Here is a 144,179-nt window from a genome sequence, read left to right on the forward strand (position 1 = left end):
TCAGCTTTAGTCATAACTTAAGAAAATAAGTTCAATCAGCAGATCTCCATCTGTGCATGGAAATTGCCATGCCGTCACTTCAAAAGCTGAGCTGCATCACCACAACAGGTTAATGGTTCAGAGTTGCATTAGAACACCAGTTCACAATTCAGAGATGAATAATATCATGTTATGCCACCATAGAAAAACTTACTCTCCAATTTAAATATCATTAAGATAAATATTGATTCACATTATATTATTTCATTGGTAAAAAAAGATCCTCCAGTTCTTTTAAGTACTGCTGATGCAATATTTCCAGAGAAGTTCATCTTATTTCCAAGGAGAACATTAGTAGGCAAGAGTGAAACTGAAACAAAATCAATACTAACTCTGTAAATAGGTTGGGTGAAACTTGATTATACTCATTTTAGAAAATATTGATTTTGCTGAAAAATACAGCAAAATATAATTGTATTATAATTCCAAACATTTTTTAAGTAACATTTGAAAAGAACAATCTTGAAGGCATAGATTTTGCCAGATACAGTTGACCACACTTCTCCATGGATTTAGCAACTCTTTCTCTGAAATGACCAATGCAATGTTACTTCCGGGTAATGTATAATATCCCCATTAATTGCCGGGCCCCTTGAAACCTCAAAAAGCTGAAGAATTAAGGTACTGTGGCATAATCAAAACACACCAAAATTCACATTTAGTCTCTAGCAGCCTGAATTTCCTAAAATCTACCCATTTTATTACAATCACAATATTTCTTTTCCTTGAAGATTTTTACAGAAAAAAATATTATATGGATTTTTATCTCCTACTGCTTAATTCTAAGGAAGAAACATACCTGTGGCACCTTGTACAGGGAAAGGATATCAGTCATGTATAGATAGATGTCAGATGAAGGGCCTCCAATGACTGCTATTGGTCTGTTTTGAGAATCACAGTTGTAGTTAGGTATGAATTGGCCCTTTGTAAAGAAGAGCTCCAATGAGGCTCGGTATGTCCAAGTTGGATCAAAGTAGGAATTATAGATATGGAACCCCAAGGTATCGTTTGGTAAAAAAGAGGGATCTTTATTGATTTTCATGATGGCAAACTCTAAAGCGAGGATGTGCTGATACATTGGAGTTATGACCCTAAAATAAGCATGATACATTCTGTGAAAATATATACTTCCCACAATAATTTGCATGGTATTGGTCAACTCAGTTTATTGTTTGCAATGTCTGTCTGTCTGTCATCCATCCATCCATCCATCCATCCATCCATCCATCCATCCATCCATCCATCATCTATCTATCTATCTATCTATCTATCTATCTATCTATCTATCTATCTATCTATCTATCTATCTATCTATCTATCTACCTACCTACCTACCTACCTACCTACCTACCTACCTACCTACCTACCTATCATCTATCTATCTATCTATCTATCTATCTATCTATCTATCTATCTATCTATCTATCATCTATCTATCTATCTCTATCTATCTATCTTCTATCAATCTACCATCTATCATTTATCCATCCATCCATCCATCCATCCTTCCATCCATCCTTCATCTAATTATTTATAATCTATTGTCCATCTATATATTTTCCTACATACAAACACTGTCCCTCCCTCCCCTCTCTTTCATTTTTCTTCTTTCTCTTTTCCTATATCTCTGTAGAAACATCTTACACAGTGGTACCAAAAAGCTCCTTAGATGGATGTTTCTTGAAGTCTATCATTCTATAGTAGATGTAGATCTGAGAGAAAATGCCCACAATTAGGAAATCTCCTGGCTGGTATTGCTTGTGAAGAAAAGGCAGAGGGTCGTTAGTCCTACATATGGCACTGGGAATCATGGACATCATTTCAGGGAAAAGCACCAAGACCAAGGCAGCAAGTATCATCATATTGTATAAAAGTGTTTTATCTTAAGCCAATGGAAGTTTCCCAAGCTCTCCCGCATTAAGAATATTTCTACTTGCACTTGTCTCCACAACAACCTCTTGCCCACTAGGAGATGAAGTTGAAACAATGATCTGGGAATTGATAATGATAATGGAAAGATCAACAATTGAGAATTCAAGTCCTAGGAAACCATGCCATGTAAACAACTGTACAGCAGCTTTTAATTACTGAAAGCAATGACAACTTAAAAGGAAAACAGAAATTTTCTGCATTTATATGAAGACAGGGGAAAATAGTCTATCTTATTTTAAAGCAATATGGCCTTATATTAATTTATATATTGCTTATTTGTTTGTTTGATATCCCACCACAGACTCATAGCTGTTGAGGATATACAAAATATTAAAAGGAAATATGCAATATGTTAAATTTAATTTAATTTAAAAAACCAACCTACATAACAATAAAAAAAAATCAGCAAAAAACTGGACTGAGAAAGAGAAGTCAGACTCATTGAGGTACTTTCAACAACTTTATTTGAACAGAACAGCAAGAAACAGCAAGGTAACAACTTCAGCATCCTGCTCTGCTTGACAGCTATTAATACCAGAGCTGTGAAACAGAGTGGCCAATAGTAACACAGAAAAAAGCCCGCTTCCAGCCACATGTCTTAACCAAAAGGTGCAAGCCTTTGGTTGCCGGGCTGTTATTTGGAAGTCGAGGACTTGCGGACGGTTTTAGGTTGATGACTTTAGACCGGTTGCAAGTCAAGGACTTTGCACTTCTTCCCTCCAAGTGGATGCATGCATGGTAGCCACGCATGCATATTCAGATAAATAGGCAGGGCACCACCAGATCCACCCTGATCACCTCAATGTCAGAACGTTGGCTGAAGAGGTAGGTTGCTCCAGCTCCTCCACAGCTGGGGAGGGATTCACGTGACGTAGATGCAGTCCCAATCCCAGAGCCCTAACCCTCATAAGGGTAGCTGGAGTCTGGGTTCTCCTTGCCATCTTCTTATGGCTGCCAAACCATCCTGGTCCCTCTTTGATGCACCTCTACTTGCCAGGGTTACATGATGGGGTGGTGGTGGTCAGCCTCCTCTCAGCAGGCTCACTATACATTTGCAACGAAATAACAGTAACAGTTTTGATCAAGAAGATGATGTCCAAATATCATTTGCCAAAGATGCATGCCATATCCTGGCTACTTGTAACATGATCAAACAGATAGTGATGGTATTTATTATTTATTATACTTAATGACTTTAGAGCAAGCTGTTTCCAAAATACCAATAGTACATATACTTGAGATCAATATCTTGGTGTCAAGTATTAAAATAAATAAATGGAAAAAGGATGTATAACATCTAAGCTAAATATTATACTAGGTGAAAATTAATTTCCAGATGACATTCTAAGATTTGGCTGTTAAGTTCAAAGCCCACATATTTTAATTTTAGGGAAGCTGGTAGAATGTATCTTTGTATTTGCCCCTAAAACATTAAGAGATAACCTGATTATTATCTACCTGTACCTGTACCTGTACCTGTACCTGTACCTGTACCTGTACCTGTACCTGTACCTGTACCTATACCTATACCTATACCTACACACACACACACACACACACACACACACACACACACACACACACACACATGCTGGTCTTGTTGTATTTGTGTCTTTTCCTGTATAAGATTGAGATTGTCTTGGCAATGTTTCGGTGAGGTCTCACTCGCCATCTTCATGCTGGTGTTTTCAAATGTTGCCAAGACAAGATAAGATGATAAGATAATTTTTACTTTTATTTTCTCCTCAAGTGCTTCCTGCAGTTCAGCTCAGGTTTCAGTACAAGAATATAAATTTTTGGGGGAAAGATGCAGAGCAATAAACCAGCACTGGAGGTCAAGATGGAAAAGATCTCCACAGCTACCATGTATTTGCCCTTTGTGCTTAGATAAGTTGGAACAAAAGACACCCAGACACCGCAGAAGACCAACATGCTGAAGGTGATAAACTTGGCTTCATTGAAACTGTCAGGCAAGTTCCTGGCCAGGAAGGCCACCGTGAAGCTGATGGTAGCCAAGAAGCCCAGAAAGCCCAGGACAATGTAAAACATAGCATCAGATCCTTCATTACATTCCAGGATAATTTCTTCCATCAGGCAGTGCATGTCAACATCTGGAAAGGGGGGAGCAGTGACCAACCATACACTATAAATCAAGACTTGACTAAAGGAGCAGGAAAGAACAATGGAACTGGCCAAGCGTTTGCTAGACCATTTTCTCATCCCACCTCCTGGTGTGGTTGCCATAAAGGCAAGGACCACAACAATAGTCTTGGCCAAAACTGAAGAAATGGCTATTGAGAAGATGATGCCAAAGGTTGTTTGTCGAAGGCGACACATCAGTTTTGTGGGCTGTCCAATGAAGAGCAAAGTGGAAAGGAAACAAAACAAAAGGGAAATGAGAAGAATGTAGCTGAGGTTCCGGTTGTTGGCTTTGACAATGGGAGTCTCCCGGTGCTTAATGAAGATGTAAAGCACCAAAGCTGTGAGGAAAGAAAAAAAGGGCAAAAAGAGTGAGAGTGATTCCCAAAGATTCTTCAAATGAAAGGAAGCTGATATCTTTTGGAAGGCACCAATTCTGGTCTTTGTTGGGATGCTGATCTTCTGGACACTGAAAGCAGTCATCCAAGTCTGTTGAAACAAACAAATGTACCATTTAATGCACTAGAACTGTATGTATTAGAAGCACATAATAAATGTTAGAATATTCATGACTGGGAGAGACATGGAACAAGGCAGTGGTGGGATTCAAATAATTTAACAACCGGTTCTCTGCCCTAATGATTTCTTTGAACAACCAGTTCACCAACTGCTCAGAAAGTTAGCAACCGGTTCTCGCGAAGTGGTGCGAACTGGCTGAATCCCACCATTGGAACAAGGTCAGCCAATGAATAGTCATAGCAACCAAGTCAACCAATGATGAAATTAATCTGAGTCTGTGCTGAGAATTGAAACTGAAACTAGTCTTGTCTCTGTCTGCTCTGAACTCCAAAATGAAACTAACTGTTCTCTCCTGCTTGTTTTGCTTGTAACTTCTACCACGTTGAAAGAATCTACTATTAGTATTGTACATTTATTCATCTGATATTATGTATATAAAGAAGTTAATGAATCCAGCTGAATCAGTTATCAGGTGTAAAAAGAGTAAATAAAGAATAATAACACATATCATAAATTCACTTTTAGAGAAACCTAAATATATAATCATGTTTGGGTTGTCACCAAATGCTAAAGCTCTTTCTCTTTTCAATCAAGTACCTAAAAACTTTGCTTTTGTTTTGTTTTTTCCTCTCATTCCAAAAAATACAGAGAATCCATGTTAAACATTTCATAGTACTTTGTCTACTATTTTCATTTTGTACTGCAAACATTGTTTTAACTGCCAAGATGTATAGAAAATGTAGGTGCTCCTTACTTAGTATAATGACAATGCACACTTTTCTCAAACTCTGACCTAACAGAATAATAGAATAAAAGAGTTGGAAAGGACCTCGAGGAACCTCTAGTGTTGGGCATCCACAACTTGATCATCCATAACTGGAGGCAAGTTGTTTTATTGATTAATTGTTCTAATTATAAAGAAATTCCTCCTTAGTTCTCGGTTGCTTCTCTCCTTGACTCCTTTCCATCCATCACTTCTTGTCTTGTCTTGTGTGTTGGAGCAAAAGTTGATCCCTCTTCTTTGTGGCAGCCCATTAGACATTGGCAAACTGCTGGAAGGAGGAGCCAACGTCGCTATGATACATCGTGCGGACTTGACAGTCCAAGTCCGCCGATGACACTTTTGCCCCTGGACAGTCCAGTAGGACCTAAACTGTCCCGAAGAAATTGTGACTAGAAAGACAAAACCTTGCTTGTCGCAGGGACACCGCAAAGTCCCTGATCGACCCAAGGGAAGTGCTTCCAACCGGCGGCAAACAGGCAGCCCCCAGGCTGACAAAGTCGGAGATGGCTCCAGAAGGAAAAGAAGAAGTGAATGTGTTCCATCTGGTGAGGGTTTTTTTTTTTGTTTTTTTTTACTTTCAGAAGATTGCCCTAAGAAATTTTTTTAAGATAAATTAGTCCTCTAAGTAAGAATAAAATGGCAAATTTAATCCTTATTGGACTGCCTTAGAAATTTTTTTGCTCTTGCTTGTAATGATGTTTTGTGGATTGAAGTGATTGCAATGTTTCCTGTTTATCCGCTTGAAGTGAATGGACTGTTTTTTTTTCCTCTATTCTTTTCTACCTTAATTTTTTTAGCTTAAACTAAAACTTTTTAAATTTTATTCCTCCTTCCTTTTTTATTAAATTCCTCCTTCTATTTGTTATAAAATTATATTAAAGATACTTAAAGAAAAAGTATAAAAAAAGTTGAATCTGCCATTTGAAAGCCTGAGTCTGAAGTTTTTTTTTAAACAATTTATCCTTTGTACATTTCTATTTGACTTCACTGACTTTGTAATGGAAGGGTTTGGAACTTTTTTATAAAACCTGATAAAAACTCAAAGGCACGAACAGTGTTTTACAGGTGCTCTTGGAAAATATTTTGGCAAGAGAGGGAAAAGGAAAGAAAAAGACAAGAACCCTTCTACTTTGAAAACCACAAAAGAACTTCTGCTTAAGATTTAAAATAAATATAGATATATTCTTCAAAAAAAATTTGACAGGCTAGAGTGGCAGTGATTATCAGATTCCTCTTTTTCTTTTCTTTTGGAAAAATGGATCAATATTCAGATGAGGAAAACTTAAAATTTCAAAACATCTTGGCTGGACTTCAAAACAGTTTAAAAGGATTTGAGAGATTTGGCAAGAAATTGGACAGACTATTGGGTATCACAGTAAAAGATGATGGGGTTGGAGCTCCAAAAATTAAAGAAGAGAATGAAAATACAGAAAACAAAGACAAGATAATAGATGAACTCATTAATGGAATAAATGTGAATGAAAGAGGAAGGAAGGGAAGCTGGAAAACTGACTTTGACAATTTGGAGCTTTATCCCAAATCCCAAGATGCAGGAGAAAAAAAAAGAGTGAAAAGGGTGGAGTTAAGAAGACAAATCTATCCAGAAATAAGTTTGATAACCAAAGTTAAGCTTATGTTAATAACAATTCAAGGGCAATGAAACTACATGAGAGATCGTCTAAGCTACAAAGTGTGGAGAGAAGTTCAAAACTCTGAAAGGAGCTGAAAAGAGAATTGACACAACAGCTGGCGAGAGAGATAAGACCATTTTGCTACTGGAAAGATACTGGTTGATAATGCTAGTTGATGATAAAAAGTTAGTTAATTTTTGATGATTAATGAGTAGGGATTTTAGTATTTTGTAGACTGTTTTAGATTATCATTGAATGTTTATTCGTTAACATATAATTTACTATGATATTAATAATGAAATTATAACTTTAATTAGGATAAATAATCGGGCCATAAATTATAAATTGGGCTCTGGCAAAAAGACTTATAAATCTTATTAACAATTTTTTGTTTATATCTTGTTATGAAGGTATAATTAATTTGTGTCAGAAGAGATGAGATGTGATACAAATAGCAAACAATTCATTTTTCCCCTTCTAACTATGATAATAAAAAGGAAATGTTAATGGATATTTTTGGTGATTATTAAGTAGAAATGTTAACATCTCTTATATTGTCTTAGATTTTAAATGTTTATATTTTTAATACGTAATTAACTATGATAATAATAATGAAATGATAACTTTAATTAGTAAAATAAACTGGATATAAATTGTAATCTGGGACTTAGGGAAAAGACCTATAAATCTTATTAATAAATTTATGTTTAGAGCTGGTTATAAAGCTATAATCTCTTTTGGGTCTAAGGAGAGGAAAGATGAGATAAATAGTAAATAATTTTTAGTTAGCTACAATAATAACAAGGAAATGTTAATGGATAATATTTAATAATATATACAGGTGTGTTATACTAGTAAAAGCAAATTGGACAGAAGTGTTAATTTGTGAGTTCGGTGGGGGGAAGGAGAGGGAATGTTAAATATCCTACTAACTGACTTTCTTTTAGAATATGTTATAAAGATGTAAAGTTATGGCAGACTCATTGAGATTGCAAAAGTATGCCAGTAAGTGGTTGTGTCTTCAAATATAAATGATTTTAGATAAAAACACGTTTAAGTAACTGTAATCAAATGAAAATTGTGGTACAGTGCTAGTAAAATACATAAATTCTAAAATGTACAACTCAATTTGAATGAAGTATATGTAATGATTGTGGAAGAAACACACGAAATGTATCTGTAACCAATTGACATGCTTTCTACAAGATGTAACGAAAGATGATTCTTTTTTTTCTTGTGTTTTTGTTGAATAAAAACAATAAAAAAATTTATTAAAAAAAGACTTTGGCACACTACTGTTATATCACTCCTAGCCCTTCTTTTCCTTTAACTAGACATATAGAATTCATGTAACTGTTCTTCATATGTTTTAGCCTCCAATCATCTTTGCTGATCTTTGTAGTCTTTGTAGAGTCAACTTTTTAATAATACGGTGACAAAAACTGGGTGCGGTATTCCAAGTGGGGATTTACCCAAGCATCATAAAGTGGTGATCTTGTTTCTGTCCCACTGTTAATGTAGCCTAGGACTGGATTGGGTTTTTTGGCAGCTACTGCACATTGCGGGCTCAAATTTAAATGATAGCCCACTAAGATTCCAATATCTTTCTCATGGTTACTACTATTGAGCTAGATACTACCTATTCTTGAGCCAGATATCACCTATTGAGAGACACCTGAGGAAAGCTGCCATGTAAATATTTTCCAAATGCAATGCTATGCAAGGAAAGATTTGGCACAGAATCTCTAAGATTCATGGACAGATCTTTACACTTCTGAAATGAATGAAAAAATTGTTTCCTGCAAGAGCCACTCCCTTTTTGTTCCTCTTTTATTTCCTATGGGAGGGGCTATTGACAGTCCAACTGCGGCTTTATTCCCAAGTCGACCCAGATTTCTGAGCTGTTCTTTTCTTCTGGCAGATCTGTGCATGCGCACACTGGGAAAAGACTCCAGCTCTTCCTCTGCCTGACTACTGTCTATCTCTGAAGGCAGCTCAGAAATGCCAGATGCCCTTGGCCCCATCTCTGCCTCTGATTCAAAGCCCTTGTCTGAGCCTTCCCCAGCCTCCAGGATGGCCCATGTTCCTCCCAACCTCGTCACTGTCCAACTCTGTTGCTAGCTCCACTGGTTGCTGGTAGGTTACAACACCTACTCTTTGGATGAGAAATCTTTCCTTCTGGGCATCGATGACATTTGTAGCAGCAAAATGGTTTCCCTTCTTATAAACTGAATACAGCATTTTTTGCCTCCTGAAACCCCACCCCCTTCACCAAAATGGCTGTGCATATCCTTATGGAGGTTTTCAGAGAGCTCCTGGGGGCTGGGGAGGGCAGAAATGAGCAAAAACTAGGCTGCCAGGCCAAGCCCCCAGCTATAAGCCTCCATAAGGCTTATAAATAGCCCGTTTTTGTGAAAAATTGGCCTTCTGTTTGGTCATTTTTGGCCCCACACTCCCAAGGAGCACTCTGCAAGTCCCCCCCCCAGGCTATTCATGCCTTTTTTTAAAAAAACGAGCCCATTTTTGTGAAAAAAGGGGGGTGTTTTTGGGAGGGTTGCAGAGTGCAAAAACTTCCCCCCCTTTTTCCCTTTTGGAAAGCTGTTTAACTGATTGATGAGAATTAGATTGATCAACTACTGTGCCAGCAGAAACAAAGTCTTAGGTGCTGTAGATTGTCATCAATTTCCTTCTCCAGCACATGGATAAATACACCTGGAAACATCTACCTACCTACCTACCTACCTACCTACACAGAGACACACACTCTCCCTACCTATTTATTCTCTCTCTCTCTCTCTCTCTCTCTCACTCTCACTCTCACTCTCACTCTCACTCTCACTCTCTCTCTAACTATCCCTCTCCCTCCCTCCCTCCCTCCCTACGTACACTCTATCTCCCTCTCCCTACCTACTGTATTTCTCTCTCTTTCTCCCCCTCTCTATCCCTATATCTACCTATCTACTTTTTTAAAAAAAATATTGCCTCTTCAAAACCTTGGTGCGTCTTATACTCCGGTGTGTCTTATACTCCGAAAAATATGGTAGTTTTTTTTTTTTTTACAAGCAGAAGCAATTAAAGTTGAATGAATAATGACAGAAAATTAACTGGAGTTTATGATTTTTTTTAAAAGACATTTCGCTTATAGCAAAATGTCTTATATGAAAAACTATAAATGCTGGAAGGGTGACTGAGGATCTCCATAGATATTTAGCAATGTATTTTGGGTTGAACACCCTTTGAATGGTGTGTGCATATGAATAGATTTCCAGAAAAAATTATAGACTACAGGAATCATTTGCTCTTCAGTTTAAGATGCAGACAGCACATATTTATCACAACAGCCTGTGCCTGTGAAGGAACACAGGGCAGAAAGCATCCTGCAGGAAAGCACAGCTATAATTTCTCAATGAGAACTGAAGAAGCAGAGAACCAGAAAGTCCAGTTGCCTCTTGAAAAAGCACCTTTGGGACCATCAATAGCAATAGCAATAGCAATAGACTTATATACCGCTTCATAGGGCTTTCAGCCCTCTCTAAGCAGTTTACAGAGTCAGCATATTGCCCCCACAGTCTAGGTCCTCATTTCACCCACCTCAGAAGGATGGAAGGCTGAGTCAACCTTGAGCCGGTGAGATTTGAACTGCCGAACTGCAGATACCAGTCAGCTGAAGTGACCTGCAGTACTCAGCTCTTTTTATCATCAAAAGATTGGGGCAAAGTTAATGTTTTCTAACTAAGAAAACAAAACAGTATTCAATAGTTTGCTAGTAGATGAACAAGTTCATCTATTTTGCCAGATCATAAAATGAAAAAAATAAAATAAATGGTAAATAAAAGAAATGAAGTTGAATAACTTATAATAGAATTACTTAATTCCAGTTATTAGGAATAGTTAAACAGTTTTCGTTCCTATTTTAAGGAAATCCTATACACAAGGTGTGAGATAAAATAGAGTAGAGTAGAGTAGAGTAGAGTAGAGTAGAGTAGAGTAGAGTAGAGTAGAGTAGAGTAGAGTAGAGTAGAGTAGAGTAGAGTAGAGTATAATTCTTCATTGGCCAAGTATGATTGGACACACAAGGAATTTGTCTTTGGTGCATATGCTCTCAGTGTACATAAAAGAAAAGATTCATTCATCACAAATGAAAAGGTACAACACTTAATGATTGCCATAGGGTACAAATAAGCAATCAAATTAAACTAGGAAACAATCAATATAAATCGTAAGGATACAAGCAACAAAGTTATAGTCATATAATCATAGGTGGGAGGAGATGGGTGATAGGAATGATGAGAAGATTAATAGTAATAATAATACAGTCTTAATAACTAATTTGACAGGGTTGACAGAATTATTTGTTTAGCAGAGTGATGGTGTTTGGGGAAAAAAACTGTTCTTGTGTCTAGTTGTTCTGGTGAGAAGAGCCCTATAGCATCGTTTTGAGGGTAGGAGATGAAACAATTTATGTCCAGGATGTGAGGGGACTGTGAATATTTCTCCAGCCCTCTTTTTGACTCGTGCAGTATGCAGGTCCTCAAAGGAAAATATGGCACTCTTATTGTCTGAATGCCTAAAATTATGCAGTGAAGTCAGAGTCTGAACCACTAAGCACCATTGCCTGATGCAAGCAAAACTGTGCCTACATGAATTCTCATTTTATTGCTTGCAATACACTAGCTACCAATGTTGTGTATTGAAAAAACTACTTTCTCTGTTAATCTGTCCGTTCTTCACTATAAAGATTCTTTTACAGTAAATTAATTGTGACATTGAAACCCAACTTGATTCACACCACGTTGACCACAATCTTTTCCATCCAGTTAGATAGCCATAAATATATCACAAATCAAATAAAAAAGTGCTAAGATGTAATAACTTTCCACCATTATATGACGAAACCAAAACTCTGTCTACAGGGCTTCTTCTATATTATTGATCTCAGGGAAAATACCTGCCAAGGTTGTTGATTGAGAAGTTGCCTTTCTTTCTTATCTTGTCTTGTTCCTTTCCTTACTGAAGATGAGATCATAGCATGTAAGGCTTCTGCCACTATATGGACAGTTTTATAGATGCTGTAGCTATGGCTGGTCATGCTCATTTCAAAAATTGACCCGGGAAGTTGACTCAGATCCTCTTCTCCAGTGCAGATGTCTTCATCCATTGTTTCTCCCGGAGCAGTAGAGAAAGAACACTGAAATGCCTCTTTCCAGAAATCCCTAGAAAAACCATCTTCCTGTTTAGATGGGAGTTTCCTGTGCTTAAGGAACTCATGGAGTCCCAGCACTTCCTCACTGTGGACTGCAAAAGAGAGTGCACCATGCATAAAGCCAATGGGCCAGCTTCGTTGAAAAGACATTGATGTGAAATCCATTTGAGCTACAAAAATCCATACTTTGGTTTTCATTGGGATCTCTTCAAATTCAGAGATATGAAGCATTGCCCTTAAAAACCACCATGGTTTGAATTTCTCCATGTACAATTACTACATTAGCAGTGGCTTCCATAATGATCCTAGTCGTTTCCTCTCCTTCCATAACCATTTTGGTTATTTCAGTTGAAAAATTTACTTGTGGAAATGTTTCTATAAAATCAAAGCAGATGCCTGCTTGGGCAAACCTGGGGAGCTGATTTTCTACAAATCTCTCCCCGCTGTCATCAGTAATGAAAATCACTCCAATCCACACACACTGAAAAAAGAGCAGTAGCTGGAGAATCCCCTAATATAATATATTGTTGGTTGATGTCTGGAAATATCTGATGAAGGAAAACTCTTCGGGATATGTCATTCATCACTGGGGGGGATCCATAGGCCAACTAAAGAATATAGCAAACAATTAAGAAGGGAAAACCTCTGAGATATTTTTTGCAATATAATTGAGTACTTTCACCATTTCTAAATTTCTAGGCATGTGAAATAACTAGGAATGTGAAATTTCCTATGTGCATAGGAAAGCTATGGCAAATCTAGGCAGCATACTAAAAAGCAAAGACATCACCCTGTCAACAAAAGTGTGTATAGTCAAGGCTATGGTTTTCCCAGTTGCAGTGTATGGCTGTGAAAGTTGGACAATAAGAAAGGCTGAATTTAAACCTTTGAACTATGGAGCTGGAGAAGACTCCTGGAAGTCCCTTGGACTGCAAGACAATCAAACCGGTCAGTCCTAGAGGAGATCAACCCTGACTACTCTTTAGAAGACCAGATCCTGAAGATGAAACTCAAGTACTTTGGCCACCTAATGAGAAGGAAGGACTCACTGGAGAAGAGCCTAATGCAGGGAACGATTGAAGGCAAAAGAAGGGGATGACAGAGAATGAGGTGGCTGGATGGAGTCACTGAAGCAGTCAGCATGAGCTTATATAGCATTAGGGAAACTCACCTGTGAAATCTTGTAGATGCACAAAATGATTGGCATGAAGTGACACACGCCGGCATCAGGTCCTCCAATAATGGATGCTATACTAGTCTGCATATCACACTTGTAGTTGGGGATAAACTTGCCTTGGGTAGAAAGAAGTTCCAGTGAGACACGAAAAGTCCAGTTGGGATGGAAATTGCTGTTCAACACATGGAATCTCAATGTGATGTTGTGTAAGATCCTTGGACTTTTATTAATTGTCTCTATAGCAAATTGCAAAGCAAGTATATGTTGGTAGTTCTGGGTTATTACTCTGCAATGAGAAGACAAGTTTATTAATAATTAGATCTTGCATTCTAAATAAATGGTTGTATCTCCATGGAACAAATTTCTTTTAACTTTTGTCCCCCAAAATACAAAGAGTTAATAATAATACAACAGGAGAGAGATTGGGATGAAATATTATTTGTGTATTATCTCAGATATTCAGGATAGGGCTTTATTACACAATCTCTTACAGATTGTTGGTTTCTCGTTTTGTTGACATAAATTTATTGAATCAAAGCATCTGGAAGTTTTGCCCTTTTCATAAATCCTAGTAAAGTATAAAGAAAAAACATGCCTCTACAATCCCTAATAAGCATATAACAGTGTATTACAATTTAATGCTTTGAAGTGCCAATCCATCTTGCTTGTTATATTTTAACAACAAGGCATTAAATGATTGGCACCCAGGTGTGGGTAGGGTCTGGTGAGTGTCAAAGGCACTGCCATGGATTAGATTACCTGGCATCAAAATAAGGGGATTTTGATACTAATAGTTCCCTATACTCTGTATTTTAATATATTGCCTAATTCTCAGTATGGTTTAGTCAGAAAGGCAAACATTAGATTCAATAGAACAAGACATACAATGACAGATGGTGATGTACTCACGACCTTCATTAATTTAGAAAAACAAACATCATTTGAAAATTGAAACATTGGAATTGCCAAGAGATGTAATATGGCTAGAAATCAAGGGAAAATATGAAAGACCTTACATGACATTGTCAAAAACATCAAAAGAGGGATTCTTTTCAAAAGTCACTGGAGTAGAAAACACATAGATTTGAGAGAGAATGGCCCCAATGATAAAGTCACCAGGATGGTAATCCTTGTGAAGAATGGCAAGAGGGAGGCTTATAGGACATTTCCCAGGAAGACTGCTATAGACTTCTTCGAACACCAATATCACTAGTATTGATGCCACAAACATCACCATCTTCAATGAAGATCTTTCTTCAGGATTTCTGTCATATATACATAACCGATTGAATTGCTCATGTTGATCTGAGTAAATACTTTTTTGGGCTATCTGACTTTAATAATGAATATAACCCAGCACATAAAAGTTTGCATTTCTTTGCATTTCTCCTAGCTCAAAATGTATATTAATAACTGGTATTAGTCTTGGTTCAATGTTTTGCTATATGTTTGTAAATTCTCTAGGAAGTTGTAGAAATAATTATGCTTGAGTTGGAAATTATAGAGATTTTCATAGCCCAGATGGATTTCACATCAGTGCCTTTTCAATGAAATTGAAAATAATTTTCAACAGATTTTACTTGATTGTAGTCATTTGATTGATTTATTCTTTTTAGTTGTTACATGCAGTTTTCTCTTTTCTTTCTCTTTTCAATAATGAATGATCATTTATGTGCCAACAGACCATTTTCAACTCCTAGTAACTACATAGACAGATTTTCTAAGAAAACATTCCCCTAATCTGTGACTTCAGGCCTCCGAATGCTGTACTCATCAGTACTGTGGCTCAATGATGGGATTCTTTTTTTTTTTTACTACGGGGTCTGTGGGTGTGGCTTTAGAGCATTGCACTCAAAAAGCTGATTGGGCTTATTATCCAGGGAGGTCTTATTTTTGGGGAAGTTGGGTATCATTGCATCTGTCAAGTATAAGCAATTTACTAGATTAGAAGTATTAAAATACATCAACGGGAAAAAGGTATGTTTAATATCTGAGTTAAATATTATGCTAGCTGAAAATTAATTTCCAGATGAAATCTTAAATTCAAGCCAACCCATATAAATTTCTGGGAAGCTGGTAGAATGTATCTTTGTATAGCATGTCAAAATTTCTTAGCTACATATATCTATGATTGCCATGGAATCTTTTCAAAATTTTCCCTGAGAATTAGGCTTTTCCTTAAATTGTTAAAAGACTTTTCCAATATGTCTTTCTAACATGTTTTCTAAAATGTGATTGTTAATTATAAAACACACATACTTTTCAATATTTTATTTAAGAATACAATTGTTTTAATAGCAATATGAAACTTTTATTTTTATTGTAAACAGCAGATGAACTTCAAACTTATATGACAAGATTTTCCAAACTTATAGGTTTTCCAGCTTTGTGGACCAGCTGCTGGTGGTGGGGAGAGGGCAGGAGTGAAATTCAGCAGGTTCTGACAGGTTCTGGAGAGTAGTTCAGAGAACTGGCAAATACCTCCTCTGGCTGACCCCAGAGTGGAGTGGGAATGGAGATTTTGCAGGAATCTTCCCCTGAAGTGGGGTGGGAATGGAGATTTTGCAATATCTTTCCCCTGCCACACCCACCAAGCCATGCCCACAGAACTAGTAGTAAAAAAAAATACTTGGGAGAGTGGTTGGTTCCATGCGAGCAGGCAGCAAGCAGATATGCATGTGCAGCTTCATTTGCAAGAGAAGTGTGGGCACCCATGCCCAACGTTCAGGCAAACAGAGTATGTACATAACCGCGTGCCCACTGGTCGTGCAAGTGGTGATGCACAAACACAAATGCTCGACCAACATGCTGAAATTGATAAACTTGGCTTCATTGAAACTGTCAGGCAAATTCCTGGCCAGGAAGGCCACTGTGAAGCTGATGGTAGTCAAGAAGCCCAGAAAGCCAAGGACAATGTAAAACATAGAATCAGATCCTTCTTTACATTCCAGGATAATTTCTTCCGTCAGGAAGTGCATGTCAACATCTGGAAAGGGGGGGGCAGTAACCAATCATACACTATAAATCAAGACTTGACTAAAGGAACAGGAAAGAACAATGGAACTGGCCAAGTGTTTGCTAGTCCATTTTCTCATCCCACCTCCTGGTGTGTTTGATGTTTGTAAACCTTGTTATTTATCTGTAGTGATTTTTAAGGTGTAGAAAAAAATTATGGTTGATTTGATAATTACAGGGAAAATAATCACCTGTGGAAACATCACTAGTGAATACGTTGTTCACTATACATTTGCAATGAAAAAACAGTAATAGTTTTGATCAAGAGGATGATGTCCAAAAATCATTTGCCAAAGACGCATGCCATATCCCGGCTACTTGCAACATGGTCAAATAGATAGTGATGGTATTTATTATACTTAATGACTTTAGAGCAAGTTGTTTCCAAAATACCAATAGTACATATACTTGAGATCAATATCTTGATGTCAAGTATTAAAATAAATAAATGGAAAAAGGATGTATAACATCTAAGCTAAATATTATACTAGGTGAAAATTAATTTCCAGATGACATTCTAAGATTTGGCTCTTAAATTCAAAGCCCACACATTTTAATTTTATGGAAGCTGGTAGAATGTATCCCCTAAAACGTTAAGAGATAACCTGATTATTATCTACCTGTACCTGTACCTGTACCTGTACCTACCTACACACACACACACACACACACACCAGCCTGAAGATGGTGAATGAGACCTCTCCGAAATGTTGCCAAGACAATCTCAATCTCACACAGGAAAAGACCCAAATACAAGAAGATCAGCATACCTACACCCATGAAAATCTACGAAAACATACACACACACACACACACACACACACACACACACACACACAAGTTAAAATTTTCCTAATATTGTTAAAAGACTCTTCCAATATATCCTAATAATGTTTCATTTCTGAAATTTTATTATTTATTATAAAATGTATATAATTTATTTTTCATTGTTTTATTTCTTAGTACAATTGTTTTAATAGCAATCTGAAACTTGTTTTTCACGTCAGTGAAATGTCAGTGTTCCATGGGACAAAATAGGAAATTGTTGATGATTATAACAATAGCACTTAGACTTATATACCGATTTACAGTGCTTTACAGCTCTCTCTAAGCAGTTTACAGAGTCAGCATATTGCAGCCAACAATCTGGATCCTCATTTTACCCACCTCGGAAGAATGGAAGGCTAAGTTAACCATGAGCCACGTGGGCTTTCATCTGTTAAATTGCAGGCAGCTGGCAGTCAGCAGAACTAGCCTGCAGTTCTGCATTCAAACCACTGCGCCACCAAGGCTCAATACATTCTATATTATAATAAATAAACTATTCTTTGGCTATGCCTTTCGTCTTCTTAGTTGTTCTTTGTTATTCAGTTCAGGCCTCACTATAATGATATAGCATTTAGGGGAAAATATGCAGAGCAATAAACCAGCACTGGAGGCCAAGATGGAAAAAATCTCCACGGCCACCATGTATTTGCCCTTTGTGCTTAAATAAGTTGGAACAAAAGACACCCAGACACTGCAGAAGACCAACATGCTGAAGGTGATAAACTTGGCTTCATTGAAACTGTCAGGCAGGTTCCTGGCCAGGTAGGCCACCGTGAAGCTGATGGTAGCCAGGAAGCCCAGGAAGCCCAGGACAACATAAAACATAGTGATAGAACCTTCTTTACATTCCAGGATAATTTCTTCCATTAGGGAGTCCATGTCAACATTTGGAAAGGGAGGACCAGTTACCAACCACACAGTGTAAATCAAAGCTTGAATAAAAGAGCAGGAGAGGACAATGGAGCTGGCCATGTGCTTTCCAGACCTCCATTTTCTCATCCCATCCCCTGGTGTGGTTGCTATGAAGGCGAGGACCACAATGATAGTCTTGGCCAAAACCGAAGAAATGGCTATTGAGAAGATGATGCCAAAGGTTGTTTGTCGAAGGAGACACATCAGCTTTGTGGGCTGTCCAATGAAAAGCAAAGTGGAAAGGAAACAAAACAAAAGGGAAATGAGAAGAATGTAGCTGAGGTTCCGGTTGTTGGCTTTGACAATGGGAGTCTCCTGGTGCTTAATGTAGATGTAAAGCACCAAAGCTGTGAGAAAAGAAAACAATAGGCCAAAAAGAGTGAGGGTAATTCCCAAAGGTTCTTCAAATGAGAGGAAGCTGATCCCTTTTAGAAGGCACAGATTCCGATCCACATTGGGATACTGATCTTTTGGACATTGAAAACAGTCTTCCATATCTATGAAAGAAACATGCATTAGGAAACACAAACAATCCTCATTCCTCCAATTTCATTTAAAATGATCACCATTTATAGATTTGTAAAAGCTATCAAGATTTAGCAAATTTTAAGATGTCTCTGTTGTGGCCATTCAGCAGTCAGTGGAGCTGGCAGCAGATTCAGACAGTGAGGAGGTTGGGGAGGAATGTGGGCCAGTCCTGGAGTCTGCAGAAGGCTCTGATGAGGGCTCTCTGTTGGAGGCAGAGAGGGGCCAGAGCCATATGCCAATTATCAGCTGCCTTCAGAGTGAGACAGATGAACAGCTGGAGCCTGTTCCCAGTGTGCACGTATAAAGAGTTGCTCAATGAAGGGAACAGCTAAAGAACAGGGGTCGACGTGGGAGTAAGGCCACAGGTGGAAAATGAATGAAATAAGAGAGGAGCGGAGTTTTCAGGAGACAATTAGTTTGCTTAATTGGTTCGTGACTCTCCGAGACTCCTTGTGATGTTTTTCAGACATTGGCCTGTCAGTTCTCCGAGCCAAATAAGGTCTGTGACTGTAAATTCTCCCGTGAAAGAATTTGCTATATGTGGATGAGCAGAATTTATGGTAAATTAATAAAATGGGTTTTTGTTGGGACAAGGAGTTTGCTTCATGCTCTTTTGAAGCCTAGGTCAGAACAGTCCTTGAGAAGTTGATAAAAATACTTGCTAAAACCACTTTTCTTTTATTGCATAAACTAGGCAGGTTGTAAAAACAAAAACTGCAAAAACTTTTAGATACAAAAAGAAAATAATACATAAATAAAGAATTTATTTCTTAAAAAAATAGCAACAAACTTTTGCCATGCCGTCCATTTTCCCCAGAGCTCAAACAATTACCTTACTATTTGTACTGGACTTTGAATGTGAAACACTGAAAATTATTTCTGGTCCTTTAATCTTTGAAATCTGTTTCTTTGTCCTGGAAAATTGTCTTCCAAGCATGTCAATTTAATTGTTGTGTAATGTCTTTCCATTGAGTAATTTCCTACCTCTTGAACTTTCTTTACAATCTTTTCTTTTTTTACAATCTTTGCAGTGACAAATCACGCTGCCAAAGTTGACATATTCTACAAATATCTTAGCATCAGTAAGACCTAAGAAAAAAGGCACATGGAACGGGATTCCTGTGCTGCCCTGAATTGGATATTTTATTCTCAGGCAATGGGTTCTGCATCTTTACTCTCCGTATTGGAACACTTACCATTTTGGTTTGAAATCTTTCCTTCGGGACATAAATGACAGTCATAGCAGCAAAAGGGCTTCCCCTCAATCTTGGTTTTACTATAACCAGAATGGCAATTGCCATTACACAGAGAAATAGGCTGAATCTATGTGGAAGTGGAAGAGATGAAAACATGCCACTATTCAGAAAACTCATTTTGTAATTGTTGGGGTCCAAACTGTTTTCTTTTTCTTGTTTTGTCTCTTTCAGTCAGTCTGAACATCTAGTGCAGTGATGGCTAACCTTTTTGTCATCATCTGCTGACAGAATGTGTATGTATGTGTGCCCTCAATCATAATACAATGCCTGTGCGACAGCCTCACGTGTGTCCCAGTCCCTGCACAGTTGTGTGTGCTCCCCCCGCCCAGCTGCACATACATGTATGACCCACACACACCCAATTTTGGGCCTAGCATGGCTCCCTGTAGCCTCCTGGGACCAAAAATGGGGTGTGAAATTTGAAATTTAATAAAATTTGTATGCCGCCTACTCCCACGGAACTCTGGGCAGTTACACACAAGATAAAAAGCATTTAAAAATTAAAGTTAAAAATACAGTTGTTAAAATTGCACACCATCCACTCTGTCTAAGTGGGGCTGGACATTGATCAACAGCCCCAGGCCTGCCAGAACAGCCAGGTCTTGGTGGCTTTTCAGAAGGCAGGGAGAGTGGTAAGGGTCTGGATCTCTATGGGTAGATTGTTCCACAGGGCCGGAGCAGTACAGAGAAGGCCCTCCCCTGGGGGGCCGCCAGCCGGCATTGTCGGCCGACGGCACCCGGAGGAGGCCCAACCTGTGAGATCTTGTTGGTCGTTGGGAGGTATGTGGCAGGAGGCGGTCTCTCAGGTAGCCAGGTCCTAAACCATGTAGGGATTTTAAAGTAATGACTAACACCTTGAAGCGTGTTCGGAGACCAATAGGGAGCCAGTGCAGCTCGCGGAGGATGGGTGTAACATGGATGTATCTAGATACACCTAGTACTGCTCACGTGGCTGCATTCTGGACCAACTGTAGTCTTTGAACACTCTTCAGGGGCAGCCCCATGTAGAGCGTGTTACAGTAATCCAGTCTTGAGGTGACGAGGGCATGAGTGACCATTCAAAGTGCCTCCCGGTCCAGGTAGGGCTGCAACTGGTCCATCTGTAGTCTTCGAACATTCTTCAGGGGCACACCACCCCCATGCTCCCCCCACATGCATGTGTGCTCAACCCCCATGTGTGCCTCTCCCACATGTGCCCCACACCCATAATTGCATGGCAGAGACCTGAAAATCAGCTGGCTGGAGTGAGGTTCGCATATGCACAGTGCAGCTGAGCTGGGGTGATGGTTCACTTGCCTGCATAAAGGGATACACGTGCCACAGGTTTGCCATCACGGATCTAGGGACTGCCTGGAAAAGTCCATGTGCTTCTCTTGGCAACATCTCAGAAGTGGTTTGCCATTGCCTCCTTCCCAGGGCTGAGAGAGAAACGGATTGGTCCAAAGTCATCCAGCTAGCTTTGTGACTAAAGTGGGATTAGAACTCATAGTCTCTTGATTTCTAGCCTGGTGCCTAGTATTACAGGTTACACATTGATGATGACTTGGCACAAGTTATAAGCGTGGCTGCAAAAATTACACCAAAATAAAAATAAAATTCCAGAAAAGATTGTTTTACCTCCCCACCCCTCACCTTAAAGTACATTTTTCTCTCATCATTTCGTCACTTATAAAGCCCTACATGGTATTGGACCTGGGTACTTGAGAGACCGCCTCCTGCCGATTACCTCCCAAAGACCCATTAGATCCCACAGATTAGGCCTCTTCCGAATTCCATCAGCCAGCCAATGTCGGCTGGCAACCACCCGGAGGAAGGCCTTCTCTCCTGGCTGCTCCGGCCCTTTGAAATGATCTCCAGGTGGAGATTCGGACCCTCACCACCCTTCAGGCTTTCCGCAAAGCCGTCAAGACCTGGCTGTTCCAGTAGGCCTGGGGCTGCTGAGTCCCATCCCCTACTCGAATGGTTATGGGTGTTGAGACCTTTTAGACTGTTTTGTACTGTTGTTTGTTTTTGTTGTGGTTTTCCTTTTTGTATTGTCTCCCCCCCCCTCCCTTGGTTTTGTTAGCCACCCTGAGTCCCTCGGGAATAGGGCGGCATACAAGTCGAATAAAACCTTCAAACCTTCAAACCTTCTACCTTTTAAATCCTCAGGAAAGTGTTAAAAAAACCTGTGATGAACATCACCTGGTTGAAATCGTTGTGCCATATAATACCATTTTCGGAGATGATGAATTCTTTCCCAGGAGAGCCCAGTGGTGCTACTCTCCCAACTTTTACTCTCTGGAAAGATTGATTGGGAAATGTGACCCAATTTATAATATCAAATCCAGCTATTAATTCCCCATGTGTACTAAATGTGAAGGTTTCTCCAACACTATTGTTAAATGAGTTGCTTTTCAAATAGTGGTGAAGCTAAATTGGAATGAGAACAAAAGTGATTATGAGGACTTCAGGAATAATAGTCCAATAATAGTCCATTATTTTACATATAAATAGTATTATCATATCATGGTAGACATTCATTCTGTTTCTTCTTGGATCTCTTCCTTTAACCTAGTGGTGAAATTGGATTTTTTTTTACTACCGGATCTATGGGCGTGGCTTGGTGGGCATGGCAGCGGAAGGACACTGCAAAATCCCCATTCCCTTCCCACTCCTGAGGGAAGGATATTGCCAAATCTCCATTCCCACCACACTTGGGCCAGCAGGAGGTTGTATTTGCCAGTTCTCTGAACTACTCAAAATTTCTGCTACCAGTTATCCAGAACCTGTCAGGACCTGCTGAATTTCACTTCTGTTTTAACCTGTGATGTGCCTTGAGACTTTTTAAGGAGTGAAATACAACACCTTCTGTTTCATTGGGTCAAATAAATGGCTCTGAGAAACTGTACCTATTAACACAGATATACCATATTGTTCAGAGTATAAGACGCACTGGAGTATAAGATGCACCAAGATTTTGAAGAGGCAAATTAAAAAAATACAGATTGCACTCTGCAGATTTCCCCAAAATGCCCCGTTTTTTTGCAAAAATTGGTCCATTTTTCCCCAAAAAAGGGCATGCATAGCCTTTAAGAGGCTTATAGAGTGCTCCTGGGGGCTGCTATGGTTCAACTGAGCAGTATTGCTAGGGCCCAAAGAAAATGGGGTTTCCTGCATTAGTATTCCTGAGACGTTACCTCCCATGGTTGTTTGTTGAGAAGCTCTTTTCTTCCTCTTCTCTGGATTGCTCTTTTGTTCACTGTCCAGGAATGCATAGTATTCAAGGCTTCTGCCACTACATGAACAGCATTATAGAGGCTGTAGCTGTGGCTGGTCATGCTCATTTCAAAAATAGACCCAGGGAGGGTTTCTAACTTCTCCTCTCCGGTGCAGAGTCCCCTTGACTTTGCTTCTGCATTGGAATGAGAGAAAGAGCACTGGAATGCCTCTTCCCAGAAGTCTCTGAAGAAACCGTCTTCTTTTTCTGATGGAAGCTTTCTCAATCGAAGGAACTGGTGGAAGCTGAAAACATCCTTGGTGTGAACTGCAAAGGAGAGAGCCCCATGGATGAAGTCCACGTCCCAGCCCCGTAGCAGTGGAAGGGATGTGAAGTCTGTTTGGGCGGTGAAAATCCATACTTTGGCTTTCATTGGTATTTCATGGAATTTGGAGAACTGAAGCATAATTCTTAAAACCATAATACTTTGAATTTCACCCACTACAAGTACTACCTTGGCTGTCCTTTCCATAACAATGCTTATTGTCTTCAGTCCTTCCAATGCTATGGAGTTGATTTCTGAGGAAAAACCTACTTGTGGAAACGTTTCTACAAAATCAAAGCAGATATCTTCCTGAGCAAAAATGGAGAGTATGCTTTCCACAGAGCTCTCGCCAATGTCATCATCGACATATATAACACCAATCCATGTCCACTTGAAATGCAGCAATAGCTGGAGAATCCCCTTATAGTGATGGTCAAGATTTGGGAATAGCTGATGAAAGAAAACTCCCTGGGATTTGTCATTCATCATGGCACCTGAACCATAAGCAAACTAAAAATATATATTAATAATAATAATGAATATTATGGTTTGTGTTTTTTTATTAAAACATAAAATATAAAACTCCCAAAAAGAGTTATTACAGGAAAAGAAAAAAACCCAAAATCAACAAGACTTCAGAAAGCATTAAAATAGCACTTCCAGTGTTTAAAAAAAAGGACCAGTCATCTATCTTCTATATTAATATCAAAACAGTTAACCGGTAAAGCAGCAACAAGAAAGACAAGATTAAAAATTTAAAAACTTATATTAAAACTATTATTGTATTCAATTTGTAGAAGGTATATATGGCTTCTTATCTATCCCACATCACCCAATAGTTAACTCTAATTTGTCCTAGCTCAAATATCCTTGTTTCTTAATAACATATCTTATCAATTATTGTTTGTTTAAATATATTAAAACCATTCTCCAAAATCAACCTATTGTCCCAAATTAGTCCAGATGAAATTGTTTTCCAGTTGAATATGATACATCTGTTCCCCAATCTTCTTTTATCTACTTAAGGGAAACCAATGTATTACTCCTCTATTCAGTTAGTTCTAAGTCTCTAAGGTCCTCATTTCCTTAAGTCTTCTCCACTGTATCTGTCAATTTCAAACCAAGTTCCTTTTTTAAAATCTGGTTTAATTGAAGTTACTTTCCTCTGGGCTGATCATATTCTTTATTTTCTTGTAACTTGACAATTGGAAATAAGAAAACTCTTCAATTAAAGAAAACAAAGACTGTTGAACTGAGATTCTTCAGAGTAATAAAATGGATGGAGAAGCAGAAATGATTTCTGGGGTATATTTTGATCCAAAATTTATTTATTTATTTTTTAAAACAATAAGCTCCAAACTTTTTGCAAATTAATTAAATGCAAAATTCCTATAGCAAAAGTTTAATATAGATATAAATAAAGTCATGGCTTAATAACATGCCATGACTTCCTTAAGGAGAAACAAGATGTATTCAAAGCAGCTAAGTTGATCAAAAGAGAGACAGAGAGAAACAGAGAGAAACAGAGAGAAAGACAGAAAGGGAGAGAGAGAGGCAGAGAGAGATAAAGTGCAGCAGGGGATTAAAATAAATTAACATTCAATGAGGCTGTTAACTTTTAGAGGTAAAAAGCTGATAAAGAAGAATATTTGTAGCTCAGGGATGATAGGAGTCCTTAGTGCTTTCTGAGTTTGGTTGGTTTCTTGCAGATGTTTCATTACTCAAACTAGGTAGCATTGTGCTAGAGAACATCTGAGAATATTATTGAATACATCCCCAGCCTACTCCAAAATGAGAACATAGAACAATCACACTTTGATCTCAAGAATTAAATCATTTTATTTGGTACACATGGTACTGTCATATAAAGTCTATAGTGATGGAAAAGGTAAGGGAAAGAAAAGAAGTAAAAGTTGTAGCAAGGTGGATAGACTAGATTGAAGAAGTTTTGGAAGACATGTAGGTCAGGTGAATAGAATAGAATAGAATAGAATAACAGAACTCCCCCTCCCCCCGCTTAGGCAGGAAACCCTACACCACTTCAGACAAATGGTTATCTAACATTTTCTTAAAAACTTCCAGGGTTGGAGCATTTACAAGTTCTGGAGGCAAGGTGTTCCACTGATTAATTGTTATAACTTTCAGGAAATTTATTCTTAATTCTAAGTTGCTTCTCTCCTTGATTAGTTTTCACCCATTGCTTCTTGTACCTACCCTCAGTAGTTTGGAGAATAGCTTGACACCCTCTTCTTCGTGGCAGCCCTTGAGATGAGACAGCTGTTGAGACAGTTCATCCTGGAAAAGGTCTGTCTCTGTGGTCTCAATGAGTCGTCACCAACTTAATAGCACATAATCAATCAATCAATCAATCAATCAGAAAGGGTTGCTTGATGTGACATAGCTTAACTTCATTCCACAATAGGCAACTTTGGATAAGTTTATAAAGAATAGCAGAAATGCTGGTCTATGCCATCACAATCACTTAGACGAGCATTAAGGTAGCTTCTGAATGCCACAAATGACAGAAAACAAGGACAGAAGTGCCATTTTTGCATCAAGGATAATTGGAAGTTTTTGATTTTAAAATATGTGTGTTAAGATTCTGAAACTTACCTCAGCATATGAAAATGTATCATGTGTCTGTTGATCAGTTCAAAGATTTCAAAAACCCATTCATTACTTTGATGAGTCAGAATTACAAGAAAATCTAAAAACATTTACATTTTCTTGTAATTGTGACTCATCAGTTGATGTAACAAATGGGTTTTTGAAATCTTTCAACTGGTCAACAGCCACATGATACATTTTCTCTTCAGAAAACAGAAAAGAAAAACTTTTGAGTAATGACAAAAGCATATATAAAATGCACACACACACCTCACACTTTTCAATTTTTATTTGTATCAAGGAAACTCACCTGTGGAATTTTGTATGTGCATAAAATGCTTGTCATAAAATGGCACACATTAGTGTTAGGACCACCAATAACAGCAGCTATACTGGTCTGGACATCACACTTATAGTTCGGGGCAAACCTGCCCCATGTAGAGAGCAGTTCTACCGAAGCACGATAAGTCCATCTGGCATGAAAATTGCTGTTCAACACATAGAATCCCAAAGTGACATTAGACAAGATCCTTGGATTTCCATTAACTGTTTCGACTGCAAATTGCAAAGCCAGAATATGTTGGTAGTTCCGAGTTAACACGCTGTAATAAGAATAAAAAACTTTCTTCTAAATCATGTTCTTCTAATATAACAATCTCTGGTGCCTAAGGGTTATCCATTCTTTTAATCATATTATCATACAAGCTTGGTAATCTTATAATCCAAACCCTCCATTTTCTTTGTGTTCTTGTAACATTTCCAATTTTATTCTTGCTTCCCCCCTCCGCCATATAAATTTCAAAGCTAATTTATTCAAGTCATCAAAAAAATTCTTTTCAATTTTTATAGGTATGGTCTGGAACAGGAAGAGCAATTTTGGTAAAATATTCAGAGAGGATTACAGGAAAATCATCATTTGGCTTGATAACAAATATTCTGGGGTACCTTGCAAAGGAAAATTAAACTATAGGCTATAAGCAAGGACAATTGTAGTAGTAGCTAAAGCATCAACTAAAATACTATCAAATGCGAAATGAGAACACTATTTTTCCTTCTCTTTGATGACAAAATACTTTTGGAAACATTCACTCTAATTTCTCCTAAAATATTTTGAACAAACATTGTACTGTATTTCCATGATTGGTATCACTGAAGGAAAAGCTCATTCTAGTCAGCAGAATCTCTTCCCAAAAACATATGAACATATGACACATGTTCCATTGTTTCTTCAAAGTCTATTGATACCTTCACGAAAATCCCCATTCTTATATCATAAACATAACGAAAGGGAAAGCAGAGTGCTTCTTAGAAACACAATATATCAAATAAATCTCCAAAGAATTCAGAGAGATTAATATCAGTGTTAGTTTCGCTAAGTTAGGCTCGCTAAGGCTCTAAAGTGATTTCAAACCAAAGAAAACCTTGGCTATCCTACTTGATGAAATCAAATACTACAGAAGAAGGATTTTCTTCAAAGTTTTAGGAAAATACATAAATCTCACTCTAGTCAGTGGAATCTCTTCTCAACATTACATGCAGCCTAAGACACTCCATTCTTGCTATTAAATGCAATCTTTTTGCATGACATAACAACTATATAAAATAGGAGATGATTAAAATGTGTGATCACCATCAATAGCCTATATGAATTGATGTCTTTATGAAAATCCCCATTTTTATATCATTAAAATAATGACTGTGGAAAGGAAAACTGAAGAGTTTCTTAGACAGATAGAATTGCAAATAACTCAGAATTCATATCAGTGTTCATTAGGATCGCTCATTAAGGATATCATATGGTTCTAAACCAATGGAAAATATGGTCTACCTTACTTGGTAAAATCAAAAACTTCAGTAGAAGGATCTTCTTTAAAGTTTAATAGGTTGGAAAATACATAAATCTGAGAAAGGATGCCACCAATGGTAAAGTCACCAGGATAATAGTATTTGTGAAGAATAGAAAGAGGGTGGCTCATGGGACATTTCACAGAAGACCTGTTCTGAACAATTTGAAATGTCAGTGTTACTACAACCAATGCCACAATCACCATCATCTTGCATTTACATCATCCACCTAGATTCCAAAACATGTATATTTACTTTGATATTTAAATCAGACACATTAACTTATTCTTGGAGTTTTATCTAGACAATTATGTTAGTAGACAGAGGAAATTATGCCTGTCTAGGTACCTATTAACCTTGTAATTTATCTGTGATACTTTTAAGGCGTAGAAGTAATCATGGTTGATTTGATAATTACAGGGGAAATAATCACATATGAAAACTGATTTCTTTTCAATGTCACTGGTGAAAACATTTTCCATTACACTTTTGCAGGAAAATATTGTACTAGGAGAATAAACATATGAGCTAGCTTTCACTGAATGCATCATGACCGGAGGGTGCGGGGGAGAATCAGGATGGGGCTGGCAATGAACATAAGTCCATAAAAATCAGGACAAAATAAAGCATTGACTATTTATTGATTGATATGGTTTCTATACTGCCCAAATACAATACACCAGAGCAATTTACAGTTATGATAATCTCAAAAATATCCCTGAGACCCAAATCAAATCTAAAATATTTGACTAGAAGGCTAAATACAAAAAGCCCATTAGAAACATTTTAAAGTTCTAAAATGCCCATATCCATAATTAACATTCTCCAAATATATATTTTTAATGATAGTATATTATTTATTCATTTCAATATGAGCTATTCTATTGCATGTTGGGATGTCGGAATGAGAAACAAGCTGCACAGTACAGTAGCAAAAACAGTGGAATGACAAAAATATGATTTTTCCTATGATTTCCTTATTGCCGAACCTAATTCAGATGGTTATCAAATCTAGCAGAACAGTGATAGTTTCTATGAAGAGGATGATGTGCAAAAGTCATTTGTCAAAGTGGCATGCCATCTTCTGCTATTGAGGTCAAGAGTACTTTGTGGTGCCTTAGAATGAAGGCATTTTTGATGGTTGATACAGAGAACACTTTTTTGGAGAGTATATCGTTCTGACTCACTGTATCTCTGGTGGTCCCACTTATACATGCTCTATTTAGCTTTAAACTGCTTAATTTTGCTTAAATTTGGTATACTAGTATTACCTCTCTCTTTTTTAAAATGATATTTTAATGCGTCAGCAAACTACTCCCTACCAAATTTTCTTAGTGGGAGGGAGGGAGGGAGGGAGGGAAGGAGGAAGGAAGGAAGGAAGGAAGGAAGGAAGGAAGGAAGGAAGGAAGGAAGGAAGGAAGGAAGGAAGGAAGGAAGGAAGGAAAATTATTTTATTTGGGGATATTAGTAATTTAACTTTTAAAAAAGCAATTGATTCAGAACTGATGCTTAGATTCCTTAGGAATTTGGAAAGCAACTTTGAACAATGGTTTCATTGTTTGGATTTTTATTTTACTTTATTCTCCCAAATATAAACTAAAATATGAAATAAGAGCAAATTATATGAAGATTATATTAGGACCAAAAAGCAGGATTCCTGTTTCAATTGGCTCTGATGTGCCAAATAGGTACCAAAAAAGAGATAGTATTTGTGTGTATGTTAAATTTTCCTTGAAAATACACCTGAATAAGACTGAGCCAGGACAACAGTGATTATTTCAAAGGATGAAAATTAACTGTTATTCATGGCCAGTGCATCTATGGAAAAATGAAAAATTAACCAAATGAAAAATAATTTCAGTTTCTTGAATTAATTCTATCATTCATTCAGTTCTATGATGGAACTGAGAACAAAGGTGAGACATATTGCTTTTGTTTGTTTCTCAAAAGAACAATGTGATCATTCTGTTGATTGATCTGATTACTCAAAACACAAAATCATTCCACTGTTTAGAGGAACAGGAGAACTGAAACAAATAGAAAATAGTTCCGTTTTGTCAATAAAGTAACAATTCCGCCTGGTCAATTTGAGTCCTGGCACAATCATAGATTTGGCTGAATCAGTTGTTCTCCATCTCTTATTCAGTGGGTTTGTTCAATGTGGCCAAGACATCTTAGGGCATGAGTGTTAAACTTGATTGAGGGTCACATCAGGGTTGTGTTTGACCTCAGGGGTGGGCATGGCCAGCAGGCATGTCAGCATGACATCACTTGTGTCCAGGGCGCCTGTGGTGGCCCAAGCTCTCTGCTTGCAAAAACGGGCTCCCGAGCTCTGTTTTCAGCTGTGACAGCCTCCTACAACCCTCTGCCACTGAAAATGGAGCTCAGGAGGGTTGCGTGTGGCCCTCTTGAGCTCTGTTTTCACTGGCAGAAGCATTCCGAGCATTGCTGTGACAAGGGTGGCCCCATAGGCTAGATCCAAGGACCCGAGAGGCCAGATCTAGTCCCTGGGCATTGACTTTGATACCCTTGTCTTAGGGGAAGGAGAAGACCAAACAAATCAAGTTTTCTGTGAGTTCCTTCATATATACAATTGTTTCTATGTATTCTACAGATAAGGGACACAGTGGCTCACTGGCTAAGATGCTGAGCTTGTCAATCAGAAATGACAAGTCGGCAGTTTGATTGGCAGTTTGGTGGTTCTAATCCCTAGCACAGCATAATGGAGTGAGCTTCCATTACTTGTCCCAACTTCTGCCAACCTAGCAGTTCAAAACCATGTAAAAATGCAAGTAGAAAAATAGGAACCACCTTTGGTGGGAAGGTAACAGTGTTCCATGTGCCTTTGGCATTTAGTCATGCCGGCCACATGATCACAGAGATGTGACAGCTCTGGCTCTGCAGCTTAGAAATGGAGATGAGTCGGGAATGACTAGCACATACGTGGGAGGGGAATCTTTACCTTGACCTTTATTCTATTACACATACCAATAAGGCAAATAGCCATGGGTAGTGACCAAGGAAGGTTTTTTTTTTTAATATGAGCTAAAATTCGTTAGAGCATTGCAGATTGAGTTCTGGATTCCCACCCAGCCTGGCACTTTTGGAAAACTGGGTGTGTGTCTATACAGCTGGATCTGAAAATGGATAATAGCTTTTGAGGAAAAGTGGGATCCCATCAGCTTTGAAAGGAGCAGAGATGCACTTTCTCCTGATGAAGGTCTCTCTCTCTCTCTTAGCCCAAATCTCTTCAACAATTTTTCCAAGTCTTTGACTTTCACTTTTAAGGAAATTTTTTTTGAAATGTTAACAGGATACAATTGCAGAACATTGAGCGGGGTGGGAAGAGACAAGATGGCAATGAGGCAGCAACCACTATAAATAGAGGTTCCAAAATCTTGCCATTTTTTTAAAAATAGTTTTATTAACATTTTTTTCAGTTTTAAATGTTGGAATATTTTATTTTACATTTACCCCTTCACTCACCTTTCCAGCATGAAAACCATGTGCTGCTCTATTGGAATATTCAGATAGTTATTAACAGAAATGTATTAATAAAGCAAATAATGAAAAAATAAACTATGTGATTTTTAAATTTTATATTTAAGAATTAAAATTAAGATGTAGACACCTTTTCAGAGAACATTTTGTGGGACCTATCACAGGCTGATAAATATGTTGGCTCACTTATCTCTCAAGAGAAGTATTTCTGGACTTACTGGGAGGAGCCTGCTGGTGGTGGCAGCAAAAAATCAGCTGCCTCCGAATTCCTGGCTACGTTCCTGTTTAGAGGATCTTCCATCTGACGTCTTATCAGGTTTTCTTATCCTTCAGGCAAGAAGGAAAGAAGAAATTGTTTTGCTGGCAAATGCTCTTCGATTTTTGCAGCTTTTGTGCTTGCAGGGAAAGGGGGGCTAGCCCAAGGCAGAACGGCTGTCCGTGCTGGGAATTTCAAACTGCCTTGTGCGGGACAAAGTAGGTCTCCCCCACTCAGTTCAAAGTTTTGTTTGATTTAATCTTATCACGAGCTGAATCCGTTTGCGTGGACAATAATTGTTTATCAACATTTTAGCTTCTTTTCTTTTTCTCCTCTGAAAAATTATTTACTTAGAGGCTTTTAAAATGGCGCCGAGCAGGCTGGTTTCTCCGGTAATAACGAACACTTTTTGTTAACTCTCACAAGAATTCAAAACAAAAGAGATTGCTTATCATTTGTTTTGGTTTCACAAGAGGCCAGCAGAAGCTTTTTAATTAGTTTCATTTTTACAAGAATTTCACTCCCTCATTAATCTTGCTTATCTGGAAGTTAAATGGTGATGAATCTGCTGAACGGTCTTGTTACAATGTTTACTCACTGAAAGTTTTGCCAAGCCTTAACTTCAAAATAAAAGGGGAACTCAGCTTCTTTACTTAAAGCTGCATATTCAGGCAATAGAGTTTTATTAACTGCAGGCAGATAAATTTTGAAATGGCTTTAAAACCAAATATTAACTCAAAGTCGTCACACTCTACTTCCAGGGGCACACCCTCAGTGCCTGGCACAAAGCTGCAGCCTCCGCTTCCTACGCCCCCTGCTGGGGATGTGTTAACGAAAGAATTTTTCCTGAGCAATCTAACCGAGGCTCTTAATGCACAGACAATTAAAATGGAAGATAAGTTTAGAGATAATAGAGAGGTGGTAAAGCAGGAGAGAAAAGAGGAAATAAAAGAAATGAAAGAAGAAATCAAAAGTGAAATAAAAGGACTTAAACAGGAGCTGTATGAGAAAATTGACGCTAAGGTTGGTAAAATTAGAGACGAAATGCTGAGACTTGTAACTGTATTAACAGAACATATTTCTGGACTGGAAGATACTCTAGAGGTTCTTAATGATGCCAATGCTAACTTGACATTGAAAACAGAGGTGGTGGAACAAAAAGTGGAAAATGCTGAAAAAGAAATTATTATGATACAGTACCGACAAATGGAGTTCGCATTAAGAGTAAGGGGGCTGCGTGAGGAGAAACAGGAGAACTTGAAACATCTATTGGAAGCTTTTGACCGCTTGATGGGAAGACCAGGGACCAACCTTGACTGGCAAATTGACAAAGCTTACCGCGTTAACTCCTGGCTGGCAAAGCAGAAGCAGCTTCCTCGAGACATCGTTATATATTTTACTACAAAAGAGCTTAGAAATATGGTACTACAAGCATCTTATAACACTAAGCTTCAAATTGGCGGTCAAGACCTGATTGTTTTGAAAGAGATACCACCTCAAATGTTAAGAGCCAGGAGAGACTACACTTTTTTGGTCGGAGAACTCAGAAATCATCAGATACAGTATAGATGGGATGCACCATTTGGCATCATATTTACATTTGATAAGCAAAGGTACCGCCTCAACTCTGTATGGAAAGCCCGAGATTTTTATTATAATATATTGAAGTTCGGATACCCTGCACCATCTGGACCTAGAGAAAGACCACAAGAAGGACAGGATAGACAGCAAACTACACAACCACCAGACAAGGAACAAAAACCTAGCCATATGACTACTAGATGTATGGAGAAACAAGCTAAAAAGCAACAGCATCAACAATCATCGGCCATCGATCAAGGAACTACAATAACAAATCTGGAAGCAGTGGGAGGAGCTAGATCTAAGGTTAAATAGGCCATGCAGGAAGCTCTAAAAATGCTTCAACCAACCAAAGATGACAACTAAGATTTTAACATGGAATGTCAACGGACTGAATTCTCCACAGAAGAGGAAGAAAATATTTCATTATCTCAAACAGTTTAAGAACAATGTAATTTGTTTGCAAGAAATTCATATCAAGTCAACTGATCAAAAATATTTGATCAACTCAAAACTTGGTCAACATTTTGTAGCTTCCGCTATGGAAAAGAAGAATGGTATAGTTGTATACTTAAGAAAAGATATGAAAGCTCTATACTATTGAGTGACTGGAATGGAGTGATAGATACTAAGAGAGATAAGAAGATTTCCCGCCTCAATACTAAGATGCGAGCAAAGTTACCCAAACCTTTCTTTGACATTATGGATGACTTTGAATTGAGAGATATTTGGTGAGAAAGAAATGCAGAGGAATATGACTTCCTATGAATCCCTTTCAAGGATTGATTTTATTCTAACCACTAATGATTTGCTTTCTAGGGTCAAGAAGACAAAGATTGCGGCTAGGGTCCTTTCGGACCATAACCCAGTTTGGATGGAGTTGGGAAGGGTAGTGCAGGCAAGAAGGTCTTGGAAATTGAATGAAAACTTATTTAGATATGAAAAGTATATTAATGATTGTAAAAAATTACTACCTGAATATTTTGTTTCAAATATGAATAAGTGTACATCTATGGAATTTGTATGGGATGCAAGCTAAGCGTATATGAGAGGAGTCTTGATGAATATAAATAAAACACATAGAAATAAGCAAGGGTTAAAACGAACTGGAAGAGGAAATTAAGAGAAAAGAGCTGGAGTTAACAATGAACCCAGACGATACAAAGGTTAAGGACGGGAGGTGTGGTTTTCTCGATGCTACATATTATTATATATGGTGGACCTGCCAAAAGGTTAAGCAGAAATGATTTAAACTGTTAAAAGTTAGTTCAGTAAGAAGCTAAGGTCAATGTAGAATGTCATTAATTTCTTTATCTCTTTTTTCTCAATAGATTTTAGACTGTGTTAGTTAAAAATCCATACCGTGTACGGGTTCTGGGAAGTCGGGGGGGGGAAGGAGGAGGGGGGTTGGGGGATGGAGGGAGGGAGGGGCACACACAAAAAAATATTGTACTTCAATGTCTTAATGATTGACAAATGACAAAATATTTGTGGTTTTTTTTTAAGAAATAAAATAAATATTTGTTAAGAAAAAAGAAACAGATAGACATACAGCAGTAAGATTTAGGGAAGGAAACTGTATTTAGAGAACTGAAATTATTGAAAGAGGCATTTCATTTCTTTGTTAAAAGCCTAGGTACATAGAAATTGATATGGTATGCAAAACACAGCAAAAATTCCAAACACTATCTTTGATTCTAGTTAAAAACCATGATTAAAACAGTGGTTTAAATATATAACAAATGTATAAGTAGTTTCTGTATCTAGATTTTGTTGCCAATTTTGTCTTGGAAAAATAAATAAGAGTGGCATTATTCATATATAAAAAAAGAGAAGTATTTCTGTGGTGTCTAGGACAGGGGTGGGTCCCAGCAGGCACTACTGCCAGTTTGCTCATTGGTGCGCTGCACATGCACGCACATGCACAGTGCAATAAAAAGTGTTCTGCACATGCTCAGAAGTGAAAAACAAGATGGTGGCACATACAGGGCCACCCAGAGAACCAGTTTGGGGGCGTGGAAGCCTGGATCACTGCTGGTTCTAGCAACCCAGGCTACCAAAACACTACCGGTTCGACTGAACTTGTCCAAACTGGTTGGAACCCACCACTGGTCTAGGAGTCAAGAGTGATGTAATACTGCATAATCAATCAAAAGGGGAAAGGAATTATTTTACAAAAGTAAATAAATTTACTATACCACCACATTTGTCCCTTGCTTTTCAAGAAGAAGAAAACTACTGTACATTTCCCAGAGTTATTTTGCTGGAGTTCAGTGGCTGTAATAAATCTACTATTAAAAGAAAACAAAATATCCATACCCACCTATTTTCTGTGGACTACAAGGTGGCCACTTCATTTGCCTTAATTATTGTGAGAGTAATTACTTCATTTTAATGTTTTAGAATGATTTCAGTTTCTGTTTTTAAGGTCATTTCATTTTAAGGTTTTAGAGTTGGGCAAGACATACAAAAAACATACCATGCAATTAAATTAAAATTTAATTCTTATAATCACAAATGTACTCCAATTTGGTGGTTCCCATATAATTTATGTGCAATCTAAGTTCAAGCAACTAACACAAGGAATAAAGCCAAAAGCAAGTTTTAAAAATGTTCCCCCTTTGTTTAGGATTTTAAAATTTTTGAATATATAGCATCTACACCAGGGGTGTCAAAATAGTGGTCCACTGTCCAAATATGTCATGCAGAGGCTACACTCAGCCCAGCTCTGCAAAGGGGAAAAATCATGACACATCATATAATGGCAACGTGACTCCAGTCATGGGAGTCCCAGTGCTGAATGTGAATCAGTGTATGTGTATATACATATACATATACATATACATATACATATACATATACATATACATATACATATACATATACATATACATATACATATACATATACATATACATATACATATACATATACATACACATACACATACACATACATACATACATACATACATACATACATACATACATACATACATATATATATATATATATATATATATATATATATATATATATATGGGGTGTTCCAGCATAACTCTGGAACGCCTTGAGCAATTTCAACTAAACTTGGTACACAGATGACTTACTCTGTAGGAAAGTACCTCAGGGTGTGTGTTCTATTAAGATACAGCCTGTTGTGCCTTAAAATGGCTTCTACTGTACAGTATAGTGGAGTTGCCATGGTAATGGCTTCACTGTACTCCACAAAGGGTCTCCCTCTGGAAAGGGGAAAAAAAATCCAAGATTAAAAATTACATTTGGTCCAGATGTTTTCCCACTATAAATAAATTCCCAGACAATGCTGAGGTTATCAGCTACTACTTGAATAAAAGCATGGATGTATTAAACTAGAGTTGTACAGAGTTTCAGATTCAAAGGTAAAAATGGATTTTGGAGCATATGGGATACCTGTTGGCAACTCCTTAAGCCTAACACTTCTCTACCTGCGATATGAATATTACTGAGGAGAGGAGCCATATGATCTAGAAAAAAGAGAGAAATGATTTAAGGAACTGCAGGAAGGGACTCCATTCCAACTCCTAAATTTCACAAAGCATTGTTCAACATTTTCACTCTAAGCCCCATGCACCCTGATGTATACATCATGTTGCTGTCAAACCAAAATTTCACTCAGTTGTAGGGATTAGTGGAAGGCGTGATTCTGAAAATTATACATTCGTATAAATACCTTAAACTGAAGTCTCTCTGATCATTAAATTTATTTGAATGGCTACATTTTCTAAGATGATCCCTTTTGCCCTAACTTTTGTTACATTGTTTTCTTGTTTAAGAGACATCCAAACAATTATTTCAGGATCTACTAAGTTGTCTTGATAGTGATTCTTAATATTCTTTAACAAATTAAAATGGTGTTTATGGAATCAAGAGTCAAATATTGATATAATTGAGATGATTATTGCTCCAATAGTAGTGGTGTAATCACGGTTTCAATAATTATGCCTTTTTCAGTGTAATGGTGGAAGAAAGTGTTAAGCACGATTTGCATACATGTTAAGCTTTTCTCTGCAGATAAGATTTTTCTCATTGCCTTTTCATTGCAATAAATAAAGAAGAGGGACAAAGATTTCTGTGCAATTAAAAGTAAAGAATGTCTGTTCCCATTTAAATATATTAATTACAAATGAACTGCACAAAATTATCTTCTTTTTTATTATGAATAGCATAGACCAGAGACCAATTCATGATTTAAATATACCTGCATAGAATTTTGGCCCAGCAAATTTTTGTTTGTTGTCAGGCCATCATATTTTATATTAATATGTTGTTTTGCTTTTTAAAAATTCCTTCTTGTTCAGATCAGGTCTCCGCACAATGATGTAGCATTTGGGAGAAAAGATACAAAGCAGTAATCCAGCACTGGAAGCTATAATGGAGAAGATTTCCACAGCAACCATGTATTTTCCCTTTGAACTCAGGTATGCTGGAACAAAGGACAACCAAACACTACAGAAGACCAACATACTGAAGGTGATAAATTTGGCTTCATTGAAAGCATCAGGCAATTTCCTTGCTAGGAAAGCCAGTGTGAAACTGACAACAGCAAGGAAGCCCATATAACCCAAGACACCGTAGAACATGAAGGCAGATCCTTTGTTACACTCCAGAATGATTTCTTCTGCTATTGACTTCATATCAGCATCTGGGAATGGGGGAGAGATGATCACCCATGTAATACATATATTAATTTGAATAAAGGAGCAGAAGGATACTATAAACATGGCAAGACTTTTCCCCACCCACTTGGTGATCTTGGACCCTGGCTTGGTAGCCATGAAAGCCAGAACCACAATAATGGTTTTGGCCAAAACACAAGAAATGGCTACTGAGAAGATGATGCCAAAGGCAATTTGGCGAAAGATACATGTCACCTTGTGAGGTTTTCCAAGGAATAGCAAGATACAAAGAAAGGATAACAGGAGAGCAACAAGGAGTACATATGTGAGGTTCCGGTTGTTGGCTTTGACAATGGGAGAGTCCTGATGCTTAATAAAGATCCAAAGGACTCCAACAGTGACCAAAGAAAAGAAAAGAGCAGAAGTGGCCAAAACAGCTCCCAAAGTTTCTTTGTACTTCAAAAATGTTATAACTTTGGGGAGACAGAAATTGTTCTTCTCATTGGGATAGTGATCTTCTGGGCACTGAAAGCATTCATCCATATCTACAAAAGAAAGCATTAAAGTTGCAGTTGCAGTTAAGGATTAAAAACCAATTGTACAATTTTCAAAACAAGGACTGCCACTTAATATTTCAAAAGTATATACATTAGGATAAGTAAAGGTAAAGGTTCCCCTCACACATACTGTATGTTCTAGTCATTCCCAATTATAGGGGGCAGTGCTTATTTCTGTTTCAAAACCTAAGAGCCAGCGCTGTCCAAAATTCTCTCCGTGGTCATGTGGCTGGCATGACTAAATGCCAAAGGCACAAAGAACACTGTTACCTTCCCACCAAAGGTTGTTCCTATTTTTTCTACTTGCATTTTTCCATGCTTCCAAACTGCTCGGTTGGCAGAAGCTGGGACGAGCTCACTCCGTTACATGACACTAGGGATTCAAACCTCTGAACTGCCAACCTTTCTTAGCCACTGAACCACCTTACATTAGGATAGTTGCCATCAATTTACTTTTCATAAATCTTTGCTCTGAAATGTACTACCTGCTAAATACAATGGACATTAAATTCAGTACCTTAAAACTATTTTGTCTAATCTGTTTGCTACATTTTCTATGATATCCTTCTCTCTCAGATTCAATGAGTGCTATTTTAAGTGAGATAGATTTATAAGGTGTCTTACCCTCCCTGTTAGAAATCTTCCCTTCTGGACACCGAAGACAGTCATAGCAGCAAAATAGTTTTCCTTCTATCTTGATCTTACTGTAGCCTGAATGGCACTTTCCATTACACAAAGAAAATGGCTTGCTCTGTCCATGAATAAATAAATGTTGAAGAGATTGATCTTGGAGAAATATTCATCTCAATATTTTGAAATGTTTTTAGAAGCATCCTTCCATCTTACATTCAAGTTTGGCATAACAATATGAATCAGTTAAGGGTGATTCATGGTACATAAAATCTATTTCCAATTTAATAAAATTTGTATGCCACCCACTCCCTAGGGACTCTGGGAGGCTTACAGACAGATAAAAACATTTAATTTTTTTAAAAAAATAAGGTACATTATTAAAATTGCACATCATCCATTCAGTGTAGGTGGGGCTGGACATTGATCAACAGCCCCAGGCCTGCCGGAACAGCCAGGTCTTGGTGGCTTTATGGAAGGCCTGGAGAGTGGTAAGGGTCCGGATCTATATGGGTAGATCATTCCACATGGCCGGCGCAGCTACAGAGAAAGCTCTCCCCCAGGGAGTTGCCAGCCGGCATTGTCTGGTCGACGGCACCCAGAGGAGGCCCAACCTGTGAGATCTAGTTGGTTTTGGGAGGTATGTGGCAGGAGGTAGCAAAGTCCTAAACCATGTAAGGCTTTAAAAGTCACGACTAGCACCTAGAAGCGCGTTCGGAGACCAATCGGGAGCCAGTGCAGCTTGTGGAGGATGGGTGTAATTCGCGGAGGATGGGTATAACATGGGTGTATCTAGGTATACCCAATATCGCTTGCGAGGCTGCATTCTGGACCAAATAGCTTTTTCAATAAGAAAATGAATATAGCCTCCCATTACTGAATCTGTCGCCAGGAAATGGTCCACTTGACACAGGGATTAATTTATCAAGTCCTTGGCCCATTTTTCCTTGTGAATGTCTGTAAGAGTCTTCATGAATGTTAATATTTCTTTATTCATTTAATAACAGATTAACAGAGTTGGACGGGATCTTGTAGGCCCGTTATGGTGAACCTATGGCACACGTGCCACAGGTGGCACATGGAACCCTCTCTGCAGGCACACAAGCCATTGCCCAGCACACGTACCTCCCACCAACCAGCTGATTTTTGGATTTACCTTCAGGCGGGAGACACACAAACACACGCATACCTTTGTGAGGCTTTTCTTCCACTCTCAGTGCTGTTTTGAGAAGGGAGGCTTTCCCCACTCTTGGCACTCTTTTGCAAAGGGAGGATTTTCTGCCTCTCAGAAGCTTCCCTTCTCAAAACAGTAGAAGGAAGAATTCTCGGCCCTCACTGGCTCAGCTGATCCACAGGCCACGGTTAAGGGGCAGAGTAGAGATGATCATGCTGGCTGCTTCCTGCACCAAAAAACCCATAAGATCTCCCTGAAAATAAGCCCAAGGATTTATTTTCAAGTCTAAAAGAAAATAAGCCCCTGGGAAACATGGTAGTAAAACATTAAAAAATGGAGATGTCCAGATTTTCCTGTGGACTACCAAAGTTTTTTTGCAGACAACCCGTGCTCCACAGACCACCAGTTTATGACAGCTGATCTAATTCATCCCCTTACCCAAGCTGGAGACCCTACAGATTTTCTGACAGATGGCAGTCCAGTCTCTTCTTCAAAGCTTCCAGTGATGAAGCTCCCACAACTTCTGAAGGGAACTTCTGTTCCAAGGGTTGATTGCTCTCACTGTCAGAATTTTACAACAGGTGAACTTTCTTTCCTGCCTGCTCATTTCTTGCCATTTACCCTCCTATACTAAAGGGGCATCTAAGATGTCACCAGTGATGACCAGTTAGAGAGACTTGGCGAGAAAATATACATTGAGTTCTGTTTCTGCAAGCTCTAAGAAGGAGTGAAACCAGGCGCAAACACAATCCTAAATGTAACAGGATCATACCTGGTTGAACCTTCTTGGCCATACAATACCATCCTTATCAGTGGTGATCATTTTTTCTTGGGAAAAATCAATACTTCCAACTCGGACTTTTTTAAAAGAGAAGTTTGAAAATGTGATCCAATTAATAATATCAAATCCAGTCTCTAACTCTCCATTCTCATTAAATGAAATTTTTTGCCTGGCACTATTATTGAATGAAACTTTTCGCATGAATTGGTTGAGCTAAGTGAGGGGGAAAGAAGCCAAATACATAGATATGTATCAGGATGTGCAACAATACACCTTCTCCCTTTTAAGGTGTTTAGATAAGAAGTTCTTTTAGAAGTCTGATAAGCAGAAAAGACAACAACAACAAGAACAACAACAACAACAACAGAATTAATAAATACTTAACATTACTAATTATCATGATGATTAAACAATATTTATAGCACAAAAATAAAGAAAAATGCAATGAAATAACATATATGTCATGCCTGAAAGCCATCTTTTGCATTGGGACTTCAGTTCTATTGGAAAATAGGAGGGGTTACATGGAGTATGGGATATATATAATCTAACTAAAATTCCTTTCTCAAAGAATCAAGGACACCTTATCGTGCACATGGAGTGGTGTGACTGGGAGGCATATCCAGTTGGGACAGGGCCTGCTTGGGCCATGTGATGGGCATGTGGGTGCTTGTCAGGGACTTGAACTTTTAATTACTATATTTTTCAGAGTATAAGATGCACCAGAGTATAAGACGCACCAAGATTGTGAAGAGGCAAAATGTAAAAAAAACATTTTTGCACTCTGCAGATCTCCCCAAAACAGCCCGTTTTTTGCAAAAACAGACTTGGATTTTGTCAAAAAATGGCATTAATAGCCATTAGGAGGCTTATAGAGTGCTCTTGGGGGCGGGGGGCCTCAAAAATGAGCAAAAAACCAGTGCATTCTTTGAGAAAATCAACCCTTTTTTGTATTAAAAAGGGGGCATGGATAGCCTTTGGTAGGCTTATAAAACAGCCTGTTTTTGGCTCAAATCTGCCCACTCCACCCCCCGGAGCACTCTGGAAGCCTCCTAAAGGCTATGCATGGCCATATTGGTGAAGGGGTGGGGTTTCAGGAGGCAAACAAATTCTGTATTTAGTGTATAAATGCACCCACTTTTCCACCCTCTTTTTTTAGGGGAAAAGGTACATTTTATACTCCGAAAAATACAGTAAGTGGGGAAAACCTAGAAGTTATCAGAATTGGGTTTTCCCAGAAGTGCCAATATGACATCTCTAATAAAATGGAACTTTAAGGAAACTCAAGCTTTGGAGTCTTAGTTAGTAGGAATGTTACTTGGAATCCTGATAATATCTAAGTATTAAGCAGTTTAAAACAGAATAAAATATTATTTCTAATGGATTTGGGGGAAAATAATATAAGAGAGACATAACACAGAGAGAGATAAATTTGTGATATCCTTATGTACACTATATAAAAAAAACAGTGCGTGGGAATGAATATTGCAGAAGGTTTTATAATTTAAGAAACGTTTTTGAAATATTAACATGTATTGGACATATTTTAATGTATCCAATAAAGAAATTAAAGAAATGGTCTCTGTCTTTCAATTAAATTGAATTTGGAATATCTCTTTGGATTTCAGAAATTTCATATTTATGCAGTGTTACATATTAATAGTATGCTGTATTTTATAGCTTGTGGATGATAAATTAATTAATTGATAAATTTATGTTTATCAAAAGTACAAGATTTAATCTACATTGTAAAAATCAATTCTTCAAAAATCTAGAGGGAGGATACAGTGACTGTAATTTGTCTTCTTGAGAACTTACCTTCCATAGATGTTGAATAAAAGCTTTCCCCTTGATTTCAAGATTTCCTACTCTGTAATTCATTATAGATGAATGGAAGTCATGTAAAGCATGGGCCACCACATAGATGGCATTGTACATGCTGTAGCTGAAGTCAGTCATGTCCATTTCAAATACAGAGGTAGGAATATCTGCCAGTTTCTCCTCTCCAGTACAAGTGGCCCCATCTCCCTCTTCTACTGCGGAGTTGGAGAAGGAACATTCAAATGCATTTTCCCAGAAGATCTTGATAAAACTCTCTTCCTTTTCCAAGATAGGGTTTCTTGATTGAGCAAATTGCTGGAATCCCAATATCCTCTCTGAGTGAATTGCAAATGATAATGCACCATGCAGGAAAACCAGGTCACCATATTTTTGAAAGGGAAGTGAAGTGAAACCCATCTGGAGTGTCATGATCCAGACTTTACCTTTTATCCATAGTGAAAAATCATCAATTTCCAAACTAGTGGAAAGAAATCTAAGAGTTATCATGTTCCCAAATTCACCATGAACTACCACTGCAGTAGCATTGCTCCTCATAACCACTTTATACATCTTCAGACCTGTTTCTATCATTTCTACAATGCTATTTGTATAAACAGGGATGGGAAATCTTTCAACGAAGTCGAAGCAGATACCACTCTGGGCAGCCATGGGAACCAACATTTCACCACTGTCATTATCTGCTAACATGAGTCCAACCCATGTCCATGTGAAATATAACAGCAATTTAGAAACAGCCTGGAACTGAGTGTCCATATTTGGTAACATCTGTTGGTAGAAAGCAGCTTGTTCTTTTCTGCGAATTTCAGGAGCAGAACCATATATTACCTAGAAACAAACAATAAAAGGAATAAAAGGTGTGCAATCATTCTTTCCCTGTTTCGCTACCAAATCTATCTATCTATCTATCTATCTATCTATCTATCTATCTATCTATCTATCTATCTATCTATCTATCATTTATCATCTATCTAAATGGCTGTGTGTGTGTATGTTCAAGCATATCTCTGGAATGCCTTGAGCAATTTCAACCAAACTATGTACACAAATGACTTACTCTTTGGAAAAAAACACTGTGGGGGTAAGACACCTATAACACCCATTGGGGAGGATGTTCTGTTAAGATGCAGCCTGTTGTGCCTTAAAATGGTTTCTGCTGTATTGCAGTAAAATTGTTTCTACTACATAGCGCAGTGGAGTTGCCATGGTAACAGCTTTACGGTACTCCACAAGGGGGCTCCATCTGGTAAGGGGGGAAATCCAACATTAGAAATTGGGTTTTTTCTAGACATTTCCCCCCTATAAATAAATACCCAGGCAACGCCAGGTTATCAGCCAGAACTAAACTAAAATCCATGTATATTTTGCATTTGTATTCAAGGTGAGCTAAGTTTCAGCTTTTCTTACAATTTAGGAAAATTAGTTCAATTGGCAGATCTCCCGCTGTACATGGAGATATTATGTCATCATTTCCACAGATGAGATGCAAGAGAAAAATAGCTCCATGTTTCAGCGTTGTATTAGATTTTGCAAGCAGTTACACCAATTCAAAATTCACAGAGAAGAGGCAAATCGTTCTATGTTACTATAGAAAAAATTTATAAAATAATCTCCAGTTCAAGGATTTCCAATATCGTATCTTGAGACACAAATTTTATTTGTGTACAAGCTATATCACTTAAATTAAATATTAATTTTATTAAATAATATTTGCAATGTATTATTTCACAGATAAGAAAATTCCACCTGTTCCTTTAACTACTAATAATACAGTTTATTAGAGCCGAGGTGGCACAGTGGTTAGAGTGCAGTACTGCAGGCTACTTCAGCTGACTGCTAGCTGCAGTTTTGCAGACTGAATTTCACCAGACTCAAGGTTGACTCAGCCTTCCAATCTTCTGAGATAGGTAAAAGGAGGACCCAGATTGTTGGGGGCAATATTCTGATTCTGTAAAACAACTTAGAGAGGGCTGTAAAAGCACAATGAAGTGGTAATAAGTCTAAGTGGTATTGCTTTACGGTGTAAGAAGTCCATTTAACTTTCAAGGTGAATATTAGCAGCTGGATCCAAGAGGAGGCATGGCCAGCATTGCAGCAGTACAACACAGATTTCCAGGCTCCAAAGAAGTGTCTATATCCCTTCCGTTTTGGGGGCCTCATTGTGGATTGGAGCCATCTTGTAGGGATTGTGAGTAGCAGAGGCATGTGTTGCTTTTGGAACTCTTTTTTCCCATTAATTGAACAGTGAGAACAAACTATAGTACCATCTAGCAGCACCAGAGGAAATATATTAAATTTAGTCAAAGAACAAAGAGGAAAACAAGAAGGGAATGACCTTGGACAATGTTTAAAGGCTTGGCAAACAGAGTGCTGATAATAATTGTCTCTTAAAAAAAGAAAATAACACCAGCTGTGTACTTTTTTACTTTTTTCATTTTTTATCTATAACTTTGGAGTTTTGGGATTTTTCTCTATTTGGAAAATTGGAACTTAAATTTTGAAGATGCCCCTTTTTAAGAAAAAAGTGGAGGAGATGGACTATAGACTTACAATAATGGATAAGAATCAGGAAAGGATGAGTATATCCTGGGAAATGGATAAGACTTATTATTACTTAAGATTTCAAAATATTGAAGAAGAAAAAGCAGCAGAAAAGATTGCAGAGATACTATTGGAAACATTAAAAGAGAGTAAAGAAAAGGTGTTAAATGGGATCGATGAAATATACAGGGTATATACAAGTTATACCATGAGAAACAATCTGCCTGGAGGGGTACATGTAAGATTTACTAAAAAATATTAACACCAGAGATTCTGCAGGCCATAAGAAATACTACGATAAAATACAAATCCAGAGAGATAGTGGTAAAATACAAATCCAGAGAGATAGTGGTGTTCAAGCAAGTACCAAGAAATGGTATAAGACCTAAGAAAAGAATATCAATTCTTGACCATATGTTTGATTTAAAAAATGAGTGAGTTTCCAATGGCTAGTATCAGAAGGGATACTAGTGAACTGAAAAGAACAAAGGCACAGATTGGACTCCATAAAAATGCAGAACTATTTTATGAACAATATTTTGGATTACAAGAGGAAGAGAGATTGGTAATGACCTATTCAGGAAAAAGTAATAAACATAATGGACAAACACAAAAGAAGATGGAGGAGGAATATAAGATATTAGAGATAGAATTACAGGAAAATCCACAAAATAAAAAGATTAAGAAACTGATGGACCTGCAAAAATCTCCAGAGCCATACCCAGAGCTCTAGGTAGGCTCCGGTACACCCGTACTGGGGCATACCACCTGCAACCCACCACTAGAAAGGAACTATAAACTAACAATGGCAACAGCATATAAGGAAAACTTGTATAAAATGTTTTATAGATGGCACATATCACCCGAAAGTTTAGCAAAAATATTTAATAATAAGTCAGCAAAATTTTGGAAGTGTCATCAATTACAAGGATCATATTATCATATGTGCTAGACTTGTAGGGAAGCAAGAAGCTATTGGGTTAAAATACAAACATGGCTAGAGAAAATGTTACACCAGCATGTAGAACTGAGACCAGAGGTATTGTTATTGGGTATCTTACCAGAGAAATGAAGTAGACACATATTTGATCATACATATAATAACAACAGCTAGAATAGTGTTTGCACAGAATTGGAAAACAGACAAAATCCCATCAGAAGGAGAGATAATAAATAAAATATTGGATTGTGCAGAAATGAACAGGTTAACTTTGAGAATAAAGGACAAAAAGAAATCAGGACAAGGGGGTGATTTTATGATTGGTTAGAAAAGGAATATGAATAAAAGATTACAGATGAAGCAATCCAGATGATACACTATTAAACTAAGGGGAGGGGAAGGGAAAAACAGAAAAGTAGTAATATACAAATTTACAGTCAAAAAATGAAATATGTGGAATGATTACAATGACTATAAAATGTGGAAGAGGGGATGTATTTTTATGTAAATATGGAACCTGGTTTGCTTGAATCCCACCCTTAGAGTAAAGATAAAAATAAATACAACAATGGAAGGAGGGAGAAAGAAGAGGGGGAAAAAGGGAAAAGGAGAGGAAGTAAGGGGGAAAAGTAAGAGTAGGAGAGAGGGTAGGAAGGGGAAGATGAGAGGAGGAGTGTGGGAGAGGGAGGGGAAGAAGAAAAGAAAAAGGAGAGAAGGAAAGAAGAAGATAAAGAAGGGAGGTTGGGATGATTGGAGAAGAAGTTGTAAAATAAAATGGATGTATGGGGTATCACAATGAATTTTGATAAATGTTAAAAGACAACATATAAATATTAACAGTACTTATATGAGAAATTAAACCAAAATTGATACTGAATGCCCTATAAAAATATATTGCTAAACACAAAGTTGGGTCAACCTTTATATATTCACTTTGGAGAATACTCATTTTGTTGAAAAATATAGCACTTTACAAAATACAACAAAAATATAGCAATGTATGGTAGTATTACAATTATAATCATGTTTTAAGTAAAGGTTGAACAGTATACCTTCAAGGCTCATGTGTTCCTAGCACCAGTTTGACAAGTCTAACCATACTATTCCATGTATTTAGCAATTCTTTCTCTGAAGTAATCAATGAAATGTTACTTCTGAACAACATGTACTACCCCCATTAATACTCTAGCCCATTGAAATGATAAAAAATGATAACAATGAAGACCTTATGGCATAATCAAACTACTGAACCATTCACTTGCAGCCTTCAGAACCCTACATTTTTTTGAAATGACACATTTCAATCACAACATTTTCCCCCCATGAACAATTCTGTAGAGAAGCAACAATGGATTTTTATACCATATAACTGATATCACCAGAAACAACATACCTGTGGCATCTTGAAGAGGGAAAGGATGTTAGCCATGTTTAGATAGATATCAGAGGAAGGGCCTCCAATGACTGCTATTGGTCTGTTTTGAGCATCACAGTTGTAGTTAGGTATGAATTGGCCCTTTGTAAAGAAGAGCTCCAATGAGGCACGGTATGTCCAACTTGGATCAAAATAGCTATTATAAATATGGAAGCCCAAGGTATGGTTTGGTAAAATAGAGGGATCTCTATTGATCTCCATGATGGCAAATTCTAAAGCCAGGATGTGTTGATAGGTTGGAGTCATGACTCTAAAATAAGCATTATATATCTTGTTGTTATACACTCTGCTGAAACTTTGATGTATAGTATATATCAATTCAGTCTAATGTTCTCCACAATTGTCTGTGTTTTTCTCTGTCTGTCTTTCTATCTATCTATCTCTATCTGTCTGTCTACAGTATCTATCTATCTATCTATCTATCTATCTATCTGTCTGTCTGTCTGTCTGTGAGAGACAGACAGACAGTTTGATACAACTGTAGATAGACAGATAAAGATTAGATTATTACTGCGTTTTACATTTGCCCGCATATAAATAATACTTTTTGATATGTCAATCAATTCATCCATCCAACAATCAAATTATTTTGAAAACTAATATTATTGCCTTTTGAAAACTACTATGAGAATATTTTCACTCCAATGACAATTTTTACCTCCAAATTATATTTAAAGAAATGTACTTTCCCTTCAAAAAATCATATATTAATGTATTCATTATTGGTCTCCAAATAAACATAAAAGTTTCTTTGAGATAAAACATGTATTCCAGTGGTGGGTTGCAGGGAATACGCACCGGTAAAGGCATACTGGATCCTGCCCGGAGCACCAGATACCGTTCTGGTACGGTGCTCTGAAGGGCCCACCCACCCACCCAGGCTCCTTACCATTCCTTTATGCTGTTGGCACTTCTGCGCACACCCATGGTGCGTATTGCGTCTGTGCAACACTCTGTGGAGCAGCTGGAGTGTCACAGAGGCTTGCAAAAGTGTCATTTGATGCTAGCATGCATGTGTGTGCTGTGCGCATATGCGCATACACCACATGTGTGCATGTGGGTAACTCCGGGACTGTTCCAACCGGCCGTTCCGGAATCAAGAACCCACCACTAATGTATTCTCTTTCTTTAAAAATAATCTCTGTATTACATTATGAACATAAAAATAATTCATAAGTAAAGGAACTACTCTATTCTTTCTTTTTCTCTTTATCTCCCTGTCTTATTGTATTGTAAATTTATCCCTGTGAATTTACAGACATTTCTTTGACAGCAATAGCACTTAGACTTAGATGCCACTTTACAGTGCTCTACAGCCCCCTCTAAGCAGGTTACAGATTCAGTATATTGGCTCTAACAATCTGGGTCCTCATTTTATTGACCTCAGAAGGGTGGCAGGTTGAGTCAACCTTGAGCCTGTTAAGTGAGTTAACTCTGCACTACTGTGTTCTAACCATTGCACCACCACATCTCTTTTTTGGTGCTGAAATAAACTAGGCATTTGTCTTATTGATTGGACTATGTTTATTTTTCTTAATGAAAGGAAGAAAAATGCCTTAACTATAACAAAATTAAATGATAGAAATATTTTAAGCATTTTTCCCCATAGAGATAGTGACCACTTCCTTGCCATTGCTTCAACTTCCTTGAAGTTCTTTGCCATTGCTTGCTTTTTAGAACTGAGACAGAGGAATTGGATCAAGATCACCCAGCTGTCTTCATGTTTAATATGCAACTAGGCAACATAGTCTCAACCTTTCCAGCCTGAACATTACACAAAACTGCCTCTGTTATAAAATATTAACCCTATGATATTTCAGGGCTACTGATTGGTTGTAATTTAAGCATTCTCTACTATAAACTTGTGTTGCTTATATTACTTATCTCATGTCCCTTACTATATTTTTATATTCTTTAAATATTTGTTATATCAGTACTATTTCTTTTCTTGAAAATATAATGAGGAGGAAGGAAGGAGGGAAGAAGGGAAGGTGGGAAGGAAGGAAGGAAGATCATAGAAGGTCAAAGAACAAGAGATAAAGACAAGAAAAAAGCCACTTATCAAAGAACAAATTAAACACAGTTAAAATAAAGACTTTCTTTCTCTTTCTCTCTTTTTATATATATTTTAAAAAAACCTTACGCAATTTCCTCAAAGAGTTCTTTAGAAGGAAGTTTTGTGAAGTCTAACATTGTATAGAAGATGTAAATCTGAGAGACAATGTCCACAACAACGAAGTCTCCTGACTGATATTGCTTATGAACAAAAGGCAAAGGATCACTAGTCCTACATTTAGCACTGGGAATCATGTTCATCATTTCAGGCAAAAGCACTAAGACCAAGGCTGCAAATATCACCATCATGAATAAAGTGTTTATCTGTGAGCCAATGTATGTTTCCCAAAGCTGTGCCTCATTAAGGGCATTTCTGCTTGCCCTGGTATGCAAACAATCCCTTGGCCACTAAGAAATGAAATTGAAAACAATGACATGGGGGATTGCTAAAAACAATGGAAAGATCAACAATTAGGAATTAAAGCTTTAGGAAACTATTAACAGTAAACATGTTTTTTGTTCTCAGTAAACATCAGTGCTTCTTTAGTGGGATGGTAAGCGATCCAATTGTCTATAATTCCTGAGAGCAATGTGGGTTTAAGAAAGAAAAATAACCTTGCTGCTGTTGTGCAAAAAATAGGAAAAAGCTAGTTGGTTTTCAAAGCAAAATGGATTTATGTTAATTCACAGGATATCACTAATTTCTTGGTTTGACATCCCACCATGTCTCAAAGCTGTTGAGAATGCACAAAATAGGAAAAAAATAAAATTTAAAAATGTAAAAACTATAAAATGTGTGTGTGTGTGGGTCTGTGTGTTGTATTTGTGCTGATAAATAGATAAAGGGAGACTAGTATAGATCTATTTCAAGATATTTAGCTCTCATCAGCTAGCCATACCCTTACTGGGATTCAAACCTGGGCTGTATTACATATTAGGCAGATGTGTTAACCACTAAGCCACAGGCTCTCCTCCATTATCAGCTGAGCCAGGGAGAAAGGTATATATTTAAAGTCTCAACCCCTGGTATGCCCAAATATGGGAGGAAGCTCACTGCTTCCATTCTCTGTCCATTGGCTTGTCACAAGAGACCATCCAGACAGACAAGACCGAGTGGCTGTTGTGTTTCCCTCCCAACAATTTGGCCAGTGTTCCATCGCTCAGGCTGGGGGGTCAAATTTTACACCCCTCAGATAGGGTTCGCAACTTGGGAGTCCTCCTGGACCCACAGCTGACTTTTGACCATCATTTGTCGGCTGTGACCAGGGGGGCATTTGCCCAGGTTCGCCTGGTCCGCCAGTTGCGACCCTACCTGAACCGGGAGGCCCTCGCAACAGTCACTCGAGCCCTTGTGATCTCTAGGCTGGAATACTGCAATGTGCTCTACATGGGACTGCCTTTGAAGTGCATTCGGCGACTGCAGTTAGTCCAGAATGTAGCCGCGCGAGTGATAATGGGCGCACCGCGGTTCGCCCACATAACAGCTATCCTCCGTGAGCTGCACTGGCTACCTGTCGATCTCCGGGTGCGCTTCAGGGTATTACTTACCACCTTTAAAGCCCTCCATGGTAGTGAATCTGGGTACTTGAGAGACCGCCTCCTGCCGATTACCTCTCTCCAACCAATTAGATCACACAGATTGGGCCTCCTCCGAATCCCATCCGCCAGTCAATGCCGACTGGCGACTACGCGGAGGAGAGCCTTTTCAGTAGCAGCGCCGACCCTGTGGAACGACCTCCCCATTGAGATTCGCACCCTCACCACCGTCCAGACCTTCCGCACAGCCCTCAAGACCTGGCTATCCCGTCAGGCCTGGGGATAAGTTTCTAATTCACCCCGCCCGAGTGTTGAATGCTGAATGAACGTTGTGTTTTTACTGTTTATTTTATTCACATACTGTTTATGTTTTATATTGCACTCCCCCTTTCCCTACGAATGTAAGCCGCCCTGAGTCCCCTCAGGGAAAAGGGCGGCCTATAAATCCCAATAAATTACAAATTACAAATACTGTGGGAATAAGACACTCGTAACACCCCTCGGGGTTTATGTTCTGTTAAGATACAGTCTGTTGTGCCTTAAAATGCCTTCTACTGTACTGTCACGAAATGGCTTCTACTGTACAGTGAAAGGGAATTGCCATGGTAATGTTGTCACTGTACTCCACAAGGGGCTCCCTCTGGTAAAGGGGAAAATACAACATTAGAGATTACTTTTGGTCTGGAAATTTCCCACTATAAATAAATACCCTGGGAACACTGGGTTTTCAGCCACTACTTGAATAAAAGTGTGAATGTATTGACCTAGAATTGTGCAGAGTTTCAGATTCAAAGGTAAAAAGGTATTTTGGAGCATATGGGATACCTGTTGGCAACTTCTTAAGCCTAACACTTCTCTAACTGCGATATGAGTATTACTGAGGAGAAGAGCTATATGATCTAAGAAAAAGAGAGAAATGATTTAAGTAACTGCAGGAAGGGACTCCATTCCAGTCCCTAAATTTCACAAAGCATTGCTTGACCTTTGCACTCTAAGCCCCATGCACCCTGATGTATACATCCTGTTGCTGTTGAACCAAAATTTCAAAGTGTCAGTTGTAGGGATTAGTGGAAGGTGTAATTCTGAGAATTATACATTCTTATAAATACCTTAAACAGAAGTCTCTCTGATCATTAAAGATATTTGAATGACTGCATTTTCTAAGGTGATTGTTTTCACCCTAACATTTGTTACATTATTCTCTTGTTTAAGACACATCCAAACAATTATTTCAGGATCTACTATTTCAAGATCTTCTTTAACAAACTAAAATGGTGTCTATGGAATCAAGAGTCAAGTTAATTTTTGAAAGCTGAGATATTTATTGCTGCAATAGTAGTGGTGCAATCACCTGTTTCATTAATTATGCCTTTTTCAGTGAATTGTGGGAGAAAGTGTTAAGCATGATTTATGTACATGTTAAGCTTTTCTCTGCAGATAAGATATTTGTGCAATTAAAAGTAAACAATATCTGTTTCCATTTAAATAAATTAATTGTAAAGGAACTGCAAGAAATTCTCTTCTTTTTTATTATGAATAGTATAACACCAGAGACCATTTCATGATTTAAATATATCTGCATAGAATTGTGGCCTAGCAAGTTTTTTTAATCAGGCCATCATATTTTATATTAATATGTTGTTTTGCTTTTTAAAAATTCCTTGTTGTTCAGATCAGGTCTCCGCACAATGATGTAGCATTTGGGAGAAAAGATACAAAGCAGTAATCCAGCACTGGAAGCTATAATGGAGAAGATTTCCACAGCAACCATGTATTTTCCCTTTGAACTCAGGTATGCTGGAATAAAAGACAACCAAACACTGCAGAAGACCAACATACTGAAGGTGATAAATTTGGCTTCATTGAAAGCATCAGGCAATTTCCTTGCTAGGAAAGCCAGTGTGAAACTGACAACAGCAAGGAAGCCCATATAACCCAAGACACCGTAGAACATGAAGGCAGATCCTTTGTTACACTCCAGAATGATTACTTCTGCTATAGACTTCATATCAGCATCTGGGAATGGGGGAGAGATGATCACCCATATAATGCATATATTAATTTGAATAAAAGAGCAGAAGGATACTATAAACATGCCAAGACTTTTCCCCATGCACTTGGTCATCTTGGACCCTGGCTTGGTAGCCATGAAAGCCAGAACCACAATAATGGTTTTGGCCAAAACACAAGAAATGGCTACTGAGAAGATGATGCCAAAGGCTATTTGGCGAAGGATACATGTCACCTTGTGAGGTTTTCCAAGGAATAACAAGATACAAAGAAATGATAACAAGAGAGCAACAAGGAGTACATATGTGAGGTTCCGGTTGTTGGCTTTGACAATGGGAGAGTCCTGATGCTTAATAAAGATCCAAAGGACTCCAACAGTGACCAAAGAAAAGAAAAGAGCAGAAGTGGCCAAAACAGCTCCCAAAGTTTCTTTGTACTTCAAAAATGTTATAACTTTGGGGAGACAGAAATTGTTTTTCTCATTGGGATAGTGATCTTCTGGGCACTGAAAGCATTCATCCATATCTACAAAAGAAAGCATTAAAGTTGCTGTTGCAGTGAAGGATTAAAAACCAATTGTACAATTTTCAAAGCAAGGACTGCCACTTAATATTTCAAAAGTATATACATTAGGATAAGTAAAGGTAAAGGTTCCCCTCACACATACTGTATGTTCTAGTCATTCCCAATTATAGGGGGCAGTGCTTATTTCTGTTTCAAAGCCTAAGAGCCAGCGCTGTCTGAAATTCTCTCCGTGGTCATGTGGCTGGCATGACTAAATGTCAACGGCACACAGAACACTGTTACCTTCTCAACAAAGATTGTTCCTATTTTTTCTACTTGCATTTTTCCAAGCTTTTAAACTGCTCGGTTGTCAGAAGCTGGGACCAGCTCACTCCATTACATGACACTAGGGATTCAAACCTCTGAACTGCCAACCTTTCTGATTGATAAGCTCAGTGTCTTAGCCACCGTACCATTAGGATAGTTGCTGTCAATTTATTTTCCATAAATCTTTGCTCTGAAATGTACTATCTGCTAAATACAATGGACATTATGTAATTCAGTACCTTAAAACTACTTTGTCTAATCTGTTTGCTACATTTTCTATGATATCCTTGTCTCTCAGATTCAATGAGTGCTATTTTAAGTGAGGTAGATTTACAAGGTGTCTTACCCTCCCTGTTAGAAATCTTCGCTTCCGGACACCGAAGACAGTCATAGCAGCAAAATAGTTTTCCTTCTATCTTGATCTTACTGTAGCCTGAATGGCACTTTCCATTACATAAAGAAAATGGCTGGCTCTGTCCATGAATAAATAAATGTTGAAGAGATTGATCTTGGAGATATATTCATCTTACTGTTTTGAAATATTTTTAGAAGCATCCTTCCATCTTACATTCAAGTTTGCATAACAATATGAATCAGTGAAGGGTGATTTGGGGTACATAAAAGCTCAATAGTTTTTTCAATAAGAAAATGAATATAGCCTCCCATTATTTAATCTGTCACCAGGAAATGGTCCACTTGACTCAGGGATTAATTTAACAAGTCCTTGGCCCATTTTTCCTTGTGAATCTCTATAACACTCCTCATGAATGTTAATATTTCTTCATTCATTTAGTAACAGTTTAACAGAGTTGGAAGGGATCTTGTAGGTCCGTGATGGCGAACCTATGGCACGCATGCCACAGGTGGCACATGGAGCAGGCACACAAGCAATTGCTCAGTACCCCTACTTCCTACCAACCAGCTGATTTTTGGATTCACCCTCCAGGCGGGAGACGCACATACACAGATACCTTTGTGAGGCTTCCCCCCCACTCTCAGCGCTGTTTTGAGAAGGGAGGCTTCTCAAAACAGCACTGAGAGGGGAAAAAGGCCTCCCAAAATAGCGCTGAGATGAGGAAAAGCCTCCCTTTCCCCCCTCTCAGCACTGTTTTGGAAAGGGAGGATTTTCTGCCTCTCAGAAGCCTCCCTTCTCAAAACAGTAGGAAGAATTCTCGGCCCTCACTGGCTCAGCTGATCCACGGGCCACGGTTAAGGGGCAGAGTAGAGATGATCATGCTGGCTGCCTCCGGCACCAAAAAAATCATAAGATCTCCCTGAGAATAAGCCCAAGGATTTATTTTCAAGTCAAAAATAAAATAAGCCCCTGGGAAACATGATAGTAAAACATAAAAATTGCAGATGTCCAGATTTTTCTGTGGACCACCAAAGTTTTCTTGCAGACAACCATGCTCCACGGACCACCAGTTGATGACCGCTGATCTAGTCCAACCCCATGCCCAAGCTGGAGACCCTACACAATTTCTGACAGATGGCAGTCCAGTCTCTTCTTGAAAGCTTCCAGTGATGAAGCTCCCACAACTTCTGAAGGGAACTTCTGTTCCAAGGGTTGATTGCTCTCACTGTCAGAATTTTACAATAGGTGAACTTTCTTTCCTGCCTGCTCATTTCTTGCCATTTACCTGCCTATACTAGGGGGGCATCTAAGGTGTCACCAGTGATGACCAGTTAGAGAGATTTCAGAGAGAAAATATGTTGAGTTCTGTTTCTGACAGTTCTAAGAAGGAGTGAAACCAGGCCTAAACACAATCCTAAATGTAACAGGATCATACCTGGTTGAACCTACTTGGCCATACAATACCATTCTGATCGGTGGTGACCATTTTTTCTTGTGAAAAATCAATACTTCCAACTTGGACTTTTTTAAAAGATAAGTTTGAAAATGTGATCCAATTAATAATATCAAATCCAGTCTGTAACTCTCCATTCTCATTAAATGAAATTTTTTTCCTGGCACTATTATTGAATGAAACTTTTCGCATGAATTGATTGAGCTAAATGAGGGGAGGAGAAAATACAGAGATATGTATCAGGATGTGCAGCAGCAGCAGCAACAACAACAACAACAACAACAACAACAATAATAATAATAATAATAATAACAATAATAATAATGCTCCTTTGTTGCCAGTCCCGAGCCCGGATGAGAAAGGAGGAGGGTTGGGATCAGGTTGGCAACTTGACCCCATAAAGAAACCCGCCAACCCATATAAAATGGTGAAAAAAACAAATAAAAATTCTATACCGCATCGGTCATCACGTGGGTTAACAAGGGCCGCAGCGAATGTTGAGGTCCCTGGGCATCCGTCGACAAGTGGGCTACAAGTGGACCAGCCAACAAAATGACAAACATATAGTGCAGATGAAAATCGTGCCATAATGGCATTACAACTCACAGCCAGAAAAAGGAGGCTATTTAAAGTGAATGTATGAATTATGGAAACAACAGTATCCAGATTCAAATGTTAGTGAACAACGACTAGCAGATCAAAGGCGATTTATTATATGGAATAAAGTGTTTAGTGAAGTTGAACTTGAGGAAATTCAGGCAATTTGCAAAAATAAAAAAACAACATCACAAGCGGAGACAACCAATACTCAAGACACAACTAAAGGTAATGTAGTAGAGCTAGAAGACAATGTCGGGGAGGAAATAACAACACTACCACCAGAACCAGATATCATTGAACCAACTGATGAACTAATTCAAAAACAAAAAGAATTGAAGGACAAGATCATGGAGCATTTTCTGTCTAATGAGGAAAGGCAATGTTTACCATCATTAAAAACTGTGCCTAAGAAAATTTTGTCCCCTATTATGAAAATGGTTAATGCAGTGCTTTCAACAATCAAACCGGGATCCATCTTGGAAATGAATCAGTTAATGTACAGTGCAGCTGTACTAGTCACTAAAGAACTAGGCCATAAAATCAAAGCACCTAGTCACAATGGAAAAAGCATCAAAGCCAAAGTGGAAAATCCGATTAGAACAAAAAGTCAAATATTAAGGGCAGATGCTAGCAACTTAAAGAACATGCAAGAGCAACGGCTTAAACACAGCAAAATCATAGATCACCTCTTCAGAAGATATAGATTGGCCAACTAATTAAATGCAATGAAAATGAAGCCTATAAATATTTAGGCATTCTGCAGTTGGATAACATCAAGCATGGAGAAGTAAAAACTATTGTCAGGGGAGAGTACACCAACAGCTTTAGGAAAATTGAGAAATCTAAACTGAATGGTGGAAAGACAATCAAGGCCATATATATCTGGGCAATACCAGTTATAAGATACAAAGCTGGTATAGTTGACTGGACACAAGCTGATGTGGACATTTTGGACCGAAAAACCAGGAAACTAATGATAATGCACTACAGTTTACATCCACGTGGTGATACTGATAGCTATACCTGCCACGAAAATCAGGTGGCAGAAGATTATTACAAGTGAGGCAAATAGTTGAAGAAGAAAAACATGGCTGATTATTTAAAAGAAAGTCAAGAACATCTATTAATCGAAGTAAAGAACAAAAATCTATTGAAGGTCCAATAGACGAAACAAAAATACAGAAAAGATGTGATAAAATCAAGAATGGAGAGTTGGCAGAACAAAGCATTGCATGGCCAATTTCTGGAAAAAATAAAAGATAAAGTGGACAGTGAAAAAACTTGGTTATGGTTAACAGCAGGTACATTAAAGAAAGAAATAGAGTCACTAATCCTGACTGCGCAAGAACAAGCTATCCACACAAATGCTATTAAGGCCAAAATCAAAAAATCCTCTGATGATGCCAAATGCAGACTTTGCAAAGAAGCTGACGAAACTGTTGATCACATACTCAGCTGCTGTAAAAAAATCGTGCAGACTGATTATAAATTGTGGCACAATTCAGTAGCACAAATGATCCATTGGAATTTGTGCAAAAATTATAATATTAAAACAGCAACAAACTGGTGGGAACATCAGCCTGAAAAAGCCACCGAAAATCAGATGTCAAGATCTTGTAGGATTTTCACATACAAACCGACAAAATACTGGCTCATAATACACCAGACATCACATTGGTTGAGAAAAATAAGGTTACAATCATAGACATCGCAATACCAGATGATAGCAGGGTCAACAAGAAGGAACATGAAAAAATCGCGAAATACCAGGACTTAAAAATCAAAATTCAATGATTATGGCACAAACCAGCAGTGGTAATTCCAGTGGTAATCGGCACACTGGGTGCTATTCCAAAAGCACTGGAATTACATTTAAAACAGTTAAAAATTGACAAAATCACCATCAGTCAAATGCAAAAAGCCGCACTGCTTGGATCTGCACGCATATTACGAAAATACGTTATGACGTCCTAGGCCCCTGGGTGGGGCCCGACTAGTAACCGATGCCAAATCCGGCGAAACAACTGGCCGCTGTGATACAATTGTACAACAACAACAACAACAATAATAATAATAATAATAAAACTAAAAACTGTACCTAAGAAAATTTTGGCCCCTATCATGAAAATGGTTAATGCAGTGTTTTCAACAATTGAACCGGGATCCATCTTGGAAACAAACCAGTTAATGTACAGCGCAGCTGTAATAGTCACTAATGAACTAGGCATTAAAATTAAAGTACCTAGTCACACAACAGAAAAAGCATCAAAGCCAAAGTGGAAAATCCGTTTAGAACAAAAAATCAAAAAATTAAGGGCAGATGCTAGTAACTTAAAGAACATGCATGAGCAACGGCTTAAAAACAACAAAATCATAGATCGGCTAATCAGAAGATATAGATTGGATACAAGAAACATCAATGAAGCTGTAGAGATTGTAAAGCAGCAGATAACAGCAACAGCTAGAAAAATTGAAAGATATGAGGCACGAATCATCCAATATAAACAAAATCAGCAATTTCGATCAGACCAACGGTGTTTTTATCAAAGTCTTAATGTGAATGGTGACACCAAAAGTGAAAAACCAGAAAAGCAGGCCACAGTTGAATTCTGGAAAGAATTGTGGGAAAATGCAAAGGACTACAATAAGGAAGCAAAGTGGATACATGACTTTGAGAAAAGCATTGGCAACAAACAAATGCAAGTATTAGAAATAACAACTGAGATGATCAAAAATCGAGTTAAAAAGGTAAAGAATTGGACATCACCTGGAAAGGACCAATTACATGGTTTCTGGCTCAAATATCTGACCAGTATACATGCAATATTGGCCAGGCAACTGAATGAAATTTTACAAAAGGGCCAAATTGATGAATGGTTGACAACTGGAAAAACATACTTGATTCAGAAAGATCCAACTAAAGGAACAACACCTGAAAACTATAGACCAATAACATGCTTGCCAACAACCTTCAAATTACTCACAGGCATTATTGCAGATAACATGATGGATTATTTGGAAACAAACAACATCTTGCCAGTAGAACAAAAAGGCAACAAAAGAAGGAGCAGGGGCACAAAAGATCAGCTTCTAATTAATAAAATGATATTAGAAAATTGTAAGAACAGAAAAACGAACTTGAATATGGTCTGGATTGATTACAAAAAGGCATTTGACTCACTGCCACATAGTTGGATCATAAAATGCTTAGAAACAACTGGCATTAGCAAAAATATTACATCCTTTACTGAAAAGGCAATGAAATAATGGAGAACTGAGTTGGCAGTAGGGAATGAGAGCTACGGAATGGTTAATATCAAGTGAGGAATTTTCCAGGGTGATTCACTTTCACCTCTTCTCTTCATCATCGCAATGATCCCACTATCAGTAATCTTAAAAAAAATGAAATTAGGCTACCAAACAGCCAAAAAAGCTGAAAAAATTTCGCATTTACTATATATGGATGATTTGAAACTCTATGGAAAGTCAGAAATAGAAATCCAATCATTGACAAATACAGTCCGAGTATTCAGCACCGATATTTCAATGCAGTTTGGCATGGAAAAATGCGCCACTGTATCCATAAAAAGGGGCAAAATCACTGCATCTGAGGGAATTGAAATGCCCAATGGCCAACTAATTAAATGCAAAGAAAATGAAGCCTACAAATACTTAGGCATTCTGCAGTTGGATAACATCAAGCATGGAGAAGTAAAAACTATTGTCAGGCGAGAGTACACCAACAGAGTTAGGAAAATTTTGAAATCTAAATTGAATGGTGGAAATACAATCAAGGCCATAAATACCTGGGCAATACCAGTTATAAGATACACAGCTGGCATAGTTAACTGGACACAAGCTGATTTGGACCTTTTGGACCGAAAAACCAGGAAACGAATGACAATGCACTACAGTTTACATCCACGTGGTGATACTGATAGACTATATCTGCCCCGAAAATCAGGTGGCAGAGGATTATTACAAGTGAAGCAAACAGTTGAAGAAGAAAAACATGCACTGGCTGATTATTTAAAAGAAAGTCAAGAACATCTATTAATCGAAGTAAAGAACAAAAATCTACTGAAGGCCCAACAGACAAAACAAGAATACAGAAAAGATGTGATAAAATCAAGAATGGAGAGTTGGCAGAACAAAGCACTGCATGGTCAATTTCTGGAAAAAATAAAAGATAAAGTGGACAGTGAACAAACTTGGTTATGGTTAAAAACAGGTACATTAAAGAAAGAAACAGAGTCACTAATCCTGGCTGCGCAAGAACAAGCTATCCGCACAAATGCCATTAAGGCCAAAATCGAAAAATCCTCTATGATGCCAAATGCAGACTTTGCAAAGAAGCTGATGAAACTGTTGATCACATACTCAGCTGCTGTAAAAAAATCGCGCAGACTGATTATAAATTGCGGCACAATTCAGTAGCACAAATGATCCATTGGAATTTGTGCAAAAATTATAATATTAAAACAGCAACAAACTGGTGGGAACATCAGCCTGAAAAAGTCACCGAAAATCAGATGGTCAAGATCTTGTGGGATTTCCGTATACAAACCGACAAAATACTGGCGCATAATACACCAGACATCACACTGGTTGAGAAAAATAAGGTCACAATCATAGACATCGCAATACCAGGTGATAGCAGGGTCGCCGAGAAGGAACATGAAAAAATCACAAGATACCAGGACTTAAAAATCGAAATTCAACGACTATGGCACAAACCAGCAGTGGTAATTCCAGTGGTAATTGGCACACTGGGTGCTATTCCAAAAGCACTGGAATTACATTTAAAACAGTTAAAAATTGACAAAATCACCATCAGTCAAATGCAAAAAGCCGCACTGCTTGGATCTGCATGCATATTACGAAAATACGTTACGACGTCCTAGGCCCCTGGGTGGGGCCCGACTAGTAACCAATGCCAAATCCGTCGAAACAACTGGCCGCTGTGATACAATTGTATAATAATAATAATAGGATTAATAAATACTTAAGATTACTAATTATCATGATGATTAAACAATCTTTATAGCCCAAAAATAAAGAAAAATGAAATGAAATAACATATGTGTCAGGCCTGAAAGCCAGCTTTCGCATTGGGACTTCAGTTCTCTTGGAAAATGGGAAGGGGGGTTACATGGAGTATGGGATGTATATAACCTAACTAAAATTCCTTTCTCAGAGAGTCAAGGACACCTTATCCTGCACATGGATAGTCCTGCACATCCTGCACATAGTCTCCTGCAATGGAGACTATCTGGAATGAGTTTGATCCTGTGACCCTTGAGGGCAAGGACAGGATTATGGGGCGACTCAGTGCTGCCACTTATGTGCTGGCTGACACAAGGCTGGCTCCAAGCGATTACCAGTGCTTCATTGAGAGAGGGGTTCTTTCCCACCGATTTGAAGGAGGCCCCTCCTTAAGAAGCCTTCTCTAGATCCAACCTCTTTAGCCAACTATCGTCTGGTCTCGAAACTTCAGTTTGTAGCGAAGGTTGTCAAGAGTGTGCTAGCACGTCAGTTTCCCCAGTACCTGGATGAAGCTGCCTATCTCGATCCCTTTCAGTCGGGTTTCAGGCCTGGGTACAGCACAGAGACGGCATTGGTCATGTTGGTTCATTATTGCTGGCGGGCCTGGGACAGGTTTTCATATTTGGGTTTTCCCAGAAGTGCCAATATGACATCTCTAATAAAATGGAACTTTAAGGAAACTCAAGCCTCAGAGTCTTAGTTATTAGGAATGTTACTTGGAACCCTGATAATATCTAAGTATTAAGAATAAAATATTATTTCTAACGGATTTGGGGAAAAAACAAGATAAGAGAGATGTAACACAGAGAGAGATAATAAATTTGTGATATCCCTATGTACAGTATATAAAAAAACAGTGCGTGGGAATGAATATTGCAGAAGGTTTTATAATTTAAGAAACTTTTTTGAAATATCAATGTTTATTGGACACATTTTAATGTATCCAATATAGAAATTTTAAAAAATGGTCTCAGTCTTTCAATTAAATTGAATTTGGAGTATCTCTTTGGATTTCAGAAATTTCATATTTATGTAGTGTTACATATATATGTATTAATGGTATGGTGTATTTTATAGCTTGTGGATGATAAATTAATTAATTGATAAATTTATGTTTATCAAAAGTACATGATTTCATCTAAATTGTAAAAATCAATTCTTCAAAAATCTAGGAGGAGGATAGAGGGACTCTGTAATTTGTCTTCTTGGGATCTTACCTTCCATAGATGTTGAATAAAATCTTTCCCCTTAATTTCAAGATTTCCTACTCTGTAATTCATTATAGATGAATGGAAGTCATGTAAAGCATGGGCCACCACATAGATGGCATTGTACATACTGTAGCTGAAGTCAGTCATGTCCATTTCAAACACAGATGTAGGAAGATCTGCCAGTTTCTCCTCTCCAGTACAAGTGGCCCCATCTTCCTCTTCTACTGCGGAGTTGGAGAAGGAACATTCAAATGCACTTTCCCAGAAAATCTTGATAAAACTCTCTTCCTTTTCCAAGATAGGGTTTTTTGATTGAGCAAATTGCTGGAATCCCAACACCCTCTCTGAGTGAATTGCAAATGATAATGCACCATGCAGGAAAACCAGGTCACCATATCTTTGAAAGGGAAGTGAAGTGAAACCCATCTGGAGTGTTATGATCCAGACTTTACCTTTTATCCATAGTGAAAAATCATTGTATTTCAAACTAGTAGAAAGATATCTAAGAGTTATCATGTTCCCAAATTCACCATGAACTACCACTGCAGTAGCATTGCTCCTCATAACCACTTTATACATCTTCAGACCTGTTTCTATCATTTCTATAATGCTATTTGTATAAACAGAGATGGGAAATCTTTCAACAAAGTCAAAGCAGATACCACGCTGGGTAGCCATGGGAACCAATGTGCGTTGAAACATTTCACCACTGTCATTATCTGCTAACATCATCCCAACCCATGTCCATGTGAAATATAACAGCAATTTAGAAATGCCCTGGTACTGGGTGTCCATATTTGGCAACATCTGTTGGTAAAAAGCAGCTTGTTCTTTTCTGCGAGATTCAGGAGCAGAACCATATATTACCTAGAAACAAACAATAAAAGGAATAAAAGGTGTGTAATCATTCTTTTCCTGTTTTGCTACCAATTTTATTTACCTATATAGAAAAGTGTGTGTGTGTGCGCGCGCGCGCACGTGCGCACTCTAGCTTAACTCTGGTAAGCTTTGAGAAATTTCAACCAAACTTAGTACACAGATGACTTACACTCAGGAAAAAAAACACTGTGGTGGTAAGACACCCCTAACACCCCTCAGGCTGTGTGTTCTGTTAAGATACAGCATGTTGTGCCTTAAAATGGCTTCTACTGTACTGCTGTAAAATGGCTTCTGCTGTAAAGTGGTAGTGGGGTTGCTATAGTAATGGCTTCACAGTACTCCACAAGAGGGCTCCATCTGTTAAGGGGAAAAAAATCTAACATCAGAAATTATGTTTCGTCCAGACATTTGCCCCCTATATATAAATACCGAGGAAATGCCTGGTTATCAGCTAGAACTAAACTAAAATCCAATTCCATGTATATTTTGCATTTGTATTCAAGGTGAGCTAAGGTTCAGCTTTTCTTAGGATTTAGGAAAATTAGTTCAATTGGCAGATCTCCATCTGTACATGGAGATTGTTATTCCATCTTTTCCACAGCTGAGATGCAAGAGAAAAAATGGGTCCATGATTCAGCATTGCATTTGATTTTGCAAGCAGTTACACTAATTCATAATTCACAGAGAAGAGGCATATCCTTCATGTTACTACAGGAAAAACCTATACAATAATCAAGGATTTCCAATATCATGTCTTGAGAGACAAATTTTCTTTGTGTACAAACTATATCACTTAAATTAAATATTAATTTTATTAACTAAATTTTGCAATATATTATTTCACTGGTAAGAAAACTCCACCCATTCCTTTAGCTACTATTAATGCAATATTATAAGAGCTGAGTCAGCACAGTGATTAGATTGCAGTAATGCAGGCTACTTCAGCTGACTGCTAGCTGTAGTTTGGCAGATCAAATCTCCCCAGGTTCAAGGTTGACTCAGCCTTCCATCCTTCCAAGATGGGTAAAATGAGGACCCAGATTGTTGGGGGAAATATGCTGATTCTGTAAAACTGCTTACAGAGGCCTTTAATAGCACTATGAAGCGATAATAAGTGTAAGTGCTTTTGCTATGTTGTGTGAGATGTCCATCTCACCTCAAGGTGAATATTAGCAACTGAGGGAGAAACTAAAGCAAAATTAATATTGAATGGCCTATAAAAATATATTGCTAAACACAAAGTTGGGTCAAGCTTTAGAGAATATTCATTTTGTTGAAAAATATAGCACTTTATAGTACCCCCATACTCTAATACTCTAGCCCATTGAAATGATAAAAATGATAACAATGAAGACAATCAATAATCAAACTTCTTGATCAATAATCAAACTTCTTGACAATTCACTTGCAGCCTTCAGAACCCTACATTTTTTGAAACGACACATTTCAATCACAACATTTCCCCCCCCCATGAACAATTCTGTAGAGAAGCAAGAAATGGATTTTTATACCATATAACTGATATCACCAGAAACAACATACCTGTGGCATCTTGAAGAGGGAAAGGATGTTAGCCATGTTTAGATAGATATCAGAGGAAGGGCCTCCAATGACTGCTATTGGTCTGTTTTGAGCATCACAGTTGTAGTTAGGTATGAATTGGCCCTTTGTAAAGAAGAGCTCCAATGAGGCACGATATGTCCAACTTGGATCAAAATAGCTATTATAAATATGGAAGCCCAAGGTATGGTTTGGTAAAATAGAGGGATCTCTATTGATCTCCATGATGGCAAATTCTAAAGCCAGGATGTGTTGATAAGTTGGAGTCATGACTCTAAAATGAACATTATATATCTTGTCATTATACACTCTGCTGAAACTGTAATGTATGGTTCCGTGTTCTCCCAAAAATATGACCTGTCCTGAAACTAAAGCCTTGCAACATTTTTCGCGTGAGCAAAAATATAAGCCCACCCCTGAAAATAAGCTCCCTGGACAATTCCCCCATCCGGCTAGGAAGAGTACTGCTCGTAAGCCTAGCGGTATTCTGAAGGTGCCAAGCTGAGGGAACGAGGTGGGGGCAAAGGCGCTCGGGTTGCTTGATGCTTTCGGGATACCGTTAGGTCAGTCAGCGGTGCTGTACCTGGCTGGAAAGAGGGGTTTCTGGGCAGCTGCTCGTGAGTGTGGTCACCTCATGGCTACTGTGTTGGTGCTGCGACAGCGCAACACAGCCATTCGACCCTGAGGCTGTGCCCGGCTCTTTGGGAGCCCGGTCGCAACAGAGCAGCTGCCCGGCAACCCAAAAACAATAAGCCACCCCCTTTAATAAGCCCAAGGCCATATTTCATGGGTCAAAAAAATATAAGATCCTGTCATATTTTTCTATCTATCTATCTATCTATCTATCTATCTATCTATCTATCTATCTATCTATCTATCTATCTATCTATCTATCTATCTATCATCTATCATCTATCGTCTATCACAGACAACAAACAGACAGAACTGTGATAGACAGAGATTATCTATCTATCTATCTATCCATCCATCCATCCATCCATCCATCCATCCATCCATCCATCATCTTTCATATATCTATCATCTAATGGACTATCACTGTATTGTATATAAAATATACACTCTGCTGAAACTGTGATGTATGGTATATATCAATTCAGCCTTATGGTTTTCACAATTGTCTGTCTCTATCTATCACTCGACCTTCTTCTCCGTCTGTCTGTCTTTGTATCTTTTCTGTCTGTCTACAGTGTCTGTCTGTCTGTCTGTCTGTCCACCCACCCACCCACCTACCCACTCACCCATCCATCCATCCATCCATCCATCCATCCATCCATCCATCCATCCATCATCTTTCATCTATCTTTTAATGGACTATCATTGCATTGTACATTTGCCCATCTATAAATAATACTTTTTAGTATGTCAATCAATTTATCTATCCAATAATCAAAGTATTTTGAAAACTAATATTATTGCCTTGAAAACTATTATGAAAATATTTTTACTCCAATGACTTTTTTAACCCTGAAATTATATTTAAAGAAATGCACTTTCCCTTCAAAAAATGATATCTGAATGCATTCCCTACCAGTCTCCAAAGAAGCATAACTATTTCTTTGAGAGAAAATATATATTCCCTTTCTTTAAAAAAATCTCTATATTAGAGTATGAACATAAAAATAATTCATAAGTAAAGGAACTATTCTACTCTTTCTTTTTCTGTTTATTTCCCTGTATCTCATTGTAAATATGTTGGAAATTTATCCCTGTGAATTCACAGACATTTCTTTGATAGCAATAGCACTTAGACTTATATGCCACTTCACAGTGCTTTGCAGCCGTCCCTAAGAGGCTTACAGAGTCAACATATTGTCCCCCAATAATCTGGGTCCTCATTTTACTGACCTGAGAAGGATAGAAGGCTGAGTCAACCTTGAGCCAGAATCGAGTGAGCAGTGAATTAACCCTGCTGAAATAAACCAGGCATTTGTCTTATCAATTGGACTATGTTTATGTTTCCTAATGAAGAGGAAAAATGCCTTAACTATAACAAAATAAAATGTTAGAAATATGTTAAGCATTTTTTTCCATAGAGATACTGACTTGCAAATAATGTAAAGATTTGTGGCAGTTTTTGGAAGTGCCTTGCCATTGCTTGCTTCTTAGAACCGAGACAGAGGGATTGGATCAAGATCACCTAGCTGTCTTCATGTTTAATATGCAACTAGGCAATATGGTTTCAACTTTTCCAGCCTGAACATTACACCAAACTGCCTGTTATAAAATATTAACCCTACGATATTTCAAGACTACTGGTTAGTTTTAATTTAAGCATTCTCCACTACACTCTTATGTTGCTTATATTGCTTCTCTCTTGTCCCTTACTATATTTTTATATTCTTTAAACTAAAGATTTGTTGTATCATTACTATTTCTTTTCTTCAGAATATAAAGAGAAGGAAGGGAGGAAGGGAGGGAGAAGGAAGGAAGGAGGGAGGGGAGAAGGAAAAAAGAAATAAAGAAAGAGGGAGGGAGGGAGAGAAGGAAGGAAGGAAGGAAGGAAGGAAGGAAGGAAGGAAGGAAGGAAGGAAGGAAGGAAGGAAGGAAGGAAGGAAGATCATAGTAGGTCAAAGAACAAGAGATAAAGACAGGGAAAAAACCACTCATCAAAGAACAAATTAAACACAGTTAAAATGAAGATTTCCCCCCCTCTTTGTTAAAAAAAAAACCTTACACAATGTCCTCAAAGAGTTCTTTAGAAGGATGTTTTCTGAAGTCTATCATTGTATAGAAGATGTAAATTTGAGAGAGAATGTCCACAACAATGAAGTCTCCTGACTGATATTGCTTGTGAATAAAAGGCAAAGGATCACTAGTCCTACATTTAGCACTGGGAATCATGTTCATCACTTCAGGCAAAAGCACTAAGACCAAGGCTGCAAATATCACCATCATGAATAAATGTCTGTTTCATCTGTGAGCCAATGTATGTTTTCCAAAGCTGTGCTTCTTTAAGAGTACTTCAATAAGAGTACTTCTGCATGCCCTGGTCTGCACAGCAATCCCTTTGCCAGTAAGAGATGAAGTTGAAAACAATGATATGGGGGATTGCTAATAACAATGGAAAGCTCAACAATTAGGAATTAAAGCTTTAGGAAACCATGAACAGTAAACATGTTTTTTGTTCTCAGCAAACATCAGTTCTTTTTCAGTGGGATGGCAAGAGATCCAGCAGCCTGATTCCTAAAAGCAATGAGGATTTAAGAAGGAAAAAGAACTTTTCTGCTTTTGTGCAAAGATAGGAAAAACTAGTTGGTTTTCAAAGGAAAATAAATGTATGGGAATTCACAGGAGACTGCTAATTTCTTGGTTTGACATCATACTGTGTCTCAAAGTGGTTGAGAATATACAAAATTGGACAAAATTATATATATATATATATATATATATATATATATATATATATATATATATATATGTGTGTGTGTGTGTGTGTGTGTGTGTGTGTGTGTGTGTGTGTGTGTGTGTGTGTGTGTGTGTGTGTGTGTGTGTGTGTGTATGTGTGTATATGTGTGTATATGTGTGTATATGTGTGTATATGTGTGTATATGTGTGTATATGTGTGTATATGTGTGTATATGTGTGTATATGTGTATATGTGTATATGTGTATATGTGTATATGTGTATATGTGTATATGTGTATATGTGTATATGTGTATATGTGTATATGTGTATATGTGTATATGTGTATATGTGTATATGTGTATATGTGTATATGTGTATATGTATATATGTATATATGTATATATGTATATATGTATATATGTGTGTGTGTGTATGTATATGTATATGTATATGTATATGTATATGTATATGTATATGTATATGTATATGTATATGTATATGTATATGTATATGTATATGTATATGCATATGTATGTTTATACAATACATACATACATACATACATACATACATACATACATACATGCCTTAAAATGGCTTTTACCGTGCTGCCTTAAAATTGCTTCTACTGTACAGCGCTTTCAAGTTGCCATGGTAACAGCTTCACGTACTCCACAAGGGGGCTCCCTCTGGAAAGGGGGAAAATCCAACATTAGACAGTGTGGCAACATTCATGGAAAGAGAGTTGGGATAATTAAATACCTGGGCAGTGCCTGGTTATCAGCTACTTTATAATAAATTAAACAAAATGCAATAAATAAAATTTAATTAAGATACATATAAGCAAATACAAATTCATTTATCAAATGAATAAACATAACAATGTCACCTATAACAGGGGTGGGCTTCCCAATTTTTTTTACTGCTGGTTCTGTGGGCATGGCTAGATGGGGACATATGACTGAGTGGGCCAACTTACACACACACACACAGTCACATGCCTCCCACCTAGCCACACCCACAAAACCATGAAAATTTCTGTTTTGCCAGCTGGGAGGCTGGTGGGAAATTTAACCCTGATCCCAATTGGGAGAATGCCCCAAAGTTGTTGAGGGGCCCCCAACAGCTTGGGAGCTGGAGAGGAGGCAGCTGTTCAGCCCAGGCACCCGTCTCTTGGCGGAAGGAGGCAGTGTCGCTTCCCTTACCACTCACCGCCTCCCGCTTGCTTTCTCACTGCTTTCCCGGGAAGGGCCTCAATAAGTTTTGCTGAGCTGTCCCAGAACTGCGTGGAGGCTTCCCCGCTGGGAAACCCAACTCGCAGCTCCCAAGAGAGGCTCAGCCTCGCCTCGCCCGGTTCCCTTCTTAAGTTAGGAAGCGGCGCTTCGACCGTGGGATGCCATAGAAGCACAGGCTGAGGTGTTTGTGCACTTGGCCCTTCAGCGGCCCTGCTTTCTCCTGGCACCCCTTCTTGGCCTGGTGATGCTCTGGGACAGTCCCGCTGCCTGCCACCCGCTGCCATGTGACCTTCATAAACAGAAATTAACCATCTTCTTTTAAACTTTCCATTTCAATGATAATTTTTCTAAACCTTCTTAAATTCTCATTGAAATGGAAAGTTTAAAAGAAGATGGTTAATTTCTGTTTATAAATCAGCAGCTGGACAGGAAAGCGTCCCTGGGAGCTGAGCAGGCTGTGTGCAGCTTCACAGGCTGAAAGGGAAGCAGCATCCACTGCCCACCAGATGCCACATCCCCTTCTCACCTCCCCCCTCACTGGCTGGAGTTACCACATGGTGGTGGCACATGGACTGCTGACCAACCCAGTGCCCACCCAGATGCAACAAGAGTGAAAGGGCTGCCCAGAGTGTCTCCTGGCTGGGAAGGAGTGCCAGGAGAAAGCAGGGATGGCAAAGGGCCATCTGCAGCCAGCAACAGGCGGGGGGGGGAGAGACAGGGGTCGAGGGTGCCCTAGGTGCCTGCAATGGAATGCAGCTCCCTGGGATGGGATGGGATGGGATGTGGTTGGACTCCACATGGCCAGTTCGGGTCCTGCCTGAAGGGACCCCTGCTTGAAGGAATGGGCACCGGGGGTCTTCCTGCCACCAAGCCAGCCCACACAAAATGCCCCAGCCTGGGCTTCTGCAGTGTCCTCTGTTTGAAGTGCTGCTTCCTAACTTAAGAAGGGAGCCAGATGAGTCAAGGCTGAGCTGCGCTACTCCCAAAAAAGGTGCCTGGTGGATGAGGTCCATGCCTAAAAGTGCAGACCCAGGATGAGCCTTGCGGTGGCGGCAGGTTGAGTTTCCCATCAGGAAAACTTCTGCGCAGCTCTGGGACAACTTAGCAAAGCTGTACGAGGCCCTTCCCGGGAAACTGGTGAGTGAGCAGGCAAGCTGCAACAAGTGGTAAGGAAAGTGAGCCCTGGGCCATCATCCCTGCCTCCTTCCAATGAGGGCCAGGTTGGGGGATGACAAGCCTCCCCTGCTGCTGTGCCTCACCATCCATGTATAACTTCTGTCAGCAGGGTGTCTCCCATTTTGCCTCACTTTCTCCACTGCTGCAGTTCTTGGAGGAAGGAGGAATGGATGTTGGCCCAGGAGCTTGCTTCCCTTATCACTCGTCACCGCCACCCCTGCTGAACAGAGGCCAGGCCAATATTAGACAATATTTCCTGGAGGGTTCACATAAATGTAAAAGAATGAGAGTGAAAAGGACCAATTCCTGCAATAAATCAGTTGCCGCCACTTATCTCCCACATCAACAGACAAGAATAATACATGGCAGTAGGAGAAAAAAACACCATTACAAAGTTCTAATTCTAGAAGTGGCCCAAGAAGATATCATGGCTGATGGTATCAATAGGTTTAAGAGGTGGAAGAATGGGGCATTAGACGCATTCAAGACCTGATGTAGGTTACCCAAAAGAATGACCAAATGCATCTGTCAGTGTGATATCTGAGCTGACAACTGACTGAAATGGATCTAGATCACGGGTGTCAAAGTCAATTTCATGGAGGTCCACATTAGGGTTGTGTTTGACATTGGGAGGCTGAGGTGGGCATGACCAGGGGGCATGGCCAGGGTGGGCATAGCCAGCTTGACATCATTCAGCGAAGCTCCATTTTTGGCTGCAACAGCGTCCTCCATCCCTCTGCCAGCAAAAATGAAGCTCGGTGGAGGCTGCGCATGATCAGTCCAGGTTTTGTTTCTGGCCACAATGGTCTCCTTCAGCCCTCTGCCAGCAAAAACGGAGCTCCCTGAGGAGGACGAGGCTGTCATGTGTGAAAATGGAGCCTGGGAGAGATAAATGCTGTGATCCTGAGCTCTGTTTTTACTGGCAGAGGCCAGCCTTTCATTGTTTCCAGGAAGCCCAATAGGCAAAATCTAAGCACCCTGAGGGCCAGATCTGGCCTGTGGGTCTTGAGTTTGATACCCCTGATCTAAATAATCAGGTTTTTTTCAGGGCATTATCATGGACCCAACAAGTTTTCCCCAAAAGGGAAAGATAGAGACTGACTGGCAGGTATCTGATTGCAGAATCCAGAAATAGATACTTCAGAGGCGTTCTTCAGAAGCTGAAGAAGCTTCTTGGATGAGAAGCAAAATGTCTTCAAAGAAAAACCAAAACTTGAAAAAACACTTTTGAGATTTGCTTTGTATGCATGTTTTTTTTTCTATTTTAAAATTTAAATTAAATTAAATTTAAAAAATTAAAACATTCTCAGAGACTCTTCCCATCCTGTTTACAATCATTTTAGACTGTTGCCTTCCGGCAGAAGATACAGAACAACTAAAACTCGGACCACATGTCTTTTGAATAGCTTTTATCCCAGAGCTATAATTGCGCTCAATAATTAACTAAAGGAATACCATCAGTGAGCTATTGGACAGCATTACTTGGTCTGTTGTGTGGATGCTTGGGTGCTTTAGGGGCGGGAAATTTTTTGGTGAGTGGGGTGTGTTTGGGGATTGTCATGTGTGTTGCTCCTGATCTGTGGTTGTTATGTGAATTTTGTTGTATGTGTATATTGTGTATACACATACATATGTATGTGTGTGTGTGTGTGTGTGTGTGTGTGTGTGTGTGTTTATTTGTGCTGATAAATAAATAAAGGGAGACTAGTATAGATCTATTTCAAGCTATTTAGCTCTCATCAGCTAGCCACACCCTTACTGGGATTCAAACCTGTGCTGTATTGCATCTTAGGCAAACGTCTTAGCCATCATAAATAAAAACACAAATATAACAAAAAGGCAACAGTAAAAATATTGGGTTTCTGTTGTGATGGACTCTTGTCCAAGGTGGCGCAGTGGTTAAATGCAGCACTGCAGGCTACTGCTAGATCAGCAGGTCAGCGGTTCAAATCTCACCGGCTCAGGGTTGACTCAGCCTTCCATCCTTCCGAGGTGGGTAAAATGAGGACCCAGATTGTTGGGGGCAATATGCTGACTCTCTGTAAACCGCTTAGAGAGGCCTGAAAGGCCTATGAAGCGGTATATAAGTCTACTGCTATTGCTATTGCTATTGTGACGAGCCGATTGACAGATGTTGGAAGCAATTAGCTTCCTCCCATAATTGGGGCTTACCAGGGGTTGTGACACTAATATATATATATATATATATATATATATATATATATATATATATATATATATATATATATATATATATATATATATATATATATATATATATATATATATATATATATATATACACACACACACACATACACACACACACACACACATATATACATACATACACACACGTGTGTGTGTGTGTTTGTGTGTGTTTGTGTGTGTATGTGTGTGTATGTATGTATATACTATATATACTTGGTGTGTGTGCATATATGTGTGTGTGTGTGTGTGTGTGTGTACAATGACAATAAATTTTATAAAGCTTGATCTAATAATAAAGTTTTGCTTATTGGACTTTGTTTATTGGTGTGCGTATTGTTTCTGGATCCAAAAGAATCAACTGCCTGTGCCTAAACCCTGCCCTGACAATTGGCAAAACAAGGGAGCTAAAACAAGTACTAAGACATCAAAATTAGAATTCTTGAGACCAACTCTTTTAGAAAAATTGAAATTAATCTGGCTATTAGAAAGAAAATAAAAAGAAAGAAGAAATATTATAGAGCAGAGTGTCAAACTCACATCATGGATTCCCCCCCCCCTTTACTAAACTTGGCCAGCACATGATGCATCCAGCCCATGGGCCTGGAATTTGACAGCCCTGCTATAGAACTATTTCCCCAATTTACATTGTCTACTGCATATTCAACATTTTGATTGGAATGTTTTTTATATATACTGTATATAAAAAGCAATAAAATATCTGAAAAGCTTTCTAAAGTTTATATTCAATTGAACACAATTAAAGTAACTGTGCAAGAATTACCATGGATTTTTTTTTTCATATAATTCATCAGGAAATAATTCTGGAGAATTCCTAAGAGATTACCTCTTGAAAAGTGATATTAGATTATGCCATTGAGTATTTCTACTTTTCAAAGGTAACATAAACTATTGTTTCTCTTTATGCTATTTTATGCAATTCTATTATTTTGTCTTCTTAGCTGATCTTTGTTGTTCATATCATGCCTTAAAACTATCATATAACATTTGGGGAAAAATATGCAAACCAATAATCTAGCACTAGAGGCTATAATGGAGAAGATCTCCACAGCAACCATATATTTTCCTTTTGTGCTCAGATATGTTGGAACAAAGGACAACCACACACTGCAGAAGACCAACATGCTGAAGGTTATACATTTGGTTTCATTGAAGGCATCAAATAATTTCCTTGCTTTTAAAGCTTTTAAAGAAACTAGCAAAAGCGAGGAAGCCCCAAAATCCCAAGACACAGTAGAAAAATGAGTTGGATCCCTTGTTGCACACCAAAACTATTTCTTGTGCCATTAAATTCATGTCAGCTTCTGGGAATGGGGAGAGCTTGTCAGCCATGTAGCACACATACTTTCTTGAATAAATGAGCAGCCAAACACCATGATCATGCCTAACGTTTTCCCCACCCATTTGGTCATCATAGACCCTGGTTTGGTGGCTATGAAAGCTAGAACCACAATGAAAGTTTTGGCCAAAATACAAGAAATGGCCACCGAGAAGATGATGCCAAAGGCAGTTTGGCGAAAAACACATGTCACTTTATTGGGTTGCCAAAATGAATAGAAAAACACAAAGAAATGATAACAGAAGAACCATAAGGAGAGCATATGTGAGGTCCCCGTTGTTGGCTTTGACAATGGGAGTGTCCTGATGCTTAATAAAGATCCAGAAGACCCCAAGTGTAACCAAAGAAAAGAAAAGAGCTGAACTGGTGAAAATGGTCCCCAAGGTTTCTTCATACTTTAAGAATGTTATAACTTTGGAGAAACATATATTTTGCTTCTTTCTGGGGTACTGATCTTCTGCACACTGAAACAGTCATCCAAGTCTAGAAAATAAAAGAGTACTTTATAAATTACATAATTCAATAATACAATATTCAAAAACAGTTTTTAATATCTGAAGATCAAATGCATTGGTGTAGTTGCCATAACTTCGGCATTGCAAAATTATTTGTTCAGGGATGTACTACTTATCAAAATCTAGGCAATTATTTGTTTGCATCCATGTTCCATTGGATTAATTTCCTACATTGTCTCCTTTAGCATCTGCACAATTGTCTAAATGTTTTTCAGGCACATATTTTACTCACAGATTGATTTAAATCAGGGGTGGGTTCTGGCAAGCACTACTGCTGGTTTGCTCGTGTGTGCGCTGTGCATGTGTGCTTGATGCGCAATGCACATGTATGCACAGTGCAATAAATATTGTTCTGTATATGTGCAGAAGTAAAAAACAAAATGGTAGTGCCTACGGTGGCTCCCAGAGAACCAGTTTAGGGTCATGGCAGGCCTCTAGCAACCCAGGCTGCCATACTACTACTGTTTCAGTCAAACCAGTAGGAACCCACCACTGATTTAAACGTATTTTAAGTGGAAAAAATGAAGTTTTTTCTTACCCTCCTGGTTAGAGATTTTGCCTTGTGGACATTTATGACAATTATAGCAGGAAAATGGCTTCCCTTCTATCTTACTCTTGCTGTAACCTAAATAGCACTTCCCATTACACAGAGAAAGTGGTTGGATCTGCTCATCAAAGAAAGAATTGGATGAATATAAATGATATCTAGCCAAATTTGTTCATATATAATAGAGTCGTGATAAGATTGAACAACGAAGATAGAGAGGAAGATGAGGAGTTAGGCAATTTTTGTTTATACACGTTTGAACAATAAATTGGATAAATGTGATAGAGATCACTAATACTATTATTGTGAATTGGATTAATATAAAAATGGATAAGAAGTCAAGCTCAAAAAATGAGAAGAGATTACATTAGACATTTTTGTTTTATGTATGATTAAATAATATAATGAGGATTATATAAATTTGATAAATGCAATACAGACTATTAACAATTAGCGTGAACTGGATCTATATGAGTGATACTTAGTCAAATTTGTTTATATAAAACATAGATGAAGATAGAGATAAAAATAAGGAGTTAGGCATTTCTTGTTTATGCATGTTTGAACACTACAATGTAAAGGTAAAGGTTTCCCTTGCACATATGTACTAGTCATTCCTGACTCTAGGGGGCATTGTTCATCTCTGTTTCAAAGCCGAAGGGCCAGCGCTGTCCGAAGACAGACGTGACCATGTAGCCATACGACTCAAAGCTGAAGGTGTACAGTACGCTGTTACCTTCCCACCAAAAGTGGTGCTTTCAAACTGCTAGGTTGGCAGACACTGGGACAAGTAGTGGGAGCTCACTCCATTATGCAGTGCTAGGGATTCTAACCACTGACCTTTCTGATTGACAAGCTCAACATCTTGAGCCATGGTGTTCCTGAATAATATAATGAGGATTACTTAAATTTTGTAAATGGGATAGAGATTACTAATACTATTATTATGAATTGGACTAATATGAATGATACTCAGAACCAACTCTGTTCACATACAATACAGATGTATATTATTAAAAAATAAATAAAATATTTTTTAAAAAAAATAAAAGAAAGAATAGAATGGTTTGCTTTGGAGAAGTTTGTATCTGGTACCAATATATTAGGAATTGTCTATCTAGTCTGTTTCCCTTATTTTTTTCAATATTAGGTGATAGAGAAAGATGCTATTATCAAAAAGTGATTTCAGTGACCCCAACTACCTCTTCAATAAACTCAGGCTTTTAATGCAAAATAATGTAATTATCATGAGGGAAAAAGTAGAATTTCATTTGTAACTGTAGTAAAAAATCTAACATCTCACACACACACAGACACACACACACACACACACACACACACACACACATTTCTTTTTACATTTTTTAAACTTTTCACTTTACATTAGTCTTTTGCTTTTCTCTAACTCCATCTTTATATTATTTTATCTTTTATTTCTGAATATTTTAAAAAAATATAGATTTTTTTAAAAAAATGATTCTGATTTCCATCGATGACTTTGAGAGGTTAGTCCTTTTTCTATTCAGTGCAAACTGGTTGAACTTTTTTTTTTCTTCCTTCTTTGGTATTTTCTGTGAATATCCCTTTTTGGACAGTTAGTTCCAATATAGATTTGACAAACTTTTTTTAATAGGACAGCGCTTGGAAAAGTGGAGCAATAGGTAGGAAAAAGAAGAAAAAAACTAGAAATATTGATGAACATTTGCAAGGGTAAGATGAATGTTTTTGACTCAAATTATTAATATCCTTCCCCAAAGATTACTTCAGATGAAATCTGATTGGCCAAGGGTTCATTGACACATCTTTCCTTTTGCATGTTGATGTGGCTTTCTTCATTTGAAACATTTCCCCTTCATTTTGAGTTCTGAGTCAACAAAAAGATGTTGTTTCTTCATATCATTTATTAGTTCTAGTATACCCCCATTGGATCTCTTATGCAGGGTTTACCAACTGGTGGTCCCTGGGCACTGGTGGTCCATGAGAAAATTTTGGTGGTCCATAGTGACTCCCTCCCAGTGGAACATCATCTCTATAAAGATAAGATTGGCCCCTATTTTGACACTATTTTTCAAGGCTCTGAAGACATCAGGAGTAGACTGCTATGGGTTCGCCCAGGTTCGGGAGAACCTATAGCTAACATTATGAGTGGTTTAGAGAACCTCCAAATCCCACCCCTGGCTAGCCCCACCCACCCTCCCAGCCCCTCCCGGGAATCTCCTCATGGTCCATTTTTGACGTGGAGGCTTGGGGAAGGGGAAAAATGGGCCTCCTGGAAGTTGTGAAAGGCCGGCCTCTGGAGGGCTTCCAGAGCCTGGGAAAGGCAAAAATGCACCCTCTATCATGGTGCAGGAGGCCAACTAGGCCATGGCCACCATGGCCACATCCACCCAGCAACAGGGCAGACCATGTGTTGCTGAAATTTTTGAAGCCAATGGACCTGGGGATCTCATAGTGATGTGGAGCCCATCAAGTGGATTGTCTGATGTGGTCTCCAGGGGGATGAAAATACAGTAGGTGGTTTTGTATAGTTTTATTTTTGTAATTTACCTGGAGTCACTGAGAGTGAGTTGAGTGATCATCTACATTTTCTTAATAAAGAAATAAACATTTTCCTGTTGGAATCCCAAGAAAGTAATATAGGTGATGTAGCTATTATCCACTCACAAAATACTTCACTTCTGTTCTACCAGGTTTCTTTCATTTAATAGCAACTTCACTGAGGGTTTTTTTTAATGTTCATATCAGACAATTTTTCATAATATGAGCTACAGTGGGATAGAGGGTTGGTAAGTTTTATAATTACAGACTGATTTTGAAATTGTTGCAGAAACTCATATCAGCTGTTAGAGTAGTGCAGATTAATTACACTGTTCATATTTTTTTCATTAGTATAAACATTGTTCATTGGTCCATATTTTCATAAATGAAAAAACCTCTACTATAAAGGTTTTTCCAATTGAAAGATATCATTTTCCTCAGGAATGTAATTTCTGCTTTTCTATTTTGTTTTTCAAATGCATTTCTTTTTGAGTTTCCTTTATTGGTGGAGGTGCAACATTTGAAACTGCTAGTTTTTAACACACACATAAACAAATTTAACATACTGGAAGACAATCGTTTCTACTACAACCTCTTTCATTTTTTCATTTGTTATATTATTAGAATGTTAAAAAACATTCAAAGAATTATTTCAAGATCTCACTCACTCAAGATCTCACCAACTCACTCTGCGGGTCACACGCTCGACCTCATATTCCTTTTGGAGCAGTGGACTTGTGATCTTGGTCTGAGGGGTAATGAGATCATACCCCTGTCATGGTCAGACCACTGCCTACTGAGGCTTGACTTCCGAAGACCAAACCCCCACTGTAGGGAGGAGGAACAGACCAAGTGGTTCCGCCCCAGGTGACTTATGGACCCTTTGAGGTTCCAGACGGAGCTTGGGGTTATTCCTGATACTCTCGCCCACAGTCCGGTAGAGACTCTGGTTGCTGCCTGGCATTCGGCAGCATCGGAGACCCTCGACCAGATTGCGCCACTACGGCCCCTCCGAGGCGGCGGATCCTGGAGGCCTCCTTGGTTCACCGAGGAGCTCCGGGAGAGGAAGCGCCAGAGGAGACGCCTAGAGCACCTGTGGAGGTCCGATAAATCCGAATCGAACCGAGCACTCTTAACAACCTGCACCAAGGATTACATCAGGGCACTTAGGGCAGCAAAGAGATCTTATATTGCCACCTTGGTTGCGTCCGCCGAGTCCCGTCCAGCCGCCCTGTTTAGGATAACCCGTTCCCTCTTAAATAAGAGGGATACGGGGGACCCCTTGCAGGGTAGGGCTGAAGACTATGCCCAGTTCTTGGCAGACAAAGTTGCTCGGTTTCGGTCGGATTTGGACTCCACCTTTGCAGAGCCAGCCGAGACACGAGAGGACGATTTGGTAGACCATCGCTGGGTTGAGTTTCAGGATATTACCCCCGAGGACGTGGACAAGGCCATGAGGGCTGTGAGTGCCTCCACCTGTGTACTGGACCCATGTCCCTCCTGGCTGGTTGCTAACAGCAGGGAGGTGACACGGGGCTGGATCCAAGCGGTTATTACCACCTCGCTTCGGGAGGGGCACTTCCCCGCCACACTTAAAACGGCGGTGGTGAGACCTCTCCTGAAGAAACCAACTTTGGATCCAGCCGTACTTAACAACTATCGTCCAGTCTCCAACCTCCCCTTTATTGGGAAGGTTGTTGAGAAGGTGGTGGCCTACCAGCTCCAGCGGTCCTTGAGGAAGCCGACTACCTGGACCCCTTCCAGTCCGGCTTCAGACCTGGTTACAGCACAGAAACCGCTTTGGTCGCATTGACCGATGATCTCTGGAGAGCCAGGGATGGAGGCCATGCCTCCATCTTGGTTCCCCTTGACCTCTCGGCGGCTTTCGATACCATCGACCATGGTATCCTTCTGCGACGACTGCGGGAGGTGGGGGTGGGAGGCACTGTTTTGCAGTGGTTCTCCTCCTACCTCTCGGACAGGTCGCAGTCGGTGTTGGTCGGGGGACAGAGATTGACCATGAGGCCCCTAACATATGGGGTGCCGCAGGGGTCGGTCCTCTCCCCCGTACTATTTAACATCTACATGAAACCACTGGGCGAGATCATTCGGAGGCACGGGATAAGATACCACCAATATGCGGACGATACGCAGCTGTATCTGTCCGCCCCGTGCCAACTCAATGAAGCGGTGGACGTGATGAACCAGGGACTTGAAGCTGTTAGGGACTGGATGAGGGCTAACAAGCTTGTACTCAACCCAGAAAAGACCGAGGGGCTGTTGTGTTTCCCTCCCAAAAATTTGGTTGGTGTTCCATCGCTCAGGCTGGGGAGCCAAATTTTACACCCCTCAGACAGGGTTCGCAACTTGGGAGTCCTCCTGGATCCACAGCTGACCTTTGATTACCACCTGTCGGCTGTGACCAGGGGGGCATTTGCCCAGGTTCGCCTGGTGCGCCAGTTGCGACCCTACCTGAATCGGGAGGCTCTCACAACAGTCACTCGCGCCCTCGTGACCTCTAGGCTGGAATACTGCAATGTGCTCTACATGGGACTGCCCTTGAAGAGCATCCGGCGGCTTCAGCTAGTCCAGAATGTGGCCGCGTGAGTGATTGTGGGTGCACCTTGGTTCACCCACATAACACCTATCCTCCGCGAGCTGCACTGGCTACCTGTTGATCTCCGTGTGCGCTTCAAGGTGCTTCTTACTACCTACAAAGCCCTTCATGGTAGTGTATCTGCGTACTTGGGAGACCGCCTCCTGCCAATCACCTCCTCTTGACCCATAAGATCTCACAGATTAGGCCTCCTCCGAGTGCCATCTGCCAGCCAGTGCCGGCTGGCAACTATGCGGAGGAGAGCCTTTTCAGTAGCAGCTCCGACCCTATGGAACGATCTCCCCGTGGAGATTCGTACCCTCACCACCCTTCAGACCTTCCGCACAGCCCTCAAGATCTGGCTATCCCGCCAGGCCTGGGGGTAAAGACCATTGTCCGCCCCCACCCGAATGTTGTATGAATGTTGCTTGGCTTTAATTATACATTGTGTTTTTATGTTATTGTATGTCTTCCCCTCCCATACAAGTTGTTAGCCGCCCTGAGTCCCCTCAGGGAAAAGGGCGGCCTATAAATAAACTCAACTACAAACTCAACTACAACTATCTTCTTGGTTTCCCTAACAGCTATTCTTAATATCCTTTAAAAAATTGAAAAGATCAAAATTAAAATATCAATATAGTTTTTGAATGTTGAGATAATTATTTCTCCATCACCTATTTCAGTGATGATGCTTTTTACCTCAGTGAACAGAAGGTATTAAACACAATTTATAGTTTAAGTTTTATCCATGGAGAGTGAAAGTAATCAAGACTATGCCCTACTGATTCCAATTAAATATATTAATTGTAAATGAACTGCAATATTTTTTTTTAAAAATACTATATTGAATAGTAAGTATATCCTTAAGAACGTACATTAAATACAAAGGACTAGAATTTTGGCCTAGAAAGATTCTATTTTCTTGGCATCACCCCATTTTATACTATGTGGTCTTATTTTTTAAAAGTCCTTTGTTGTTCAGATCAGGCTTTAGAATGATAATATAGCATTTGGGAGAAAAGATACAAATTAATAACCCCCCACTAGAGGCTATAATGGAGAAGATCTCCACAGCAACCATATATTTCCCTTTTGTGCTCAGATACGTTGGAATAAAGGACAACCAGACACTGCAGAAGACCAACATGCTGAAGGTGATAAACTTGGCTTCATTGAAAGTATCAGGCAATTTCCTTGCTAGGAAAGCCACCATGAAGCTGATAATGGCAAGGAAGCCCATAAAGCCCAAGACACAGTAGAACATGAAGGCAGATCCTTCGTTACATTCTAAGATTATTTCTTCTAACATGGAATTTTTGTCAACATCTGGGAAAGGAGGGGAGATTATCAGCCAAAGAATACAAATATTACTTTGAATGAAGGAGCAGCAAAATACTATAGACATAGCTAGTTTTTTCCCTACCCACTTGGTGATCTTGGTACCAGGCTTGGTGGCCATGAAGGCCAGAACTACAATGGTAGTTTTGGCCAAAACACAAGAAATGGCAACTGAATAGATGATGCCAAAGGCAGTTTGACGAAGGAGACATGTCACCTTGTTGGGTTTCCCAATGAATAGCAAAGTACAAAGAAAAGACAAAAGAAGAGAAAAAAGGAGAACATATGTGACATTCCGGTTGTTGGCTTTGACAATGGCAGTTTCCTGATGCTTAATAAAAATCCAAAAGACTCCAAGTGTGACCAAAGAAAAGAAAAGAGCAGAACTGGCTAAAACCATCCCTAAAGATTCTTCATACTTCAAGAATGTTATAACTTTGGGGAGACACAAATCCCTCTTCTTATTAGGGTACTCATCATCTGGACATTGAAAACAGTCATCCATGTCTAGAAAACAAAAGAGAATATAAAAAATCAGTTAGTTCAAAATTGTTTTTAAAATAAGTAAAATGGAACATATAATGCTTAGTATATAGCTTGCTAGCTCAAAACTGAAAAGAAACCAAATTTATAGAGTACTTCTTAACTATATTTCTAAAATTCTGTGATCAAAAATGGCTCGCATTTGTGCAAATGAAGATCATATTTATAAGGAATTTAATTTCTTTTTCATCACAGCACTTCTTTTTCTACATTATGTATCAATTTTAGCTTTTCCTTCGTTTCTTCTTTTCCTTGGGTTTTCATAATTTTAGATTTGTCTAAAAGATTGGTCAATGATTACTAATTCTAAACATTTTTCCTGGACCTACCTACATATCATTTGGGTGGAAAAGTTATCCTTTGAAGTGCAAACACAAATGGAAACACAAATATTAGAACAAAGTCAAACTAGAGGCTTGGACTTTAAGAGAGCTAATTTCAATAAACTTAGAGAGAACTTGGGAAAAATTCCATGGATGAGAATCGTCAAGGGGAAAACAATTCAAGAAGCTTGGGAAATTTTGTAAAATGAGATTACAAAAGCCCAGTCTAGCACAATACCAATGAAGAAGAAAAATAACAGCTCCCCAAAGAAATCAGTATGGCTGCATAAAGAACTCTCTGACAAATTGAAAGACAAAAAAGATATGTATAAAAAAATGGAAAGAGGGGGACATAACAAAGGCAGAATATCAGCAAATAGCCCGAGACTGTAAAGGTAAAGATGAAGTAAGGAAAGCTAAGGCTCACAATGAAGAAAGGCTTGCCACAAAAGTAAAAAAAAAAAAAAAAGCGCTTCTTCCAACATGTTAAAAACAAGAAAAAGTTTAAGGAAACAATTGGTCCATTGCTGGGAGAAAGTGGCAAGAAGGTGGCAAGCAACAGGGAGAAAGCAGAACTACTTAACTCATTTTTTGAATCTATCTTTATACAAAGGGATAAAACAGTCCAACCTATCAAAAACAACACCACAAAAATCAGATTAGGAACACAAGTTGAAATAAGAAGAAAATGGTAAGTGAGCACCTGTCTACCCTAGACGAGTTCAAATCACCAGGACCGGATGGATTACACCCCAAGGTTCTGAAGAAACTGGCGGACGAGATCTAGAACCACTGAACTCTATCTTTCAGAGATCCTGGGTCACCGGGGAACTACCAGAGGACTGGAAAAGAGCTGATGTGGTTCCCATCGACAAAAAAGGAAAAAAAATAGGTCCAGGAATCTACAGACCTATAAGCCTGACCTCAATACCATGAAAGATTCTGGAAAAAATAATCAAGCAACGAATTAGCAAATTCCTAGAAGCAAACAAAGTAATAGGCAAAAGCCAACATGGGTTTGTCAAAAACATATCATGCCAGACTAATCTTATTGCATTCTTTGATAATGTGACAAAATTAGTGGATCAGAGGAATGCCGTCAATATAATTTACTTGGACTTCAAAAAGGAATTTGATAAGGTAGACCATAACCTACTACTAGATAAAGTAGAAGAATGTGGGTTAGACAGCATCACCACCAGATGGATTTGTAACTGGCTGACCAACCGCACTCAACATGTAGTCCTCAATGGAACTGCATCTACATGGAGGGAAGAATGCAGTGGAGTATCACAAGGTTCTGTTTTGGGCCCAGTACTCTTCAACTTCTTCATCAATGATTTGGATAAGGGACTAAATGGGGAATTCATCAAATTTGCAGATGACACCAAGCTGGCAGGAATAGCCAACACTCCAGAAGGTAGGCTTAAGATACAGAGGATCTTGACAAACCTGAACATTGGGCCTATCTAATAAAATGAAATTCAATGGTGAAAAGAGTAAGGTTCTACATTTAGGCAACAAAAGCGAAATGCACAGGTACAGTATAGGTAGTAACTGTGAAAGGAAGCTTGGAGTCCTAGTTGGACAACCATTTAAATATGAGCCACCAGTGTGCAGCAGCTGCCAAAACAAGCCAACAGTTCTATGCTGAATAAACAGAGTGATAGAATCAAGATCATGTGAAGTGTTAATACCACTTTATAATGCCTTGGTAAGGCCACACTTGGAATACTGCATTCAGTTTTGGTCGCCATGATGTAAAAAAGATGTGGAGACTCTAGAAAGAGTGCAGAGAAGAGCAACAAAGATGATTAGGAGACCAGAGGGTAAAACATAGGAAGAACGGTTGCAGGAACTGGGTATGTCTAGTTTAATGAAAAGAAGGACTAGGGGAGACATGATAGCAGTCTTCCTGTATCTCAGGGGCTGCCACAAAGAAGAGGGAGTCAAACTATTCTCCAAGGTGCCTGAGAGTAGAACAAAAAGCAATGGGTGGAAACTAATCAAGGAGAGAAGCAACTTAGAGCTGAGGATAAATTTCCTGACAGAACAATTAATCAGTGGAACAGCTTGCCTCTAGAAGTTGTGAATGCCCCAACACTGGAAGTATTTCCAGTAGAAGTTGGATAGCCATTTGTCTGAAATGGTATAGGGTTTCCTGCCTAGGCAGGTCCCTTTTCCAACTCTGCTATTGTATTGTATTGTATAGAGGAAGTTTTATGACATAGACTTCAGTGGATAGTTAGAAATGCAGAAAAAGCAATTGCTATGAACCTGCCTTCCACTGAGGACCTGTATACTGCACAAGTCAAAAAGTGGGCTGTGAAAATATCTACAGATCCCTCACATCCTGGACATAAATTGTTTCAACTTCTGTCCTCAAAGTGATGCTATAGGGCACCACACATCAGAACAACTAGACACAAGGACAGTTTTTCTCCGAACTTCATCACTCTGCTAAACAACCCTATTCTGACAATACTGTCAAACTATTGACTAAGTCTGCATTGCTATTACTATTACTTTTCTCATCACACCTATCACCTATCTCCTCCCACTTATAACTGTATAACTGTAACTGTTGCTTGTATCCTTACAATTTATATTGACTGTTTCTTAGTATGATTTGACTGATTATTTGTACCCTATGATTATTACTAAGTTTTGTACCTTATGATTTGTGAGGAATGTGTCTTTTGTTTTATATACGCTGAGAGCATATGCCTGGTGTGTCCAATCACATTTGGCCAGTAAAGAATTATTATTCTATTCTATTCTCAAAGTTTCAGTCAGATGTCCTTTAATTAAGTATGTCTACAAAATATGTTATTAGAGTTTAAAATAAATAATTCAAATAAACAGAAATGGAGGAAATGGGCATGCAAATGTGAAAGTTAAAAAGAGAATGGAAGTTGACATTGATGTCCATTATGATTGGTGACATGGATCCTTAAATCAAAATTAAGTCAGTTATAGGCACAATTCTTACCTTGGTGATTGGCAATCTTCCCTTCTGGACATCGAAGGCAATCATAGCAGCAAAACGGCTTCCCTTCTAACTTGCTCTTACTGTAGCCCAAAGGGCATTGGTTATTACATTGTGAAAGTGGCTGGGTCTGCTCATAAATGAATGAAGAAAATGTTTCTGACAATATTGTGCCTCAATATTTATCAAACATGTATTATTAGATTATATTTTGATTATTTTATATCTCAAGGTGGTCTATATAATGCTCCTACTTTCTAATTTTCTCAATAGCAACACTATGAGTTGGGTTGGGCTTAGGTAGATGGACTGGTTCAAAGACACTGAGATAACTTTCATGCATAAAGGAGGACTAAAATTCACTGTCACCCAGTTTCTAGGTCAGCACCTTAAGTACTTGATAAAATTGGACCTTTAGATTTTTAACATTATTTTTCTATTTTCCTGGATGGTCTGCCTAAAGCAGTGATGGCGAACCTATGACATGCATGCCACAGATGGTATGTAGAGCCCTCTCTGTGGGCACATGAACCGTAACCCCAGCTCAGCTCCACCGTGCATGTGAGTGCACCTCCTGCCGGCCAGCTGATTTTCAGGTCTCTACCACACATGCATGGGGGGGGGGGATTGGAGGATCACATGCACATTCACTGGGGTGAAGGGGAGGGCATGAGCATGTAGTACACCCCCCCCCCATGGCCTGTTTTTGGTCCCAGCAGGCTGCAGGGAGGCTTACTAGGCTCAAAACAGAGAGCAGGGCATCATGTACACATGGACAGGGGGCAGGGTACATGTGTGTGTGTGTGTGTGTGTGTGTGTGTACGTGTGTCTGTGTGTGTGAGAGACACATGCAATGCATTATGGGTGCAGGTGGGCAAGGGCACTTTCAGCATGCAACAACAAAAAGGTTCGTCATCACTGCCCTAACGTCCCTTGGGCTGGGGAAAATATTTGCCAAATTAGATCTGTCACAGGCCTGCAAGCAATTGCCAGTAAATGGTGCTGCAATGGAGGCCCAAACCATTGTGACACATAGTTTGTCATTCAAATGCACTAGATTGCAATTTGTTGTCAGCATAGCCCCCAGACTGTTCCAAAATAGGAAGAAGTTAGCCAATGATTTCGTATTTGTAAAAAGGAAATTTTGTTTTCTGTAAGGGTTAAGTTGAGAGGTTTCACTCATGGAATCATTATCTACTATCCTTTGGAATTTATTTAGATCTTACCTGGTTAAATATGCTTGGCCACACAATAGATTTCTCAGAAGAGGAGAACATTTCTTTTTGGGGATTCATGGGGTCTATCATTCCAACTTTGACCCTCCGGAAAGACTGGTTTGGGAAAGTGATCCAGTTTATAATATTAAATCCAGTCTCCAACTCTCCATTTTGGTTGAAGGAAACTTTTCCCCCTGCGCTATTGTTGAATGAAATCCTTCTCATAAAGTGGTTGAGCTGAATGGAAAAATAAGTTGAAAGAAAAAATCATGACAAGAAATTTATCCAGTTGTAGAAAATCCTGTTTAAAATATATAGAGAATGAGCCTTTGAAATTATTTGATATGGCCAAAAGTTGATAAAATATTAGTATTATTACTTAATACTGAATTATGTGAATTATGTGGTTATCTTTCATGTCTAAAGGGAAATGTTGAAAACTAAACATAGAAATTAAAGGATACTAAATAGATTCAATAAAAAAGCCCTGTTTTACACTGCACTTGAAAAATATTACAATAATTAAATAGAAAAAAGAATTGTACAGAATCACCCCTTTCTAAATTTTGCATCTTGTATGAGTCAAAATTAGCTTTAAAGGCTAAAACAGGGATCAGCAACCCACGAACTCTGGAGCTGCATGTGGTGCTTTCATCCCTCTGCTGTGGCTCCCTGTCGCCAGCCGTCACCCACAATTTTGAGAGAGGTTTCCAGTTGGGAGGGGGGAAAGCACAGAGAGCCAGGAGGAGACTCTATGGCAAAGGGCAGGTTTTCTGATTAGCTCCACAATTGATAGGGCTTTTGGTTAGGACAGGTAGAGGAAAAAGGATGCTGCGCTAGGAGGAGACTATGGTGGGGAAAACCAGACTTCCAGTTGGCTCCAGAATTGAATGGGGGGCTTCCAGTTAGGACCTTTGTGGCTCTTTGAGTGTTTAAGTTGCCAATCCCTGGGTTAAAACATAAAAAGAACAGTGCTTGAAATTGGTTATTTCTAGTTTAATGAAAAGAAGGACGAGGGGTGACATGATAGCAGTGTCCCAATATCTCAGGGGCTGCCACAAAGAACAGGGAGTCAAGCTATTCTCCAAACCACCCCAGGGCAGGACAAAAAGCAATTGTTGAAAACTAATCAAGGAGAGAAGCAGCCTAGAATTAAAGAGATTTCCTGACAGAACAATCAATCAGTGGAACAATTTACAGTACCTCCAGAAGTTGTGAATGCTCCAACACTGGAAGTTTTTAAGAAGAGATTGAATACCATATTTTTCAGAGTATAAGACGCACAGGAGTATAAGATGCACCAAGGTTTTGAAAAGGAAAATTAAAAAAAAGTAGATAGATAGGTAGAGGGATAGAGGAGAGAAAGAAAGAGAAATACAGTAGGTAGGTAGGGAGAGAGAGTAGTTATGTAGGTAGGCAGGCAGGCAGGCAGGCAGGCAGGCAGAGAGAGAGAGAGAGAGAGAGAGAGAGGGAGAGAGAGAGAGAGAGAGAGAGAGAGAAATACAGTAGGTAGGTAGAGAGAGCGAGAGAGTAGATAGGTAGGTAGGTAGATGTTTCCAGGTGTATTTATCCATGTGCTGGAGAAGGAAATTGCTGACAACCTACAGCACCTAAGACTTGTTTCTGCTGGCACAGCACTTGAGCACTTGAACTCATCAATCAGTTTTTTTTCCTTTCCAAAAGGAAAAAAAAGTTTTTGCATTCTGCAAACCTCCCAAAAAACAGCCCATTTTTTTCCAAAAATGGGTCTGTTTTTTCCAAATAAAAGAAATGAATAGCCTTGGAGGGGGGGGGGCTTGCAGAGTGCAAATGAAGAGGTGGGGGCCAAGAAAGAGCAAAAAATAGCCTGTTTTTAGTGAAAACGAGCTGGTTTTTTGTCAAAAAATTACAAAATTGCATGCATAGTCTTATGGAGGCTTATAGAGTGCTGCCGGGGGGGGGGGGAATGGCCCATTTTTTGCTCATTTCTGCCCTCCCTAGCCACCAGGAGCTCTCTGAAAGCCTCCATAAGGGTATGCACAGCCATTTTGGTGAAGGGGCGGGGCTTCAGGAGGCAAAAAATGCTGTATTCGATTTATAAGATGCAGCCAGATTTTCAACCTCTTTTTTGAGGAAAAAAGGTGCGTCTTATACTCCGCAAAATATGGGTAATCATTTCAAATGGTATAAGGTTTCCTTCCTAAGCAGGAGGTTGGACTAGAAGACCTTCAAGGTCCCTTCCAACTGTTATTCTATTCTATTCTAACTAGGAAACTCTTGAGGATGAATTTGCTTTTTATTACAGAGATTTATACCTAAAGGTGATGAATGATTACATGATGTAGTAAGAACGATGGAGTAAGAAGAGAAACCTTAGTGGCATGTTCTTCCTTACTTAAGTGGTAAGCTGCAGAGAGTATCTATCCTATGTGAAGAACTGACTTGATTTCTTATAGAAGAATTTGAAGAAAATGTCCCATCAATTACTCCCATAGCTCTTATAAAATGCCCAGGACATTTTGAGGGGAACTATGAATACATAGTTGGTTTTTCTTTACCTTGTGTTGAAAAGCTAAAGGTCTTTCCCGCAAGGTCCTTAGGGAAAATATATAGCATTATTTAGTGTGAAAAACTTAAATATGACAATTATACAAAGTAATTCTACATATATTTTAAAGCAAATTAACTCACATTTTCGTCTTACTGCCTCTTTCAATAAATCTATGATCTTGGAAGTAATAATAAACAGATTCATGAGGGAAATAGATGTTGTTTTGGATTTTACAAGACATTACAAAGATAAGCAATTTCATGATTTCAAAAACTAGACTCTAAAGAGAACTTAAGGTTTTAGGTAGATGAAAGATATAGAAGCTTGAAAAATGGTTATGACAACAGAAATACTGAAGAATGGAATCAGAAAACAGTAGCCACAATATCAATAGTGACAGGGATGAAATCTTTTTATGTGGATATCTCAAATGTGTTTTTTCTCCAAAGGGCAACTGGATTTTCACATTTTTTTTTCCTTTAACAATATTTTGTTTCTTATCCAGGAAGCTTCTTCAGAACTGAAAGTCCAAACCCAAGAAAGTTCAGTTTCTTTAGCATCTTTGGGACACCCGTGACCTGGATGATTGAGATTCTCCATAGATGCTTCTATGGATACTCTATGTCCAAAAGAAGCTATTGAAGAAATGTCAAATGTAGAATAAACATTAATTATCAACACAGAAATGGTGTCAAAACTGGATTTATAGCAGACAGTCTGAAATAATGGTTTAGAAAATGATGTCTAACTGGTTGTGCAATTTAAAAAGGACATATAAAGAGAGTGACCTGGATTTTTATTTTCCTATTGGATGCACGAAAGAGGCTTGTTAAAACTATGAAGAACTCTATATGATGGGTTAAGACAATAAAGATAAATCAAATCCTGTGACAATATTTGATTAAAAGAAGATTAGAATGGCTAGAGATAAAAGGAAGCAATAAAAAATTGATTTATTTGATCAAGCCTAAAATAAAATATATAGTTACTTCTAGATGCCTTTTTTGAATATTTTAATGACACCAGGACTGAAAAGATTATGTTACAATGTATTTATAGATAAGAGATGAGATGTGGGATGAAGATATAAATGTTTGTAATGTTAAAGAGGGTAAAGAGTTACTAAATTTGTTTATATTTATTGTGATGAAGGTTGGAAGTCACATTTTCATATACCTTTTTTCTCTTTATTATGTGATTACTTTTTCTTCTTCTTTTTTCTTTCTTCTCCCAGAACTTTTACTTTTTTTCCACTAAAATATCTGCCATTGTTTTTTTAGCAGAGCAAAACCTTCAGACCTTCAAAGTTAAGCAGGACTATTAAGAAAATCATGGAACCTCTTTGCACAAATATCTGCAATGAACATGTGGAATTATTCTTCAATAGGGTTATGTATGGAATTATTTCCTGAGTGATGTCTTAGGATATTTGACTTTTCTTGGGAAGAAAGTCTAGAGAATAATTTCATATTTGTAAATAGTTTGCCCTTTAGATGCTAACCACAGTTGACAGAATGAGTTGTGTCTACAGTAATTTTTTTTTCTGCCAAAGTGGCAAACTCCATGCATTTTAAGTTGTTACAACCATTACCTGCCACAGATTTTGCTTCAATTCGGTTACAGGCTTTCCTGCTCTGTAATTCAGTACAGGTGAAAAGAGATCACCCAAAGCATGTGCCACCACGTAAACTGCATTGTAGATATTGTAACTCTGACTGGTCATATGCATTTCAAATATAGATGTAGGAAGAGTCTCCAGTTTCTCTTCTCCAGTACAGGTGACCCTGTCTTCCTCGGCTGTGGTGGAATTAGGAAACGAGCATTCAAATGCATTTTCCCAGAAGACCTTAATAAAGCTATCATTTTTTGCCAGGGTGGGGTTTTTCGTCTGAAGAAATTCCTGAAATCCCAAGACTTCCTCTGTGTGAATTGCAAAAGATAAAGCACCATGCAGGAAGTCAATTTTTACAGCCTTCAACAAAGGAAGTGATGTGAATTCCATCTGGGCTGTTAAAACCCATACTCTGTTTTTTCTCCATACTGGCATTTTTTCCAATTGGGATATAAATGGAAAAAATCTCAAAAGAATCATATCATCCATTTCACCATGAACTACCACTACATTAGCTGTGCTGGTCATAACCACTTTATATGTTTCAACAGCTTCTCCTAGCAATTCATCAAAGCTGTTTGAATAAGTCATTCCAGGGAACTTTGCAGTAAATGCAAAGCATATCCCTCTCAAGGAAAACATAGGCACAACATCATGTATAAACTTTTCACCATTCTCATTATGTGTATACAGTGCCCCTATCCATGTCCACCTGAAATGCTGTAGTAATTGGAGAATTCCATCGTATTGGTAGTCCACATTTGGAAACATCTGTTGTGTGAGAACCTGATGAGACTCTGAAATTATCTCTGGAGCTGAACCATAAGTAAGCTTATCAAAGAAAGACAGAAATAAGGGAAAGGGGAAAATGTCATTTACAAATATTTGCTTGTAGTGCCTGATTTTCCAGAATAATTTCTTATTCCCATTTCCAATTTATATGTAGCTATGTTCTGGAAACGTTAATGAGAATTCTTCCGTTCTAGTTTGTGTTCTGACCTAGACTTCCCCAAAAAGCATGAAGCAGAATTCTGGTCCTGACAAAACCTCTTTTATTAAACGAATGTGAATTCCTCTCATTCACATTCAGAAAAGCCTGGCAAAATCTTTCAAAGGAGTAATTATGACTACAGACCTTATCTATCACGAAAAGCTGCCAGGGAAATATTTCCAAATGAGGTGCTGTGCAAGGAAAGACTGGGCACAGTGTCTCTGAGATTCAAGGATGGATTTTCACACTCCTGGAATGAACCTAACGACCGAATAATCAAATTATTTCCTTAAAAAGCCCACTCCCCTTTCACTCCTCTTTTATTTCCTAAGAGAGGGGCCAATCACCTTCCACCTGTGACTTTACTCCCACGTTGACCCTGATTTCTGAGTTGTTCTTTTCTTCTGGCAGCTCTGTACATACGCACACTGTGAACAGGCCCTGGCTGTTCCTCTGCCTCACTGCTGTCTAGCTCCATAGGCACCTGATCACTGCCAGACGGCCTTGGCCCCGTCTCTGCCTCCAATGCAGACCCCTCGTCTGAGCCTTCCCCAGCTCCAGGACGGGCCCACTCAGCATTCAACTGTTGTGGCCCATGCTCCTCCCCAACCTCCTCACTGTCCAACTCTGCTGCCAGATCCACTGGCTGCTGGTGGGCCACATGTTGTGAAATTCAACAAAAATAGGAGTTAGGGTATGATATAAATAAAATGTATACTTCTGAAATTATCCACCCTACCACAGGAAATTCTGGGTCAACAAGCATGTTTCATCGGTACAATACTTTCTTCAATATCTAAAGCTCTTGTATCTTTTTTATCTTTCATGAGAATACTTTGATATCAGGGATAGCATCTTTCTATAGCATCTTTCTAAAACAGTGTTGCACATGGAGACAGCCAGGTACAATACAGAGTCTGAAATAGAAAAAATGCATCTGCTCTTACATACATGTCTATTCAATGATGGTGAACCTGATCTCAAATCACTTGTTATGACAAATCTTATCATGGGTCAATTTGCAACATCTGTTGACATGGGCATATTCACCAATAAAAAGATTTGCCATCTGATGACTTTTGATATGTCTGATGCATATGCACAAACACACAACCACAGATACATGATTGCTTACTTTATGCATTCTAATATTTATTTCTAATTCATGTAAATTTAAACATGGTGAATTTTAAAAATAAGCTTTGTACCTGTGGTACTTTATAAAGGGACAGAATAGTAGCTATGTGTAGGCAGACTTCAAAGGTTGGGCCTCCAATAACTGCTATTTTTCTGTTCTGGATGTCACAGTCATAATTAGGAATGAATTGGTTTTGTGAAGAAAACAGTTCCAGTGAGGCATGATAGGTCCAACTTGCAGTAAAATAACTGTTATAGATGTAAAAACCCAAGGTGAGGTTGGGTAAAATCTGAGGGTCTTCATTGATCTCCTTGATTGTAAATTCCAAAGCCAGGAAATGCTGATAGATAGGAGTCATGACTCTGAAAAGGGAATCAGATTATCTTTCACAGAGCATTCACCGCAAATGTGAGATGCATTACATTTCAGTAAAATATATAGCTCAGTGGCTAAGACACTGAGCTTGTCAAACAGAAGGTCAGCAGTTCAGCGGTTTGAATCCCTAGCGCCATGTAATGGAGTGAGCTCCCATCACTTGTCCCAGCTTCTGCCAACCTAGCAGTTTGAAAGCCTGTAAAAATGCAAGTAGAAAAAACAGATACGACTTTTGGTGGGAAGTTAACAGCGTTCTGTGCACCTTTGGCATTTAGTCATGCCTGCCACATGACCATGGAGATGTCTTCAGATACTTCTGGCTCTTTAGCTTTGATATGGAGATGAGCACTGCCCCTAGAGTTGGGTAGGACTAGCACATATGTGAGAGGGGAACCTTTATTATTATATGAGGAAAATTTCCCATCTGAGGAGGATACAGAGCTGACCTGGAAGCTTTTACTTTTACCTTAAAATATATTACAAAGGATTCATTCAGGAGACATGACTATGAAAATATATTGTATACATATATACAACTGGAAAACATGATTTATTATCAATCATAGGAAATGTAACATTCACCTTTGTGAATTGTTAAAAGATTATTCAGTTCCTCATTATATCAAAAGAGGATACATTGTCATTGTAACCACATTTTCAGTGGACTAAAATTTACACCAGTTAATTTTAGGTCTTATTATAAAAAACATTGTATGTAAATACTGTAGATGAACACGAGTTGAGCTTAATTTCAGATGACTGTATCTACGCAGTTGTTGGTTGGTTAATCCCCCCCCCCAACTTTATATAAAATATTCTACAGAGGAATTATTGAGTCTGTCATATGCACCTCCACAACTGTCTAGTTTGGCACTGCAACCATACAAGACAAACACAGACTTCAACGGATAATAGGGATCTGCAGAAAAAACAATTGCTACCAATCTTCCTTGCATTGAGGACCTGTATACTGCACGAGTCAAAAAGAGGGCTGTGAAAATATCTACAGGCCCTTCACATCCTGGACATAAATTGTTTCAACTTCTGCACTCAAAATGACCCTATAGGGCACTGCATACCAGAACAACTAGACACCAGAACTGTTTTCCCCCGAATGCCATCACTCTGCTAAATAACTAATTCCCACAACACTGTCAAATAATTTACTAATTATTTCTTCTCTTTCTTCCTAGTATCTATCTCTTCCCACTTATACCATGTTACTTTTATCTTTCAATTTATATTGTTTTATTTGTTTTACTAGTATGATTTGATGGCTTGACTATCACTAAATGTTGTATCTTTTTACTATTGATTAATATATTTTATTTTCCTTATGTACACTGAGAGTATATGCCTCAAAAACAAATTCCTTGTGTGTCCAATCACACTTGGCCAATAAAGAGTTATGTTCTTTTCTATTCTATTCTGTTCTGTTCCGTTCCAGTCCATTCTAAAAAAAATCATCATTACTGCTTTCTTCTGAGCCCTATTTTAACCACAACAGCACCCTTTTCTGCTTGGTTATCAGCGTATTTGATCAGTCAAATAGATCTATGTTTTTATCTGCTAAAACATTGTAAGTGCATTAAAAACTTACAGAATTTCATCAAAGAGATCGCTAGATGGTGCTTTCCTGAAGTCCATCATATCATACAATATGTAGATCTTAGACAGAATGCCTACAATGATGAGGTCCCCTGGTTGGTATTGTTTGTGAAGTAGAGGCAGAGGTTTACTGATGCTGCATTTAGCACTGGAAATCTTACCCACAACTTTGGGGAAAAGGACCAAAACCAGTGCTTCAAAGACTATCATACTGAATGAAGCTTTTCCTTATTTAAGCCATTTTGCCTCTCTTAGCAATGACTTTTCTTAAGTTGGACAGTCTGATATAAGGAACAGAGAGCTGTTTTTATTGAATAGAAACAGTGGTCAGATATTACCATTCTGAGGTGATTATAATAGCTCTGCATTTTTCCAAGCTCTTGTTATTTTGCTTTCAGTGAAGGGAAGATTGTACAATTCCTTTGAGAATTAATGATTCACAAGTTGCCTTTGCTAAATAGATGTTTACAGGTGAAATTAAATTCTTTTTTTAAAAAAAATGCTTGTTATTTCTGAATAGAAAAATTATTTAATTATCTTTGTGAAATAGTCAGAAATGCAAAAGATTATTAAATTTGATGAATTAGGAGATGAAGTTGAAATAAACACAATGAAACAGTTAAGTATAGGGGAGAAATTATCCACTTTGAATTAGAGGTTCGAGGAAATGCTGAAGAAAAATATATATTGCTCAGTACATGTAGCATGGGTGAGGTGGGAATAACAGGAGGGTTTGGAAGGAAAGGGAGGGGACAGAGGGAGCACAACAGAAGGAAGGAGCCTCTCCCCAAGCCTGAGGGAGAGAAGGGAATAGAATAGCAGAGGCATCTGTGGGCCAAGCCTGAGAGAGAAAAGGGAATAAAATAGCAGAGGCTTTTTGCCCAAGCCTGAGAGAGAAGGGAATAGTAGAAGCTTCTGTGGGCCAAGCCTGAGGGAGAGAAGGGAATAGGATAGCAGAGGCTTCTGTGGGCCAAGCCTATGAGAGAAGGGAATAGGATAGCAGAGGCTTCTGTGGGCCAAGCCTGAGGGAGAGAAGGGAATAGAATAGCAGAGGCTTCTGAGGGTCAAGCCTAAGGTGACCAGATGTCCCGATTTCAGCAGGACAGTCACGATTTCTAACAATTTGTCCCGTGTCCCAGGGCATTTTTAAAAAGTCCCGATTTTCTGGCTACATGTTGAAAGCCCAGTGGATTTGCTTAAGAAATCCTAACCAGGGCAAGACAAAAGACACCCTATGTAATCCCTCTCTCTGTCTCAGTACTTTCATTGAAGATGTTAAAACATTAAAGCAAGAAAATGGACCCCACCGCGCCCTTTTTATCTCATTTTATAAGAAAAAATGACCTAGTACCACAGAGCTCCAGGAAATACTTGGCTAGAGAGGTAGCGAGTGTTACTTCCTGGATTTTCCAGAGGGGAGGGGCACAGAGGTTGGAGGTCGGCTCGTGTGGAAAAAATGGTGGCAAAGTTTCTTTGAAAAATATTTCCCTGACTAATTTCACCATTTCAATTTGCTCAGTTCTTTGTATTAACATCTACATCATTCTGGGTTGACTTGGAGTGCAAGCCTGCTGGTAAGTGAACTGGGTTTTTTTCTTTTATTTTTTAATGTATTTTAAAATAATATTTTATTTATTGTGCATAGGATTTTTTTAAATTCTGTGTGGATTCTTTTTTAAAATTGTCTTAGACTATTTAAAAAAAGATTCTATCCAAAATAAATTGAAGTGAAACCAGTTTTAAAAATTCTATGCACAATACTTTGAAATATATTATGCATAGAAAGAATAGTTTGAAATGTTTTACTTCAATTTATTCTGTGTGGATTCTTTTTTTAAATTGTCTCAGGCTATTTAAAAAAAAGAGTCTATCCAAAATACAAAATACCAGCTGCAGTTATTCACTTAAGAACTGTGGCAAAAACGTTGGTATAATGGGCTTAGTGACCAAAGTTACAATTGCATTGAAAAAAGTGACTGATGACCATTTTTCACACTTAGCGACCATTTTCACACTTACCGACCGTTGCAGCATTCTCATGGTGACGTGATCAAAATTTTGATGTTTGGCAACAGATTCGTATTTATGATGGTTTCAGTGTCCTGGGGTCATATAATCACCTTTTGACAAAGGCAAATGGGGAAACCAGATTCACTTATGTTACTAACTTATCAGCTGCAGTTATTCACTTAAGAACTGTGGCAAGAAAGGTGGTATAATGGGCTTAGTGACCAAAGTTACAATGGCATTGAAAAAAGTGACTGATGACCATTTTTCACACTTAGCGACCATTTTCACACTTAGCGACCGTTGCAGCATCCTCATGGTGACGTGATCAAAATTTTGATGTTTGGCAACAGTTACAATTTATATTTGTAAATTGTAGTTAAGTTGAAATAAAAAAAATATTACAATACTATTTTTGCATTATATTAAAATTTTTGTTGCTCCGTATAACATTTTTAATCAACCCCCCCCCTGGTCAAAGGTGTCCCTCTTTAATAGCAATAGCAGTAGACTTATATACCGCTTCATAGGCCTTTCAGGCCTCTCTAAGCGGTTTACAGAGAGTCAGCATATTGCCCCCAACAATCTGGGTCCTCATTTTACCCACCTCGGAAGGATGGAAGGCTGAGTCAACCCTGAGCCGGTGAGATTTGAACCGCTGACCTGCTGATCTAGCAGTAGCCTGCAGTGCTGCATTTAACCACTGCGCCACCTTGGCTCATTTACCAATCTGAAAATCTGGTCACTTTAGTCAAGCCTGAAAGAGAGAAGGGAATACAATAGCAGAGGCTTCTGTGGGCCAAGCCTGAGGGAGAGAAGGGAATAGTGTAGCAGAGGCTTTTTTGGCCAAGTCTGAGAGAGCAAGGAATAGTAGAAGCTTCTTTGGCTAAGTCTGAGAGAGAAGGGAATAGTAGAGGCTTCTTTGGCCAAGCCTGAGAGAGAAGGGAATAGGATAGCAGAGGTTTCTGTGGGCCAATCCTGAGGGAGAAAAGGGAATAGGATATCAGAGGCTTCTGTGTGTTAAACCTGAGGGAGAGAAGGGAATAGGATAGCAGAAGCTTCTGTGGGCCAAGCCTGAGGGAGAGAATGGAATGGAATAGCAAAGGCTTTTATGGTAAAGTGACCAACTTTTTTACAATGAAAAGGAGGACAAATAAATTGAAAAAAAATATCATAAATAAAAGAAATATTTTATTCATTGCAACAATAATACACTATAATATGAGTATTTTTCCATTGAATTAATATTTTTTGTCAATGTATCATCTTTTAACAATATATTGGAAATATCCTTCATATTGAATTTTACGGCAAGTGCTGCAGCTAGAGTATCAACATTCAATCTTAATTTCTCACTTGTCCAAAAATCATTGACAATTGAAAAAACTCTTACAACTGCTGCATTAGTTCCAGGGCAGCACAACATAAATTGAACAAGTATAAATAAATTTTCACATGGAATATGTTCATTTTTGAAATGGCTGAAAATATCCACCCATCTTTTATCAATTTCAATGTGTTGATTTTCCCATAGTATTAATTTTTCAGAATTTAAAAATACATTCAGTCTTCTAATTTCTTTAAAGAGACAATTGTCGTCTATTTTAATGTCTGGCATTTCTTTAGATAAATCTCAACACAAGATTCAATATCTGTCCAATATACTTGCGATGAAGTCAACAAATACCATTGAAAACTGTTATTTCCCAGGATGTTTGTTTCGATATATTGAAAACATGTTTGGTAAAAATTCTGCACTCCTTTGATAAACTTTTCAGTTATGTCTGGATCTGATTCCTCTAAGTCTGACAATTTTCTTTTTATAATTAAAGGAAGAAATTTATCTTCAAATCGAGATTTATATTGAAGAATAAAGTCATTCAAAATAAGACTAATTTCTGTAGCTGAAATGTCTTCACCTTCAATCTTTTGAATCGTTTTGTGAAAAATAGATGCTTGATTATGTACAAAATACATTAATATCTCAGATATTTCATTATTGAAAAACAATTCCAGGATTTTAGGACATTTGCCTTAACTTAAAAAATATGGAGAGGCTCAAATAATTGTGGAACATGTTCTACAGCAGGTGTTAGAGCAAGCCATCTAACTTTTGAATATTCTAAAAGTTTTTTGTATTCAACATTTGCTTCTTCACCATATTATTTTAAAGTAGCCACACAAATGGTAAAATGACTAAAATACAAATAAATTGTAGTTATTATTACTTCTACATCAATTGGCATGGCACATGATTCCGTGTTGATTGCATTTGGCAAAATATGTGCATTACAACCTATTCCTAGTATTTTCTTTTGGAGTAAATCTTGTAATTTTACATACACATTATTCACCCCTTTACGTCTTTGCCCACCAAAATTTGTGTTTGTATTATCAGCTGTTAGTGTAACAACTTTGGATTTCAAATTATTTTCATTTATTACTCTGTATAGATGGTTTGACAAAATTTCAGCAGTTTCCCCCTCAATGGATTCTAAATTTAAAATTTTTACTTGAATCCCCTTGGTAACATTAAAATATCTTACTAGTATTGGATACAATTTGTTTTCATTATGATTTGATGCATCAGATAAAACCATTACAAATGCTGCAATTTTCATATGCATGCATTATTCTACCCCTGGAGACCACATCAAACAATCCACTTAATGGGATCCACATCACTATGAGATCACTAGGTCCATTGGTTTCAAAAATTTCAGCAACAAGTGCTCTGCCCTGTTGCTGGGTGGATGTGGCCATGGTGGCCATGGCCTAGGTGGCCTCCTGTACCATGGTGGAGGGTGCATTTTTCCTTTCCCAGGCTCTGGAGGCTTTCCTTGAGCCTCTGAGAGGGTGAACCCCCTCCCCCGGCTCTAGAGGCCTTCCAGAGGCCGGCCTTCCAGAACTTCCAGGAGGCACATTTTTCCCCTTCCCCGAGCCTCCACGTGGGCCCTACACTTACCTCACATAAAAAATGGACCACGTGGAGACTCCTGGGAGGGGCGGGGAGGGTGGGTGGGGCTAGCCAAGGGTGGAATTTGGAGGTTCTCTAAACCACTCATAATGTTAGCTATAGGTTCTCCCAAACCTGGGTGAACCCATAGCAGTCCACTCCTGATGTCTTCAGAGCCTTGAAAAAAAGTGTCAAAATAGGGGCCAATCTTATCTTTATAAAGATGATGTTTCACTGGGAGAGAGCCACTACGTGGAAGTCCCTTCTTCTTGATCCCACAAATTGGTTTTCCTCAGTAGAGGGAACCATATCATTCCCTGCCTCCCCATCCTGGTGGATCATGTAGATATGACTGGAAAAAGACAATGCTTTAAAAAAAAGATAGTCCCAAACCATACAGGGCTTTTAAGGTGACAACCACTACCCTGAATTGGACCCAAAACCACATAAGCAACCAATGCAGTTTCTGCAGGAGATGTGACACATATGAAATCTAGGCTTCAACAAAACCATGCAGGCCATTTTATACTTTAAACCAGTTGAAACTTCTGGATACATTCCAAAGGCAATCCCATGCACAGACAATTGCAATAGTCAAGACAGCATGTATCTAAGGCACAGGTAACTATGTGCAGGGATCATTGGTCCAGAAAAAGACATAACCAGTACACAACCCACAATTGTAAAAATGACTTCTTTGACACAACTGCTACCTTGAACAACAATTATTAATGCAGGAGGACCTCCAGTTTATGCACTGGGTCTGTCTGGGAGTAGTGCCACCTGACCCAAGACCAGAGATGACAATTCTCAATGGACCAAAGAACTCCAAACTCAGAGCCATTCTGTCTTAGTTTCAGCCTATTGTGTCCCCCCCTAACCCTTAACAGCCTCTAGGCACTATGAGAGGGAGGTCGCAGCATCACTTAACTCAGTATCGATTGAGTTATACAACTGGGTGTCATCAGTTTACTAATATATCTCAACCTGTGATCCTCTCTCTGTTTTGCCTTATAGTCATTACAGTACTTGCATTATATCACATGCTCCTCCTCCTCCTCCTCCTCCTCCTCCTCCTCCTCCTCCTCCTCCTCCTCCTCCTCCTCCTCCTCCTCCTCCTCCTCTTCTTCTTCTTCTTCTTCTTCTTCTTCTTCTTCTTCTTCTTCTGTCTTCTGTCTTCTGTCTTCTGGTTTACTTAAAATATTTCAGAAGGCTTTAGTTGATGTGTGTGCTATGATGATATCATGTAGTCATAATTAGTCTGTTGGTTGTTTTTGAGATATTTTTTGACGTATGACAGTGTTGTACTTTTCATCGTTTGTGTTGGTTATGTTATAGTTAATTAAGTGAACTTTTTGTTAAAATTGCAATAGGCATCTGTTTTGTTGAAGATGTTGTATAGATCATCTAGTTCATTTCTGAACTTCTGAATTGCTGCAGGGTAATGTTCATTTGAATAATTTTATTACAGAACTCTTCTTGTTGAGGTTGGATTGGTACTTAAGTAGTGGATCTCTTGGTTATTGTGGGTAGTTTTTCAATAGGTTTCTGTTTCTAATTTCCTGCTTCTTCCTCTGCTAATGCTTTGCTATGCTGAAAAGTTAGCATGTGGTTTGCTTCTTCCCTTATGAAGCATATTCCTTTAAAGATGTTGATTGTCTCATATGCCTTCTTTATTTGTTTCTCTAAAAATATTTTGGCATGTACAATCCTTTTATCATAATTTTGTCAACTCAGATATCTATTATTATCTAATATCCTACATATTAGTGCATTTTTCTTTTCTTTCTTTCTGGAACAAAAATTGCAAAAATCTCATTTCCTATTCAACTACTGGCAAGTCCTTCTTTCCTTCCTTCCTTCCTTCCTTCCTTCCTTCCTTCCTTCCTTCCTTCCTTCCTTCCTTCCTTCCTTCCTTCCTTCCTTCCTTCCTTTGTTTCTTTGTTTCTTTGTTTCTTTGTTTCTTTGTTTCTTTGTTTCTTTGTTTCTTTGTTTCTTTCTCTAATTTAGTTAATTATTAAATTTCTAAACTCACTTGAGTAACTTTGGGCAGTTCTAGTTCTTCCTTAGTTCTCATTAAGAAATCTTTCTTTTGCTCTCCATATGTATAAGCATGCATTATCCTACCCTCAAAACAATGCTATAGAGCACTGCACAACAAGACAACTAGACACAAGAACAGATTTTCCTGAACACCATCATTCTGCTAAACAAATAATTCCCCTCACTACTGTCAAAGTATTAGCTAAGGCTGCATTACTATTACTATTAGTCTTCTCATCATTCCTATCACCTATCTCCTCCAACTTATGACTGCAGGACTGTAACTTTGTTGCTTGTATCCTTACAATTTATATTGATATTGATTGTTTTCCTGATTGCTCATTTGTACCCTATGGCTATCATTAAGTGTTGTACCTTATGATTCTTGATGAATGTATCTTGGCTTTTTATGTACTCTGAGCGCACATGCACCAAAGACAAATCACTTGGCCAATAAAGAATTCCATTCTATTCAATTTAAAAAGTTACATGGCCTAGAGGTTTTTTTAAAAATGAATAAACTTTAACCAATTTAATATGTTTCTGCACTCTTGATTATCACATAGTGTTGTGAAAAACATGTTTTTGTACTCAAAGACCTTTTTACTAAGAACTTTGATGGTGGGCTGGTACTTTCTCCACTACAATTATCACCTCCTTTTCCCAGGAGAGCTTTTTTACCTGGTAAGGCAACTATTCCATTTTATATTTCTGAGCTATATTAATTGGTCTACAGGAATAGATTCATAGATTATTTTTACCACCTGGTGAAAATGACACCACTGGTCAAGTAGTTATTTCAATCAAGCTATGCTGTCTAAAGAAGGAGGATGTTGGGACAGGTGAATTGACTTTCAGAAAAAATGTTTTTACTGAAGACAGTGACATTTGTAGCCTTTCTTTTAGTGTTTTTGCCCCGAGCGGTGTGCATGATTTCCAGGACTAAATGCAGCATCAGTGACCCTCTGCCTTTTCTTCACCAGCAACATCAGTCAGGAGACCTAATTGTTGTGGACATTCTCTCTCAGATCTACATTTTTTATGCAATGATAAACTTCACGGAACGTCCCTCCAAGGAAATCTTTGAAGACATTGTGTAAGGTCCAAGATGCACCTAACCATAAACACACAGAAAATGTACTGATTTTATCAAATTGTATTTATAAATTCATGTTACCCTTGGTCCTATCAAAGCAAAGTTTGATATCTATTATCAGCTCTACTTTTGCTGACTAGCATCACCATCTTTATCATCAATTTCTCATGTTCCTTTTTTTAGTACATTGTCCTTTTTACATTTGATTACTTCACCCTTTTTGCCATAATTAAATAATTGCACAAATAGAAACGTGCATTGAGGGAGAGGCAGGGAAATATCACAAAGCCAAAGGAAATGCCTAGCTGATAGGTGAGAAAACAAAAGATTATCAACCAAGAATATTATGGTTGTCAGATTATGTGTCAAAAACATATTCATAAACACAGGAAATTAAAATGGTTAACTATGGTGCGCTATTTCTTGTCACCTAAAAAAAGAAATAGACAAAAATGTACAGTGGCATAAATCTAACTTTCCATCAAAAGAAAATTTTGTAGGCATAACCCTGTTATGTATCTTCTCCATGCATTTAACAGTGAATCTTTCACTAGTGTCAATGCTGCGTATTTTCATGTTTGCATTTGGGCTATTGAACAGGATAGAGTTGACAAAAGACTCATAAACTTTGCATGCATTTTATATTACACTCATTCCTCCACACTCTTCAATATCATTTTTAGACCATCTATGAGGAACTTACTCAAAAGTGCAGAGGAAAATATTAGTGTCCTTGGGAAAGCATTCACTGGAAAAAAATGGTTGCAAAATCAAGCTTAACATGAGTAATAGAATAGAATAACAGAGTTGGAAGGGACCTTGGAAGTCTTCTCGTCCAACCCCCTGCCTAGGCAAGAAACCCTACACCACTCCAGACAAATGGTTATCCAACATCATCTTAAAAACTTGCAGTGTTGGAGCATTCACAACTTCTGGAGGCAAGCTGTTCCACTGATTAATTGTTTTAGCTGTCAGGAAATTTCTCCTCAGTTCTAAGTTGCTTAAACTATTAATCTTAAACTTTTTCTTGAAAGACCTTGAATATTAGACTTCTTGATCTGGAAAAGTCATCATGACTTTTAACAATATTTTGTCATATCCGTGTGTGTGCAATATTCCATTAAACTCAATTATATGATGTATCAAGGTTTGAAGTGAATTGGTCATGATATAGTGTGTAATTTCCTTTTCAGGTTTATGACTCCACTCTACCAACACATCCTAGCCTTAGAGTTTGCAATCAAGGAGATCAATGAGAACCCTTGTATTTTACCCAATTATACTCTAGGCTTCCATATCTATAACTCGTATTTCTCTCCAGGTTGGACTTTTCGTGCCTCTTTGGAACTCTTTTCTACACAAAGCAGATTGATCCCTAACTACAATTGTGAAATCCAAAACAGACCAACAGCAGTCATTGGAGGTCCAACTTCTGAAGTGTCTCTGCATATGGCTACAATTCTGTCATTGTACAAGATGCCACAGGTACTATAAAATGTTTTTTTTTAATTAGGTGACACAGGAATGAAAAATATTATGACTGGCATAAAGACTTTTGGAAACTGTAAAATATTTGTCCTGCAGTATGTTGAAGTAACAGAGTAGAAGATTAATGCTTTGACCTGAGTAATGTTTTGGCTTATGGTCTTATACAAACTTAAAAAGAGATGCCAGATAGGTGGACAGGATAATTTTTTTTATTATTATGGTACACAGTCAGCCAGATGTTCAGACTGGATTTGCCTTTTTGTCTACCTATCAAGTTCTTTTTAAGGATGATGATGATTTCATAGCACTGTATTTTTATCTAAACAGGATATATTTGAATTATTAACACTGAATGTTGAACTGTTCCCAGGCAACTTTGGAAACAGAAATTGAGCCTTGGTGATAAATGAATCTCCCTCCCTCTCTTTCTCTCTCTCTCTACACTTTATATCCGTTTGTAAAAATAGATGTTCATTTTCAATCATAATTTTTAAAAATTATTTTTTATGAAAAAGTTTTTTGCAAAGTAAAAGCAATATGAATTTAAAGATGAAAGATCAAGTAATACAAAATTGATAAGTAAACAGGAATGAAACAAGAAAAAAGAGACAACAATTGAAAAAGAAAACAAAACTTTTAGAAGTGGCTTCCAATCTTCCTTACAGCAGTTATAAAGGCTGCAAATATTTTGTCCTCTCTCTCACTAAGATTACATCAATATTCAATCATAGTCTGTCAAAGTAACTAGAACTGAAAATGGTAATAAAGAAGATTCTGTTAAATACCTTATTTTGAGATAATGGCAAAGAAAACCCCTGCAATAGGAATTATCTAATTATCTAAATTCTGTCTCATTAATATGATATGGGATATCTTAATTCCATGAGAGGTAAACTCATGCAAATGCTTAGAAAAGTTGGTTAATCACTGGTACAAAAGATCAATTTTGCTAATGCAGCTGTTATCCCCTTTTTATATGCTTTAAAATGATACATTTTAAAGGAGGAGCCGATGTGTCACAGTGGTTAGAGTGCAGTACTGCAGGCTACTTCAGTTGACTGCTAGCTGCAGTTTGGCAGTTCAGATCTCACCAGCTCAAGGTTGACTCAACCTTCCATCCTTCTGAGGTGGATAAAATGAGGACCCAGATTGTTGGTGGCAATAAGCTGACTCTGTAAACTGCTTAGAGAGGGCTGTAAGCACTATGAAGTGGTGTATAAGTCTTAAGTGTTTATTGCTATTTTTATATCTTCTCATACCATTTCCAAGGCCTGTTCATTCATAGGATCATGGGGAAATTCTGCATCTTTTTAATTCCTGAAGCCTTCCTCAATACAGAAATGAAATACAACTGGATTCAAAATTTGAAATATCAATTTAATTTCTAATTTGGAGCAGCAGTGTTGAAGGGCCATCATCATCAACATTTTATCTGAAAATGTATCTTTTCTCATTTCTTCATTATTTTTAGATCATATATGGGTTTGTTCCAGAAACAGATGTCAAGAATCAGAATGCTTTCTGCCAACAGATTTTCCCAAGTGCAGAACATCAGTACATGGGTATAGTCAAATTATTGCTTCATTTCAAATGGACGTGGATTGGTGCATATACTGTAAATAATGAGAATGGGCAGAGGTTTGTGCAAAATGTAGTTCCCATGTTTGCCAAGAGAGGCATCTGTTTTGCCTTTATTGAAAAATTTCCCAAAAGTTCTTATTCCAATGGTCTGGTTGATTCGCTGGAAGAAGGAAGTAAAGTATATTATGAAGTTATAAGAAGCACTGTTAATGTTGTGGTTCTTCATGGTGAAATGGATCACATAATACTTCTACGAATACTTTCTAACAGGCTGAAAGATGAGAGCATGCCACTATGGAACAAAGATAAAGTTTGGATTATGATATCCCAAATGGATTTCACATCCGTTCCCTTTATAAGAAATATTGACATTGTCTTCCTCCATGGTGCTTTATCCTTTGCAATTCATTCTGAGAAGATTTTAGGATTTCAGAAATTTCTTCAGTCCAAAAACCCTATATTGGAAAAAGGAGGTGGCTTTTTCAGGGTCTTCTGGGAAAATGCATTTGAGTGTTCTTTCCACATCAATATGATTGAAGAGGAAAATGAGGTCCTCTGTAATGGACAGGAGAAACTGGAGACCCTTCCTACATCTGTGTTTGAAATGCAGATGACTGGCCACAGCTACAGCATCTATAATGCAGCCTATGTGGTGGCACATGCTTTGCATGACTTCCATTCACCTGTAAGAAAATACAGAGCAGGTGACTATGAAACTAAATTGAACTTTCTGAAGCAGCCATTATGGAAGGTAATGTCCTAGCCTACAGTAGACCATAACCTACTACTAGATAAAGTAGAAAAATGTGGGTTAGACAGCATTACCACCAGATGGATTCGTAACTGGCTGACAAACCATACTCAATGTGTAGTCCTCAATGAAACGGCATCTACATGGAGGGAATTATGCAGTGGATTACCCCAAGGCTCTGTTTTAGGCCCAGTACTCTTCAACATCTTCATCAATGATTTGGACAAGGGGATAAATTCCGGACTGTTAGAACAATGAATCAATAGAACAACTTGCCTCCAGAGAAGTTGTGAATGCTCCAACACTTGATGTTTTTAAGAAGATGTTGGATATCCATTTGTCTGAAGTGGTGTAGGGTTTCCTGCCTAAGGAGGGGGTCAGACTAGAAGACCTTCAAGGTCCCTTCCAACACTATTATTCTATTCTATTCTGTAGTATGGTGGATTTGTCATATCTATAGTGATAGTTGGTGGGTGCGATGTTGTGACATTATGCTAAATATAATTTTCTTTTTTTAGAATTTAATCTTATGTGCCTATTTCTTCCGTTTTATTCTTATCCGATAAAAATTTTAAAATATTATTTCAATATATTATCATATATTGCTTTTTCCACCTTTCAGTACAGTGAGCGGTATCATCAGCCAATTCTCTTCTGCCGTTATCTCAGGTATCTACTCTGAGAAATTCAGACTCAAGGATTATGGAATTTGGAAGCAGACCAGGAACCCCATAGATCAGTCTTAAATCACATAAGGGTTCATATGGTGCCATTTTTTTCATTCCATCATCAGAAAAGGAGAATTAAGTAGAGCAAAGTTACAGAGTGGTCGAAAGCTAAATTTGTGGGGGAAGAGTGGTTATGTTTATTTTTGTAAGTACATTATCTCTTTCTCACAGAAATGGGGGAGGGAGAGGGAAGGAAGAGAAGAAGAAGAAGAAGAAGAAGAAGAAGAAGAAGAAGAAGAAGAAGAAGAAGAAGAAAAAGAAGAAGAAGAAGAAGAAGAAGAAGAAGAAGAAGAAGAAGAAGAAGAAGAAGAAGAAGAAGAAGAAGAAGAAGGAGGAGGAAATATAATTCACACAACATATGTAAATGATCCAGGCTAAGATTTCAACTTCAAACAAAATTTTAAAAAATGATTGTGTAAAAACATTTCAGATATGAATCTTGTCACACAGATTTTGTCCTTGGAAAATTTTTCTTGGTTATTTCAATCAAGATGTGGGGATAGAAACATCTATTCTGTCACACAAAAGGGAGAGATTGCTCACAGGTTCATGAGGCAAAAGGAAACTCTTATAACACCTTGATTTTTTTTTTACTATTGTTTTTAAACTATGGTCAGTTAATAGGCCCTTACTTTCTAGGGATTATTTTTAAATGGAGAAAGCAGGAATCACAAAGTAATAATAGATAATATGCTGTGAAGCAACTGAATAGAACTGTTCATTTTGTTGAGTAATCAGAACTGAGTTTCTCTTGAAAGACTAATATGAAAAACTTATTTTTATAATAAGAATAACTACCATTTTTGCAATTTCTATCACTTCATCATCATAGAATTGTTCTGTTTGATATATCCTCTTGAAAATAGATTGGAATTTATACATTTTATTGTCTATTTCCCGTTATTTTTTGTATTTCATTTAAATGTTCTGGTTCATATCTTGTTTTCTGGATGCATTATAAATCATGATAATGGCGTATTGGGCAATAGTAAGTATCAATTAATGACAATGTAATATCATCAACTGTCCAATATAAAACATTTGTAAAGTTTGCTATTGATACTCTTCCAATAATTTTTCATTCTGAGTAATCATTTTTAACTTTTCTTCTTTTCCAATTTAGCTCAACCATTTTGTGAGAAGTGTCTCATTTAACAACTGTGCAGGAGAAAAGATTTCTTTCAACCAAAATGGAGAGTTAGAAACTGGATTTGATATTATGAACTGGATCACCTTTCCAAATCTGTCTTTCCTGAGAATCAGAGTTGGGAAGACAGACCCTTTTGGCTCCCAAGAGAAAATGCTAACCATTGATCATGCTATTGTATGGCCACATAGCTTTAATCAGGTATCCTTGATTCATCTTTTGGGCTGTGTTTAATCATCATTTCATTGTTTTGAAAACTATCTTGGAAGACAGGTTGACATTCACCTACATCTGTCCCTGAATATTGCCTTAGCTAACCATTTCCATTAGAGCAGGGGTCACCAATCTTTTGGACCCCAGGGACCACTAAATTCATAATTTTTAATTCCGCAGACCACCAATATGATGTACCAATATGATGGACCAGCTGGGTGGGCATGCCTACATAGTCATAAGACTGGGTGGGTGTGGCCAATACGATATTACTCACATTGAGGGGTGCCTCGCCAGCTCTACACACCCCTCCCCTCCCAGCCAAACCTTGCCTCCCCACCCAGACACCTTAGGACCCAACAGGAAGCCGTTGTTGGAACTAAGTAGCCACCATGAGAAAGAGTTGGCAAAACAGCTCAGTTCAAATTGGATCTGACCAAGAAGGAGGCTCATTAGAAGCATCTCACTGAGGACTACAAGCATAGGCTTTCCAAGCAGAGGTAAGACCTGTGGGAGTGGAAGTCCAGGTACTGGTGCCTGGAGGCTCAGTGGGCTGAGATGGTCAGCCAGTTCCAGGCCATGAAGAACAAGGTTCTCTGGCTTTTCACCACCAGTGGCACTTCCCTCCAGCCTTGGCACAAAGCCCTGCACCAGGAATCCAAAGCAGACCCCAAGTCAGAATTTCTGCCCCCCCCTCTGACCCACACAAGAAGACCCCAAAGGGGGAAGATTCTCTGCAGCAGCACAAATATTCATTGCACATATCCATGCCAGAGGAAGTAGCTTGAGGACCCCTGATTTAGTGCAATATAAAAAAATGCAAATATTTTTTCTGCAGACCGCCAAAATTTTCTCATGGACCACCAGTTCGTGACTCCTGCATTAGCAATCCAATGGGGGTATAGTAGAATTAATAAATGATAAAATAATGTTAGCTATAGGTTCTCATGAACCTGGGCGAACCCATAGCAGTCTACTCCTGATGTCTTCAGAGCCTTGAAAAAAAGTGTCAAAATAGGGGCCAATCTTATCTTTATAGAGATGATGTTCCACTGGGAGGGAGCCACTACGGACCACCAAAATTTTCTTATGGACCACCAGTGCCCAGGGATCACCAGTTGGTGACCCCTGCATTAGAGATCCAATGGGGGTATACTAGAATTAATAAATGATATGAGGAAACAACATCTTTTTGTTGACTCAGAACTCAAAATGAAGGGGAAATGTTTCAAATGAAGAAAGCCACATCAACATGGAAAAGGAAAGATGTGTCAATGAACCCTTGGCCAATCAGATTTCATCTGAAGTAATCTTTGGGGAAGGATATTAATAATTTGAGTCAAAAACATTAATCTTACCCCTGCAAATGTTCATCAATATTTCTAGTTTTTTTTCTTCTTTTTCCTACCTATTGCTCCATTTTTCCAAGCTCTGTCCTATTAAAAGAAGTTTGTCAAATCTATATTGGAACTAACTATCCAAAAAGGGATTTTTTCACAGAAAATACCAAAGAAGGAAGGAAAAAATAAAACTTCAACCAGTTTGCACTGAATAGAAAAAGCACTAACCTGTCAAAGTCATTGATGGAAATCAGAATTATTTTTTAAAAAAATCTATATTTTTTAAAATATTCAGAAATAAAAGATAAAATAATGTAAAGATAGTTAGAGAAGAGCAAAAGACTAATGTGAAGTGAAAAGTAAAAAAAATGTAAAAAGAAATAGAAATATGTATGTATGTATGTATGTATGTATGTATGTAAGTAAGTAAGTAAGTAAGTAAGTAAGTAAGTAAGTAAATATATGGCTAGCTGATGAGAGCTAAATAGCTTGAAATAGATCTATACTAGTCTCCCTTTATTTATTTATCAGCACAAATATAACAAATGTAACAAAAAGGCAACAGTAAAAAATATTGGGTTTCTGTCTGGATGGTCTCTTGGGACGAGCCGAAGGACAGAGAATGGAAGTGTGACCTTCCTCCCATATTTGGGCATACCAGGGGTTGTGACTTTAAATAAATAAATATAAATATAAATATGTGTGTGTGTGTGTGTGAGAGAGAGAGAGAGAGAGACAGATATTAGATTTTTTACTACAGTTACAAATGAAATCCTACTTTTTCCCTCATGATAATTACATCATTTTGCATTAAAAGCCTGAGTTTATTGAATAGGTAATTGAAATCACTTTTTGATAATAGCATCTTTCTCCATCACCTAATATTGAAAAATATAAATGGTGATAGGGAAACAGACTGGATAGACAATTCCTAATATATTGGTACCAGATACAAACTTCTCCAAAGCAAACCATTCTATTCTTTCTTTTATTTTTTAAAAAATATATATATTTTATTTATTTTTTAATAATATACATCTGTATTGTATGTGAACAGAGTTGGTTCTGGTATTATTCATATTAGTCCAATTCATAATAATAGTATTAGTAATCTCTATCCCATTTACAAAATTTAAGTAATCCTCATATTATTCAGGAACACCATGGCTCAAGATGTTGAGCTTGTCAATCAGAAAGGTCAGTGGTTAGAATCCCTAGCACTACATAACGGAGTGAGCTCCCATTACTTGTCCCAGCTTCTGACAACCTAGCAGTTCGAAAGCACGTAAAAATGCAAGTAGAAAAATAGGGAACACTTTTGGTGGGAAGGTAACAGCATTCTGTGCACCTTCAGCATTGAGTCATATGGCTACATGGTCATGTCTGTCTTCAGACAGCGCTGGCCCTTCGGCTTTGAAACAAAGATGAACAATGCCCCCTAGAGTCAGGAATGACTAGTACATATGTGCAAGGGAAACCTTTACCTTTACCTTTACTTTGTATTGTTCAAACATGCATAAACAAGAAATACCTAACTCCTTATTTTTATCTCTATCTTCATCTATGTTTTATATAAACAAATTTGACTAAGTATCATTCATATAGATCCAGTTCACGCTAATTGTTAATAGTCTGTATTGCATTTATCAAATTTATATAATCCTCATTATATTATTTAATCATACATATTAATTAATCCAATTCACAATTGTATTGTATTATATTGTATTTATTTGTCTTGTATGCTGCCCACTCCCGAAGGACTCCGGGCGGCTCACAATAGACAAGGGAAGGGGAAAACTGGACAAAGACAACACTTTAAAACAAAAACTGCAACATTCATAATTTCCGTGGGGCTGGATGTTTCACAAGCCCCCCGGCCTGCTGGAGCAGGCAGGACTTGATGGCTTTGCGGAAGGCCGGGAGGGTCCGGATCTCGATGGGGAGATCATTCCAGAGGGCTGGAGCTGCAACAGAGAAGGCTCTCCCCCGGGGGGTCGCCAGCCAACATTGGCTGGCGGATGGAATCCGGAGGATACCTAACCTGTGAGATCTAATCGGTCTATGGGACGTAATCAACAGGAGGCGGTCTCTCAGGCACCCAAGTCCGATGCCATGTAGGGCTTCATAGGTAGCGACCAGCACCTTGAAGCGGATTCGGAGACTAATGGGTAGCCAGTGCAGCTCGCGGAGGATAGGTGTGACGTGGGTGTACCTGGGTGCATCCACAATTACTCGCGCGGCTGCGTTCTGGACTAACTGAAGTCTTCGAACACTCTTCAAGGGCAGCCCCATGTAGAGCGCATTACAATAATCCAGTCTTGAGGTCACAAGGGCGTGAGTGACTGTCTGAAGGGCCTCCCGATCCAGGTAGGGTCGCAATTGGTGCACCAGGTGAACCTGGGCAAAGGTCCCCCTGGTCACAGCTGACAAATGGTGTTCTAAAGTCAGCTGGGGATCCAGGAGGACTCCCAAATTGCGAACCCTCTCTGAGGGGCGTATAATTTCACCCCCCCAGCCTGAGAGATAGAATAATTGGCCAATCTTTGGGAGGGAACATCAGAAGCCACTCGGTCTTGTCTGGATTGAGTGCCAATTTGTTTGCTCCCATACAGACCCTAACAGCCTCCAGGCACTGGCACATCACGTCTACTGCTTCGCTCGTTTGCACGGGGCAGACAGATACAACTGTGTGTCGTCTGCGTATTGGTGGTATTTAATCCCGTGCCGGCGTATGATCTGACCCAGCGGCTTCATGTAGATGTTAAATAGGAGGGGGGACAGGACCAAACCCTGCGGCACGCCATTCTTGAGGGGCCTTGGGGTCGATCTCTGCCCTCTGACCAACACCGACTGCGACCTGTCTGAGAGGTAGAAGGAGAACCACCGAAGAATGGTGCCTCCCACTCCCACCTCTCGCAACCCTCGCAGAAGGATACCATGGTCGATGGTATCGAAGGCCACTATGAGGTCAAGGAGCACAAGGATAGAGGAGTGAGCCCTATCCCTGGCCCGCCAGAGATCATCGATCAGCGCGACCAAAGCAGTTTCCGTGCTGTAGCCAGGCCTGAAGCCCGAGTGAAAGGAGTCTATAGTACAATAATAGTATTAGTGATCTCTATCACATTTATCCAATTTATTGTTCAAACGTGTATAAACAAAAATTGCCTAACTCCTCATCTTCTTCTCTATCTTCATTGTTCAATCTTATCACGACTCTATTATATATGAACAAATTTGGCTAGATATCATTTATATTCATCCAATTCTTTCTTTGATGAGCAGGTCCAACCACTTTCTCTGTGTAATAAGAAGTGCCATTTAGGTTACAGCAAGAGCAAGATAGAAGGGAAGCCATTTTGCTGCTATAATTGTCATAAATGTCCACAAGGCAAAATCTCCAATCAGGAGGGTAAGACAAAACTTCATTTTTTTCCACTTAAAATACATGTAAATCAGTGGTGGGTTCCTACTGGTTCGACTGAAACAGTAGTAGTATGGCAGCCTGGATTGCTAGAGGCCTGCCATGCCCCTAAACTGGTTCTCTGGGAGCCACCGTAGGCACTACCATTTTGTTTTTTACTTCTGCACATGTACAGAACAATGTTTATTGCACTGTGCATGCATGTGCATTGCACATCAAGCACACATACACAGCGCACACATGAGAGAACCAGCAATAGTGCTTGCCGGAACCCACCCCTGATTTAAGTCAATCTGTGAGTAAAATATGTGCCTGAAAAACATTTAGAAAATTGTGCAGATGATAAAGAAGACAACGTAGGAAATTAATCCAATGGAACATGGATGCAAAACAAATAAATTGCCTAGATTTTGATAAGTAGTACATCCCTGAACAAATAATTTTGCAATGCTGAAGTTATGGCAACTATACCAATGCATTTGATCTTCAGATATTAAAAACTTTTTCTGAATATTGTATTATTGAATTGTGTAAGTCATAAAGTAATCTTATATTTTCTAGATTTGGATGACTGTTTCCCGTGTGCAGAAGATCAGTACCCCAGCAACAAGCAAAATATATGTCTCCCCAAAGTTATAACATTCTTGAAGTATGAAGAAACATTGGGGACCATTTTCACCAGTTCAGCTCTTTTCTTTTCTTTGGTTACACTTGGGGTCTTCTGGATCTTTATTAAGCATCAGGACACTCCCATTGTTAAAGCCAACAACAGGGATCTCACATATGCTCTCCTTATGGTTCTTCTGTTATCATTTCTTTGCATTTTTCTATTCATTGGGCAACCCAACAAAGTGACATGTATTTTTCGCCAAACTGCCTGTGGCATCATCTTCTCGGTGGCCATTTCTTGTATTTTGGCCAAAACCTTCATTGTGGTTCTAGCTTTCATAGCCACCAAACCAGGGTCTATGATGAACAAATGGGTGGGGAAAAAGTTAGCCATGATCATGGTGTTTGGCTGCTCATTTATTCAAGAAAGTATTTGTGCTACATGGCTGACAAGCTCTCCCCCATTCCCAGAGGCTGACATGAATTTAATGGCACAAGAAATAGTTTTGGTGTGCAATGAGGGATCCAACTCATTTTTCTACTGTGTCTTGGGATTTTTGGGCTTCCTCGCTTCTGTTAGTTTCACGGTGGCTTTCCAAGCAAGGAAATTGCCCGATGCCTTCAATGAAACCAAATTTATAACCTTCAGCATGTTGGTCTTCTGCAGCGTGTGGTTGTCCTTTGTTCCAACATATCTGAGCACAAAAGGAAAATATATGGTTGCTGTGGAGATCTTCTCCATTATAGCCTCTAGTGCTGGATTATTGGTTTGCATATTTTTCCCCAAATGTTATATTATAGTTTTAAGGCCTGATATGAACAACAAAGATCAGCTAAGAAGGCAAAATAACAGAATTGCATAAAATAGCATAAAGAGAAACAATAGTTTATGTTACCTTTGGAAAAGTCGAAATACTCAATGGCATAATCTAATATCACTTTTCAAGAGATAATCTCTTAGGAATTCTCCAGAATTATTTCCTGATGAATTATATGAAAAAAATCTATGGTAATTCTTGTACAATTACTTTAATTGTGTTCAATTGAATATAAACTTTAGAAAGCTTTTCAGATATTTTATTGCTTTTTATATACAGTATATATAAAAAAACATTCCAATCAAAATGTTGAATATGCAGTAGTATCAATTATGTTTTATACCAAAAGTAATAACTTCAGAAACTACGAGTATTGGAGTGCTGAACATAAGCCCAAAAATTCAAAATAAAATCTATGCCTACATTTTGATCCCACATGCAAATCTTTCAAGCCATAAAAGGATAGGAGACAGATTGTACTTTTAAAATAGAAAAAAGAAAGGAAGAATGAAATGGAACAAAATGAAATGGAACAGAGAGGTGCATCAAGATGTCTCCAATAATGTATGTCAGAGTGTGCACTTCTTTAGTATGTGAGACAACCCAGGAGCAATAACAGCAAATGCATGTTTGTAACAAATAGTGGTTTTATCTACAAAAGAATATATACTATACATGCAAGTACTATAGGCGGAGGTCAAACAATCAGCAATTACAGCAGGGAAAAACACACGGTGAGAGAGAGATGGCCTAACAGGGCCTCTTATTATATGGGCTCTTAGAGGGATAGCAGCCAAAAACCTTGCTGATTCATTCCCATTATTACATCAGTGCGTCAGTGCATCATCATAGCAGCTGGAATGTAAATTGAGGAAATTGTTCTATAGCAGGGCTGTCAAATTCCAGGCCCATGGGCTGGATGCATCATGTGCTGGCCAAGTTTAGTGAAGGCGGGGGGAAGTCCATGATGTGAGTTTGACACTTCTGCTGTATAATATTTCTTCTTTCTTTTTATTTTCTTTCTAAAACCCAGATTAATTTCAATTTTTCTAAAAGAGTTGGTCTCAAGAATTCTGATGTTTGATGTCTTAGTACTTGTCTTAGCTCCCTTGTTTTGTCAATTATCAAAGGCAGGGTTTAGGCACAGGCAGTTGATTCTTTTGGATCCAGAAACAATACACACACCAATAAACAAAGTCCAATAAGCAAAGCTTTATTATTAGATCAAGCTTTATAAACTTTATTGTCATTGTACACACACACACACACACACACACACACACACACACACACACACACACATATATATATATATATATATATATATATATATATATATACACATACACATACACATACACATACACATACACATACACATACACATACACATACACATACACATACACATACACACACATATTAGATTAGATATATTATATTATATTATTTATTTATTTATTTATCAGCACAAATACAACAATATATTTGTATGTATGTATGTATGTATGTATGTATGTATGTATGTATGCATGTATGTATATGTTGTATTTGTGCTGATAAATAAATAAAGGGAGATAGATCTATAGATCTATTTCAAGCTATTTAGCTCTCATCAGCTAGCCATAAACTTACTGGGAATCAAACCTGTGCTGTATTGCATCTTAGGCAGATGTGTTAACCACTAAGCCACAGAGTTCAACTCCTTATCAGCCAAGCCAGGGTGAAAGGTATCCATTTAGAGTTACAACCCCCGGTATGCCGAAATATGGGAGGAAGATCACTACTTCCATTCTCTGTCCTTCGGCTCGTCACAAGAGACCATCCAGACAGAAACCCAATATTTTTACTGTTGCCTTTTTGTTACATTTGTTGTATTTGTGCTGATATATATATATATATATATATATATATATATATATATATATATATATATGTATGTATGTATGTATGTATGTATGTATGTATGTATGTATGTATGTATGTATGTATGTATACACATATGTACATACGTACATACGTGGTAAAGATTCCCCTCACACATATATGCTAGTCATTCCCGACTCATTTCCAATTCTAAGCTGAAGAGCCAGAGCTGTCCGAAGACGTCTCCGTGGTCATGTGGCCGACATGGCTAAATGCCAAAGGCACATGGAACGCTGTTACCTTCCCACCAAAGTTGGTTCCTATTTTTCTACTTGCATTTTTACATGGTTTTGAACTGCTAGGTTGTCAGAAGTTGGGGCAAGTAATGGAAGCTCACTCCATTATGCAGTGCTAGGGATTAGAACCACCAAACTGCCAACCAAACTGCCGACTTGTCATTTCTGATTGACAAGCTCAGCATCTTAGCCAGTGAACCACTGTATCCCTTATCTGTAGTAGAATACATGGAAACAATTATATATATGAAGGAACTCACAGAAAACTTGATTTATTTGGTCATCTCCTTCCCCTAAGACAAGGGTATCAAAGTCAATGGCCAGGGACCAGATCTGGCCTGTTGGGTCCTTGGATCTAGCCTACGGGGCCACCCTGGACACAGCGATGCTTGGGGTGCTTCTGCCAGTGAAAACACAGCCTGAGAGGGCCACACACAGCCCTCCTGAGCTCCATTTTCAGTGGCAGAGGGTTGTAGGAAGAGGTCACAGCTGAAAACAGAACTCGGGAGCCTGTTTTCACAGGCAGAGAGCTTGGGCCACCACAGGTGCCCTCGACACAAGTGATGTCATACTGACATGCCCCCTGGCCATGCCCACCCCAGCCCCCTGAGGTCAAACACAACCCTGATGTGGCCCTCAATGAAATCAAGTTTAATACCCCTGCCCTAAGATGTCTTGGCCACATTGAACAAACCCACTGGATAAGAGATGGAGAACAACTGATTCAGCTAAATCTATGATTGTGCCAGGACTCAAATTGACCAAGTGGAATTGTTACTTTATTGACAGAACTGAACTATTTTCTATTTGTTTCAGTTCTCCTGTTCCTCTAAACAGTGGAATGATTTTGTGTTTTGAGTAATCAGATCAATCAACAGAATGATCACATTGTTCCTTTGAGAAACAAACAAAAGCAATATGTCTCACCTTTGTTCTCAGTCCCATCATAGAACTGAATGAATGATAGAATTAATTCAAGAAACTGAAATTATGTTTCATTTGGTTAATTTTTCATTTTCCCATAGATGCACTGGCCATGTATAACAGTTAATTTTCATCCTTTGAAATAATCACTGTTGTCCTGGCTCAGTTTTATTCAGGTGTATTTTCAAGGAAAATTTAGCATACACACAAATACTATCTCTTTTTTGGTACCTATTTGGCACATCACAGCCAATTGCAACAGGAAAACTTTTTTCCTATTATTTGGTCCTAATGTAATCTTCATATAACTTGCTCTCATTTCATATTTTAGTTTATATTTGGGAGAATAAAGTAAAATAAAAATCCAAACAATGAAACCATTGTTCAAAGTTGCTTTCCAAATTCCTAAGGAATCTAAGCATCAGTTCTGAATCAATTGCTTTTTTAAAAGTTAAATTACTAATATCCCCAAATAAAATAATTTTCCTTCCTTCCTTCCTTTCTTCCTTCCTTCCTTCCTTCCTTCCTTCCTTCCTTCCCTCCTTCCCTCCCTCCCTCCCTCCCTCCCCCCTCTCCCCTCCCTCCCTCCCTCCCTCCCTCCCACTGTAAGAAAATTTGGTAGGGAGTAGTTTGCCCACACATTAAAATATCATTTTAAAAAAGAGAGAGGTAATAGCTAGAATACTGAATTTAAGCAAAATAAAGCACTTTAAAGCTAAATAGAGAATGTATAAATGGGACCACCAGAGATACAGTGAGTCAGAATAATATACTTCCAAAAAAGTGTTCTCTGTATCAACCATCAAAAATGCCTTCATCCTAAGGCACCACAAAGTACTCTTGACCTCAATAGCAGAAGATGGCATGCCACTTTGACAAATGACTTTTGCACATCATCCTCTTGACAGAAACTATCACTGTTCTTCTAAATTTGATAATTATATGAATTAGGTTCTGCAATAAGGAAATTGTAGGAAAAATCATATATTTTTGCCATTCCACTGTTTTTGCTACTGTACTGTGCAGCTTGTTTCTTATTTCCACATCCCAACATGTAATAGAATAGCTCATATTGAAATGAATAAAAAATATACTATCATAAAAATTATTATATTTGGGGAATGTTCATTATGGATATGGGCATTTTAGAACTTTGAAATGTTCCTAATGGGCTTTTTGTATTTAGCCTTCTAGTCAAAAATTTTAGATTTGATTTAGGACTCAGGGATATTTTTGAGATTACCATAACTGTAAATTGCTCTGGTGTATTGTATTTGGGCAGTATAGAAACCATAACTAGTCAATGCTTTATTTGGTCTCCTGATTTTTATGGAGTTATGTTCATTGCCAGCCTCAATGTGATCCACCCCCCCACCCCCCCGGTCATGATGCATTCAGTGAAAACTAGCTCATATGTTTATTCTCCTAGTGCTATCCTCTGGATAGATATTTTCCTGCATAAGTTTAATGGACAATGTTTTCACCAGTGACATTGAAAAGAAATTGTTTTTCATATGTGATTATTTCCCCTGTAATTATCAAATCAACCATGATTACTTCTACACCTTAAAAATATCACAGATAAATTACAAGGTTAATAGATACCTAGACAGCATAATTTCCTCTGTCTACTAACACAATTGTCCAGATAAAACTCCAGGAATAAGTTAACTGAAATCAGTGTGCCTGATTTAAATATCAAAGTAAATATACATGTTTTGGAATCTAGGTGGATGATGTAAATGCAAGATGATGGTGATTGTGGCATTGGTTGTAGTAACATTGACATTTCAAATTGTTCAGAACAGGTCTTCTGTGAAATGTCTCATGAGCCACCCTCTTTCTATTCTTCACAAATATTATTATCCTGGTGACTTTACCATTGGTGGCATCCTTTCTCAGATTTATGTGTTTTCCAACCTATTAAACTTTAAAGAAGATCCTTCTACTGAAGTATTTGATTTTACCAAGTAAGGTAGACCATATTTTCCATTGATTTAGAACCACATGATATCCTTAATGAGCGAGCCTAATGAACACTGATATGAATTCTGAATTATTTGCAATTCTGTCTGTCTAAGAAACTCTTTAGTTTTCCTTTCCACAGTCATTATGTTAATGATATCAAAAATGGAGATTTTCATAAAGACATCAATTCATATAGGCTATTGGTGGTGATCACACATGTTAATCATCTCCTATTTTATATAGTTGTTATGTCATGCAAAAAGATTGCATTAAACAGTGAGAATGGAGCACATGTCTTAGGCTTCATGTAATGTTGAGAAGAGACTCCACTGACTAGAGTGAGATTTATATATTTTCCTAAAACTTTGAAGAAAATCCTTATTCTGTAGTATCTGATTTCATCAAGTAAGATAAACAAGGTTTTCTTTGGTTTGAAAACATTTTATAGCCTTAGTGAGCCAAACTAACACCGATATTAATCTCTCTAAATTCTTTGGAGATTTATTTGATATATTGTGTTTCTAAGAAGCACTCTGATTTTCCTTTCATTATGTTTATGATATAAGAATGGGGATTTTCATGAAGGTATCAATAGACTTTTGAAGAAACAATGGAACATGTGTCATATGTTCATATGTTTTTGGGAAGAGATTCTACTGACTAAAATGAGCTTTTCTTCAATGATACCAATCATGGAAATACAGTACAATGTTTGTTCAGAATATTTTAGGAGGAATTAGAGTGAATGTTTCTAAAAGTATTTTGTCAGCGAAGAGTAGGAAAAATAGTGTTCTCATTTGATAGTATTTTAGTTGATGCTTTTGCTATTACTACAATTGTGCCTGCTTATAACCTATAGTTCAATTTTCCTTTGCAAAGTACCCCAGAATATTTGTTATCAAGCCAAATGGTTGTTTGCCTGTAATCCTCTCTGAATATTTTACCAAAATTGCTCTTCCTGTTCCAGACCATACCTATAAAAATTGAAAAGAAATTTTTTTATGACTTGAGTAAATTAACTTTGAAATTTATATGGCGGGGGGGGGAGCAAGAATAAAATTGGAAATGTTACAAGAACACAAAGAAAATGGAGGGTTTGGATTACAAGATTGGTTTTTATATTACCAAGCTTTTATGATAATATGATTTAAAAAATGGATAACCCTTAGGCACCAGAGATTATTATATTTTGAAGAACATGATTTAGAAGAAAGTTTTTTATTCTTATTACAGCGTATTAACTCAGAACTACCAACATATTCTGGCTTTGCAATTTGCAGTCGAAACAGTTAATGAAAATCCAAGGATCTTGCCTAATGTCACTTTGGGATTCTATGTATTGAACAGCAATTTTCGTGCCAGATGGACGTATCGTGCTTCGGTAGAACTGCTCTCTACATGGGGCAGGTTTGTCCCGAACTATAAATGTGATGTCCAGACCAGTATAGCTGCTGTTATTGGTGGTCCTAACACTAATGTGTGCCATTTTATGACAAGCATTTTATGCACATACAAAATTCCACAGGTGAGTTTCCTTGATACAAATAAAAATTGTGTGTGCATTTTATATATGCTTTTGTCATTACTCAAAGGCTTTTTGACCTGTTTTCTGAAGAGAAAATGTATCATGCGGCTGTTGATCAGTTCAAAGGTTTCAAAAACCCATTTGTTACATCAACTGATGAGTCACAATTACAAGAAAATGTAAATGTTTTTAGATTTTCTTGTAATTCTGACTCATCAAAGTAAAGAATGGGTTTTTGAAATCTTTGAACTGATCAACAGCCACATGATACATTTTCATACGCTGAGGTAAGTTTCAGAATCTTAACACACATATTTTAAAATCAAAAACTTCCAATTATCCTTGATGAAAAAATGGCACTTCTGTCCTTGTTTTCTGTCATTTGTGGCATTCAGAAGCTACCTTAATGCTCTTCTAAGTGATTGTGATGGCATAGACCAGCATTTCTGTTACTCTTTATAAACTTATCCAAAGTTGCCTATTGAGGAATGAAGTTAAGCTATGTCACATCAAGCAACCCTTTCTGATTGATTGATTGATTGATTGATTATGTGCTATTAAGTTTGTGATGACTCATTGAGACCACAGAGACAGATCTTTTCCAGGATGAGCTATCTCAACAACTGTCTCATCTCAAGGGCTGCCACAAAAAAGAGGGAGTCAATCTATTCTCCAAAGTACCTGAGGGTAGAGACAAGAAGCAATGGGTGAAAACTAATCAAGGAGAGAAGCAACTTAGAACTAAGAATAAATTTCCTGAAAGTTAGAACAATTAATCAGTGGAACACCTTGCCTCCAGGACTTGTAAATGCTCCAACACTGAATGTTTTAAAGAACATGTTGGATAACCATTTGTCTGAAATGGTGTAGGGTTTCCTGCCTAAGCAGTGGTGGTGGGGGGTTCTGTTATTCTATTCTATTCTATTAACCTGGCCTACATATCTTCCGAAACTGCTTCAATCCAGTCTATCCACCTTGCTACAACCGTTACTTCTTTTCTTTCCCTTACCTTTTCCATCACTATAGATTTTATATGACAGTATCATGTGTACCAAATAAAATGATTTAATTCTTGAGATCAAAGTGTGATTGTTCTATGTTCTCATTTTGGAGTAGGCTGGGGATGTAATCAATAATATTCTCAGATGTTCTCTAGCATGATGCTAGCTAGTTTGAGTAATGAAACATCTGCAAGAAACCAACCAAACTCAGAAAGCACCAAGGACTCCTGTCATCCCTGAGCTACAAATATTCTTCTTTATCGGCTTTCTACCTCTAAAAGTTAACGGCCTCGTTGAATGTTAATTCATTTTAATCCCCTGCTTCACTTTATCTCTCTCTGCCTCTCTCTCTCCCTTTCTGTCTTTCTCTCTGTTTCTCTCTGTTTCTCTCTGTCTCTCTTTTGATCAACTTAGCTGCTTTGAATACATTTTTTTTCTCCTTAAGGAAGTCATGGAATGTTATTAAGCCATGACTTTATTTATATCTATATTAAACTTTCGCTATAGGAATTTTGCATTTAATTAATTTGCAAAAAGTTTGGAGCTTATTGTTTTAAAAAATAAATAAATTTTGGATTGAAATATACCCAAAAATCATTTCTGCTTCTCCATCCATTTTATTACTCTGAAGAATCTCAGTTCAACAGTCTTTGTTTTCTCTAATTGAAGAGTTTTCTTATTTCCAATTGTCAAGTTAAAAGAAAAAAAAGAATATGATCAGCCCAGAGGAAAGCAACTTCAGCTAAACCAGATTTAAAAAAAGGAACTTAGTCTGAAATTGACAGATACAGTGGAGAAGACTTAAGGAAACGAGGACCTTAGAACTAACTGAATAGATGAGTAATACATTGTTTTCCCTTAAGTAGATAAAAGAAGATTGGGAAACAGATGTATCATATTCAGCTGGAAAACAATTTCATTTGGACTAATTTGAGACAATAGGTTGATTTTGGAGAATGATTTTAATATAATTAAACAAACAATAATTGATAAGAGATGTTATTAAGAAACAAGGATATTTGAGCTAGGACAAATTAGAGTTAACTATTGGGTGATGTGGGATAGATAAGAAGCCATATATACTTTCTACAAATTGAATACAATAATAGTTTTTAATATAAGTTTTTAAAAATTTAATCTTGTCTTTCTTATTGCTGTTTTACCGGTTAACTGTTTTGATATTAATATAGAAGATAGATGACTGGTCCTTTTTTTTTTTTTTTAACACTGGAAGTGCTATTTTAATGCTTTCTGAAGTCTTGTTGATTTTGGGTTTTTTTTTTCTTTTCCTGTAATAACTCTTTTTGGGAGTTTTATATTTTATGTTTTAATAAAAAACACAAACCATAATATTCATTATTATTGTTAATATATATTTTTAGTTTGCTTATGGTTCAGGTGTCATGATGAATGACAAATCCCAGGGAGTTTTCCTTCATCAGCTATTCCCAAATCTTGACCATCAATATAAGGGGATTCTCCAGCTATTGTTGCATTTCAAGTGGATATGGATTGGTGTTATATATATCAATGATGACATTGGTGAGAGCTCTGTGGATAGCATACTATCCATTTTTGCTCAGGAAGATATCTGCTTTGATTTTGTAGAAACATTTCCACAAATAAGTTTTTCCTCAGAAATCAACTCCATAGCATTGGAAGGACTGAAGACAATAAGCATTGTTATGGAAAGAACAGCCAAGGTAGTACTTGTACTGGGTGAAATTCAAAGTATTATGGTTTTAAGAATTATGCTTCAGTTCTCCAAATTCCATGAAATACCAATGAAAGCGAAAGTATGGATTTTCACGGCCCAAACAGACTTCACATCCCTTCCACTGCTACGGGGCTGGGATGTGGACTTTATCCATGGGGCTCTCTCCTTTGCAGTTCACACCAAGGATGTTTTTGGCTTCCACCAGTTCCTTCGATTGAGAAAGCTTCCACCAGAAAAAGAAGATGGTTTCTTCAGAGACTTCTGGGAAGAGGCATTCCAGTGCTCTTTCTCTCATTCCAATGCAGAAGCAAAGTCAGGGGAACTCTGCACTGGAGAGGAGAAGTTAGAAACCCTCCCTGGGTCTATTTTTGAAATGAGCATGACCAGCCACAGCTACAGCCTCTATAATGCTGTTCATGTAGTGGCAGAAGCCTTGAATACTATGCATTCCTGGACAGTGAACAAAAGAGCAATCCAGAGAAGAGGAAGAAAAGAGCTTCTCAATCAACAACCATGGGAGGTAATGTCTCAGGAATACTAATGCAGGAAACCCCATTTTCTTTGGGCCCTAGCAATACTGCTCAACTGAACCATAGCATTCCAGGCTGCTATCACAATGTAAAGCCAAGCATGCCTCTTATTTATATTGATCTCCACACTGATAGGCAATATCTTTTAGAAGCTTCTTACCGATTAGAAATAAGAGGACAAAATCTTGGAGCACCCCAGAAATTATGGAAATTAGTGCCCACCCTTTTTTCCTTTTCATTAGAAAAGGGAGCAATTCTCCATGAAAAAGTTTTTCCAACCTTCAGCTTTTATAGGTAACCCTGAATGAGAAATGATTATTTATTGAACTGTGTTTGAAAATTAGTAGCTAGGGTTGGTAGGTAGGGTGTTGGTTTGAGCGCTGAGCTTGGCAATTTGGTGGCAAACATTTCATTACCATTCAAGGGTTGGATTTTGAATTCAGTGGATTTTGAATTGAATTGACAATTCAAAACACGCTGACAAGGTCTCCTTGAATGGTGACAAAATGTTTGCAATCAAATTGCTAAGCTTGGAACTCAAACCAACAGCCTAATGATCATTACCAGCCTCATCTATCAAGACACCCAAGAGAATCAGGAAGAGCTTCCCCATTCATTCAGCTTCAAACAAAACTTATATACTAGATTACAGTGACTAAAGCCAAAACTGTTCAACAACCAGATGTTAACTCTAAAATAGAATGACCAATTTAGGATTTTAGTTATGACTTGACTGGAGGCATCTTTCATTAGTTCTAGCCTTGGCTTAGGTAGAAAGCCAGTCTTTTGTACCAGACATTCTCCCTCAGCCTTGGAAACCAGGCCTCCTCCTCCTCCTCCTTCCTATTGAATTTACACATCGCAAGAACATTCCAAAACAAAACAAAAAATGAAATCAAAATGAATTAATTTAACTTTAATTTTTAATTTAATTAAATTTTTTATTAAGTTAATTTTATCTTTTCTCTTAAGTTTATTTTTAAAAGGGTACAGGGTCACAGAGTAAAAGAGAAGCAGTAATCATACAAAACATGCAGAAACATGCTTGGAAGTGCTCCAATTCATGGCACCATCCATGATTAATCTAATTTTAGATGCATCAATAAGTATTGTCATTTGAATAGATTCTAATTTTGTGAAGGATAAGGTAGGATCTTATTGTATTCCCAGATCTTTTATTACCGTATTTTTCGGAGTATAAGTTGCACCTTTTTCCCTGAAAAAATAGGGTAAAAATTTGGGTGTGCCTTATACACTGAATACAGCATTTTTGGCCTCCCAAAACCCGACTCCTTTGCAAAAATGAGTCATTAGGAGGGTTCCAGAGTGTTGCTGGGGGCTGGGGAGGACAAAAATGACAGAAAGGGGCCTTTTTTGCTCATTTTTGCCCCCTCCACCAGCCCCCAGAAGCACTCTATAAGCCTCCTAAAGGCTATGCATGCCCTTTTTTGACAAAAATGGACCAATTTTTGCAAAAAACGGGGGGGGGGTTGGGGTGAAATCTCCAGAGTGCAATCTGCATTTTTTAAAATTTGCCTCTTCAAAATCTTGGTGCATCTTATACTCCGGTGAATCTTATACTCTGAAAAATACGGTATATCTGTGTTAATAGGTAAAGTTTCTCAGAGCCATTTATTTGACCCAGTGAAACAGAAGATGTTGTATTTCACTCCTTAAAAAGTCTCAAGGCACATCACAGGTTAAAACAGGGGTGAAATTCATCAGGTCCTGACAGGTTCTGGATAACTGGTAGCGGAAATTTTGAGTAGTTCAGAGAACTGGCAAATGCCACCTCCGGCTGGCCCCAGAGTGTGGTGGGAACGGAGATTTGGAAATATCCTTCCCTCAGGAGTGGGAAGGGAATTGGGATTTTGCAGTGTCCTTTCCCTGACATGCCCACCAAGCCACGCCCACAGAACCTGTAGTAAAAAAAAATCAATTTCACCACTGGGTTAAAGGGAGAGATCCAAGAAGAAACAGAATGAATGTCTACCATGATAGGTTAATCCTATTTATATGTAAAATAATGGACTATTATTGGACTATTATTCTTGAAGTTCTTGTCCTTATAATTACTTTTGTTCTCATTCCAATTTAGCTTCACCACTATTTGAAAAGCAACTCATTTAACAATAGTGTTGGAGAAACCTTCACCTTTAGTTCACATGGAGAATTAATAGCTGGATTTGATATTATAAATTGGGTCACATTTCCCAATCAATCTTTCCAGAGAGTAAAAGTTGGGAGAGTAGCACCACTGGGCTCTCCTGGGAAAGAATTCATCATCTCCGAAAATGGTATTATATGGCACAATGATTTCAACCAGGTGATGTTCAAAAGGTTTCTTTTTCACACTTTCCTGAGGATTTAAAATGTAGAAATGATGAGAGAAAAATGTACTTTAAGGTGAGGGGTGGGGAGGTAAAACAATCTCTTCTGGAATTTTATTTTTATTTTGGTGTAATTTTTGCAGCCACTCTTATAACTTGTGCGAAGTCATCATCAACCCATGATAATAGGCACCAGGCTAGAAATCAAGAGACTGTGAGCTCTAATCCCACTTTAGTCACAAAGCTAGCTGGATGACTTTGGACCAATCCGTTTCTCTCTCAGCCCTGGGAAGGAGGCAATGGCAAAACACTTCTGAGATGTTGCCAAGAGAGGCACATGGACTTCTCCAGGCAGTCCCTAGATCCGTGATGGCAAACCTGTGGCACCTGTATCCCTTTATGCGGGCAAGCGAACCATCACCCCAGCTCAGCTCCACTGTGCAAATGTACACCTCACTTCAGCCAGCTGATTTTCAGGTCTCTGCCATGCATGCATGGGGGTGGAGCACATGTGGGAGAGGCACACATGGGAGTTGAGCACACACGCATGTGGTGGGGGGAGCATGGGGGTGATGTGCCCCCACACCCCATTTTTGGTCCCAGGAGGCTACAGGGAGCCATGCTAGGCCCAAAATTGGGTGTGTGGGGGTCACACATGTATGTGCAGCTGGGTAGGGGGCCACACCCACCTGTGCAGGGGCTGGGACACACATGAGGCTGTCACATAGGCATTGTATTATGGGTGAGGGCACACACACATGCATGCTGTCAGCAAAAAGGTTAGGTATCCCTGCACTAGATGTTAAGACTGACGGAAAGAACAAAAAAGAAAAAAAGAAAACAGTTTGGACCCCCACAATTACAAAATGAGTTTTCTGAACAGTGGCATGTTTTCATCTCTTCCATTTCCACACAGATTCAGCCTATTTCTCTGTGTAATGGCAATTGCCATTCTGGTTATAGTAAAACCAAGATTGAGGGGAAGCCCTTTTGCTGCTATGACTGTCATTTATGTCCCGAAGGAAAGATTTCAAACCAAAATGGTAAGTGTTCCAATACGAAGAGTAAAGATGCAGAACCCATTGCCTGAGAATAAAATATCCAATTCAGGGGAGCACAGGAATCCCGTTCCATGTGCCTTTTTCTTAGGTCTTACTGATGCTAAGATATTTGTAGAATATGTCAACTTTGGCAGTGTGATTTGTCACTGCAAAGATTGTAAAAAAAAAAAGAAAAGATTGTAAAGAAAGTTCAAGAGGTAGGAAATTACTCAATGGAAATACATTACACAACAATTAAATTGACATGCTTGGAAGACAATTTTCCAGGATGAAAAACAGATTTCAAAGATTAAAGGACTAGAAATAATTGTCAGTGTTTCACATTCAAAGTCCAGTACAAATATTGAGGTAATTGTTCGAGTTCTGGGCAAAATGGACAGCATGGCAAAATTTGTTGCTATTTTTTTTAAGAAATAATTTCTTTATTTATGTATTATTTTCCTTTTGTATCTTAATGTTTTTGCAGTTTTTGTTTTTACAACCTGCCTAGTTTGTGCAATAAAAGAAAAGGGGTTTTTAGCAAGTATTTTTATCAGCTTCTCAAGGACTGTTCTGACCTAGGCTTCAAAGGTTTGAGTTTGAGTTTTATTGGTTTTGAAATGCCGCCCACTCCCGAAGGACTCCGGGCGGCTTACAATAAAACAGGGAGAGGGGATAAATAAGACAGTACAAGACAATACAACAATTTAAAAATACAGCAACATTCACAATTGAAGTGGGGCCGGATACTTCAACAGCCCCCAGCCTGCCGGAACAGCCAGGACGTAGTAGCTTTACGGAAGGCCGGGAGAATAGTAAGGGTCTGGATCTCCACGGGGATCTCGTTCCAGAGAACATGAAGCGAATTCCTTGTTCCAACAAAAACCCCTTTTATTAATTTACCGTAAATTCTGCTCATCCACATACAGCAAATTCTTTCAAGGGAGGATTTACAGTCACAGACCTTATCTGGCTTGGAGAGCTGACAGGCCAATGTCTGCAAAACTTCACAAGGAATCTCAGAGAGTCACAAACCAATTAAGCAAACTAATTGTCTCCTGAAAACTCCACTCCTCTTTTATTTCATTCATCCGCTTGTGGCCTTACTCCCACGTCGACCCCTGTTCTTTAGTTGTTCCCTTCATTGAGCAACTCTTTATATGTGCACACTGGGAACAGGCTCCAGCGGTTCATCTGCCTCACTCTGAAGGTAGCTGATAATTGGCATACGGCTCTGGCCCCTCTCTGCCTCTGACAGAGAGCCCTCATCAGAGCCTTCTGCAAACTCCAGGACTAACCCATGTTCCTCCCCAAGCTCCTCACAGCTCCACTGACTGCTGAATGGCCACAACACAGAGATCTTAAAATTTTCTAAAACTTGATAGCTTTAACAAATCTATAAATGGTGTTTATTTTAAATGAAATTGGAGGAATGAAGATTGTTTGTGTTTCCTAACGCATGTTTCTTTCATAGATATGGAAGACTGTTTTCAATGTCCAAAAGATCAGTATCCCAATGTGAATCGGAATCTGTGCCTTCTAAAAGGGATCAGCTTCCTATCATTTGAAGAACCTTTGGGAATTACCCTCACTCTTTTTGGCCTATTGTTTTCTTTCCTCACAGCTTTGGTGCTTTACATCTTTATTAAGCACCAGGAGACTCCCATTGTCAAAGCCAACAACCGGAACCTCAGCTACATTCTTCTCATTTCCCTTTTGTTTTGTTTCCTTTCCACTTTGCTTTTCATTGGACAGCCCACAAAGCTGATGTGTCTCCTTCGACAAACAACCTTTGGCATCATCTTCTCAATAGCCATTTCTTCGGTTTTGGCCAAGACCATCATTGTGGTCCTTGCCTTCATGGCAACCACACCAGGGGGTGGGATGAGAAAATGGAGGTCTGGAAAGCACATGGCCAGCTCCATTGTCCTCTCCTGCTCTTTTATTCAAGCTTTGATTTACACTGTGTGGTTGGTAACTGCTCCTCCCTTTCCAGATGTTGACATGCACTCCCTGATGGAAGAAATTAACCTGGAATGTAAAGAAGGTTCTATCACCATGTTTTATGCTGTCCTGGGCTTCCTGGGCTTCCTGGCTACCATCAGCTTCACGGTGGCCTACCTGGCCAGGAATTTGCCTGACAGTTTCAATGAAGCCAAGTTTATCACCTTCAGCATGTTGGTCTTCTGCAGTGTCTGGGTGTCTTTTGTTCCAACTTATTTAAGCACAAAGGGCAAATACATGGTGGCCGTGGAGATTTTTTCCATCTTGGCCTCCAGTGCTGGTTTATTGCTCTGCATATTTTCCCCTAAATGCTATATCATTATAGTGAGGCCTGAACTGAATAACAAGGAACAACTAAGAAGACGAAAGGCATAGCCAAAAATAGTTCATTTATTATAATATAAAATATATTGAGCCTTGGTGGCACAGTGGTTTGAATGCAGAACTGCAGGCTAGTTCTGCTGACTGCCAGCTGCCTGCAATTTAACAGTTGAAAGCCCACGTCGTTCATGGTTATCTTAGCCTTCCATTCTTCCAAGGTGGGTAAAATGAGGATCCAGATTGTTGGGCGCAATATGCTGACTCTGTAAACTGCTTAGAGAGGGCTGTAAAGCACTGTAAATCAGTCTATAAGTCTAAGTGCTTTTGCTATAATCATCAACAATTTCATAATTTATTCTACACCTTAAAAATCACTACAGATAAATAGCAAAGTTTACAGACATCAAACACATCAGGAGGTGGGATGAGAAAATGGTCTAGCAAACACTTGGCCAGTTCCATTGTTCTTTCCTGCTCCTTTCGTCAAGTCTTGATTTATAGTGTGTGGTTGGTCACTGCTCCCCCCTTTCCAGATGTTGGCATGCACTCCCTGATGGAAGAAGTTATCTTGAAATGTAACGAAGGATCTGATTTTATGTTTTACATTGTCCTGGGCTTTCTGGGCTTCTTGGCTACCATCAGCTTCACAATGGCCAGGAACTTGCCTGACAGTTTCAATGAAGCCAAGTTTATCAATTTCAGCATGTTGGTCAAGCATTTGTGTTTGTGCATTACCACTTGCACGACCAGTGGAGCATGCACGACGGTTATGTGCATGCTCTGTTTGCCTGAACATTAGGAATGGGTGCCCACACTTCTCTTGCAAATGGAGCTGCACATGCATGCCTGCTTGCTGCCTGCTCGCGTGGAACCAACCACTCTCCCAATGGTGAAATTATATATATATATATTACTACCAGTTCTGTGGGCATGGCTGGGTGGGTGTGGCAGGGGAAATATATTGCAAAATCTCCATTCCCACCCCACTTCAGGGGAAGATTCCTGCAAAATCTCAATTCCCACCCCACTCTGGGGTCAGACAGAGGAGGTATTTGCCAGTTCTCTGAACTACTCTCCAGAACCCGTCAGAACCTGCTGAATTTCACTCCTGCCCTCTCCCCACCACCAGCAGCTGGTCCACAAAACTGGAAAACCTATAAGTTTGGAAAATTTTGTCATATAAGTTTGAAGTTCATCTGCTGTTTACAATAAAAATAAAAGTTTCATATTGCTATTAAAACAATTGTATTCTTAAATAAAATATTGAAAAGTATGTGTGTTTTATAATTAATAATTACATTTTAGAAAACATATTAGAAAGACATATTGGAAAAGTCTTTTAACAATCTAAGGAAAAGCCTAATTCTCAGGGGAAGTTTTGAAAAGATTCCATGGCAACCATAGATATATGTAGATAAGAAATTTTGACATGCTGACTTCTGGGGGAGGAGCCTGTCACCGATGGGAGCTCAACGGAGCTCCTCTCAGAGTTCTGGTCTGTATATCTTATAAGATCTATAGATATCTCCCCTTTCTGGCAGAAAGGGGCAGGGAGAAGGTCAGTCGTTAGGATCTCTTTGTAATTCACAGCTTTTTTTTCCGCTGTGAACGGAGAAGAGGTTCAACAATAGCTGAGCTTTTACTCCAGCCAGTTCTTCTCAGCTGCTTTTTTTTGCAGCGCTAGGCAGGTTGCCCCCCCCCCTCAGGACAAAGCTAAGCTATTTAAAAATTAATCCGAATCCGAGCGGGGACCATTCCTGAGAAACCTCTTCTATTATTATTCAAAATACCAGCTTCAATTTTGCAAAAGGCTTCTTTGTCTAGCTGCGTCACAAGATGGCGATCTTATAGCTTTTGCGTTTGATGTGACGTACTCAATCAGCCCTACTCTCCTGAAGACTTCTCCGTATCAACTGTTAAAAGATTACAAATAGTATCCCATTTAAAACTGAGGGGAGCAGAGACTTTGTTTGTTGGCTTGTTTGATTGCTCGTTTTTCAATTTTTTTATTTTTTTGGAATGGCTCCCAAATCGAAGCAGAAGCGCTTCCTTAATAACACATCTCAAGAAATTGCTATAAAGTCGCTGCCCTTGCCTCCTACACCCTCTACTGGAGACTTGTTAACGCAAGCATTTCTTTTCGAAACCCTTAACAATTTCAGACAGGAAATCAATCAACTTATATCGGATTTATATGATAAATTTGATGCTAAAATTGCTCAAACAAAGGAGGATATGATCGGAATTATGACAGTTATGACAGACTATATTGCTGGAATGGAGGATAAATTGGAACTTTTGGAAGAAACCAACTCTAATTTGACATCCAAAATTCAAACGTTACAACAGGAAATTGAAAATGCTCAAAAACAACTTGTCATGATAAATTATAATAAGACTGCATTTGCAATAAGAGTTAGAGGACTGCGTGAAAAGGAACAGGAGAATTTGAAACAGACCTTCTTTGAGGCTCTTAGTCGTTCGGTGGGAAGTCTGGGACTTAACTTTGATTGGCAGATTCAAAAAATTTACCGCCAGAACTCGTGTGTAGCAAAACAGCGACAGCTTCCGAGGGATATAATTATATATTTCACCACAAGGGAATCCAGAAATGTGATAATACAGAAGCTTTACAATAAGAGGCTGAGAATTGATGGACAGGACTTGATTGTTTTTAAAGAAATACCATCTCAAATATTAAGAGCAAGGAGAGACTACACTTTCTTAACTAAAGAACTCAGAAATTCTCAGATACCATATAAATGGGAAGTCCCAGCTGGCATTGCAGTCACATATGAGAATCAAAAACATAGTCTTAATTCTGTTTGTGAAGCTCGAGATTTTTATTACAAGATTCTGAAGGCGGGACTTCCTGATTCATCCGGACTTGGAGAGAGACAAGGAGAAGGAGAAGACAAGCAGCGGGACACGTGGCTACAAGGCGGACGGCGTTGTTTTCCTCCTCCGGAAGGGCAGAAGAGTAAAGAATAAAGATCCAGCGATGCTTTTAAAATAGTTTGAATAAAATTTCATGATTCCTGTCTGGTATAAAATGGCAAAGTTGTATATCAATGATGAGACATGGAGGCTGAAAGAAGCGTTGCTGATTTTGGACATATATGGTATATAAGATTTGTTTGAACTCTAATTTAAATTGCGCATGAATTATCTTTCCAGGCGAGGAGAGCGGAGATCGTGATTTTCTTGAGTTGTGGTTTGGGACGAACGGAGTTGGGAGGTGCGGGGGAGATGGAAGGGTAGCGAAAGTTCAATTAGATTACTCGGAGTCAGAATGTAAGCTGATTTTTGTATGAATTGCTATTTGAATATAAGGTTAAGAAAGATTAGTCGGAGAGTCTCCAGGAAGGTGGAGTAAATATGAGAGGAGCAATGGATGAGGATAAAATATATATGTGGACACGGGTAAAGGCAGGGTGGAAGGTATAAAATTTATATGTGGATGTGGGTAAGGGCAGGATGGGAGGTGTTGGAAATGAAAAATGAAAGAAGTACTTGAGTTTAATGGCTTTATAGAAAAGTTTGGATATTTGGATAAAAAAGAGATAAATTAAAGGTTTGAATATATAGATAAAGTAATGAGGCCCTTAGTTGGAGAATTCCATTTGACTAACTTACCTGGTTTCAATATAGTTTGAAATCCTGCAAGTAATAAAATAACTGAAATTAGGAATGAGGTACATTGTTTAAGATTTAAAGATGATGGGAAGCTGTGTTAATGTAGTGGGTTTATTGATTTTTCCTGTTTTTCCTTTTTTGTGTGTGCGTCTTGTTTTTCTTTTTATTTTTTTATTTTTTACTATTTCTCTTTTTTTGTTTTTCCTTTAACTTTTATCTTTTAACTTTAAAGTTAGTTGGTTTTAATATACCCCAGTGCTTGATAAAGAATTATGCTGGGTATGGGACCTGGAAAGTCGTAAGGGGGTTAGGGAGGGGGGACTATAGGGGGGAGGGGGAGGGTGGAAATACAGTTTCAATTCTCAGAACAATAAGAATGCACTTGTATACTGTTGCTCTCTTTTCTTTTTTTTTCTTTTTCTCTTTTATTTTCTCTTTTTTATTTTTCTTAATTTTAGTGTAAAATATAAACTGAATAGATTAATGAACTGTAGAGATACACCAAAGTGAGGAGTAGAGGGAAAGAAGAGGGAGAAGTAAAGAGGGAGTGAGAGGGAAATGCAAGGAGGGTGAGATGGAGGGAAGGAGAGATGTCTGAGGGGGAAGGGAAGTAGAAGAGGGGAATGTTGGAGGGGAGAAATGAAAGTTGGAGGGGGAGAAGAAAGGGTGTATGGGGGATTGAAGTGTTATGTTGGCTTTTTATGGTGGATTATTTTTTGTTATGCACAGTATATAAGTGATTGTATAAAATGAAAATGAAAATGAAATAAAACAGTTTTAAAGAAAAAAAAAAGAAATTTTGACATGCTATACAAAGATACATTCTACCAACTTCCCAGAAATTTATATGGGTTGGCTTCGAACTTAAGATTTCATCTGGAAATTAATTTTCAGCTAGCATAATATTTAACTCAGATACTAAACATACCTTTTTCCCATTGCTTTATTTTAATACTTCTAATCTAGTAGATTGCTTATACTTGACAGATGCAATGATATCCTGTTTCCCCAAAAATAAGACCGCCCCAGATAATAAGCCCAATCAGCTTTTTGAGTGCAATGCGTTAAAGCCACACCCACAGAACCCGTAATAAAAAAAATGAATCCCATCATTGAGCCATAGTATTGATGACTACACCATTCGGAGGCCTGAAGTCACAGATTAAGGGAATATTTTCTTAGAAAATCTGTCTATGTAGTTACTAGAAGTTGAGAATAATCTGTTGGCACATAAACAATCAATGATTATTGAAAAGAGAAAGAAAAGAGAAAACTGCACGTAACAACTAAAAAGAATAAATCAATCAAATGACTACCATCAAGTAAAATCTGTTGAAAATTATTTTCAACTTCATTGAAAAGGCACTGATGTGAAATCCATCTGGGCTATGAAAATCTCTATAATTTCCAACTCAAGCATAATTATTTCTACAACTTCCTAGAGAATTTACAAACATATAGCAAAACATTGAACCAAGACTAATACCAGTTATTAATATACATTTTGAGCTAGGAGAAATGCAAAGAAATGCAAACTTTTCTGTGCTGAATTATATTTATTATTAAGGTCAGATAGCCAAAAAAGTATTTACTCAGATCAACATGACCAGTTCAATCAGTTATGTATATATGACAGAAATCCTGAAGATTCATTGAAGATGGTGATGTTTGTGGCATCAATAAAGAGCCTAGGTGGCGCAGTGGTTAGAGTGCAGTACTGCAGCCCACTTCAGCTGACTGCTATCTGCAGTTCGGCGGTTCAAATCTCACCGGCTCAAGGTTGACTCAGCCTTCCATCCTTCCGAGGTGGGTGAAATGAGGACCCAGACTGTGGGGGCAATATGCCGACTCTGTAAACCGCTTAGAGAGGGCTGAAAGCCCTATGAAGCAGTATATATATAAAAAAATACAATACTAGTGATATTGGTGTTCGAAGAAGTCTATAGCAGTTTTCCTGGGAAATGTCCTATAAGCCTCCCTCTTGCCATTCTTCACAAGGATTACTATACTGGTGACTTTATCATTGGGGCCATTCTCTCTCAAATCTATGTGTTTTCTACCCAGCGACTTTTGAAAAGAATCCCTCTTTTGATGTTTTTGACAATGTCATGTAAGGTCTTTCATATTTTCCCTTGATTTCTAGCCATATTACATCTCTTGGCAATGCCAATATTTCAATTTTCAAATGATGTTTGTGTTTCTGAATTAATGAAGGTCGTGAACACATCACCATCTGTCATTGTATGTCTTGTTCTATTGAATCTAATGTTTGCCTTTCTGACTAAACCATACTGAGAATTAGGCAATATATTATAATATAGAGTATAGGGAACTATTAGTATCAAAATCCCCTTATTTTGATGCCAGGTAATCTAATCCATGGCAGTGCCTTTGACACTCATCAGACCCTACCTACATCTGGGTGCCAATCGCTTAATGCCTTGTTGTTAAAATATAACAAGCAAGATGGATTGGCACTTCAAAGCATTAAATTGTAATACACTGTTATATGCTTATTAGGGATTGTAGAGGCATGTTTTTTTCTTTATACTTTACTAGGATTTATGAAAAGGGCAAAACTTCCAGATGCTTTGATTCAATAAATTTATGTCAACAAAACCAGAAACCAACAATCTGTCAGAGATTGTGTAATAAAGCCCTATCCTGAATATCTGAGATAATACACAAATAATATTTCATCCCAATCTCTCTCCTGTTGTATTATTATTAACTCTTTGTATTTTGGGGGACAAAAGTTAAAAGAAATTTGTTCCATGGAGATACAACCATTTGTTTAGAATGCAAGATCTAATTATTAATAAAGTTGTCTTCTCATTGCAGAGTAATAACCCAGAATTACCAACATATACTTGCTTTGCAATTTGCTATAGAGACAATTAATAAAAGTCCAAGGATCTTACACAACATCACACTGGGATTCCATGTGTTGAACAGCAATTTCCGTCCCAAATGAACTTTTCGTGTCTCACTGGAACTTCTTTCTACCCAAGGCAAGTTTATCCCCAACTACAAGTGTGATATGCAGACTACTATAGCATCCATTATTGGAGGACCTGATGCCAGCGTGTGTCACTTCATGGCAATCATTTTGTGCATCTACAAGATTTCACAGGTGAATTTCCCTAATGCTATATAGTTAAGCAAGCCATATTTTTGAGACAATGTCTCCATACCTTTAAGGAAGTAGGATGGAACTGAAACTTCTTGTTTTGCTTTCCAATAATTTACTGTCTTGCTTTCAAAAGCACCAGAAGGCAAGACAAGCAGGAAAGGCTGGAAACTGACCAAGGAGAGAACCTACCTAGAATTAAGGAGAAATTTCCTGATAGTGAGAAATTTGTGGAATGGTTTGCCTTCAGAAGTTGTAGGTGTTCCATAATTGGAGGCTTTTAAGAAAAAAACTGGACAGCCATTTGTCTGAAATGGTATAGGGTCTCCTGCTTGAGCAGGGGTTTGGACTAGAAGATCTTCAAGTTTCCTTCCAATATTCTGTTATTGGAATGTTAGTTCTGTTCCAATAACTCTGTTATTCTTTTAAAAGAATTCGGAAAACCAAATTAGGAAAAGCTCTCTCTTTACTGCTGATATTGGTTTATGAATAACCATTCAATGAGTCAACTGAGTGAATATGAATGAGTAATTCATATTCCATATGCCATGGGCCATTATTTTCCTGCTCACAAAGATTAATTTTGAAATTAAATGGTATATTCTTTCATTTCTGAGTCAGTAAATCCATATCCATTACACTCACAAATCCCAAATTATCACTGAATTTGAATGAAGTCTGAAAAACCGTTAATGCTTGCACAGGTGCCTTGTTGTCATTGCAAAGTCATGTCTGACCCATCATGACCCCATGGACAACATTCCTCCAGGTCTTCCTGTCCTCCACCATCCTCTGAAGTCCATTTAAGCTCATGCTGACTGCTTCAGTGACTCCATCCAGCCACCTCATTCTCTGTCATCCCCTTCTTTTGCCTTCAATCATTCCCAGCATTAGGCTCTTCTCCAGTGAGCCCTTCCTTCTCATTAGGTGGCCAAAGTACTTGAGCTTCATCTTCAGGATCTGGCCTTCTAAAGAGTAGTCAGGGTTGATCTCCTCTAGGACTGATCGGTTTGATTGTCTTGCAGTCCAAGGGACTTCCAGGAGTCTTCTTCAGCTCCATAGTTCAAAGGTTTAAATTCAGCCTTTCTTATGGTCCAACTTTCACAACCATATACTGCAACTGGGAAAACCATAGCCTTGACTGTACACACTTTTGTTGACAGGGAGATGTTTTTGCTTTTTAGTATACTGTCTAGATTTGCCATAGCTTTCCTATGCACATAGGAAATTTCACACACATAGATATTTAACATGCCTAGAAGTTTAGAAATGGTGAAAGTACTCAATTGTATTGCAAAATATATCTCAGAGGTTTTCCCTTCTTAACTGTTTGCTATATTCTTTAGTTGGCCTATGTATCCCCCCCAGTGATGAATGACATATCCCGAAGAGTTTTCCTTCATCAGATATTTCCAGACATCAACCAACAATATAAGGGAATTCTCCAGCTACTGCTCTTTTTCCAGTGTGTGTGGATTGGAGTGATTTTCATTACTGATGACAGCGGGGAGAAATTTGTAGAAAATCAGCTCCCCAGGTTTGCCCAAGCAGGCATCTGCTTTGATTTTATAGAAACATTTCCACAAGTAAATTTTTCAACTGAAATAACCAAAATGGTTATGGAAGGGGAAGAAACGACTAGGATCATTATGGAAGCCACTGCTAATGTAGTAGTTGTACATGGAGAAATTCAAACCATAGTGGTTTTAAGGGCAATGCTTCATATCTCTGAATTTGAAGAGATCCCAATGAAAACCAAAGTATGGATTTTTGTAGCTCAGATGGATTTCATATCAATGTCTTTTCAACGAAGCTGGCCCATTGGCTTTATGCATGGTGCACTCTCTTTTGCAGTCCACAGTGAGGAAGTGCTGGGATTCCATGAGTTCCTTCAGCACAGGAAACTCCCATCTAAACAGGAAGATGGTTTTTCTAGGGATTTCTGGAAAGAGGCATTTCAGTGTTTGTTCTCTACTGCTCCGGGAGAAACAATGGATGAAGACATCTGCACTGGAGAAGAGGACCTGAGTCAACTTCCCAGGTCAATTTTTGAAATGAGCATGACCAGCCATAGCTACAGCATCTATAAAGCTGTCCATGTAGTGGCAGAAGCCTTACATGCTATGGTCTCATCTTCAGTAAGGAAAGGAACAAGACAAGATAAGAAAGAAAGGCAACTTCTCAATCAACAACCTTGGCAGGTATTTTTCCCTGAGATCAATAATATAGAAGAAGCCCTGTAGACAGAGTTTTGTTTTCTTCATATAATGGTGGAAAGTTATTACATCTTAGCACTTTTTTATTTTATTTGTGATATATTTATGGCTACCTAACTAGATGGAAAAGATTGTGGTCAACCTGGTGTGAATCAAGTTGTGTTTCAATGTCACAATTAATTTACGGTAAAAGAATCTTTATAGTGAAGAAAGGACAGATTAACAGAGAAAGTAGTTTTTTCAATACACAACATTGGTAGCTAGTGTATTGCAAGCCATAAAAAGAGAATTCATGTAGGCATGTAGTTTTGTTTGCATCAGGCAATGGTGCTTAGTGGTTCAGACTCTGACTTCACTGCATAATTTTAGGCATTCAGACAATAAGAGTGCCATAGTTTCCTTTGAGTACCTGCATACTGCACGAGTCAAAAAGAGGGCTGGGGAAATATTTACAGATCCCCTCACATCCTGGACATAAATTATTTCAATTCCTACCCTCAAAACAATGCTATAGGGCTCTTCACACCAGAACAACTAGACACAAGAAGAGTTTTTTCCCGAACGCCATCACTCTGCTAAACAAATAATTCCCTCAACCCTGTCAAATTATTTATTAAGACTATATTACTATTACTATTAATTCTCTCATCATTTCTGTCACCCATCTCCTCCCACTTATGACTGTATGACAATAACTTTATTGCTTGTATCCTTACGATTTATATCGATTGTTTCCTAGTTTAATTTGATTGCTTATTTGTACCCTATGGCAATCATTAAGTGTTGTACCTTATCATTCATAATGAATGTATCTTTTCTTTTATGTACACTGAGAGCATATGCACCAAAGACAAACTCCTTGTGTGTCTAATCACACTTGGCTAATGAAGAATTCTACTCTACTCTACTCTACTCTACTCTACTCTACTCTACTCTACTCTACTCTACTCTACTCTACTCTGCATCGCCTGGTGCACCAATTGCGTCCCTACCTGAACCGGGAGGCTCTCACAACAATCACTTATGCCCTTGTGACCTCAACACTGGACTACTGCAACGCGCTCTACATGGGGCAGCCCTTGAAGAGTGTTCGGAGACTTCAGCTTGTCCAGAACGCAGCCGCGTGAGCGATTGTGGGTGCGCCTCGGTACACCCACGTTACACCTATCCTCTGCGAGCTGCACTGGCTGCCTATTGGTCTCCGGATACGCTTCAAGGTGCTAGTCATCACTTATAAAGCCCTACATGGTATTGGACCTGGGTACTTGAGAGACCGCCTCCTGCCAATTACCTCCCAAAGACCCATTAGATCCCACAGGCTAGGCCTACTCCGAATTCCATCTGCCAGCCAATGCCGGCTGTCGACCACCCGGGGGAGGGCCTTCTCTGTGGCTGCTCCGGCCCTCTGGAATGATCTCCCCATGGAGATTCGGACCCTCACCACCGTTCAGGCTTTCCATAAAGCCGTTAAGACCTGGCTGTTCCAGCAGGCCTGGGGTTGCTGAATTCCATCCCCACTCGAACTAGTGTGCTTGCTGAGACCTTTTAAATTGGTTCTGTATTGTTGTTTGTCTTTGTTTTCTTTCCTTTTGTATTGTTTCCCTCCCTTCCAGTTTTGTTAGCCGCCCTGAGTCCCTCGGGAATAGGGCGGCATACAAATTGAATAAAACCTCAAACCTCAAACCTATTTATTGTTTGTTTATTGGATTTATATGCCGCCCTTCTCCCAAAGGACTCAGGGCGGCATACAACATTAAAAAAAACACATATTACAAACGTTAAAAAGAAAATTAGATAGAGTATCCAAAAACAAACCCAATTAATATTAACAATAACATTTAAAAATTAAATTAAAATTAACAATAATCAATCATTTATTTTATTTTGTTCATTTTATTTTTTTGTTATTTTGTGAGATATATTTATCTCAGACCTTGTGTATAGGATTTTCTTAAAATAGGAAGGAAAACTGTTTGACTATTCCTAATAACTAGAATTAAGTAATTCTATTGTAAGTTATTCAACTTCATTTCTTTTATTTAGCTTTTTTTTCCCCCTTCATTTTATGGTCTGGCAAAATAGATGAAGTTGTTCATCTACTAGCAAACAATTGAATACTGTTGTGTTTTCTTAGTTAGAAAACATTAACTTTGCCCCAATCTTTTGATGATGGTCCCAAAGGTGCTTTTTCAAGAGGCAACTGGACTTTCTGGTTTTCCTTTGAAGACATTTCACTTCTTATCCAATAAGCTTCTTCGGTTCTCATTGAGAAGTTGGAGCTGTGCTTTCCTGCAGGATGCTTTCCGCCCTGTGTTCCTTCACTGTAGAGCCCAGGCACAGGCTGTTGGGATGAATCTGTGCTGTCTGCATCTTAAACTGAAGAGCAAATGATTCCTGTAGTCTATAATTCATATGCACACACCATTCAAAGGGTGTTCATCCCAAAGTACATTGCTAAATATCTATGGAGATTCTCAGTCACACTTCCATCATTTATAGTTTTTCATATAAGACATTTTGCTATGAGCAAAATGTCTTAAAAGAAAAACCATAAAGCCCAGCTAATTTTCTGTCATTATTCATTCAACTTTAATTGCTTCTGCTTGTAAAAAAAACACAAAAACTATCGTATTTTTCGGAGTATAAGACGCACCAAGGTTTTGAAGAGGCAATATTTTTTTAAAAAAAATAGGTAGGTAGATATAGGGATAGAGAGGGGGAGAAAGAGAGAGAAATACGGTAGGTAGGTAGGTAGATAAATGGAGAGAGAGAGAGAGTGAGAGAGAAATACAGTAGATAGGGAGAGGGAGAGAGAGAGAGAGAGAGAGGGAGGGAGAGAGAAAAATACAGTAGATAGGTAGGGAGAGAGAGTGTGTGTGTAGGTAGATGTTTCCAGGTGTATTTATCCATGTGCTGGAGAAAGAAATCGCTGACAATCTGCAGCACCTAAGACTTTGTTTCTATTGGCACAATAGTTGATCAATCTAATTCTCATCAATCAGTTAAACAGCTTTGCAAAAGGGAAAAAAAGTTTTTGCACTCTACAAACCTCCCAAAATGCCCTTTTTTTCACAAAAATGGGCCTTTTTTTAAACAAAAAGGCATGAATAGCCTGGGGGCAGGGCTTGCAGAGTGCTTCTTGGGGGTGTGGGGACTAAAAATGAGCCAACAGAAGGCCATTTTTTTACAAACAGGGCTGTTTATAAGCCTTATGGAGGCTTATAGCTGGGGGCTGGGACTGGCAGCCTGTTTTTTGCTCATTTCTGCCCTCCCCAGCCCCCAGCAGCTCTCTGAAAGCCTCCATAAGGTTATGCACAGCCATTTTGGTGAAGGGGGTGGAGTTTCAGGAGGCAAAAAATGCTGTATTCAGTTTATAAAATGTACCGAGATTTTCAGCCTCTTTTTTGAGGAAAAAGGTGCATCTTATACTCCAAAAAATATGATATGCATTTTTCTAGAAAGGAAAATAAAAATTATTCTAGAGATTCTATTGGTATCTTTGTAGCCAGATTATAATTGACATGGTGGCTCAGTAGCTAAGGTGCTGAGCTTGTCGATCAGAAGGTTGGCAGTTTGGCAGTTCGAATCCCTAGTGCCATGTAATGGAGTGAGCTTCCATTACTTGTCCTAGCTTCTGCCAACCTAGCAGTTCGAAAGCATGTGTAACAGCATTCTGTGCACCTTCGGCATTTAGTCACATGACCAGAGACCGCTTCAGACAGCTGGTTATTCAGCTTTGAAACAGAGATTATCACCATCCCCTAGAGTCGAGAATGACTAGCACATATGCATGAGGCAAACCTTTACTTTTACCTTTAGCAAGATTATGAAATTCCATTTACTAAAAGCAAGCAACCCGGTGTAAAGTAATATCATACATTCCAGGGACGTGTAGTCACTA

At 38.4% G+C, this 144,179-nt stretch overlaps 7 protein-coding genes across 7 annotated transcripts; 3 read left to right on the forward strand and 4 right to left on the reverse strand.

The window, feature by feature from the left end:
- Positions 1–17,771: 17,771 nt before the first annotated feature.
- LOC148046541 (vomeronasal type-2 receptor 26-like) lies at positions 17,772–23,973 on the reverse strand. Its single transcript, XM_087714830.1, has 4 exons — positions 23,143–23,973; positions 19,904–20,030; positions 19,692–19,796; positions 17,772–18,676 (listed from the first exon to the last, which is right to left on the reverse strand). The coding sequence occupies exons 1-4, from the start codon at positions 23,971–23,973 to the stop codon at positions 17,772–17,774; spliced, it is 1,968 nt and encodes a 655-aa protein (XP_087570956.1).
- Positions 23,974–37,574: 13,601 nt separating this feature from the next.
- On the reverse strand, positions 37,575–50,192 carry LOC148046542 (vomeronasal type-2 receptor 26-like). The gene is made up of 5 exons (XM_087714831.1): positions 49,975–50,192; positions 47,790–48,081; positions 42,895–43,743; positions 39,116–39,242; positions 37,575–38,479 (listed from the first exon to the last, which is right to left on the reverse strand). The coding sequence occupies exons 1-5, from the start codon at positions 50,190–50,192 to the stop codon at positions 37,575–37,577; spliced, it is 2,391 nt and encodes a 796-aa protein (XP_087570957.1).
- Positions 50,193–53,052: 2,860 nt separating this feature from the next.
- Positions 53,053–68,280, reverse strand: LOC148046543 (vomeronasal type-2 receptor 26-like). Its single transcript, XM_087714832.1, has 5 exons — positions 68,063–68,280; positions 65,350–65,641; positions 62,935–63,795; positions 54,610–54,736; positions 53,053–53,957 (listed from the first exon to the last, which is right to left on the reverse strand). The coding sequence occupies exons 1-5, from the start codon at positions 68,278–68,280 to the stop codon at positions 53,053–53,055; spliced, it is 2,403 nt and encodes an 800-aa protein (XP_087570958.1).
- A 13,572-nt stretch (positions 68,281–81,852) lies between these two features.
- LOC148046544 (vomeronasal type-2 receptor 26-like) lies at positions 81,853–95,783 on the reverse strand. Its single transcript, XM_087714833.1, has 6 exons — positions 95,566–95,783; positions 93,661–93,952; positions 91,441–92,292; positions 87,329–87,556; positions 86,106–86,232; positions 81,853–82,754 (listed from the first exon to the last, which is right to left on the reverse strand). Exons 1-6 carry the CDS (start codon positions 95,781–95,783, stop codon positions 81,853–81,855), a joined length of 2,619 nt encoding a protein of 872 aa, XP_087570959.1.
- An 11,040-nt stretch (positions 95,784–106,823) lies between these two features.
- On the forward strand, positions 106,824–115,819 carry LOC148046545 (vomeronasal type-2 receptor 26-like). The gene is made up of 4 exons (XM_087712185.1): positions 106,824–107,495; positions 109,347–109,571; positions 114,209–114,335; positions 114,909–115,819. The coding sequence occupies exons 1-4, from the start codon at positions 106,824–106,826 to the stop codon at positions 115,817–115,819; spliced, it is 1,935 nt and encodes a 644-aa protein (XP_087568311.1).
- Positions 115,820–128,913: 13,094 nt separating this feature from the next.
- LOC148046546 (vomeronasal type-2 receptor 26-like) lies at positions 128,914–131,350 on the forward strand. Its single transcript, XM_087712186.1, has 2 exons — positions 128,914–128,974; positions 130,446–131,350. Exon 2 carries the CDS (start codon positions 130,448–130,450, stop codon positions 131,348–131,350), a length of 903 nt encoding a protein of 300 aa, XP_087568312.1. The 5' UTR covers positions 128,914–128,974; positions 130,446–130,447.
- Positions 131,351–131,837: 487 nt separating this feature from the next.
- Positions 131,838–140,305, forward strand: LOC148046547 (vomeronasal type-2 receptor 26-like). The gene is made up of 3 exons (XM_087712187.1): positions 131,838–132,018; positions 137,944–138,065; positions 139,409–140,305. Exons 1-3 carry the CDS (start codon positions 131,838–131,840, stop codon positions 140,303–140,305), a joined length of 1,200 nt encoding a protein of 399 aa, XP_087568313.1.
- Positions 140,306–144,179: the final 3,874 nt, after the last annotated feature.

The sequence above is a fragment of the Thamnophis sirtalis genome, unplaced genomic scaffold (genome assembly GCF_051295495.1).
Source record: "Thamnophis sirtalis isolate CommonGarterSnake01/CBP01778 unplaced genomic scaffold, rThaSir2_p1.2 scaffold_4, whole genome shotgun sequence".
In the NCBI taxonomy this organism is placed as follows: Eukaryota; Metazoa; Chordata; class Lepidosauria; order Squamata; family Natricidae; genus Thamnophis; species Thamnophis sirtalis.

Coding starts and splice junctions, on each gene's coding strand:
- LOC148046547 (XM_087712187.1), top strand. CDS start 131,838: ATGCACTCCCTGATGGAAGAAGTTATCTTGAAATGTAACGAAGGATCT. Junction 132,019..137,943: donor CATGTTGGTCAAGCATTTGT/GTTTGTGCATTA, acceptor TTTCTACCCAAG/GCAAGTTTATCCCCAACTAC. Junction 138,066..139,408: donor GCATCTACAAGATTTCACAG/GTGAATTTCCCT, acceptor TATATTCTTTAG/TTGGCCTATGTATCCCCCCC.
- LOC148046542 (XM_087714831.1), bottom strand. CDS start 50,192: ATGGTGATATTTGCAGCCTTGGTCTTAGTGCTTTTGCCTGAAATGATG. Junction 39,243..42,894: donor TTATTCAACATCTATGGAAG/GTAAGTTCTCAA, acceptor ATTCATGGACAG/AGCAAGCCATTTTCTTTGTG. Junction 38,480..39,115: donor GAAGATTTCTAACAGGGAGG/GTAAGACACCTT, acceptor TTTCTTTTGTAG/ATATGGATGAATGCTTTCAG.
- LOC148046546 (XM_087712186.1), top strand. CDS start 130,448: ATGGAAGACTGTTTTCAATGTCCAAAAGATCAGTATCCCAATGTGAAT.
- LOC148046544 (XM_087714833.1), bottom strand. CDS start 95,783: ATGATAGTCTTTGAAGCACTGGTTTTGGTCCTTTTCCCCAAAGTTGTG. Junction 93,953..95,565: donor GATCTCTTTGATGAAATTCT/GTAAGTTTTTAA, acceptor TTCCCTTTTCAG/AGTCATGACTCCTATCTATC. Junction 87,557..91,440: donor TGAAGCAAAATCTGTGGCAG/GTAATGGTTGTA, acceptor TTTTCCATTCAG/CTCAACCACTTTATGAGAAG.
- LOC148046541 (XM_087714830.1), bottom strand. CDS start 23,973: ATGAATGACAAATCCCAGGGAGTTTTCTTTCATCAGCTATTCCCAAAT. Junction 20,031..23,142: donor TCAACAAACAACCATGGGAG/GTAACGTCTCAG, acceptor ACTTCCACATAG/ATTCAGCCTATTTCTCTGTG. Junction 19,797..19,903: donor AAAGATTTCAAACCAAAATG/GTAAGTGTTCCA, acceptor CTTTTTTCTTAG/GTCTTACTGATGCTAAGATA.
- LOC148046543 (XM_087714832.1), bottom strand. CDS start 68,280: ATGGTGATATTTGCAGCCTTGGTCTTAGTGCTTTTGCCTGAAGTGATG. Junction 65,642..68,062: donor GAACTCTTTGAGGACATTGT/GTAAGGTTTTTT, acceptor TGTTCATTTTAG/AGTCATGACTCCAACTTATC. Junction 54,737..62,934: donor TTATTCAACATCTATGGAAG/GTAAGATCCCAA, acceptor ATTCATGGACAG/AGCCAGCCATTTTCTTTATG.
- LOC148046545 (XM_087712185.1), top strand. CDS start 106,824: ATGTTTGCCAAGAGAGGCATCTGTTTTGCCTTTATTGAAAAATTTCCC. Junction 109,572..114,208: donor GGCCACATAGCTTTAATCAG/GTATCCTTGATT, acceptor TTTGATGAGCAG/GTCCAACCACTTTCTCTGTG. Junction 114,336..114,908: donor CAAAATCTCCAATCAGGAGG/GTAAGACAAAAC, acceptor TATATTTTCTAG/ATTTGGATGACTGTTTCCCG.